Here is a 144,179-nt window from a genome sequence, read left to right as displayed (position 1 = left end):
GGCCAGGATTGAAAGGGACCTCTGCAGATCAAGTCCAATCCCCTGCGAAAGCAGGTTCACCTAGAGCAGGCTGCACAGGATCACATTCAGATGGGTTTTGAATGTCTCTGAAGAAGGAAACTCCACAACTCCTCTGAGCAGCCTGTTCCAGTGCTCCATCACCCTCAAGGTAAAGAAGTTTTTCTTCAGGTTCAGGTGGAACTCCTTATGTGGCAGTTTGTGCCCATTGCCCCTTGTCCTGTCGCTGGGCACTGCTGTAAAGAGCCTGGCCCCATCCTCCTGACACGTGCCTTTAAGCTATTTATAGACATGGGTAAGCTGAACAGGCCTAGACCCAGTACTGACCCCTGTGGAACACCACTAGCTACAGGACTCCAGCTAGCCCAGGGGTCCTCAGACTGTTTAACCAGGGGGCCAGTGCGCGGATGAAGTGGCAGGCAGCCATCTGCGGCTGCTTGGTTTCCCCCCCAACCCCCGGCGGGGGGGTCTGTAAATACCGGGGGCCGGGTTGAGGACCCTGGGGGCCATATCCAGCCCGTGGGCCGTAGTTTGAGGACCCCTGAAGACTGAGCCATTGATCACAACCCTCTGAGCTCTGCCATTCAGACAGGTCTCGGTACACCTCACTGTCCACTGATCTAACCCACACTTCCTCAGCTTACCTATGAGGATGTTGTGAAAGACGATGTCAAAAGCCTTGCTGAGGTCCAGGTAGACAACACCCATCACTCTCCCCATGTCTACCCAACCTGCCATTCCATCACAGAAGGCTATCACATTGGTCAGGTATGATTTTCCCTTGGTGAATCCACGCTGACTGTTCCTGGTGACCTTCTTTTCTTCCACATGCTCTGAGATGACCTCCAGGATGAGCTGTTCCACCATCTTTCCAGTGGTGAAGGTGACATTGACCAGCTTGTAGTTTCCTGGGTCCTCTTTCTTGCGCTTTTTTAGAGACTGGAGTGACACTGGCTTTCCTGCAACCCTCAGGCACCTCTCCTGTCCTCCATGACCTTTCAAAGATGATAGAGAGTGGCTTGGCAATAACATGTTCCAGCTCCCTCAGCACTCAGGGATGCATCCCATTGGGGCCCATGGATTTGTCGGTGTCAAGTTTAAGTAATCTCTAACCTGATCCTAATAATATTAGTAGCATTAATTCTGATTTCACACTTAAGAGTTGTTCTGACAGAGATATTTTTGCTTAGGAAAATTTTTAATGCAAACAATCGTTAAAATAGCCCATTTATTTATTTTCCATTAAAATCTCTTGTCTTCCTGTACCTGTAATATTCCTACTGATTTTACAAATATCTCAATGAATCTCTCATCCAGATTCATTGCTGCACCAACGTCTACCAAATAGGAAGCTGGCAAAATTAATTCTCCTGTTTTGCATTCTGATAGTATTTTCTCAAGGGGACAAAATAATTCAAAACATACATTTATATGCACAGTATTTAACTATTCAAATGTCTGAAAGAAATTTATCATGAAAATGTGTGAGCTTGTCTAAACAAAAACATATCCAATTTCTCTAAAGAAATTATGTTGTATTTTCCAAGTTCTGACATTTAATTTTTAAAAGGTTTTATGATTGTTTGGATACAAGATGGTAGAGTCTTGCTTTTGGGGACTGTTAATCGCAGGGCTACTCTGCAGAACACTTCACCACAGTCTACTCTCAGAAAACAAGTATGAAATGTACATCATTTCCATGGAGAAACCATATATTCTCCTGGCCCTGGTGGAAGAGTCCTCAACCTCACTGAACTCAGTTCAGCTAGGAATTTACAGGATAAGACACATGACTTCACAGGGGAACTCAACATCATCTTCACCTAGGAAGAGTTTATCTAAGAGTTTTTTACTCCTTGGTTTATTTCTCTTCTTCATTGAAGAGAAACTAGGAGAAAATTTAAATCCCTAAGATAGTTTCTTTTTTTCTTAGATAATCTGAAAGCATAGTCTGAATGCACATACTGAGGCCAAGAATTATCAGCTAAGGTTTGCAGATCTCCCTGGGCTTTTTTTCTGTTTGTTTTATCTAGCAGGCTGAGAAATATACTAGCCTATCTAGAGGAAAAGGTGAAGACAGACTTCACTGGAATTGAAAGAGGTATTTAATGAACTCTGATGATGGCATCCCTGGTAATAGAACAACGGATTGCAATGAAATGTCTGACTTGCTTTGTATTCACAGGAGTTCAACTTAATACCAGAACTTAATGTTCTACTAGTAGAAAATTGGGTTATCCATCCTGAAAGTGTTTTCTAAGTAATAGAAAGAATAAAACAAAGAGGCAGGCATTGCAGCAAAGATGGTTTGCTCTTGTGCTGATCTTTTTATTAATAAAGGAGCTATACACAACGTTCAACTTAGATGCAAATGCTAAAATGCTTTCTCCATGAAGTGATGTATGATACAACCTCTCCACAAAGTCTTGGAGTTACTCCCCTTCAGTCTGCAAAAAGATGGAAAGTGTCATGGGGGGGTGGTATGACAACACATATGTTTCTCACCATTCCTCCACTGTACAATTTAACAACTCCATGTCACAGGAGGCACTCTACCCCTCAAAGCCTGAAATGACATGTCCCATCAAAGCCTTTAATGTAAAAAATATCAACTATTTATATATATTTTATGAAGGAACTGCTATGTCCCCTCCTCCTCATTCAGCTGCACAGTTGCTCTGCACCAGAAGGGGTGCAGGATTCTTTCTGGATCTCAATAGCAAAGGCACAGCAGCAAATGGTGTAGCAAAACTGCTTTAATAATAACAATAACAACACAATAGAAATAGGAAAAGAAATATGGTTGGTTGAGTGAATCTTACATTTCTTCAGGTGCTGGGAACCCTACTCTCCTGCAGCATCAGGCAGGCCCCAGATGCATAGCCCCAGGACACTGTGCAGATCCCATCTGTGGTGAGATTTACTCCCACCCACTACCACATCTCCATATATCTAGTGCAGCAAACAAAACTATACATCTTTTTTTGACAGGTCTCCTTCTTTATGCTCACTGGAGCGTGCCTCAGTAAGCATATCTGGGAACCGTATCCAGTAGCAGCACATCCAGACCCTTCCAGCAGGTTTCCCTCTGTTGCTATATACCTGGGGTTCCAGGGTTATGCGGCAGTCACTCATAGGAAGATACAGGTATATCAAGCATAAAACGCAGTATGGCTGTCAGGGTTTGCTCAAAATCACTGACTCTTCAAACACAATGTCTTCCACAAGACTCACAGTGCAACAATGTTTCCCATTTGCTTCCCTTGGGGAAGCTAAGACAGAAAAAAGTATACAAGAAAGGGGAGCACAGACTGAAAAAAGAGACTGTGATGGGATGACAGCCTATGGCAATTAGTGTATTTTTCCACCTTGGAAAGTCTAATGGTGCCTACAGTTTTCAAGTTTTATCACTCCTCTGCTGTCAACAAACATCTGTGGAATGAGGGCTGATTTAAATAGAAGACAACACCAGATGTTGATGTTAGTCTTTCCATTATCTTTAGTGACAAACAGGTGTGCAGCAGATCTACTTATGATGGGCTCTGTGACTGTCCCTTCTGTGATGGGATCTGTGCTCTTTTAAAAGAGAAGAAAGGCTTACAAATGTCATACAAAGGAAATGTTACGAGTAGCCTCAAGCACAGAAAGTTCAGAAGCATGAATATTAATATGCACTGCAAAAATCCTTTTTTTTCTCTTAAATATCTAATTCAGCACACCAGATGTATCTGCCTTGTGGATGAAACAGAACAGTATAATATCAGAGGCAGCAGAACTAAAAGAACTAAAAGAACTAAAAAGCAGAGTTTGAAGGTATGGTCTGATCAAAGCAGAGGGCTAAGTGAGACCACATTGGTCTCCTGATCATGGAAATTAAATGCTAATTAGTAGACTTAGTATGCAGCCTTGCCTCTTCGGTGTTCCTGTAAGGATGCTTGTTAAATTAGTAAATGAAGTTACCTGAAAGTGATAACTCATTTATGTTTCTCTATTCTTGGATTCCTTAACTGAGACTGTATTGCCTGATTTAAATTCATTTTTCCGATTTGCAACTATACCAAGTACTTGCAGCTTGAAATGAAATGAGCAGTGCAGCTTCTCTGAATCTATGAGTTTTCCTCCCCTCAGGGGTACTGTGCAGATATAACAATGATGTATCATACAAGCTCATAATAATATGATGAGTTTCAAACAACAGTTTGTAAAGAAAACAATTGTTTTTTTCCATCAGAGTGAGTGCTGAATGGTGTATAGTAAACAAGGTCTCATTGAAAAATAGGAGAACAAACAGATAATGAAAAGGCACTTGCTTAAATTATCTTCATCTAGGCTGTACACTGAAAGAAGTAGGATAACCATTGGAAATTTCTAATGTTCTAAGCTCACAGTGGACTCAGAGATGGTCAAAATCTCATTATCTTCTGTTTGTGTAAAGTTAGTGACAGTTCTTGACAGTTCTAAGAAATGTCAGAGCCCTGACGGCACTAGGGACCCTTGGTCACCTCACCTGTAGGCTCCATCCACCCTTCTGCTCATGAGTCCAGGCCCATTTAAGCTCCATCCTGGGCTGTTAGTCCCTGTTAGTCTGAACTATGCTATAGGTTTGTCTCTAGCTGTATCATAGCATGCCTGTGCCTGGACATGGATCCACTTGCTGTGCCTAAGCTGTGGACTGACTACCTGGTTTGGTCTCAGGCTTGTCATCTGCCTTGAAACTGCTGGACTGGATCTGACCAAAAGTAGCATTAAATGATTTGGCTTACATTCATAGATGCCTCCTTGTCTTGCTTCCAATGTGATCATGGATTTTTGCTTTATTTTTCAAGTCTGAGGAAAACATAGTTTTCTTGGGGCTTGGGAAAGAGCTATATATGAGAACAATATTAGGTCTCAAAAATGACGTGATCAAGTCCTCTTTGGATTGTAGTACTCTTTAGTGAGCTGGAGGGCAAAATGGTCTTCCTTGAAAGATGCACCAGTCACACCAAATCTTATAGTAGTCAAAAAAATTCCAGATTATACTTTTGAAGATAACCAGAGGTCAGGGAGGGGAGTCATTTGCTTTTGTGGCTCTGAAGGACATTTTGAACGCTGTATGAAAATGTGCTGTATAAAACTGGAGTGAGCTTCAGGCATAGAAAAAACTCCAATCTACACTTTGGTACTATTCAATCATACAGTCTTTTGTGCCTCAATCCTTACAGAATCTATTTAGTTAAAATTAACAGATGAGGCTCTCATTTTCTTCAATTTATATGAACACTTATTCTATGTAATTTTTCACAATTCACAACTGCTGCAAGTCTAGTCAACAGGCAGTCCATACTTCATCAAGCATAGGATGTGTATTTCTTTCACTCTTCGACAAGTAACTTTGTTCTTATGAGATAGCTTGAACAGTGGACCATTAAGAATATATTACTCCTTGCAGAAACTTGGCTGTGGTAACAACAGTAAGCAAAACAGACAGCTTCCATAGCCCACAGCAAAAATCTTTTTGTCTATTCAATTCATGTGAATCATTCCTTACAAAAGCTAGATTCTTCAAACTGAGGAAGAAAATAATCTAGTTATTCTGATACTCTAATATTTTGGATTTAGGGAAAAAATAACAACAGCAAGTTTATCATAAATTTTGATAACTTCTGTCTATGCATTCTGTAAAAACAATAGTCACAGGCAAAATAGTTCATAGAATTCTTTAACATGAACTGTATGTTGACGCATGATTTCTAATTTTAGGATGACATACTTTTGTTCAAAGTAAAAATAGCAGTATGTAATATTTATCTAGAATTGATATATTTATCTACAGTTTCTTCCAACTTTCTTTGGCCAATACCACAGAAAATTCTTAAGTAGGTCTGTGAGATATTATGTGACAACTTTCTACAAAGCTTAGAAAAGAAGTTAGCAGATACATTCAGTTTACAGGTTCCTATTCAAAGAACTATAGAATACTTTAGGTTGGAAGGGACCTCAGAAGGTCACCTAGCCCAGTCTCCTCATCCAAACAGGATTAACTGCCATGTTGTATCAGGCTTCACAGAATTACAGAATCCTAGAATGGTTTGGGTTGAAAGGGACCTTGAAGACCATCTAGTTCCAACCCCCTTTCATTGGCAAGGACACCTTCCACTAGACCAGGTGGCTCAAAGCCTCATTCCGCCTGGCCTCAAACACTTCCAGGAACAAGGTATCCACAACTTCTATGGTCAACCTGTTCCAGTGTTTCACCAACCCCATTGTAAAAAACTTCTTCCTTATATCTAGCCTAAATCTACGCTCTTTCAGTTTAGAAAATTACCCCTTGTCCTATTGCAACAGGTCCTACTAAAAAGTTTGTCCCCATCTCTCTTATAAGTCCCCTTTAAGTACTGAAAGGCTGCAATAAGTTTTCCCCAGAGCCTTCTCCTCTGCAGGCTGAACAACCCCAACTCTCTCAGCCTGTCTTCAAAGGAGGGATGCTCCAGCCCTCTGATCATCTTTATGGCCCTCCTTGACTTGGTCCAACAGGTCCTGTCCTGTTTATGTTGAGGGTCCAGAACTGAACGCAATACTCCAGGTGGGACCTCATGAGGATGGAGTAGAGGGAGAGAATCATCTCCCTCAACCTGCTTGTCACGCTTCTTTTATGCAGCCCAGGATTCTGTGGCTTTCTGGGCTGTAAGCGTACATTATTGGGCCGTGTTGAGCTTCTCATCCACCCCCGTCTTTCTCTTCAGGGCTGCTCTCAATCCATTCTCTGCCCAGCTTGTATTCGTGTTGAGATTGCCCCGACCCATGTGCAGGACCTTGCACTTGGCCTTGCTGAACTTCATGAGTTTCACACAGGCCCACCTCTCAAGCCTGTCAAGGTCCCTCTGGATGGCATTCCTTCCCTCCAGTGTGCCAACTGCACCACACAGATTGGTGTCATTGGCAAACTTTCTGAGGATGCACTCAGTCCCATGTCCATGTCACCAACAAAGATGCTAAACAGCACTGGTCCCAGCACCAGCCCCTGATGAATGCCACTTATTGCTGGTCTCCACTTGGACATCAAGACATTGGCCACAACTCTTTGAGTGTGACCATCCAGCCAAAATCTTATCCACCACGTGGGATGGCCTTGTCTCATCACATTTCAGAAATCTCCAAGGATGGATATTTCCCAGGAGAAGCCTGTCTCCATCTTCTCTGCCTTAGGTAAAGGAAGACTGCAATGAGGTTTTGACCTCCAAACTTCTTTTCTCCAAACTTATAAACCCATCTCCCTCAGCTTCTCCACAGACATTACATGTCCCAGCCTTCTAACAATCTTCCTCAGTGAAACACTTCAGCTTTGTAAGCAATGGCAATCTAGGGTGGCTGCATGTCATTCTGTCCCTAATGGCCAGCTCCCCATCCACACTTGGATTGACTAGGAAGCCCTTCAGCACAACAGCAGCTGAAAGGTGGGCCTCTGGATGCACAACAAACAGAACCAAACAGGATGAAAAGTGACTGAGAATAGTCAGAAGTTCATCCTCTGGGGGCAGGTCTAAGGCTTAACTACTGCAACGGGCAGAATTTACTAGATTAAACACTAACACACTCTTGGAACAGAGTTTGTTCCCACAGGAATTCCCCATGAAATTGTTAACTGGGGGTTTTCCCCTGTCTAGATAGGAAAGCTGGTAACACTTTATAAGCCTTCTTAACACATGACTTTCTATCCCCACCTTCTCTTTGTTTCCCCATACTTTCTCTCTCCCCATTTACCCTGAGCCCTATGTTGCATCACCCTTATGTCCTTCCCATAAAAAACAACATATCTCTAATTAGTTTTTCCTATTGGTGCCTGTTTTGCCACATATGTACCCAAACTTATTATTTCTGATGGTGTTATCTAGGTCATTTAGGCCTTACATGATATTACTGATATGGTTACCCAGACACTGGGGTTCTTGCAGGATTGTGCTCCCCTAAAGACCCCCAGTACTCCTCTCCAATTGTCAGTGAAGTCTGAGCACTCACTCATAACCACCTGTGAAATCTGGCCATTTCTCAGGGCACTACCTGTAACTTTTGTCAGCTTCGTACTGTGTTATTCATTATGTTCAACAATTTCTCATGTCATGTCCTGTAGTTTCTCATGGTCTGTTCACTTCGCTAAATCTCAGGCTGTGACCCAGCCATCTGCCTGCACACCTTAAGTAAGCCTGTCCATCAAATGGATTATTTACTAGTGTTAATTTGACAGGAGACAGTTCTCTATTGTTATCATTATCTCCTAGATTTTTTAACTAGTACTGTGGATTTTTTCATTGCATTTACATAAAATACGTTCAGCTATTTTTCTTGGTGAATACATTTGATTTATTTTGTTTTGCATGGTATTCTAGTCTGGAAAATCATTGTCACTATAGAGAACTTACAAAGAAAGCTATGCACTCAAACTGTGTTCTGGAAAGTTTACCATGGCAAGAGTTGCCAATTTTCTGATTATCCTAAGACAATTTTACAGGCAAATTTGCAGAAAATTACTAAAGAGCTACTGTTTATCATCAGCAATATATGTCCAGCCATGGAGCAAAAGTTTTTAGGAGAACATAATCGTTGCATTTGTAGTTTCATTTTCAGCAGGCAGATGTGAAGAAAAAATGCTTTCAACAGAGGAATAAGAAAAACTAAAACTTGTGAAGGTGAGTTGTTTATTTATTTGGAAAGGTTAACTGGAATCTTGCTGGAATTATGTATTACATTCAAAAGGTGAGCGATGTTTGTAAACAATGTTGGACCAAGGACTTTTTCTTAGTTCTGGCTACTCAGTCCTTTGAATCCTGACCGCTAGACCAAGGCACACAGCTGGAAACATTAGGCAGATTTGTGAGCACAAAAGCCCTTCCCCACAGCATTCACAAAACCTTGCTGCTAACTTCTAATAAGCCTCCCAAACTGGTTAAATTCAGCAGTACATTTCCAAAGTACAAAATATAGCAAAGGGATCTAGACTGTGCAAGAAATCTGTTGCAATCAAACAAAATTTTAAGAGAACACCACTAGTGTCCTGATGTGACAGTATCTATATAAGGATGGTCATGTTGGGTCAAACCTAAAATACATCTTCTTCGTGCTGATTCCAGTATCCTGCCTCTCCTCACCAAGAGCAGCTGGATGACTGAGCCTTCTCCCTCATATTGCTTCATTTATTTTTCAGCCGTTTCAGAGCACCAAGATGACATATGTATGGAAGGATCTTTTGTAACCACAAATTCTCACTCCCAAAGAGTAACAGTCACCTTAGAGCCATTCTTTTTATATATGTAATTAGGATTATTCTTCCCCTCAAGTGCATTGCTTCACATTTACTAACAAAGATTTAATGATTCATTGTAGTGCCCAGCTAGTACCACGATGATTTTCTGCTGTAGTAAAAAAGTGGGTACTTTTTTACTGCTCTGGTATCTCAGTGTCAGCTGCAGAATTTGTCACCTCACTGTTCACTTCTTTTTCTAGCCTGTTGACGAATGTGTTGAGGAGCACAAGCGTAAGCCCAGATCCGCAAAGAAACATACCAGTGACCTTATTCTTCTCTTCAATGTGACCTTTGAGTACTTCACCCAATACACCAAAAGTTCTCAGGAACTGTGGAGGTGAAAGCAAGCAGCCACTGTGAGCCAGAATTAAAACCTGTGGCAATGCGCAAAGGATGAAACCTCCAGCCAGTAAGGAAGTGCTCTGCACAGAGCAAGCACTTTGTCTCCCAGCCCTGATCCTCAAGGGAGACTCACAAAACACTGTGCACAGATGCACTGGGAATTAAATGCATAACACTAGGACATCAAAAACCATGGATTCAACAGAGACACTTTATATGGCACATTATAGCCTCCTTCTTCCCCCTCAAACCTTTTTGTGCTCCACAGAACATAAAACCTCTCTCTCCCTGTTACTTTCCTCCCTTGCACTAATATTCTATCTGCTCCAAAGACTCCAGGTACCTTTCCTTGTAAAGGTAGTCTGATAAGTAACTCATCTCAGAGGAAGTAATCTGACTCCCTAATTAATTTCTGACATCTGCTGCTCCTGGAGAAGGGACTGCCTGGTCAAAACTTGTCCACTTTTCTACTCATTATATCACTTAGTCTAATAAGATATTGCTGCCTTTCCCCAATAATACCTTTAGACCATTGTGTTTATAACACAAAGCAATTCTTTGTTTTGGTTTTGCTTGTTTGTTGTCAGGTTTTTTACCTCCACAGGGGATGAAAATGGATTGTCAGAGCTCCAGTCTTGAATACTGTCCTAATATTTCCCAAGTATGTTTACACTGTGCAGTAGCCCAGTTCAGGGCATGATTTCCTGAACTGTCCCAGGCTATGCCAGCTTAGTCTGACCTTGAACTTGTGAAATACTTCTAGCTGTCTTGCATACATATGTAAAAGTCATCAGCTGGCTGAAACCTTTGGCCATCAGGGAATATTAGGCCAGCACTCAACACCAGAACCCAAACTGTCAGGTACCCAGAATATGACTCTTGGAAAAATCCCTTGATCATCTTTCATTCCCATGAAAATCTGCCAGGGATTTTCAGAAAACAACTGCAGGCACCTTGTTTCTCACAGACAGTGAATGAAAATGGAAAATAAGGCACAATGGAACTGTAAGTTCCATATGTTATTTATGCTGTTCATTTGTTTAATAGCTTACAAGGGACGCTGACCTTGCATGTCCTTTTGAAAGAGGTCAGAGGCTGAACAAAGTTATTGTGCTTTTTCTTGCCTACCTTCACTCCAACCCAATGTGAATGGAATAAGCAGCCACAGCCATATTCAGGTTACACGTCAGCACTGCAAGTGTCAGCCAAGAACAAAATTATGTCCAGCACAAACCAAGTGCTTTCCAGATCCACAGGAAACTGCTGTCAGGAGAAATACACATTTCCTAGCATAGTCTGAAACTAAATGAATTGTCATTATGGAAGATAATATTGATATAGGAAGCATTCATGCATAAAAATTTCCCTCGTAATCTTATTTACTCATATCCCTTTAAATTGCTATAATGTTTGGGGATTTCGGTTTCAATTTTAACAGTGACATGCAAACAAGAAACATGTTGCTCTTAAGCAATCAGAAATGCAGAAATTAAGGACAGATACAAAGGAATGTTCAAAGATCTAACATCCTCTCTAAGCAGAATTTCAAGAATGATGGAAAAAAAAAAGGAGGAATATTGGATAGGTACTGGACCCACTTTCATCCTGAGCTAAAAGTCTTTGCTGTACTGTACTTATGTTGTTTTACATTTTTTGCTCACTTAAATGGTCTTATTTACTCTACATGCCCATGAAATGAAGCAAGAAAATCAGTCCTGTGCTGAGGTACTTCTCTCGCAACTGAAACAAATATAAGATCTTCATTTTAAAGGCACTGAGAGATTAAAGTAACAGTTCAATTGCTTCCTACCTGTTTCACTTTTCAGATTCAAATATCATCTATCTTCAACAGGCAATTTTATTTGTGAATTACATCTTTTGTTTCCTCTCCTGTAAAAATATTTTTACAGTTAAGGGCACTTTAAGACAATATTTAGACAACTAATAACACTGATAACATAGAAAATTATAAAAAAAACCCCAAACCAGTCCTTGATCAAACAGCTGAAAACAGCTTTGCTGGAGTGGGATTAAAATAGTGTGGATTCAAGGTAACTAATTCCCCATTACCCTGTTTCTCCTACAACACTGCCAAGACCCTTGTTGCCAGAACAGAGCCACAACTCCTTTCCAACTTGAGAGCTAGATCTCAACAGTTACTGATGTCACAGCTTATATCAGGCATGGAAATAATAATTAGTGTGATAAACATTTAATGCTAACATGTCTGGAATTCCCATCATAGGAAAGATATAGAGATCAGAGAGTTTTATTTCTTTCCTGGGATGCCTCTTGGAGACAGAATAAAAGTGGAAAAGGGCACAAAACTTTAGGAAAGAGGTGGATTTGATATACCTTGACTTTGGATGTTTCCTCCCATGGATTCCTCATTTGAAAACTGAGAATGACTATAATGGACAAGACAGTCAGGTGGGCTTAAATAATTGCCTGAAATAACATGCTCAGAAGGCCATGATCAATGTCCAGCTGAAAGATGACAGTGAATGGAGATCCATACTGGTGCCCATGCGCTTCAACATTTTCATCAGTGACCTGGATGGTGACACAGTCTATCTTCAGCAAATTTGTAGAGGACACTGACCTAGGAGTATGGTTATGACTCTTAGGATCTGCCAAATCCAGTAGCCCAGGAGAGAAATACTGCTGCAGCTGCACACCTGCAGGACCAAGCTGTAGCAAGGCTGAGTGTGTATTGACCACAGGCACATGCATATGTGAACACATATATACATACACACACATCCACCTGCACAGACCGATGCAGGCAAACACACTGAGCCTACGCACAAACACAGATGGCACTGATGGCCTTGTTCTGTTCCCCTCTCTGGCTGAGGAGGATTTGGCAAAGAGACTGGGAGGACCACATGATCACTGCCTACACTGCTTGAAGAGGAAGCTACAAAGTCAAGGGAAAAAAACATTTCACCATAGTGCCAGGGAATGCAATGAATAGCAATAACTGCATTAGGCAGCTTCGGGGCTTCACCAGGAGGGTGACGCAGCACCAGAAGCTGTTGCCCAGGGAGAGGTGGAGTATGCACAGTTGGAGGCTTTCAAGCCATGCCTTGGCAAAACTTAGACTGATACAACTTAATGTTTTCCTGCTTGAGAGAAGGAGGTCGAGGACCAACAAGCCAGCTGCTGATCTGCAGCCTTCAGGACAGGGCTCACCAGCCCACCAGCTCCCAGTTCCACAGCATCCCATCGGGGCAAGCAGGGCAGCCCAGTAGGGACAGCCAGGTTCAGCCAAGAGTCCAGGCAGGTCTATAGTGGTGAGGCAGGTCCGAGATAAGGCTGGGAAGATAGTTTTCAGATCAGTGTCCAGATAAGCAGGGACATGGCTGGAGACTAACACTCCTACAGCACAGCTCAGGCAGGGGCTGAAGGCCCCAGGCTCAGCTTGAAATGGGGCTCCATGGCCATGGGCAGGGTAGGGGAAGAGGTAGGGGAAGAGGTAGGTAGGAAGATGGGGCTGGTCAGGGCCAGGATGCTAGGCAGTGCTGTCAGAGCTCTGGTGGAATGCTGAACTGGAACCCTCCAGAAGTCTCCTCCAGACAGCATGTCTATGTTTCTTCAAAGAGTGCTCAGTGAGTCTGGGGTAGTAGCCACGTAATCTCCATCACTGTTCTCCTAATCTATATTGCTGGGTCCACGGAGCAAGCCAGAGAACCAAATTTCTCATACCTTCCTTTCCCTCCCCCGGGGTAAAATGGGAAGAGCAGACAACCTGCCTAATCTGATTTTCATAAAGTAAATCTGATTATGAAAATGGAGAGTGCTTACTAATGCAATCAGCATTTCAAAATATGTATGATTTTAATGAACAAACCTGACAAAAGTTTCCTAATTACACTTTGAAGCATACATTCATCTTCAGGTTTCTGTATTCTCATAATATCTGCAATGCATTTTCTGTGCTGACGTATTTATTTTCTGTTGTATTCCCTCTTGGCTTCATCTGTGAACAAAAAGCACTAGGTCATCCAGTAGGGAGAAAATAAAGAAGTACCAATTTAATTTTTTTCACATACACAAGTAGCAACAAGAAAAAAAGAGGGACCAGGTAAACCATGTGAGGAAGTACACTTTGGTTTCAGCATTAAGATGGTATACACAAGGGCAAAATAAATACCTCTAAGTGGCCAGCTACTCAAAGTTATTGTGAGAGAGGAAGGAATGAAAACTAGTTATGAGATGTAAAAGCCAGATCTGTAGCAGTGTGTGAAAAAACTTGCATAATGAGGGGCAGAAAGGGAGACATGATGAGAGAGGCAGGCAAGTTCAGCACTGCGAAAAAGGAGGTGTGCATGAGATATGCCAACAAAACCTCCTGTGCTGCAGAAGGGAACACATTCAATAAGAAGCAAAAAGGCAATGAGATGCAAAAGAGAAACAATTGTTTTCTGAGGAGGTACAGAACGAAAGGTGATATATAAAAATAAATGTGTGTAAAACTGAAAAGTAAAACCTTTAAACAACATAGGTGAGTAGAAAAAAGACTGATGAAATGGAAAAATTATGATGACAGGCAAGTATGTAAGAAGAGGAAAAAGTGAAAGAAATGCAGAAAGCATCACAGACCGATGTGTAATAAAGAAAAACATGTAAACAGGAGGAAATGTAAATACAAAGATACATAATGTTATATAAAAAATGAAACATAACAGTCACAGGAAAGAATACTCAAATAAGGTGACAGAAGTAAAAGACTGAAAGGTGAAAGAAGCAAAAGAAGTAAAAGAGGTAAAAATAAAAAGCTGTAGTGTGATACAAAAAAGGCACATGTGCTTTGAAAGTAAAAATAAAATAGTGAACGTGGTGGCAAGTGGGAAATAAAAGATGCAAGAATACATGCAAGGGGATGTGAGTGCATGTGATAGGAAAGTTAAAACAGACATTGAGCTACAGGGAAAAGAGCATGTGTTACAGATGAAAACGCATACTGAGTTAAAAAAGTTAAACCCTTCAATGAGACGTAAAAATAAAAACATAATGAGATGTACAATTTAATTTAAGGATTTTTTGGAAAAAAAGCAACCTGCAGTAACGTATAACAAAAGGAAAACCTGAAATAAAATATAACGAGATAATACAAAAATAGATGATGAGAGGAGCAAAGACCACATCTGGTGCATATGAAGCTGCTCAAAAACACAAGTACTCATAAGTGAAAAAATGCAACATAAGCAATACATAAGGACTTGTAAATTGGAAATGTGTAATGGCATTTTAAAGACAAATGGGGAAGAAGATGTGAATAGTAAGTTGCATAATGAAATGCAGAACAGATATAAACATTCAAAGAGGAGATGCAAAAATCTAAAATGAGTAATGTTATACACCAAAGGAGGTACTGTATAAGTTTATAAATCAAAGCAGGTGATTCATTCAGGAAAACTTCTAAGAAAAAAATTGAGCTTGGGGAGCTATAAAAAGGAAAAATCATTCTGAAAGGGAAAAATCATAAGGAAACACAAAAATAAAAATGCATAACTAGATAAAGAAGAAAAGCATAAGAGTATTCAAAATTGGAAATGTGTCGTGAGCTACAAAATACGAAACGTCGTTAGAAATAAATCAAGCTGCATAATCTCATGCATTAGGGAAAGTGCAGAAAAAGCTCTAAAAAAAAAAAACCCCACATACAAATATGCACAATCTGAAAAGGAAATATGGGAGGATTTGCAAACATGAAAATGTATACTAAGAGCCAGCACCCCCACCCCCAATTTTCAAAAAATGCAAAACCAGACGTTAATTATGCACTCCGTAACGAAAACCTAGTACGAGATACAAAAATGAAATTTGCAGTATGATACCATCTGACTGAGTAAGGAGATACTAAAAGACTAAGTTTACTAGGTGCAAAGAAAAGACAGTTTACTCAGGTGTAAAAAAAAAAAAATGATGGATTTGAAAAATCATAGCAAGATGCTAATAGGAATTCATGAAATTTATCATAAGATGTAAGAAGTTGAGTGAAGAATGTGAGAAAAGGAAAACACATGGGGAAATCTGAAAGCTCATGCTCAGAATGCTATGCAGAGTCTGTAATGGGCAACAAAAAGGAAATTGACTAATAAGCAATGATACATGAAATTCCTAATTAGATCTAAAAGTACTTAATGAGATACTGAAGCAAAACCAAGCAGTGAAATAAAAATGAACAGGCACAGCAAAAACCGAAACTGGAAAGTGGAAATGAGATGTAAAAAAGCATTCATATTGAGATGCAGAATCAAAAAGGTGGGTAATGAGATGTGAAAAGGAAAGCTCATAATAGGATTTGGCATCAGAAATGCATAGTGAGTTGAAAAATTGTAATAAGCCATGAAATGCAGCATCTGAAAGAGTAACGATAGGCAAAACTAGAAGTGCACCTTTAAGATCAAAGAGGAAGAATGAAATAAGATGCAAAGTCAAGCAGTGAATCATGTGATGCAGTAGGGAAAGTGCAGAGTGAATTATGAAAAACTAAATGCATGATGAAATGCAGAATGAAAAATCCATAACAAGTCGAGAAAAATCAGTGTTTGACGGGAAGCAAACCCCCCCCAGTGTATGATGTAACACTGAAATCCACAGTGAGCGTCTGGAAAATGAGTAATGAGATGTGAAATCAGAAACAAAATTATTTGCGATAATGATCATTCATAATGACAAGCAAAAACATGAACTGACATGCTAATGCAGCGTGGCATGTGAAATGCCAAAGGAGATACAATAGCTGAGATGCATAACGGAATACGGAAACGGGAATATATAATGAAGTGTGAAAAAGAAAACATGTACCAACACAGGAAATGTTCATAATTAAACATGCATTGCAAACCGTTCTGTCTTAGAAGGACTGAAGCATACAAAGCAGCATGATCATGGAACAATGTATACGTGTAACTGTCAAAACTGAAACATTCAAGAGGTTCAGAGCAGGAAACTTACTTGCATACTTGAACAACGGGGTTAATTACTAAGTCACTGGCTATTGTGGGCTTATTTTAAACCCCCCTTTTTTTTTTCTTTTGAGCTTACCTGACTTACCTCAAGTTAGATACAAGAAGGATCTGACCCTCTGTTTGCACATGAGTTCTTGACACCCAGTGATATGATACCTAATGTGCAAGCCTCACTTTGTAGGCATCATCTCTTATCATGTCATAGCAACAGGCTCCACTGGCAGATTACATAGGAGAAACAGCCTTTGGGAATTCTCCCTCAGGCATGTCAAGGCCACCAAGCAGCTTGTTAATTGCCTAACATTTTCAGCCTTTAAGGCATTTGTCCCCAGACCCACCAGCAGAAATAGGGATGACTTGGTTGGGTACAGCTCTACAAAGAATTGGACAATAGATGCTCTGAGTACGTTAATAGCGTATATAAACAGTGGGCTTGAGTGCTTAAAGTGGAAGGCAAACAATTGCACTATATTTTTACGGCCTTATGCTTTAGTCATGCCAGGCAATATATATAAGGTTAAATTCCCTAAGCACCAACAGCATATTTGGCCTTGAAGCACACTTGTAAGGGTGAGGGTGCTCTGTTGAAATGCTGGGTCTGCTTGGCCCTGACACTGCCTTCTGGGTTGTCTCCAGCCATTGGGCTGTGACTGACTTTGACCTGTGGATATCTAAATCTAAAGCAGGCCTGCTCTCCAGTACATCCACCAAAGGCAATGCGATACTGGCATCATCTCATCCCCCCAGGATATTTCCATTCCATAGGTAACTCACTTTTGCAGACACTGTAGCATGGGTAGGTTGCAGGTACTGCTCATACAGGATACTCGTCACCCCTGCAGAAGGTTGCTACCAAGAAAGAAACCTCTGAATCACAGAGAGGAGCAGGATTTGATCATGCAAGGTGTGTGCCAGAGAGGGCATGCAGCCACGGCCAGGTTGGGAATGTGCTTCGCCTTAACAACATTGAGCAGAAGGTTCTCTGGGATAAACACAGGAGCACAGAAGCAGTAACCATAGCTGACCCATACAAGGTCATCCTACTTCTAAGCCAAGTACTTCACAGGCTGATCTGGGGACACACACCAGAAATGCATGTAGCACTGGCTGTCACCCCTGGTCGGGTGGCCTCCTCAGGGCAGGTCACTGCACTGAACATGTGCTGCCTGACTCCTATTGCCTGTCATCCCTGCCATGGGCCATGAAAAAGTGACTGCTCAGAAAAGACCTGGTACCGAGACTACCACCATTCTTTCCATTTGGAGTAGCTTTTTTGGAGACAAGGTCTCAAACTCTTCCAGGGAGCCGGCTAAAGTAGCAGAGTGCAGTGCTGGCATGGATCTCTCTTCACAAAATCTCCATCTTTTGTAAAAATATCATGATATGCCATGATATATACCAGCGGAGTCATCAGTTCTGACTGAACAATGGATCAGCCTGGCATGCTAGTGATGCTAGAGCAGGACCCCAGGTGCTAGGCAGAGAAAACCGCAAAACCCTGGCATGGTGGAATCTCTAGGGTATTCTCTTATTTCAGTGTCTGGCACTAAGTGTTCCATCATCTTTGTAACTGCCCACTAAGATGCAGGGAGAAATTAGATGATCCATCAGTCTCATCTTTGTCAGACCCCCTCAACATCATATTCTTCCTCAAGACACCATATGTTGCGGGTCTCTGATTATCTTTAAGTGTTGTCATACACAGCCAGCCACTGAATCTTTTGCTAAATGCTATGCCTAGGGTTGCTGAAAGGGTTGCAAACAAATGACAAACCTTTCTTCCTTGCAGTCACCTGAGGTCAGAGGAGCAGAGTATAACTGAGGTAGTTGTTTACTATAACTATGACAGACATACATCAGAGAAAAGGCCTCTGCAGCCCTGCCTTGGACCATCTTCCAAAGGTAACTCTGCCTCAGCTCCAGCCTGAAAGCAGGGCAAGAGGCTTCTTGATTCTAGAAATGGTGGCTGAGGAAGGACAGCTGCCAGGGACAAGCATGTCTGGGCACCTGATCTCACATAGCATTGCTCTCTGGAGGCGCCTTATGCTGGAAGGTCAGGACAACAGTCTTGGCTTGGAGGCTAACATGAAAGAATGCAAAGTGCCCTTCTTTGTAGAGCTTTCCAATGGTTAGCATCAAATGTTTTGGCACAAGTAGTTGAGGAATTTCTTTGGAGGGAGGTGGTTGTAGAGGGATTTTTGATAGGGAGAGGCTTCTATCTCCTCATTCCTGATGCTTCTATTCTTAGTGCCCACACAAGTTCAATCCAAACCCTGATTTCTTGAAAGGATCAACACTGGATTTGAAATGTCCAAGTCCTTTCATGTTAGACCCATCCCTCAAAAATGAGAAAATACTCATAGAAAGCTAACTGTCATCTAAGCTTCAGGGAAAACTCCAGCTGACTACAACAAAATCAGAACTTCACCAATAACTCTGCTTCAGCTTTCTAGTACATAACCTGTAAAATTTGATCTGACAGGAGGCAAAACTCTCAATGGCGTTAAGCTTATTAGACTGATTCAAAAGCTGAAGTTATACTTTGATTAGCGTACATTGCATGCATTAAGATTGTAATAAATAAGAATAAAATCAGTTGCCAGAAGCAGCTGGTAACTTGTCTTATGCTGTAGAGTCAATCCAAATTACTCACTGAACAGCAAAATACTTTAAAAAATAGGTAATGTTTTGGGTGAGAAATAACACAAAAATACAGACTCTGATAGTACAAATAATAAAGTTAACAGCTGAATAAGATAAAGATACTGAATGGACATATAGACTCAATTATCTTTCCACAGCATGCTTCCCTTCCATATATCCTGCAGCCTCCATTTATGCTGTCTGGTAAAAGACTATTAAAACCATGCTCATTCAGCTACAGAAAATGCTCACAGATTATTTTAAATAAATAAGCATTCAGCAGAACTCAACTTTAATGGTGCAAGAAGCATTTTGTCAGAGCTAAAGAGCAACATGAGGATTTTATATCTTTGATAGAAAATTTACCACATAGTTTGTTAGTGAGTGTTTCACTTGAACAAAATGTTGAACAACTCTTTTTTTGAGAAAGTCAAAATGTCATTACAAAATAGTCTCCTTTTTTTAGCTAAATATGAGTTATCTTTATGCATTCTCTGGGCACACATTATTTCTGCTATAAATAAAACAAGCCCAAATCTTGGAAAACCACGTGCACGCCTCACTTAAACCTCTAAAATTTTAAGGGGCTGTTACAATAAACTTTGTAACTCCTCTCTAGCTCACCATCCCTTTTTCCTTCTGTGTGACGCTTTTGTGATTCTCCGCTAGGACATTGCTTGGGTGATACATTGCTGCGCTACAGTCAATTGAACCTGAACAGAAAGTCACACCAAGGTTAGAAAATGGCTCAAAGAAAACTGGAGTCTTGCGCTGGGCATTCCTAACTGAAACGTGAGGAATATGCTCTTGCCTTCTGTATTTTGAATTGTCATGTTATCATGAATCAAGTATGTGGATGACAGAGGCTGGTATTAAACCTCTCATCCTCTGATACATAAGTGTTCCAAGTGAGTTTACATGGGCTGGCAAAGACCACTTTGAATCTGATTTAAAATGAGTACAAGGAGTTCTCTAGAAGCCACACCGAACAGCAAAAGTAAAAATTAGGGTTCCTGTAGAAGTCATGATTCCCACATTGCACATGGAATGCATTCACTAACACTTTATTGGAAGTGGGACAGGCTGACTTTCAAATTTTTTATGCTCATGAATAAGTAACAAATTGATTATTTAGCATATAGTTAAGATTAACTTTTTTGTTATAAATCTTGCTTTCTGCTAATTACAATTTTGTGACTTTTAAGCTGTTTGGGCTTGAATTCTCTCATTTCTGTGCTTGCTGCAATTGACTGTTACCTTTTTCATTTTTAGCTCATCTAATACAGCTATTTCCCAGACAGAGGAGCCAAAACACAATTTCCCCCAGTCTGAAAATAACAAGTAAAAAAAAAGCCAGAAGAAAAATCCCGTCTTATAAATGTTTTTTTTTTTTTAAAGCTTTAGTACTTCTGCAGATGAAGGAGTTGCTACAGTCACTACATATGTAACAAGAAGGCTTTTTTGGTTCTCAAGGCTGCCCAATTACATTTAAACTATAATCCTTTGGAAATGAGAAATCAGAAGTTCACACACATTCAAAGGCTACAAAATCATCTGAAGATGTGGCCTTCACTAAGTATGGTCTAGCCATTCACCATTACACATATCAAGCAAACAGCAGCTGTTCAATGAGCCACAGAGCAGATCCCCCATGCACCTCACTTCAGTGCTGGGCTGAAAGGACTTTGCCTGCTGATTCTCCTCTTGACTGACAAAACAGAATGTCCCTCTCTGAGTTTCCCAGGTACTTCCTCCAATAGCAAAGGGCACAAGGAGAGGCAGACTCTTCTTGTGACGGTCCTTGCTGTAATGGGAATGGGAGTCCTAGAAACAGACAGAAACAGATTCTCAGCATCTCTCTGCAGACATATGGGAACACCACCAACAAAACATAGATCTATTTTTTTTTAACGGCAAGTTCATAAACAAGCATCCCTTTTAACAAAGGGATAGAGGACTGTGCTGTGGCTCTTCAGGCCCCTAGCCAGCCAGTGACTCATGCTTTAAGGAGGGTTAAATTATTTTTAAACATTTCCCACTGCATTCTAAGGCAAGAAGTCTAATTACACTTTATGCTTTAGCGCACTTAGAAGAACAGCATGATTTGGAAATGGCTCTTTTCATAAAATGGCTTTGTAGAACACATTTGAAAGTGGCTTCTTTCCTGAACGCAAATGCATGAATTCCTCTAATTATATAACTGGGGGAAAAGAGGCTTTTTTTAGACTGCCAATATCTGAAGAAACTATGAAAGGACAGGACAACTTCTCCCAGTATTCTCATTTAGTATGTTTTCTATTGTAGTTCTAAATACAAAAACCAGTGATATTGCCAGCAGTTTCTTTCTGTTATTTAGTATTTAGATGTCACTCCCTACAAACAAAAAAAAAAAAACCAAAATCACAAATTTAAGTTACAGCTTGTCAATCCTAATTATGTACCATTGTCACACTGAAGTTGGGAGTCCCTAAATGCCATCACATGGAGTTCAGAGAAGCAGAAGGAATGTCTCCAGGACTTCCTATTACAAACATTAACTTGTCTTTATCCTGACAGGTAAATAACATCCCTGTAGTATGTACAGCATCTGATTGCACGAAAAAGCAGTAATAGAAAGTGTATTTTTAGTTTCTTTTAATGTAATTTCACAGTAGGAAACTGGAAAAACAAGCATTATGGCTGCATCTGAGTTCCTTTAGAATATGATTTAAAGATGAAAACAGCTTCTATGCTCACTGCTTACAGCTGTAGCTCTTACACTGACTCATCAGGACTGAATCTAGAGACCTCTGTTCAGTTTTCTGGGGCAGGTACGGTCAGGGGTCCATGCAACTTTTATTTAGAACTCTGAAGGGAAGGTTCTGGTGCAGTCACTCAGCCCCCACCTATCTCACCGACCCTTCTGTTGACAGTATCAGGCAGAAGAGGGTCTGCTTGTCTTTCCTAACTGCAGAAGAAGATATGACCTGTAGGTATTAAGAACTTGGTCTGAATGCTGATCATATGGGTACCTGCATTTCAAAAAGAGACAACTGTTCTCATCATTAACACTAGTGAGGAATCCCTGGTCTCTCAGCCAGTTCCTGAGATGGTGCAGTGGGAAGCTCAGGTGCAGATGAATTCCTTGGTTTGCTTTGCTTGCGTGCATGGCTTTTGCTTATTAAACTGTTTTCTCACTTTTACTCTTCTGACTCTCTCCCTCATCCAGCTGTGGGGTCAGTAAAAAAGTGGCTGTGTGAGGCTTCGATTCTGGCTGGGGTTAAACCGTGACACATGGCCAGTTTCCCCTCTGGGGATTGCAGAGGCCCACTGTGGGCACTAGTGACAGTATTGACATGTACACCATCTGCATCATTTACAAGGTTAAGTTCAGTCCAGGGGTGGATATAGAGACACAGAAGTGAGGAGAGGGCTGAAAGCATCCAGTCCTTCACAGGATGGTGAGGCTGAAAGTTGCAAGTTCTGTCCCTCTTAAAGGTTTCTAGTTTTTCCTGTACAAGTTGGAGCCCTGTTACCTGATGCCATAAAGGTTGAAATTCATACTGTAAGTTGAGGAAATCTTTCTGCAGCTGTTTATTTCCCATTATAACTGGATTTCTCAAATTAGACAAGGCAGTTCTCAGACAGCTCAGCCCTAGCTTTTTTTTCTCAGGTTTCTATCTGCTTCATGGTTGTCACAGTTTAGATCTCCATTTGTGGAGGGCTAGCTGCTTTTAAAAGACACTGAATATGTGCCTTTAAGTGTACATGTTTTTTTCACATAAGCCAATTCCACCCACAAAAGCCAATTGATGTCTCATTTTTGACAATAAACTAGATTGTTCTCAATTCAATAACTTGAGTTGTCCCAGGATTTTCCCTCACAGTCATCTAAAGCCTTGGTGAATAATTCCAGCACAAGAGGCAACTACAGAAGGGTTAGCCCCTTCTGCACTTGGGGAATTTGCCTCATGGTGATGGGCATCAATGCCAGACCATAGAGCAGAGTGGGCTCCTGTGACAGCCCTGGGAGGAGCTGGGGCAGGGGCTCTGCTTCCTTGCTGTTGGCCTGTGTATTGGGTGTAGGGCAATGCTTTGGCAGTGGTGAGGCTGCAGAGGCATCTTCTGTGAGAAAAGCCTCGTTCCCCCCACTGTGCTTCTCAGGGCAGGAGTAGAGGAGTTGGGAGTGAAGGAGTGAAATTGAGCCGGGGGAAGGAAAGGCGTTTTAAACGTTATTTCCCCATCCTGATGGGAGGGGGAAATGAATGAGCAGCTGGGTGGGAGCCTGGATTTTGGCTGGGGTCAACCAACCACAGCTTGTCAGTAACTTGCCTGTCCTGTCGCATATGTTCTCCTTCATGTTTGTGGAGATGGGCCTTTTACAGGCTGATTACTCTCCTGTGATAAGGCTGGAAGTAGTCTGGCAGGGTAGTATTTGGGTTTACCATCATCACCATTGTTCTTTTGTGCACTTTTGTGTATGTGAAGATAAACTTTTTATAACATAACCTAGCACTTCCCACTTTGATATTCCCTAAAAGGCAAGTCTTCCATGTCCTGAACTTAATTTCCTACAACAAACCTCTTAAAGTTTCCATAAGATATTCTCTGCTGGTTTTATGTCTGTTCTTAACATTTCCTGCTCTGCAGATAGATCCAGCTGCAAATTTCTCTTCTTCTGATTCACTACCCATTCCTGGACTCCATTTAACCCAGCAATTGAGACTAAGAATCTCCTTCTTTCATTAGCGTATACCATGGAATGGTAGATAATTTCAAATCTTTCAAGTCTTATTTACCCAAAAGAATAACCAAGATGTTTTCCTTCCCAGCTAAACCTTCAGCAGTGGATATTTAAGCTATGCAGTTAAATCTGTATATCCTGTAAGACACAGCTAGCTGAAGGTATTGGGCAGTTGCAATCCTCCAGTCCCTTTAAGACAGATTATCCTCTTCCACTATTTGTAAGCCTTACTATCTTCTCATCTTCTTCAGACATATTTCATTGCAGACCAAATCTTTCTGGTCAAATAATAATATATACATCCATTCAGCTTCTTCATGCTTTCAAGATACATAGCAGCAGCCATCTTATATAGTGATCTGTCTCTTGGACATGAAGATGAGGGCACAGGCATGCAACTTGTTGCATGTTAACTGTTTCCTATAGTTTCCGGTGCCTGGGACTTCATAAAGCCAAGGGAGAGCTGAAAAGCAAGAAAACATTGTGGAAACATGTCTATCATATTGCAGCAGATAAACTATGCTACGCTAATCCCAGTGACTGATTCTGCACTGAACAATGATGATTGCTGCTCAATAGTCCCTCCAAAAATACCATACGGCTGTACAGTAGGTGCAAAACTGATCCCTCTACTTGATCCCAGGCTCTGAGACAAGCAAGTATGCATATCTATGTATGCTTTATATACATACAGCTATTCATTTTTATATATGAGCGTATATATTAAGTAATCTCACATGGCAATAAAAGTGATCCAGATCTACTCAAACATTTTTAATATTAGCAGGTTTTGACACAAAATATTCTCTGGTCTGTTCATAGGATCTTATCATTTTTCCTATTCATCCTGTAATGGTTATTCTTATCATCTAAAAGTTGGTTGTGTATTACACTAAAATGTAAGAAGGTACCAGCTAGCCGTTTCCTCTGTTTTTCACAAAAGCTGGATTTCCTCATCCTTCTCATCGACCCTGTGAGGGAAGTAAAACCTCCCTCTGACCTGCACACCAGATTTCCCCGTAAAATATCATGAAACATTAAATACACACATGTATATAGGCACATGTTGCTTCATCTCACATTAATATTGTTAATATTAATATTATATATATAATATATAATAAAAAATAATAAAATAATGTTAATGAACTTACAATTAAAATCTCTTCTTAAAGACTAAGAATGAAAGATTAAGAAATACCATTACTAGATTTCAACTGCCAGTTAGCAAGTCTCTCATTCTTCTTCTCATGCTTAAGTACAATTAATTACCTCACTTTTAGCAAAAATAAGAGATCCAGCTTTTCAAAGTAGAGAACAGAGGCCAATGGCGTGGTCTGTCAGTGTGATAATTTCCCATGAAATCAATGATCAAAATTAGTGATAATCATAAAAAAATGCTTTCTGGTTTTCACAAGGTAGAAGTTTGGGGCTCAGAAGTGATACAATAGACACACTTGAAGGAGCAGTTATCTGTGGCTTAGTGAAAGACATTTACGTGGCTTGTACAAGTGGAGAAAGCATTGTCCTTGGTATAAAGCATTACACATAAGTATGCATATTTCAATATATCTGCTGCTGTCTGTTCCTAAAACATATCTGAGAACTGAAAATGGGAAGGAATATTTTTTCCTTGTCTCACTTTTTGTTTCTTCAATAGCACTGTTGAGGATGTGACTTACTTCTAGAATGGTATAATGTAGTTATGACATTACCTTTGGGTCCTTATCATCTCTAAGGAATAATTATTGTGAATTTGTCCTTGAGTATAACATCAAAGCTCCCTTTCAGTAGGTGATTCAAATATGAATAAGATATAACTGATGTTGAAAAGTGGAGTTTTCTTAACCTCACATTATATTATGAAAAAAAACTGGAAGCAAGAAAACTTTACTATAATACTTTCCACAATGGACTTCAGTTTCAAGTTATCACTGACATTTCTAACATTACGTGCTAGAAAAGGAAATACAAACATCTACTAAAGCATACAGAAGAAAACTACCTTTTGGAACACAGACTTTTCTGGTGCTTTTTTTTTTTCATTTCTGCCTAGTGAACTGTAAATTGTTCAACCAAAGAACATTTTTTTCAAGATAGCAAGGGAGGCAGAAGTATATGAAATCCACTCAGAGACTGCTGTGACTCCATCAACTTCTACTCAGAATAATATGTGAAAAAAGAGCTAGTGACTTGGTAGGAAACTTTTTATTGTTCTATTATTCTGGTACCCATTCACAGTTAAATTTTAATCCCAGCATGCAACTGGTAGATGTGACAACACTGTAAAGAAATGTACATTTGTGGTGTGGATAGGTGCACCCAAAGCAGAATTACTCTTCCTAGCCTGAGTAAAATAATATGTAGCGACAGAAATTTCATTCTGACAGGCAAGACCTTACTGCAGTAGTTTAAAAGATTTTTGCCCTGACTGTACCCTGACATTAGCTTGATTTTTCTTTTCCCTACCAGTTAGCTGAACAGAATATGCCATACTGCAGATGTTTCAACTCCCAGTCTAGTATCAGCTTAGACTGTGTGAAGGTGAGTTTGTACTAGGGCATCCGAGCCATAACTTACAATGTCTTCATTATTCTCATTTCTCGCATTAGGTAGGTAAGAATTAGTGTGGATATGCCTACCTGTGTATTCATTTGCTCAATAAGTCTCTCCTGCATATTGACCTAAAAAGAAAAACACTGATAACTGAACACTGCGGAAACAGAATGGCTCCATAGATTTAGTCCCTGGTTTTATGTTCAGCAAATTTTTGAAGCACTGGTGAAATATTTAAAAGAAGTATTTTCAACCTTGTCACTTCAAAATATTTTCTTCTCAAACTTCTCATTTGAATCAGTTAGCTGTTCACTGGAGTTAAAATGCCCAATGGCAACACATTTTAGGGTACAGCATAGCTCACAAGGGTATGCAAAAGGATTTCGTACACATGTATTGTCTTTAAATAACTACAGTGTTCAGTACTGGTTTGCTGCATCCCTTGAATTAAGTTTTTTATTCTCTGTTGCCCTTCTGTCAATCACTACTACATGGAGATGATGGGTGTGGATGCCAATTCAGAAGGATTCACCTCTCAGGGAGGACAAGGCCTTCTTTGGAGGGAGAATGCTAGAAGAGGCATGTAGGCCATTTCACTGTGATGGCTTCTCACTGGTGACATCGGTGTGAGTAGGTTGTAGCTAGACAGAAGGCATGCTCATAAGCAGTGTAAGGGGGCATTTGAAACTAAGTGTACAAATTTGTATCTGTTTTCAGAACAACAAATAGAATGATAGTTACTAGAACAATCATTTGGGCAATAATTAAAATAACATTACTACTTTGTGAACTCACACTGGTTTGCTCACTTGAACTTATCTTGGTGTCCCTAATATCTATTTTAAAATGGTGTATAGGCTGCCATTTAGCTGTACTGATATGCTCCTTAGGCTAATAACAACTTAGGCAAAAACATTAAAAGACAATAAAGTGACTATGTTAAAGACTTGGCTTTCAGTGATTGCTCTGTTAACAAAATACTTAAATTAACATTTCTAAACATAAAATAGAAATAATTCAGTTTACAAACAACTCCATAAACAGCTGAACTCCAAATATAACCAGAGAACTGCTGAATATTTTGGAAATAATGGTGAATTTATTTTTTAAAAAAGCATTGTTGTCATAAACAATTCTTATGACATACAGATCAGCCAAACACCATCAATACAGAGCTGTACACATGAGTCTGTGTAAACAAAAGAACACTGCTGCTGGATGTATATCGGCTAGAAAAATACAACAGTAATGAACTTTCCTTTTCTGAGAGGAATGAAGAAGAAACTCCCAACACATTTCCATAAGTGAACAGATTTCTTTCTTTCTAACAATGGGACAATTCTTGTTCTATATATTCTGTGACACAAAGCTCCTTCATATCATTTTAAGGTGGGATCCATTCTCTTAAAAGTTTATTTTTTCTCTAGAACCCTCTAAAATGTTGCCTGGGTTTGGCACATAATCAGCTTTTTCTTGTCAGGATCTTTTAAGTCTCTAGGTGGGGTCAAACAGCTATAACTGCATTCTTGGAGCAATCATAACCACTACAAGGTGGCGGGTACTCCACACAGACCTATATGGATAGAAGATACCATAGGCAGCCGCCTTTCAGTACTTCATGTGCTAATTTCCTATTCTTACTCATTTCAATGAATGAGGATACTGATGAGGAAGGGGGAGATGGTAAAAAAAAAAAGTTGTAGTAAATAGATTGCCTTAGAGGAAAAAGATTAAAATAGTTTAGCTACTAAATTAACAATAATACTGCAGCAAATAGAGTTTCATTTGTGGCAATACTGATGAGGAGGGCAGAAATATCTGAAAGAATTAGTTAGAAAATTCATATCAAACCCAGTGAAAGTCTTTACTGTCAAATGTTGGAACTTGGCAACTTTAGGTCTTAAAAAAATTGTTCCTACCAGGATGTTCTTAGCATAGCCAGTAAAAGAAATATGTTCAATCATTGGCTGGCTCAGATGCTAAGTTTATTTTTCTTACATGGAAATGAAGGTGTACTAATCCATGGTTTCTGCACCTCAGGCAAATATGTTGTTCACTGGCCTATCTTAGACAACTCAGAGTAATCAAGGTAAGAGACCCAAGTGTGACTTTAGAAACAAAACCTTCAAAGTTTTAAATTAACAGTGAAGTTAGCTAAAGAAGTGAGGCTGTTGCAGCTCCATCTCCCCAGGTCCACCAGCTGCAAGGCTGGGATTAAAACTAACTGTTAAAGGGTACCCATGCCATTTATTCCTAGTAGAGTTGTTGGGATCAAAAATTCCGGGAAGTGTTGAACATTTGCAAAGAAATTGTGCAGACTTTGGGGTTTACAGTTTCAAGAAACAGTACTAATAGTGGAAAATCACCCATATGGCCACTGCTCTTGATGGATTTTAGGAAAAAAGGAAGCTATTAATAGAAAGAAGCACATAAAAACTGCAGGCAGATAATTGATACTGTTTGTGGACTTGAAATGCTTTCTCACTTTATCCACATACCTGAAGCCAAAATCCTGATCTAAAGTACATTTACATTTCAGTCAAAATGTCTTTGACCCATGTCTAGTCATTTTAACTTCAGAAAACTTCTTCATAGACTGAATATTCCAGGTATCTCTCATAGAGAGAACGAAGGGACCCATGAGTGCCTTTTGGGCTGTAGCTGCTCCTGCAGTTTAAGGCATCCAAAAACATTTGAGGCAATTAATATGCTTTTGTATGGAATAGTCTCTGCTTACTTTGATTTACTACTGATATTCTGTAGTAAGAAACATTTCCACTTCATTGAAGACAGACCTTAATAAGTCTTGTTTCTGCCATACTACAGTCTCAGCTAGGCAAGAAGAAAGTACTGAGTTGTAATTCTTGTGAATAGGAGGTGAAATGTGTGAGTAACATGTCAACATTAGGTTAGTTAATAGTAACATAAACCCTGACAGAGAAGTCTACCATACATCACATAAACAACCATGCCTACAAACCTTAACCAAGCAAAAATGACTACTGAAGATGATTGAGCTAGTTCATGATTAAATACACTCTACTGACTTATATTCTTTAGTTTTAAAAAGCTAAATTCCCTGTTAAGAATTCATTAACTGACATTCAAGTACACCACAGTTTTATTTCTTCATGGATAAATAAGCTATAGAAAAGGAGCAGATTTAGTGGAAAGGGAAAAATTTCTGCATGCTAAGTCATTCAGACTTCTGTCATTAAAAACTAGTTTCAATTTTTATTTTAATAGAATGTTTCCAGATCACAAAAAATAAGCAGCAATTGCATTTCACTGTGACAATAAATATATGCATGTATTGCATTTGTTTGGCAAGGTTTTGGTAGTGGGAAAAGCTACAGAAGCTTTTCCCATGTCTGATAGAGCCAGTGCCAGCCAGCTCCAAGACAGGCCCACCATAGGCCAAGGCTGAGCCCACCAGTGACAGTGGTAGCACCTCTGGGATAACATATTTAAGAATGGGGAATAGAAGTTGCTACGCATCAGCAGCTGGAACAAAGGAGTAAGAGTATGTGAGAGCAACAGCCCTGCAGACACCCAGGTCAGAGCAGAAGAAGGGCAGGAGGGGCTTCACACACCAAAGCAGATTCCCCTGCAGCCCGTGGTGAGGCCCATGATAAGGCAGGCTGTGGCCCTGCAGCCCATGGAGGTAGGTCCATGGTGGAGCAGATATCCACCTGCAGCCCATGGAGGACCCCACACAGGAGCAGGTGGGTGCCCAAAGGCGGCTGCGATTCTGTGGGAAGCCCAGGCTGGAGCAGGCTCCTGGCAGGACCTGTGGCCCCATGGAGAAAGAAGCCCATGCTGGAGCAGGTATGCTGGCAGGACTTGTGACCCCGTGGGGGACCCATGGTGGAGCAGATACAGAACTGCAACAAGGTTCTCTCATTCTTGATCTTAACTGAGTTTGATATGGTAGCTGGAAGGTGAAAAAAATTACAATCTCATTTTTCATTCGAACAATCAGATTTCAAAGGCTGCTTTCATCATACTTCGGTGACTGAGTGTGCACCAGTCAGAAAATGTAAGAAAAGGGAATGAAACACTTTGCTTGGCTAAAAAGCTCTTCCTGTATGTCATACACCAAAATACAACTAGTGTTAGAAATGTTTGCACCTTGCTGATTGCAAAGTTTTTAAATTCAAATCACAAATGGTCTGACAAAATAAATATGTCTGGGTATATGTTGATAATCTAAATTAAAATCAGTTATTTGTTAATTTACTAGTCTGTTAAATGATCGTATTTAAAAGAAAGGACAATACATATTAAAAATTAACATCAAATTGATATTAAAATTAAGAAATCAAAAGACAGAATTCAGACTTTTGGTTGGCTCCATTTCTTTGTGTTGTCATGCTTTAAAACATTCGCTGAGCCAAAAATAGGATTTAAATATTTAATTATCCAAGTCGTTAGGACACTAGCTTGGGAGAACAAATGGGATAACATAAGTATAATTATGGATTATCAGGTAACACTGAATCAAAAAAGCAAAACAGAATATTTCATTGCAGTATGGCATGCATTCAACTGCAATAACAGTTATGAAGCCTTCTGATTAAGTTTGTGGTAGAATCTGAAAACAAACAAGGTATTGGATTTCCAGTCATGTGTTTATCTTCCCTCCTGAAGCCTATCATTTAGGGACCACATTCTTTGCTGCGGTTTGTAATTTGGGAATACTTTACTTTTTCCTTCCCCTCAAATCAACCAATTTTCCTGTGAATCAGTGTAGCTATCACAGTGCTACATGTAGACTCCACTGACCCCTGTGTAGGTACCTTGCCAGACACAGAAGGAAGAATACTCATCCAAACAACAAAGGGAGAGGAGAAAAGCCCATCTTACTGCAGCTGCTTCTTTGTAAATCAGCTTCAAGAAATGGGAGGTACTCTGATGTCTTCTAGTCATATCCATTATGAAGTCTAATGCAAGATGAAAGATAATGAGGGACATACAGGAGAGTCTTCATCAGTGTTGGAGCTGGAGAAGCCTGACCAGTAACCATCACTCATACCCAGTTAATAAAATTTCTCTGTGTATGAGTTAAACACTGACCAGTGTTTCATTTCTTAATATCTGTAGTAGCAGTGTGTTGGTAGACACGTCTATGCCACAGCTTCTGTTAGAAGACACTACGCTCCTGGGAAAATGGGAAGCTCTGGGGGTATAAATCACCGGTTTGAAGTAGTTAAAGGACAAAATCCCTCTTCAAACAAAAGCCAAGTGCCAGTGTGGCTTGGAAACCAAGATGCTTGAAGTTTACGTAAGGCAGTAAGAAAGCACTTCAAAATAAGGTGAATGTGTCAGAGGTGGAGGCACAATGACAGCCTTGGTGGATGTGCAATTTTCCAAACACAAGGATTGTATTCAGTGCATCTTCATGGTGACAGGTGTATTATGCAGGACACCACATAATAGCCAGGGCTATTTTAGAATCATTTTTACCATGGGCACACCACCTCGGAAGTTACAGACTGAAAAGGTATTTTAAGCCAGTCTTCAAAAAACCTTTTATCACCACTTTGTTACTGTTAATGAAGTAAAAGCCTCCATCACAGAGCACTTTAACAGGGCACTCAAAAGCAAGGTGTGGAGATATTTTATAGTGCACAGCACTTTTTGCTGCATTGATATATTATCAGGGTTTATAAGGAGCTATAACCATAGCTGCCACAGAACTATTACAGCCACAGAGCCTGTGGAAGTGACATCTTTAAACTTTGTGAGGGTTTAAATTAAAAAAAATTAAATTATATAAAATAAAGTATCCCTCAAGACATTGCAAAAAAAAAAATGTTTGGACACATTTCCAAGGCCGTGCTGGGCAAGCTAGAAACACCAGCAAATCAAGGAGGGCTTGTGGCTTAATTATATTCAAAGAAAAAGCTTTAAAAGAAAAACTTGTCATGCCTCCTGGCACAGGGACAGATGGTGCCTGCCCTTTGAAAAGATGAGGACAGGAGGCACCAGACAGCAGTGACTGCAAAGAAGAAAAAGAACAACCCAGGACAAGTGATGCAAAAGAAATGGAAAGCCCATAAAAAAGACGACTATTCTACCACTAGAAATGGAGATACATGTTAAAATGTTGGCTTGCATTTAAGGCTTCTCAGAATAATATAGCAAGCAAATCTAAACTGGATTTGTTTGAAGTGTCGCCAGTGCAGACTAGCATTGAGAAAAGCCTGTTTGTGGAGGTGCCTCCACTTTCCACCACAGCAGACTGCACCTCTGGGCTTTTTCATAGCCAGGAACAGGGAAGATTAGAGAGGACTGAGCAATGATCTGCTGTACCTTTGCTGCAAAGCTATGAAAGCTGGGGGGTCCAACCTCAGCGCCAGGGAAGCTGTGAGCCTTGCCAGCCCCTGTTTTCCATCAGTTGTGTTGGGAGGCTGACTGACACACCAGAGCAACAGTTGCTGCCCCTCCTGCACACTCATTTTGTCACTCCCCAGTTACAGCAGTGACACTGTCCACGTATTTCTCCATGGGGCTTTTCTGCAAAGACATGTCTGGGCAGCAGAAAGCAGAAAATGGAAAGCAGTTGAGGCAATGCTCAGCTCTGATGGCCCAGAGTAGGAGGACTGAGCACCTGGGACCACTCTGCCGCAATCTGTTCTTTCAAGACAAGTTTTTGTAGAACTGAGTGGATGTAAAAATTAGGCTGATAGGCAGCAAAGACAGCATTTGTTTGATGAGCTCCCTGACAACATGGACCTGCAAGCCAGTTATTACCTATGGCTTGCTGTTTTTGAAGAGAGTGTGGGTGGCACACAGAGTGTATTTGGGACACACATGGCCAACGCTGAACAACTGGCTGACCAGGTGGCCATGAAAGTATTCAACATGGAAGGCAGGCAGCCATGTCAACCACCAAGAAAACTTGTTTCGGGGACAGCTGCCTGAACTTTTTGTTCTTGTGTTGATAGATAACAATGCTTTTAGCAGCAATTATGCCTAGAACCCTTTAAAATGTAAAGACAATGATAAATTTTTTGTGGCTTTGTATGTGGTTGGTGAACAAACCCTCATGAAACCGCTGCAGCTTGGTTTCAGGGATGGCTGTTGTTTGAGAAAATACCTGCAGGTCATACGGGGGATTGGCAGCCATGTGAAAGACCACATATGCTGTCAACCAACAGGGAAGAGTTCACCCTTGGCTATAGCCTGTTTGCCTTCAGTCTGTCTCCAGATCAGCAACATGCTGATCGCTATTCCTTGGTTAAAACCAAGAGAGCAGAAACACATTTTTTAAGGGCTTTGACCACCACTGTTAATATGATTGTGGACAGCATATTTGGCAATGTGATAGAAATAAATCAGAGGAAATACATGCCTTTTGAGTAAATGTGAAGACAGACACCAAACATATCTCTTTTTTTTTTTTTCCCTGCAAACCCCTATGCAAGTGAAACATTTCTAAGCGTGTACCAGGGTGACTGATGGCATAGCCCTGAGTGCACTAACAGATCAACAGCTCCAGAAGGTACAGGTTGCTCCTCAAACAGTGGGACATCATGTTCCTAAGCCTGCCCTGACAGCAAGGCAGGATGTTGATCTGGGTCCTCCCTACCTAGCACTGAATGCCAGTAGCTTTTTTGAATATGTAAATGGACAGCTGCACTGGGAAAAAAAAAAAAAAAAAAATCTGTGCTTATCCTAAAAGCCTCCAGAAGCATTTAAACTGACAACTAGGTACCCTTATCATTCTAAGCAGCAACTTCAAATGTTTCAAAAGAGAAGTGGGCCTTGCTGGCGTACATCTGCCTAGCTAAGAACACAACCTAGAGCTTACCTCATGGGTTCTTAAATAGCACCATATATTTTGAGTCAAGGGTGAGGGTGCAGCTCTTTTCATGTATTTCAATACGTGCCCAAGTCTAGCCCAATATTCTTTTTATCCTCCCATCAGGTATTTATACACACTAATAAGTTACCCTTAAGCCTATTCCTTTCCTGGCTGAGTAAACTCAACTCTCTCAGCCCCTCCTCATACAGACAGTCGCTAAGATCTTTATCTACTAAGTTCTCCACAAATTTGATTAAAAAAATGTTTGCTTTTTTTTTTTTTTTTTCCAGTTTTGCAGTTCTGATGCAATAGTTGCCAAGAACTGTAACTGACCATGCTGCTCTCAGGCATAGCAAAAAGCAAGCAGCTGGCATTCTCCAAAACTTTTTAAAAACTTTTTTTTTCCACACTTGCTGTGTCTTCTTAGACTAGCAGAAAAAGGATGATCCTAACAGCAACCAAGTGACCAGTGATCCAAAACCATTGGGAAGGCCATTAAATTTTTTAGCAAGCACCTTCTTGTCATAAAGCATCCCTGCATCTTCTGAAGGTGCTTTGTTTCTATCACACTTCTTGTTCCTGACAACAGAGCACTGCAAAATCATGATCTTTTGGGGCCCATCACTCTCTGAATTTATGCTGTTGTCCAAAACAGGCTCCCTCAGTGACTCAAAATGGATGTTTTCTGTTTGTTTCATTTAGAGTGATGCTTTTAACTTCCATATACACCAGGTAGCCATAGGATTAGAGCCCTGATGATGCAAACTCAGTCATGTGCTTGTTTAGCAGTAGCTCAGTTGTCAGGTCACCTAAACAGTCACGAAGGGTATTCTGGGCCCCCAAACAATTCATGAAAATCTCAGAGTCTGTGTTGTGATAAAGCCAACGGCACTGAAGGGCACCTAAGAGGTCATAAAGCTCTAGGTATTATGTATGCAGGGGCAAAATAAGCTATAAAAATGTTAGTGCTGTGTTCCAGGGTCACAATCTTTTGGCATGCTTCCATGAAATGGGGGCTACATCCTTACTGACAGAACCACAGGAGGACAGAGCATAAGTCAGAGGAAAGAGGTAGCTATACAACTCATCTGGTACTTTCCCACTGATAGTGATAGTGTTTGCTTTCACCAGCTCAAAGTACACCATCAGGGTGCCAGGGCTCTCAGAAATCACTTTGGGATGTCCAAGACAGTATTGTTTTGTTGATGAAGTGATTACAGTTAGTGAAATCATACTAATGTGTCTTCTCATCAAGGGCTGCTTTGTCATATAGACAAAATGCATACGTCCCACTGCCTAGGAACCCACCTCTGGGGATCAGTAGCATCTGTTCCTGGCTAAGAACCTCATGAGCTCCCACCTTTGTCACAGCAGCCCACTTTTGCACCCACACAGAACCAACGTTAATGCCTGCCCCTTTCAGGTGGTCCATCCTTTTTTGTGTTGGGTAATGCAAGCTACCTGGCCCCTGCCAGGGGGTTTCAGTCATTTCCATGGTAGCATTTGCCACAGCGGGGGGAAAAGCACCCATTAAATTCAAAAGCTGTCAGCACCTTGGTGTTGACTGTGGAGTCATACAAGAAGTTAGGCTCCTGCTTCCTATCTTCTGTTTTGTAATGCATGAATGGATTTGAATATTTTCCTTTTTGGCTACATACGTAAGACACTGCATAGAAAGAGTGGAATATTTCTTTTTCCTCTGATAGACATGTGGATGGAAGAGTGTCACTGTATTAGGTTTAAGAAACATAAACCAGTAAGTGGACATGAACAACTGAGCAGTGTAGTTTACTAAAAGATTTATCACTATACAGCGACACAGTGATCAACCTTCCCCCTTTTCACCATCCTCTCTCTCATAGAACACATGAAAAGCCAGCACCACGATCTCCTTCCTCTGTGATCTGTAAGTGTCCCTCAAAACTTTTACATCTTGTTAGCAGCAGCAGCTCAGGTCTTTTTGCAGACCAGACATCTCCTCCTGGTTAGCTGTGTGCAATGCCAAGAATTTGTCAGGGACTTATTTGTGAGGGCACTAGTAGTTTCTAATCACTCTGATCAGCCTCTTCTGGGGTCACCACTCATGCCCATGGCACAGGGGCTCCATTTAAGCTCAGTCCTGGGCCTTCAGTGCCTTCCTGAGTTATGTATTAGGTGTGCCTGTCCCTAGCCCTGTTCCAGGTGTGTTGTTTGTCTTTCCTGGCTTGACCTTGGACCTGTTTTCTTAACCTTGCCTATACCTGTTGGTCACAACCCAGGCTTCTGCCTGTTTGGGTCAACTGTTCTGTCGATCACTACCTTCTTGATGGACAATAGTTTTCTGGTTAGGTTCACTACAGTTACCTCAAACTGCATACAAACCATGAAAGAAAAATAAAAGATGTGAAGGCCAATTACCAACCAAAATCAAGCTTTGCTTCTTATGGTACCCACATATGATGGTTGTTGGTTGGCAGTGAAGCTGTTTGGAGACAGCAAGCACAAAGCACAGGAGGGAGCAGCAGTATTTTTAGCCTCTCTGCAATGAAATAGCCTGTGGAGCAACTGCAGTTTATGGCTGTTGGAACATTGTGTTCACAGGGGATTTCCGTTAAAATCAAACTGAGATGTAATTTCATGCTGGCCTGCAGCAGCGTGATGGCCAATGTCCTATAAAAAACAATCTCAGAGGCAAGTGCAGTTTCTGTCATAATTTGCATTAAATGAGCTTGGGATAGTAATTTAGGAAAAGACTGTGGGAATATGGGAACCTATTAACTGATAAGATACAATTCATATTGGGTACAAAAAGAGCTAACATGGTGCTCAAGGCTTGCATGCGACTTAATTTTTTCTAACACCTTTTTGGTAGCAATGTAAACATCAGTCACTTGAAATGAGAAAGGCCACAGTAACCTTACTGAACACCTTTCTCCTCAAATTTTAATTTGAAACATCCCTATGCAGTTTAGCCCATTAGCACTGCAGTCTTAGACTTGAGGAACACAAACAGGAACATGAACATGCAGAGGCCAGCATCACTTTCCTTATAACAGTACACTCACACATTTTCATAACCATTTTTCTCATAGCATGGGAGATGATCCTCACCATGGTCTGACTCCTGCAGCCTCTCAAATGTTTCAGGTCTTGTTGGTGATAAATCAGTTTTTACAGGTCAAAGATGTTCTCCTCCATTGCTTTGTACCATTCCAAGAACTGCTTTTTTCTCCTCAGACAATGATCACTGGCTGTATCTGATCCTGATTACCCTCACCAAACCTGACCCTGACCTGTAGATTGGCTTCCTGGCTGGGTCTGGACCTGGCTAATTTGATTTGACCCCTGGACCTGACTTGGTTTATGATCTGGACTCTTAGTTCAACCTGGCTACCATCTCCAGGGCTGCCCCGCTCATCTTGCTCAGATAGTGCAGGACTGTGATCTGGAGAGCAAGGAACCAGCCTTGGTGGCTCTGTTATCTTGCTCAGCTCATCCTCCTTGCGGAAGCAGACAGCCATCACTGTTCCCTGACACACATAATATTCATGTTGAGGAATGGATTGTATAATTTTGATTTTCAACACTGTTAAAAAAGGGGTGGGAGGAAGAATAACACTTGCAGGTCTAGGATTGCAGTGCTTGGGAAAGGCTGCTTAGTTTCATGAGTTAAAATAATCTAAAGATTCCAGGAAATGAGTGCTGAGGCTGGGGACTTCCATGCACATGAGTTAGGGTACCTTATTCTTGTGCTCATTTTATCCTCACAGTCGCATGGCAGGTAGAGCTAGCAGTAATATTGACAGCCTTAAACAAGTTCATACAATCAATGACAAACCTCACAACAATGTCTTGATCTAAACATCTTCTTGACACCCTAACCCTAATGCTTACTGTGTGAAAGGAGGAAATGAGCCCTGGAATGTTAAAGATTGTCATCTGCCAATGAGGACAGCCCACCACCCGTTGTTCCTCTCACGGAAGGTGATGACATATATTAACACATAGCAGATCCTCAAACAAAGGACTGTCACTTAGAATGCCTTCCCAATTCATGGACCATCCCAGCCAGTGCGAAATGGCAGGGACCATCCCTTGCCATGTAAAACTTTTGTATCCCTCAGAGAGTTCTGGGTCGGTCAGATCTATCACTGCTGTGGGACCACCAGCAAAACTAATATTACTATCCCTGTTACTCAGTTTACATAGCACTGCTTCTTGTCAATAACCTTAGAACTGAGAATTAGACTGTATACAGCATCCCCAATGCTTTTACAACAGTGGAAGTCAAACACCAAGTGGATCAAAAAACCCCCTCCCTTTCAATATGCAGATTACTAACCCATATTAAAAATGTCCCGCAATCATGTTGCTTAGATTTGTCAGGGGAAAATATAGAAAATCATGCATGCTCACAACTTCAGGACAGAGCTGATCGCAGACTCCATGCTCAAATAATTAATGTAAGCCATCAAAGATCTGATGTATTCCCCCCCCCCCCCCCTCCAATCACTTCATAAGCAGTGAAACAATACCTGACCACTACCAAATCTATATTCTTCTAACTGTTCCCTTGCCCTAAATTTCTGAACTGCAAATTCTCACGTGTTCCATACTGGCCATGAGCTGCACTCCCTTCCTCGTCCCTCCTGCATTTGGTGTAAGCAATAAAGCTGGAGTGTATCTGGTGGGTCCTTTTGGGGATCAGCCTCATTCTGACTCAGCAGGAGCATGGACTACAGCTCTCCTGGTGGGAAAAATGCCCTGCAAGTGACCACTGTAGTGTGACAGGATCATAAGGAAAATCAGATTCAAAAGAAAAATGTGGAGGGATGAGGGGATCCGTTAACCACTACCACCTAGGCCCAAACTTCCAGCCTGTTGTTTACCCCTCAAGTCATGCATCTATGCAGACTGCACCATACTGACTTCAATCTTGCGGGAGACAGTGCTGAAAGCTTTTCTGAAGTTACGATAGATGATGTTCACTGCTCTTCCCTCACCCACAAATGCAGCCATTCAATCACAACAGGCAAGCAGGTGGGTCAAGTATAACTTACCCTTGGTAACTCCATGCTCATTGTTCTCTTTTTCCTTATTCTACATATGTGGAGAAGTGTGCTCCAAGGTGGCTCAGTCCGTGATTGTTCCAGGCACCAAAATGAGGCTTTATTTCCCTGCGTTGACTTTTGGGTATTTTTTTAAGATGTGTGCAACTTTCTTCAGTTATATCAGGAATGTCCCCTGATCTCCCTGAGCCTTTGAAACAGTGGAGCATGGTCATGCAAGGCCAGCTGTCTTGACACCCTCAAATACAGCCTATAGGGTCCCGTGAAGCTGTGGCAGTTGAGTTCTCACATACAAACCCTGACTCAGTCCTCCCCCTACTACTGGCAGTTCCTCTCTACTTTGAACTCTTTGCTAACCGCAGAGGCCTGGGAGATGTTCTTGGTGAAGACTGAGGCTTTGAGTACCTCAGCCTGTGTCTACTTCATTAAACCTGCTGACCCACAAAGCAACTGGACCATTCTTTATTACTAAAGTAGCAGTAGAAGTTCTTGGCATCCTTGGTGTCCTTCAGTTTCAGCTGCAGCTGAGCTTTGAGTTTTCTAAACCATCCCTGCATTCCTGGGAAATATTTCTAAAGCCCTTCTTTATATCATGCGTATGCTTCCTCCTCTTATAGATGCCTTTTTGCAATGAAACCTCAAAGTGAACCTGGTACTCCCAATGGTGTCTAATGATCGTTCAGTAGAGAGGAAGAACAGCTTTCCCCTGTAGCCTAGAGATCAGTAAGCCCACCACTGACTAACGTACCTGTGTCACCTGTTTTGCAAAGTTGCTGTGGTAGGCCAAACCTCCAGTGCTGCATGGGGTGATGCTGGCCCTGGCACAAGGACTGGCCTTCATCTGTGCAGTTGATGAGGCTCCTGTTGACCCATTCCTTCAACATCAGAGCAGCTCTCCCTGCAGCACAGTGCCAGAGCTCCAGCTGGGTACCATCCAGGAGCTTCCCGTGAGTGCCGTCTGTCTCATCACCAGAGGATAATGCAGGTTGGAAGGGAAGACAGGTTAATACAGTCAAACCTGCTCAAAGTGGGACAGCTATAAAATCAGACTGCATTGCCTAGTGCTTGGTCTAATTGCCAACATGGTCACAAAAACCTCTAAGTACAGCCATTTTGGGGTACCGGTTCCACTGCTTTTCTGTCCTCACGGCAAAAAAGCGCTCCCTCTTATCCTGACCTATCCCTTTCAGGGTACTATTATTGATGAAGCTTTCCTGTATTCATTTGAAGTGTAAGCATCATTGTGATTGCAAGCAATATTGTAAGTGGATTAATAATAATCAGTCTGTGGTATTTTATTAGTTTTTAAATTAGGGTAACAAATAAAGGTGAGCTCCTTTTTGTCTCTAACAATATCTCAAGTGGAACAAGAGGTGGGAGACCACCTGTGCTGTGGAGGGGGGGTGCCCTCTGCTTCACCTAAGGGGAGCAGGCGGAATCAAGTATCTGGTGAGGCTGCTGCAGTTCCCAGTTTCACTCTGCCCTGCATGAGGAACAGAGCAGTGTCCATCTTACATTACTGATGCAAACCTCAGCATGTGAGAGTCATACGCAGACACTTCTGAGCCCAAAAAGGGCTGGCTGAAAAGTAGAGCAAGGGTGTTGGAGGGCAACAGGGATCTGAGGGACCTGCATAAGGAAAGAGCATGCAAAAGCAGCTGAGGCTGCTGCCCAAGGCTGCCTTGGGACTACATGAAAAGTGCAAGCTGGCTCCCCTCTGGGAGTGAGAAGAGGGAGAGGGAGTGTATTTGTCATGGCAGTTCCTCCACTCGGTTGAAGTACCTCTATAAGTCAGCCCCAGAAGTTGCTTCCAGGAGTGTGGAGGTGACCCTTTGCAGTATGGCCAAGATACAAAACACCAGATTTGGTGAGTTTTGTGCTCTAGCAGGTAAGGAGCCAGCTGGAGTGCATGGGCATGGGCAGCCATGTCAGTCTGGTTAGGAAGACAAGTGTTTGAGCATCTTTACAGCTGCTGCATTATCATTTCTCAGGAGGCAGCACTCCATGTTCCTGTTCAGCCATAATCCCCAACAGCTGCTGCTTTGTGTACTGTGGTAGCTCTCCACCACCCCCAAAGGCATTTGCTGGGTTGTCTGCATAGGTTGCTCAATATGACCAAGCATATGATGTTAGAAAAGCTCCATGTTCCACCTCAAAATCAAGTGCAGAAACCCCATTAATGCTCACTGGAGCTCTCTTCTAGCCTGCAACCCATTGATGGCTGGGGATGCAACAGCAGCGGATCTCTCCAGCATCATCTTCCCTAAGACTTTGTCAGCTAGGATACTGTATCTGCAAGACGTTTCTAATGAGAGGGACTGCTTAAACTGCAGACCTGGGATACCTAAGTGGCATATACTAAAGACAGATCCACTTCATTCTGCTATCCAAACACCTGCAGCTCTATGTCATGGCATTCCAGGGCAGCAACTATCTGCCCAGTGTGCTACATTTTTAGTTTGCCCCAGCACCAGCTTGAAAATTACTGATAGCCTCTGTCCTCCAGTCTTCATACTGCCCCTTCACACATACTTGGGAAGATTCATCTGATGCTACCTGCACTTTCACGCCCCCACCTACACACATTCCTGGTCCATCTTCCCACATGTCCCCAAAACAGGGATCTTCATTTCTCCAGGATCCCACGTAGTTCTGAGCTGTTTGTCTTATCAAAGACTTCAAAAAACAACAGCCTCTGCTAATAGGGTTTTCTCAACATAATGCAATGGGTGTTTTTTTCATGACATGCTGATCTACAAGGAAGCACAAGACCTAATGGAAAAAAATGAAGGATTGAACCAGAGGAATTTTTGCCAAGGTGGTATGATGTCATTTATCCTGGAAACTAGGCACATTCCCTGGCCCAAACCATGCCTGGGAACACTTGTAGGCAGTTTAATTCACTAGTATAGTCATAGCCTAACTGTCTGTCTGCCAAAATTTATATTTAAATTCCCAGCAGGAACCAGTAGAGGGACTTATTCTATTCAATGTATTTATTGACAATTTAGAGAAGGAGACACACAATGAAATCTCTGAGCTTTTGAATGATACTAAGATCTTCAGAAGATCAGACACTGATTTAAGTGTTGGGGTTGCTTGTGATTGTCCCAGAATGGTCACATAACCAGTGGTTGTATCTTGAAGGGAGTACTTTACATCCAAAAGCTCTGCACGCTGCTGTTCCTCCCAACCTCACAGCACTGTCTTGTGCCACTGTAGGGACTGGCCTCCTGGGAACAAGGTTCCTCTGTCACAGGGCCTGTTTCCTCAGGGGCAACCACAGACTGATGCTGCTGGTGGAACTCCATGCCTCCTAGAGGGGGGTGTGTGTGTCCATGTGCCCCTTCCCTCCTCTCATTCCCCAGATGAAACAGTATGGCTATCCAATCACTGGTTTATAGGATCATTCTGGAGTTCCTTGCAAGCTGAACAGCCTTTGAATACCAAAATGTATCATTTACAAACTTGGAAATTTCACTGCGCACTGTCATTTCCAAGGTAATGATGAAGATGCTGGATAAACCTCAGTCTAGTTCTAATTCCTAGGATGCCACTACTGATACTTCTCAATCCTGGAAAATAACCAGCAACCCTACTTTTTCTTTCCTAGTCTCTAAACAACTTTCAAACCATAAGAGGACCTTTCCTCCAAACCTGTCACAACTTAATCTCCGTTTTTATGGGCATCTCATACTCCATTTATCCCCTGCAGAGGCATAAAGAAACAGTCCTGAAAGCAAACCAAGAGAGTAGTGTTAGGTTTTAGGTAACATTCAGAGAGACTGAGGATGGAGTGCTGTATCCCTTCTTCATCCACCAGAGCAGTTGCTACCGCTGACAAAGCAGCCGGTTTTAAGTGTTTGCCTTGCCAAACGGCCAACTAACCAGCATGCTGCAGGGTATTCTGGGGTGGCCAGTTCAGCAGTGCTGCTGCGGCTCTGCTCCTGCTATGCAGGGCAAAGAAGGGGGTAAGAAGGTTTCTGTAACCTCGTGAATACAGTACATGTAAGGAGCAGTGTCCACCTCTGTTCAAAACTGCATTTCAATGTAGCGGATTGCCTCTGCTGAGATATTGAGGACATAGTTCTCATATGAACTAACATATAAATGGCTAATTAGATAATCACTTAATGAGGTACAGGGGGAACAACTGCTCTTTCCATTTGTAACCGTGTTAGAGTCGGCACAGTGGAACGTCTTTCAGAGAAAATGCTTTAAACATTGCATCCCAGAGCATCATGTACGGTCATCCACTTAACATCATGCAAGTTTGCAAGGCAGGAACTCGTCCTGGAAAACAAGGGCACTTTGAGGGCCCGTCTCTGAAGCAGACAAAGAATGATTTGTACTTTAGTTAGCCCAAAGCAGTGCCAAGGGGCAGCAACAGTGGAGCTGCTCAGCGAGGGGAGAAGCCAGGAGGTGAGGGTGACCACATCACAGGCGATGTCCTCCCCGACATGGCCCAGTCCTGCAGGGATAAGACACAGCCCCAATAGGACCTGTACACAGCAGGCAGGGCAGGGTGCTGGTAACAGGCTCTATCAACAGCCCTAGACAAAACATAGTTATCAGTCAGGTTTGGGGGCCCACCTAGGACTAGCAGAAGACAGGCTCAGAGACAGGAGCAAAAATAACATTACCTGCTGGTTAAACCAGTCCAGGGTCTGTCCCAAGGAGTAACTGGAGATCATTATGCCCACAACATAGCTCAGGCAAGGACCAAAGACCCAGGCTGAAGCTTAAATGAGGCCCCTGGACCTGTAGGGGGAATGAAGACAGTGGGTTGATTGACACTGATAATACACAGCTGTGGCCTTGCTTTGACAATGTGCAGCTGTGGTCCTACAGCAAAGTGGTTAAATAGCTCTCAGGAGCGTGAGAGAAAAATCCAGATGAAGCAGAGAAAAGGAACAGTGTGGTCTGATCTCCGGAAGATGGGGAAACAGCATAGACAGTAGAGTTTGACCAATGGCAGGGTTTTTTGCTGTATGTTATTTTGTTCATGTTGTGTTATTTCCTGACAGCCATAACTCAATTGCAACATGGACCCACTGGCAGAAGAGATGAGTGAAGTCCCCAAGTGAGGCTGGTAAGGGCCATTAAGGCTTACTGATGCTCTTGGGGCCTTGAACATCCAAGAGCTCAGATCTTGTAGCAAGGAAAGTAATGTTTCCTCTTCAGTTTTAGGCAACGTTTTCAGACAAAACTATTCTATGCAAATTTTTTGTTATGTTTAGGTCCCTCAAACATGCATATTTTAGCAAGTGAGCTATTTAAAATAATCTTCAAAACTACTCAGTTCTGCCCTGAATACAGATGGAACCTTTTGATAATGCTGAAATTAGCACAAAATTACCTTGTTTTAATTCAATGAGTTCTGACAACTCTTCAGAAACTGGAAGCTGTTAGTGAATGGTTCTACTTCACTCATAAGTTTGTTTCTTTTTAGAAGAGTCTATATGTAGTTGTTTGTGAAATCTTTACAATGAGTCTCCTGATTGCAGGTTGGGGGTCATATTTTGCAGCTCAGCCCCAACTGCTTGAACATTGAAGTATTAATTTTCCATTCTCTATAGCTGCATAGACAGTAACTGAATCATGAAGAAAAAACTATTCCTTGTGACTTAATTTTCCAGGCATACCTATCACCCACAAGGAAGCTTGGGGCAAAGTGCAGTAAGGCTAAATTATTTGTCTTACTTCAGGGACATACAAAAAACCTCACTGTGAGGGAATATCCATTCATGAGATACTAACAAGTGCAGAAGCAATACAACAATGTGTGAATAATAAAAATTATCTATCAAGATAGACTGCATGATGTAAAGGCAATTTGTTATTTAAAAAATCCAAATATTTTCTTTCCCTTTTTTACAGATACTTTTGCAGAGTCAAATATACAAAAATCGACAAAGGAATCAGGCTTTTTCTTTATTATTATAATTTAAATTTTTGATTGGATTCTGTTCTGCTGAGCAATCCCATTCTTAGGCAAAATACTTTTTCAAGACAGTTTGCTAGCAAGATGGCATTGAAAATTTCTCTTCTAGTTCATCACTGACAATATACTGTGAGTACTTCAGGTATTTCACATCTGTTCAGTTTTTCATCTCTATTACCCTCAACTCCTTCCTCTGTAGATATATGGTCTGAAAAATTTGTAAGCCCTGGATGATGCTTTCAAAAAAATTTGTATGGCTTATTTGGTTCTTCATCTTTCCTACTGCCTATATCCAAAATCATCACAAAGTGCAATTGCCTTTGGAACACACTCTAACTCTTTGCCAAGTAAATTTGTTGACTTTCATCCTTTTAAACACTTAATTTTCCTTTTCTAGCACATTCAAGCTGATATGTTGATCAAATAAAGTCTCCTAACATTTTCCATGAGAAGGTGGTAATGGAGAAACAAAGGCAACTGAGAATCTGGAACTATGAAGTTAATTCTTAACCCAAAGGCTGCTTCCAGTCAATCCAGCCATGAACAGATGGCATCAGAGGCCGCAAGAGGTAAGGCTACAGGTAACATTATGTAGACTCTGACTACAGAAACCAGATGTGTTTTGCCATGTTGATGCAAAAAGTCATCTGGGTTTGGATGTATCACTGATTTGTTGACTAGCTGAAGGACTTTGGTAGACCTTCTTTATTCAGCGTCAAACAGGCAGTGGAGAGATACACATGCCCTGTATTTTAGATCCATAGTGAGTAGAGAAGAAGTCCTGAGTGGATAATGAGGCAAGGCAAGGAAGCCACAATGATTGCCTTGGTATTGTCCATTTACCCACTGTTGGCTTCCCCGGGTGCATTACCTTGTCTCAGTGAAGATGCATTGCCCTCTGGGTGAAGTTCCCTTGGTTTTGCCAGGAGTGTTAGTCCTGATCTGAGTGTAGATGATGAAATTCAGTTCCCCTGGTTTGTAGCTTTGCTGTTTATTTACTTTTAAGGAGGATACCTCCTCAATAATTGAACTCAACTTTTCTTGTTACTTGTGCCAGCTGGAAGAACCACTAGAATTTTACCACTTGTTAGCTCATTAGAATTCATTGCCAGATTTTCATTTTTCCCCACTGAAGAGGAGGAGGATGTGATCACTGTACTTGTTTCTTGAGGGCATAGTCTCTTATAGGAAAGGACTGCAATGTTAAGACTCTGTCATGTTTGATGCTGGCAACACCTGACTTTCCTGTGTGTGATAAATCTGGAATTCAGCAGTAGGATGCTTAAACATGCAAAAATGCCTCATTACTGAGTTCTGTCTTGTTGGAAGAGATGTCCTTCAGGATGCATAATTAGTAAATCTCTGGGGAAACTGATAAGTCTCAAGGGTTTTTGCGTTGCCAGTTACATAGATTTTCAGTTTGTACAAAGCTTTATGTCAGAATGTATACAAGAAAAAGAAATTACAGCATAAAATTAGACAAATATTTTTAATTTGGTAATAGTTACATAAACACATGCTTAACTCTGGTTGATATTAGTCTCCAGCTTGTCATAACAAATGAAATCTTCAGATCACCTAGGAGTTGAAAACTAGCTGTGGATACGTGCATGCCTGGTATGTACACTGGAGAGTGAAGCAAATGAATGGTTCCTTTTAATGTTGCTCCTTGTCATCTTTCCTACTGAACAGCAAAACCAAAAGGCTGTTGTGGTCCTTAATGAGTGGAATATTTTGTTTTAAAATTGAATAGTAGTTTCTCATTTCCCTGCTATTTTCCATGTTTATCGCTACACAATTTTTCATCTCCATCTGAATTTAAAAGTACAATTTTTCAGCTGACTATTAAAGTCTTACTTTGCTGCCAGTTTATTATATATAATCTCTTCCATCTATGTCATCTTCTTAACTATTAGCATACATCTGGAATCCTTCAGAAAATTTAGGGAGAGTGTCAGAGTAGACACTGTTAAACACTGTCCTCATAATGAATGATAGCTCTTTCATCAGACGTAAGAAATCATTTGTCCCTTGTGGATAAATAATAAAGATAGGCTAAGTCAGTTTCTGAGCATTTTCTCTTTGTGAGATGAACAGTTGGACCACCTCAACTTAATAAAGTCATGGTTTATAAAGTCATACCAGCTGTAGTAAATTATTCAAGAGATACAGAAAACAGCAAATGGAGCAGTAATGGAAACGTATTCTAAATTTTAACTCCTCAAATGTGATTTCTCTTGAATGCGCACCAAGTTAATTTCTATTTTACATACATGTAAAACTTCAAGCTTACTCTGGGGTCTGGTTCCAATTCACTACAGAGATTTTTACCAGCTTTGCAGTCATTTAACAGACAATCCATGGAGAAATATTAATGATATTGTCATTTCTTTCTTTATTTCCCTAATATAACTGCAGATTCTCCATATGTATTGAATTTTAGGAGGAAAAAAAAAGGTGATTTCTATTTCACTTTCTGATGGATAACCTTCATGATGGTAAATATGATTTCTGTCTCTTCTAATGTGTCTTTAGCCTTGATAGTTAATAAAGCTACCTCCTGTTCAAGCTTCCTAAGGTCATTAAATTAAAAGTCTTGATTTTATAACCATCATCTGTCAAACTGATCATTCCTAAATAGACAAACATTTGGTAATAGCTTATCCCAGAAATAAATTGCCAGAATTAGTGATGCATGCATAAACCATCGTTAGAACTTCTCTGCCGTGTGTGTCATCTGCCTCCGGGATGCTCTTTGCCTTTCTGTACATCACTGTTACTCTCAGTACATCACTTACAGGTCCCATTTGATACCAGGAGTTTGTTACGCAGGACACTGCATGTACATGGGAAGACAGTGCCTCTGCCTCAGAGTCCACCCCATGGCCTGTTCTGCCCAGGCAGTGCAAAGGATGGCAGGAACTGTCCTTCCCAACACTCTTCCAGCAGGCTTGTCTCCACACATGCCTCCTCTCCTCCTGCTGTATATGGAGCTGGTACCCTTGGCATCATCCTGTGGAAGCAAGCTCAGAGACAGCCATATCGTTGCTCAAAGGAGGTTATGGGTCCTTGTAGCTGTAACTGGAGTCCCAAACAGTGAAAAGCTGTCTGTCTGATGCTCTCCCACAGGGGAAGAGAGATCTGTCATGTCAAAGTGCCATCAGCCTTGTGCAAAGTGCTTGATATATGCACAGAAGTGAACAGAGTTCACTTGGTGAACACTATTTTGGATGGACACTAGCATATATGGAGGTGACAGAGGTGAATCAGAACTCTGGTGCCCTTTCCCCTACCCCTTCTGCTCCCCACTCAACTCTAGAAAATTCCCAGTCTGTGAGCAGGTGACTGGGAGGTCAGCAGTAACCTCAGGCAGGAGTCAAAGAAAGTTGCCAAACTTACCTTGGGATAAGATGAACCCTGTTTGCTTCCTCAGATACATCTATATATAAAAGCAGGCTGGAAAAACACAGCAGAGAACTGCAGCACCACCCGCTCTCTCCTGCAGTCCGCTTGCTGCAGGCAATCACTGAGGCACTGCTTTTCTCCCCCAGGTCAGAGACCACTTGCACCAGCACTTTGTAGGCCATCGTGCCTGCAGATCTCCTCCAGGTAGTCCTCTTTGGACATGGTCTATAAAAGAGAAATAAAAAATCAGAAATAGATAGATACACCTAAGTGTACCTATCCTAAGGCAATGGTTTCCACCTTGAGGTTGCGGAAGTTACAGCCCAACGCAAGGGTAGCAGTAGTAAACTGCTTTTCAGGTATGACTGAACCTAGAAAACCCAAGAGGTTAATTTCTGTGGCTACCCTTCTAAATCAATGTTCCTCAGAGGTCTCAGATCTTGGAATTCAGGGCAGCCACAGATACCACTGTGATGGATGTGAGAAAAGAACCAGAAAAGAGAAATTTAGTTGTGGGGGGTTATCCAGTTCCTCACATTTTATAATAAAATCAGATTTGTTGGAAGAAAAGCAATGCCTTAAAGAAACCAGTTTAAGAGTGCAGTTCAAGCTATGTGTTTTTTCACAGTAAGAATTTGGAGGCACATTTTCCCCCAAGTAGCATTTTTACAAAATACATTTCAGATCTTTCTTAAAGCATAGCAATACACTGTATGTAATGGTGTAAGACTGACAGATGCTGTACAGAAACTTAGCAAGCAAGATTTAAAATAGATCCCTGAGAATATGTGAAGAGGGAAATATCACAGTCATAAACACTGAACTAAGAATCTCCTCGGATGCAGAAATGTAAAATAATGAAATTTTCAGGAATTTGTTGCTTGTTCTCAACACATTATTGCAAGAGAAGATCTTTTCCTAGCAAAATGCTTTGTGTAATATTTTTCATTTCTCTTTTGTGAAAGGCAGAAGGGTTTTGGAAGAACTTTGTGGTCATTTTCAACACTATGAAGGAGCAGTAGGTAAAGCTTTGCTTTTAACATGATCAGTGCCCATCACAGTAGTACACTGAGTCAGGCAGAGCTGTTCTGGTTTTATATGAGAGCCCTATTGTGTTATCTTTTCTTTCCATAGACAGTGCTGGGACACTTTGCTCAGGTATGCTACATAAATTGCCAGTGTGATACAGTACTAAAAAATCCTCAAGAATAAAATTGTAAAATCTGTCAGAAGAGGTATTCCCAGTAGATGGAAAACCGCTCTTGTGAGCCATCATCTCAGTAGCGTATCCAAGTTTGACCACCTATACTCAAGAAGGATGAATCTTAAAAGGCGTATGTAAAAGGTCTACCTGAGAGATGTTTTAAGAGAAACGGTGAGAAAGTATTTGCTGTTTGGTTCCAAGCAATCCCCTTCTAAAAGGCAAACACCATTCTAGTATGTATACCTGTACATATAATAGCATATATTTGCATTAACACCAGAGAAGAAAATGAGCTACTATGCATAAGAACAAATTACTCTTAATGAGCCATGAATAAATATCCATTTGAAATACAAAGAGGATAACTAGACCATCGACACAATTGTGTTCTGAAATGGGATTTTGAGAACAGTAGGATCAAAAACCTCAGTTTAAAAATGGGTCTTAGTAAGTTGATGCCTGCAATACATCTGGGCTGATTTGGCCACCCAGGAGCTGTTTACAAGTTCCATTGGACGGTGGCAACCACAGTTTGGGTAGGACCATAAGCATATTGCATGACTGTTCCCTACCTGTAAATTACTGTGAAGTTGACAATGAGATAATTTGAACCCGTGAGAATGGCCCTCACGAAGTGGCAAATGAAAGAGTTGTACTAAATAAAATACTCAGAAAACAGAGTCTTCTATTTGTATTTAAAAAACTATTTAATACCCTTATATGCAAAGTTTTATTCTATTTATAGGCATCTGCATCTAAATTCATATTAAAACTGAATCTCAAACAACTGCTAGTGATAATTTTCTATTCTTTGCCAGCCTCATCCTTGCTCTTAACTGTCAGATTTTTATTCAAGTCCGCAACTAGGTGCAGCAGGCAGTCTCAGACCTTCCCAGCAGAGTCTCCTGAAGGTTAGGTCTTTAGTGAAAATTAATAGACTGACATGATATTGAAACATTCAAAGCCTATTGAAAAATACCTGTAAGAACAGTTCTTCCCATAGACAAAATGAAGAGTAAATACACAGTAGCTAAAAAGTACAGATAATCTGAAAGGCAATGAAAATGCAAACACTAGATAGCTCACCTGCATTCATCTTAACCTGGAGTATAACAAGGGCAAAAAGACACAAGAGAGAGATAACACAGGCAATTTGAACACTTGCACTAAAAGCACTATGAACCCATGGTCTCAAAAATAGTAGGGCAAGAACCTTCCCTCAGTGTACACAGGTGAGATATTCTTCAGCCTGTAGGGAAGAAAAGGCTGAACTAAAAGCACTTCAGAGTGTTTATGCAGCCTAAGTACAGAAAGTACTTCTACAGCCAAATTGTGTCATTTGCTTCTTAAAGGGCTTGCGCTATATATGATGTCTCCTGGAGCCTACGTCACAGCCATTAACAGGCTAGTTCACTGTGACTAGTGCAGCATCCAATATGTGATGATGTCAGTAGCCAACAAGTTACCATACTTCGGAACTCTTGTTTCATATGCATAGTTCACATGGGAGGAACAACAGCTCTGAAGACAATTAACCAAGTCCCAGTTTACTAACTGATACAAATCTAGAAAATCCGGAATCGCATTGTTAATGGTTTGACTGTGTAGCCCTGAAATACAGTTCTGCCATGGCCAGTGACAGGCCATAAGCTTTGTTATGAATTTAAAAGGCACCAGACCTAAAGTTTCTCAGACCTGTTCTGTCCCGAGGTTCCTTGACCTGCCTGCAAGTCTGCTTTACTTGAGTGTTCTAAATTAGTTTATTTGGTTACCACATATCCGTGGATAATTTTTTTTACTTGTGGTTATCTTTGTGTTGTACAACCATAGCTTTATATAGATAACAGTAGTAATAATTATTCTATGTAGAACGATATATTTATGCCTCTAACATAATTATAAATTGTAGAGAATTATAGGCCTGGTAAGATAGCAGAACAATAATACATTTATTAAGAGTAATACGTACAAGACACCAGATACAGTAAATTTTGATGTAACAGAGCTGGAGACAAATGAAGAGCAAAGATGTAAAAGTGTGTAAGAAAACACACAGAAATGGCCCAAAATGGATCCTAGAAGGAAGGCAAAATTATCAACGTGAACATCACATTCTTCCTGGCAAAAGTGCTGACAACTCACTATTAACACTTACCACCACCACAATGAAACCACAGATGGTATGATCCAGAGGAGCAGTGAAAGGGTGACCATAACTTCAGGAAATGAAGTAATGAATTACCTGGGTCATAGGGCAGAGTGCTCCCTTGGCGAGTTTGCAGATGGCCCAAAGCTGGGAGAAGTGGCTAATAAGCCAGAGGGTCATGCTGCCATCCAGAGGGACATTGACAGGAAGGAGAAACAGGCTCATAGGAACCTCTCATGCAGTTCAGTAAGAGGAAATGTAGGATCCATCCTCCCTCGAGCTCTTCTCTGTCAATGGCTGGATTGAGGAGAAAGCCACCTGGGACTCCAGGTACTTGACCCTGAACACCAGAGGCATGCAGTTACTCCCGATACACTTGAGGTCTCCCCAGCAGTAGCACTGATGCCCACATGGAAAAGTAGCAGAGGGGACTAGTGTGAGTCCTTCTGCAACATCCTGGATCCAAGCCCCCAGACAAGCAGCAAACCTCCTTAGACAGCAAGCCAGGTCACAAATGGAGGCTTCTGTTTCCCGCAGAAGGGAGTCTCCTGCTGTTACCACAGGTCGCTGCCTCTTGGTGCTGTCATGTGGTTCAGGCTTGGCCATCTCCTATACCTGGTGTCCAGCCCCTTGCCTGTTACCAGGGCACTGAACCTATTCTGTAGGTGCAGATCTGCAGCTGGAGAAGGAACTGCCTTCCTGCTGCCTGAAGTCAGGCCTCCAGCCTTCACAATCACAGGAGCCTTCATTTGCTCCCCCAGTGATCATTGGGGTCCGGCTGCTCCCGCCAAGAGCACAGGCTCTTGTTTTTCCAGCAAATGCGTTCAGTCTGGATCCAGACAATCTGTTTCTCATCATCCCTAATGCTGTGCTACGTGCCACCCTCTTCCCACACTCCTTAACTTGATGGCACACCCCCTCAACCAGCACACACCTCCTGTAGGTATGGACATCATCTCCCTCTGCCCCAGCCTTAGCCAGCAGCACCAGACACTCCCTGCAGCTCCACACCTGGAAAGTGGCAGCCTCCTCTGGAGCTGCATCTGAGCAGAGACTTCTGACGTTCCCGGGGTAGTTGCTCCAGCCTACTGGAGCTGGAGAGGACAGTGCACTGCGGCATCAAGTCTGTGATGTATGCCATCTCATTCTGGGATTAGTGAAAACTATGCCCTTGCAAGGGAACCACATGTCTGCTGTGTTCTAAATTCTGGGGCAGAGGTATGAGTAGTAACAATTCATCACACACAGTAAACTAACAACTAATAGGCAAAGTGGGGGAAGAAATCCAAAAACTCCTTGCTGATATTACCTGAAATAATCACCATAGTCTTTTTTTTCTTTCTTACTCCTTTCCTATTAGTCTTTAAAGCCAACCCTGGATGGTATTGATAATATTTTATTAGCTTCTTGTTTATTAATTCTTGTTCCTTTCAGAAAGTGTATTTTTCAGCCATCCAATAACCACTGTAAATATTCTGGCCGTTTAAAGATATTATGAACAGTTACAGCTGGTCTTTCAGTATGTTCTCTCAGCTAAGCCAAACTTAAGACATGAATTTTCCACTTGTAACAAGAGAACCTTTTGTCAAGCCTAAGCCTCAAAAATCTAATGGGCTGGTTCCCTCCCCCACCTCTTTTCCCTGAAACTCTTTTGATGCCCACAGTGTCCAAACTAATAACCTTCCTTGTTTGCTTTTTTCTCTCTCAGTCTTCTCTGATGTTGCAGCCCAGGTATTCATCAATAGCAGAGCACCAGTTGTTTTCTGAACCTGTTTAAGCTCTTGACTTCATATTATGGCTCAAGGGAAAAAGATTCCACCGGCTAATGATACAAAAGAAATACTTCAATCATATCACAGATGTAACAAGCTGTCTTCAGAAACAGTCCTGATTTTTAAAAATAAAGTCCCATGAACTGTTTTGCATCCAGAATAACCATATCAGGATATAAAAAAAGTCACAGTGGTGCAGAGAAAGGGGATACAGCATTCACCACACCTCAGAATGCTTAGGACAGGTGGAGGAGATTCATATACAAGAAGATAATCTCAAAGAGAAAGCCGAAGTCAGCCTCCCAGGCTTTTTTTCACATCTATATGCAGGAAATTGGCAAGAAATATGGGGAGTATTCCTGATTACCTAAGCTAATTCCTTCCTTTCATGATCTGGGAAACATTTTCAAGAATGGCTGTAGAAGAAAGGCTCTGTAAGATGTCATTCTACAGGACAATAAACATTCCTACTAAGAGAATGAATTATTATAACAGGATCAAACTTTAAACCAATAGCTATTTTATAAATAGTAGGATTAAGAAACTAAAGGCAAATTATATTAATAAATATTATAACTGTTAAACAGGTGGGAACAGAGATGTTTAAGTCCCTTGAAACCCCTTGAGGAGAAACTGAAATACCAAAGCATGAACAGCTTTCTTCAGTTCAGCTCGCAGTGGTCATGTTTTAACTGGAAGATTTTCCTTATGTCCCTTGAACTGCTGTGGGTGTAGGATGCAGTGTAGGAAAGGCTTCCCCCCAGGTATTACCAGTTGCTGTGATGGAGAGAAGCAAAAGTCATATCTATTTTTAATGTAAGCAAAATGAAGGGGAGGTTTGAGGGACCAGGAGGGGCAAAAATGTAAAAGCAATCTCCTGTTTATGCAGTTCTCTGTATATTTCATGCAGCTATTTCATGAGGTCAAACAAATTGGACAGAAAAATAGAATCATAGAATAGCTCATATTGGAAGGGACTTAGTCTCAGAAAGTCATTAATACAATCTCCTGCTCAAAGCAGGATCAGCAAAACATTACTCAAGGTTTTATTCAACCTGGTCTTCAGAACTTCTAATGATGGAGACTACACAACCTCTCTGGATACCCTGGTCCACCATTTGACTGTCATCATGCTTAAGAAGTTTCTTCTTACCACCAATCAGAACCTGTCATGTTTCCATTTATACCTGCTGGCTCCTATTGTTCCACCAGCCGCCACTGTGAAGAGCATGGCTCCACCTTCTTGATAACCTGTGGATTCTGGCAGCCCATCAGGTCACCCCAAACCCTTCTGTCCTCCATGCTGAGCCAGCCCCAGTCCCTCAGCCACTCCTTGCAGAGCACATGCTGCACAATCCCTGAGGTAACTCACTTTCTACAGCTTCCCTTAAAATCCACAGCTAGGTGAACGGGAAGCATGAGTATAGGAGCATCCTGACATCAAACCGCAGCCATACCTCAGCGGGTCTGCTGTCCCTACAGCCGTGGTCATCAGGAAAGCTAACAGCTCCAGGTTAGTTACAGGCTTCTGCCTAGTGGCAATATTTATTACAGGAGACACGTGAGGCACTGGGATCGAGGGTAGGAGACAGAAACAATGAAGCCAGAAAGGACTGAAATTCATTAGTTCTGCTGCTCACAAACCAGTCTGCTTCTATTGGGTTTTGTTTTCTTCACATAAACAATTCAATCAAACTCATTACGAAATATATGTATTTGCTGTAGCTCTTTGAGCATGTTGCTGCTTCATAGATATTAAGATCATATCTATTCATTGTTCTCCTCTTGAAATGTTAAAAATGGAGCACGAAGCAGATATCAGCTTGCATGATTTTATTCTGCATTATTTAACTCAATCCAAATCATCAATACGTGACTTTTTCAGAATGATAACTGTTTGCCGGTTTCTAAGAACAAAAGTAACTTTTGAAAACTGAAAAGAATTTACCAAAAATGAAAATAGCTTCAATTATTTCCACTGAATGGATATACAGTAGTTATTCCTGGTAAATTACAATCCTGCGCGTGGACATTTTACTTTCTGGGACTCCCTGAGGTGAGCTACATTTTTTTAAGACTATCATCTCAAATAGTGAACAACTTAATTAGCAGCAGGATTTACATTCTAAGAATACACAGAATGTACCTGCGGCAACAAAGGAGACAAATTTAATCAAAATGTTCTCTGCTTCCAAATCTTGATATCTGTCACACATGAAAAACTGTAGTTCAGTGGGATGCAAGACTGATGAATAGGTCTAGAAGACCATATTTTTAGGTAGAATTCCTAAGAAAATGAAGCTTATGCAATTCCATTTTCTAGCTGTCCCATCTACATGCCATCAATTAAACCAGGGGTCCTCAAACTGTTTAACCAGGGGGCCGGCACGCGGATAAGTGGCAGGCAGCCATCTGCGGCTGCTTGGTTTCCCCCCCAACCCCCAGCGGGGGTTCTGTAAATACCGGGGGCCGGGTTGAGGACCCTGGGGGGCCGTATCCAGCCCGCGGGCCGTAGTTTGAGGGCCCCTGTTAAAAGATTGGATTCTGCTGGATAGCTTAAATCAGGCTTCAAAAGGGTGAATATCAGGAAGATGACTGAGTTACTCTAAGTCACACAACTGTTAGCAGCTTGGTAGAGCTGCAGAGGACACAATCACACCTGCGTACCTGAGGATGGAAATTTGCAGAATTCAGCTTCTACACCATTGATCAACCACTGCAAATGCTGACATTTGAATCTTGTTATCACCCTCTCTGATTTTTATAAGCACTTATTAATTATTTTGGTATCTTACGCTTCTCAAGACATTTTACAAACATTAAATCCTGCGTTATATTAGAACTCTTGGGAGCACTTTCTACCTGCTGTTGAATTCCACAGCGATACTCCGACACACACCAACAGAGGAAGCATCCCCACAGAAAATAAAGTAATACTGGATTGCAGCTTAGGAGAAAAGAATTACCCTGGTGCATTATACAGTCTGCCTGATCTATTTTTTATTTCCATATGGGGGCATACTAAATGCTTTTATAATGAAGTAATAAGAGTCATGTAGGTTTCATCTCACAAAGTCCATATATAAATGGAGTAATTATGGAGTAAAAATGGAGTAATTCCCCACATGTGACATCACTGGATTTTCAGGAAGGAAAGTGTTTTGGCGTTAGACATTGTTGAGAACAAGGATTAAGAGGATTCCTGCACAGTCCTATTAAACACTGTGTAGTATGAATTACATACATAGAGAGGACATATTTAGATTAAAAACCTCTTCTAAGGTACAATCAAGGGATTTCCACACACATTACAGCAGCTCTCAGGCTGCCCTAACCTCTACCCAGCCAGAACGTCCAATAATCCCACAACCAGGGAGCAGACCCAATAGGCAACACTCAGAAATTTGGTATGATTGAAATAATCAGGTACATATTACATACAAGAGGCTTCTGCATGTTACAGAAAGCTTAGTTTCATATGTACATTAGCCTTACTAATAGTTACCACAGACCCTACTGGCCCGATCCCCTGCACAGGCAGGAGCAGAGCAGTGCTAGAAACAGCATCGGCCACAGAACAGAGCTTGGCAGCAGCAGGCTGAGATAAGTCAGAGAAGTGGCAGATGGCAGAAAAGACAACCATAACTGGAGGCTCTAGCACCACACGGTGTTACGTGGTAGGTGGATGAGCAGTGCAGTACTGAGGCACAATGGACAAAGCAAGTAAATGGCTGCCAGTTTTCTCTCTTGTTTTATTCTTCCTCTTTTCCCTGACCCACCACAGGTCCCACTGATCTCTCCCTCCACTCCTCCTCTCTGGCAGCTCTGCGCAATTGGCTTACTCTTCATTTTCTCCCCACTCTAAAGCCCTTTACTGCTCTCCACTCCTCTGTACAGTTTGAGAAGCCGGTATCATCAGCCTTTTTTAATGCCATTTACTTTAATTTCATCTTATTATGCCTTTTCCCAGATCCCTTTCATTGCAGAAACTCCTTTTCACTTCTGTTCCTTTCCTCCTCCATACTAACCACTCTTAGCTTATCTGGAGACAGTTTACTTTATCCCAAAGCCTGCCAAAGCTCTTGAAACTGCTGCCTGCCTCTGAAGGGGGGTGAAAGAGAGATGTAGCAGGAGAGAGGTGCCTCCGCCTGGACCACACAGGTCCCCTTTCCAAACCAACCCCTTTGCAGCTCTGATTGTTGCCTCTAGATCTCACATTTAATAGACCCAAATCGGCTTTTTGTCTTGGAATTTGTCCAACTGCTTTTTAAACTCATATAAGACTTCACATACAAAATCTTTCAGGAAAAAATTCTGCAGCTGAACCAGGAATTACAAAATTTGTTCTCTTTGCTCCCTTTCAGCCTGCACCTACATGATTTGTTTGATGTTGTTCAACTGTAACTAGAAAAACTGGCAACTATTTCCTTGCCTGATATTTTAGACCTTTCTCAAATCCATCTTCACGTATCTTTTGTCAAAGGTGAAAAGGCCTTATCTGTGCATTCTGTGTAGTTTTATATGGAAACGGTACAGTTTACATTACTCATGGCCTCTCTAAATCTGACCATACTTTGAATAGATGGCTCAGATGCTTAAATTAATCTGAATTGAAGCATGCGTGTAATGACTGAGAGCTACGTAGAAGCAACTTACATGGAAAAAAAGACATATGGGCTGGGCTGCATAGCTGAAAGCTTTTTATGAACGTATGTTGAATTCAAAGAAAGAAATACAACCACCACACCAGAAATCTAAAATATTTGATGAATCTCCAGCAGACCAAGTTTTGGCAAAACACAAAAGCTTTGATACACAGTAGTGACAAACCATGATTTTTTTTTCTGAAGGACTACTCATTATACAGCCTAGGAAGTAGCTGGAGAGAGAAACGGGCTCTAGGAAAGATCTCCTTTTGGAAGAAAATTCAAGACCATTCCACTACAGTAGAACAAATGCTTACTTCTGACAGCGAAAGCCAAGAAGCTCTGTAACTTCTTACAGTGTTAATATAAACAAAAGACAATGAAAGTCCTAGATGCTGTTACTGAATTTTAGTCTAAATGGAGGCAGCACCCTAACAAAAAGCTGTAAGATGAAAGATGTTAGTACCCTTATCTCCAGTAATGTCCAGGAAGAACTGGGGAGGAAGACAGGAAAGAAAAGTTTGAGGGGTGGCAGGGGATGAACACACACAACCCCAAACACAAAACCAACATCCAAACCCAAAATGAAATAACTCTAATTCTGGGGCAAAAATAAGATAACGTGAACAAATACAGTTGTGTATAGAAGCTCTTTAATTAAACATAAAAGCCTATTTAAATACAAGGTCTACTGATTCAGCCTTTCACTTGCAATTCCAGTTCCTCTCTAAAAGTGCAAAATTAACTCTTAAACAGATGACAACAGAAACTTCCTGCATACAGCCTGAAATGCACAGAAGAACTGAATGAAGTCCTGGCTTGCACACATCTTTGCTCTATGTTAGAAGTCCTATTCCTATTTATTCTTCCCCATGCACATTTAGTGAACACAAACTCATTTGCCATGGTAATCGCCGATATTATGTTACTGACTAAATATTTACTCTATCAGCTCTTTAACCTTTAGAAAATAGTATTAATGGTAAATTGACCACTGCGCTAAGGCTGGATAACACAAGGATCATTAGTACCTGTTTGCACAAATCAAAGAATCCCCAATCTGGATGATGTTTGGAGATATTTTCAAGCATGTCTTTTACATCCATGCTAAGTACACTCTCTTTTCAGCTGACATCTTAAACTTGAAGGGAAGAAAAAAAAAAGGAAACGGCCATTTCAGGCTAGCTAGAGAAAACCTGTCAGTGTCCCAGTTCCACTCCAAAGAGCATTTAGGAATAATAAAAAAAAAATATCTCTGCTGCATGCTAAAAGAATTAGGAGCTCATGCACCTGAGCTGGATGTGTGTAGTTAAGGGACCAAGAGACCCCTGAGAAGAAAACAACAATTAACATCTGGAAGTATGGTACGTGCTGCTTATACAACTAGCATAAAGACGCAAATCAAATGTAGGGTTTCCCAGGTACAGTTTTGACAGAAAAACAGCTACCTTGGTCAGTGCTCCATTAGTTATTACAAATAAAGTGTTCCAAGTATTACCCATACGAAACAAAATGAAATTACGTTTAAAGCTGCCCTGTGCCTCCAGAAAGATTTTTTTAATCAAGGTAGCACCACCTCCAAAGCAGAAGCGGGTGAGCTGTTTATGTCGCGACGGGACATAAGAGCGGTGCAAGAGCGCACCCTCTCTGCAATCAGAGCAAACTGAACTTAGCGGATTTCATTTACCTTACCAACAGGAGAAAATCTTGTAATAACCCTGTGAGGAGACAAGTTAAAAAAAAAAATAAAATCCTCTAGTGAAATTAAAATCTTATTGCTAGATGAGCAATACTCAGTTCCAGGACTCCATGGGGACTTTCACTTAAGATAAAATAAATATTTTTTTTTTATCTTAAGAAAACACCTCTGCAAAATGCACTGGCATAAAGCTCTTTTTTCTTCAGATTCAATGTTAACCTAGAAAGAAATAAGGACAAGCTAATTGTGAAGTAACCACTGACAGCAATCTGCTTAAACAATGTTGAAAAAACTAATTCTTCTTCAGCACAATCCTTTTCATAAAACATCTTTAGAAAGATCCTGCTGAGCTCTTTCTACCTCGTATGCATCAAAAGGGGCTCTGAAATGTAAATGCATAATGAACAGTACGTTTTGCCTTGGTAATTTAGATAGCATCCATGCCTAGCAAATTACAGTCCTCTCAATCTCAGAGGCCTCTCCACCCCTCCTCCCCCACAGTCCTCTCTCCTCTCAGTTTATGAGAGCAAGAAAGCAGAGATATTTAACTCCTACAAAAGATTAAGGGGTATAGGGAAAAAGAGGAGACTTCCGTGAGATGAATGAACAGGTGGATGATTTTGAGAAGTGTTTATTAGCCTGTTCTTTCTTGGAGGTTTTGTTGATGTGACTGTTTATACCCTCAGATACTCCCAGCAGTACCCTACACCTTAGTGTCTGTTAGGGCATTTGAGTCTTCCAAGCAAACAATCATAGAGCACTGCTCTGCAAAATGCCACCGTACACTTGGATGTCTCAATGGTTCCATAATGTTTGATGAAGGTACACATGGACATCCCATCCAGCTGTTCTGAACACGTTGGAGATGCAGATGTTTCTGAGCAAAGCTCCGTGTGTGGCTTATGCCATGGCAGAACATGCGTTGATCACTAAGACTCGTCTTGTGTTACTGCATGAACATGTACCAGAGTCTTAACACAACCTAACATGCCCCATCAGCTTGAATGACAACTACTTCCTCCAGGGTGGTCCCAGCATCTTGTCTGCTGTAGGTACAGTACTGGGACTAAGGCTTAGTGCCATGAGCATTGCCTAGACATCAGGAAAACTTCAAAAATTCCTCTGGCCTGGAAGCTTCTGATCTGAGAAGGTAAACCAATAAATCAATTTCCTAATCCAAAATGTACTTCAAAGACAGCTGCATTGTCTGATGGAAAGGACTGAAAATAGTAAACTAGCAAGGGTACAGATCCAATGAAGTCAGATCTGTCATTAAGTCCTGAACCTTGGCTCTATCCAGGAGATGGGTAACAACCACCAAAAATTCTGTTGTATAAAGCTGTAAAACCATGCTATAATCTAAGGGCATGTTCATGACAGAGCTTTTTTTTTTTTTTTTTTTAAGCATCAAAGTTAGAGGGAAAAAACCAACTATATCCTGCATAAATCTGAGAACATTGGTATTAAGAATATTGCAGAACAAGTAACAGGTAAAATCAGCTTAATAGAGATAATTCTACCCTTTGGGACAGTCTAGACTATCCATACCAAGTTAAAGGAAATACACTAAAATAGTGACGAAGAAAATTCTTTCAGGTCACTAAGATCTGACTGTAAGTAGACAGGAGAGGTACTTGGGGAGGGGACAAAGAAATTTATTCCATTTAGACTTAACAATCCTGTGGCAGATCTCTCTTTCCCTGTGGGAGGATTCTTCTAGCCTTTTTTCAAGCCATCACAGACAGCCAGGAGCCATACAATGAGAATTTAAATAGCTTTCATGCCTACAGGATTACATTCCTCACAATCTCAGATGCCTCCCCAACCCTCTTCTCCCATACTTTTGAGTTTGGACCTATCTGTATGAGTAGCTCAATGAACAGAAATGGGAAGCAGGAGCCATCAGGGACTGAGCTAGGTCTTGGATGCCAGGCTAGGTCAAAGGGTGTCATAAAATTCCAATCCCATTTTATCCACTGAAGTGCTCAGGGTTATTGGAGGGCTCTGTGATGTTGCATGCCTTTTTATTCCAGAAACCACACAAGCATCTGACAGCAAACCCAGAGTAAAGCCACATGCATTTCTCCACCAGAACAGAAATGAAGGCTGGCTTCCTCAGTCATACCACATTCCCTAGACCGTTTACATCCAGTCAGACTTCCTACTTTGTCATCCTGAACGACATCTGAAATGACAGTCTGCTAGTGTTCAGCATCCCCAGGAGGCAAGTCACTCCTGCATCAAAGCCAAAGATCAGAAGTTTGTCAATACAAGAACAGTGCCAACTGATGCAAAAAGCTGGGTTATGGTATTTGTCATCTCTAGTATTTCACATCATTTTGACATGACAACGTAAAAGCTAAAATGAGCTTTGATGAATCTCTAGATGAAGTAGGTCTTCAGGTGTCAAAAGATTCTTTAAACCTGTGTCTGTTGCTCCTGCCATGACTGAATAAAGAAAATTGCAGTTTTCTTTTTCTCTTTTTTTTTTTCCCTGAAATGAAGAAAGGTATAGGTAATTTAACGAGTGAAACTCTGGACATCTGAAAAAAAGAGAATCACTGACACTAGTGGAAATGTTTCATCTGATATATCTTAGGTTCACATGACATCTTTGTGGCACGGTTTGGTGAATACAGTCATACTGTCAACAAATATACCCAGGTGTCTCTCCACTTTATCATTTCTAATCCACAAGCTTTCGCTGTTTGGAAGTAGCTAGAAATTCTTAATTTCCAGTCTTGTACTTAGTAGTTCATCCTACCTGTAATACTATAAAACTCTAACACAGTGTATTGGCCACACTTTCCACATTTGTCACATCATCAAACTTAGCTGGTGCATAGAGGTTTTCGTGTCAGGATCACTAGCAAACACAGTCAAAACAATCTGTTTCCAAAGTTAATCTTAACTAACTGCACCACCTTGGCCCAAAAATTTGGACTCAGCGCCATCTATTGATGCATTCCGGTTACATGGAAGGTAACACCCCAGTTCATTCACCATGTGGCACTGAACTGTACATATGCTTTACATTTAAAAAAAAAAAAAAAGCAACCACACTGGGTTAGGCATTAGTGTTAATTTTTGCCTTAGCTTCTATTTAGCCCTATTCTGCTGTCCCACAGAAGTAAAGATGAAATACTGATACAACTTGTCCAGATAATGACTTCTGCCATCTCTTAGCGATACTAATATCTTAAGAGATCCGGAAGCTCTGCCCCATACATCATACTAACACTAGGGGGTTATTTCCTGGTGGGTTTAAGTCCTTATTAGTAGATCTGCAGCTTGGTATGTCACAATTCCCATTCTGCTGGGATGGTTATTTCATATTTCAAGATAAGGTTATTAAGTTCTTAGATTTTGCTTCCTTTTTCTTCATAGAATTTTCCTTTTCTATACGCCCACTCTTAATGAACATTCTTCTCTCTCTGATTTCTGTGATGCAAAGTAAGGGACAGCTCCAATCTAAAGGTATGATCTATAATTATTTAGGTAAAACTTGAGCTGATAGCAGCTTCCAAACCTTATCGCCACAAAAGCCTTTTTATGATGCTTTCAGCTCCCTCAGTGCTGTTTTACTACCTTTCAGGTAGTATTTGTGTAAGTCACCTACCTACTCCTGTACTGCAGAATAAATGCAAACAAGCACATTTTAATTACCAAAAGTTTCCATGCTGAATCTATGTAACTCTCATCACACACACACACAAAAAAAAAAAAAAAAAAAAGGTAAAGGACTTTGCATCTTTAAATATTTTGCTGATGTCCTACACAAACCACTACTCCTGCACATCTTCATCGTGTTAGTGTTGCTAATGCAAGTTCTTGGCTCCTCAAATTAGCCAGATGTATCCAACAGTAATCTTGAAGGGGCAGATGCAGCCAATCAGAAGATTCAGCTTTGCCTCTTTGGAAAAAAGCAAGAAGCAAGGAATCTTGCAAAGATTTTCTCAACAGAATATGCCCAAGGGGATCAGTTTTCACTGACAGAAAGTGGTATTTTAGCACAGAAGTTATGGACTTCCAGTTTAAACACAGCTTTCATCCTCTCACACAGAAAATTCTGTAATACAGAGCTCCTAAATCCTGCTTGTCTTAGGTTTAAAAGTAAGCCAGTGAAGCATTTATTTGGAACCAATTTTTTAGTAAGACAGTAAGTAAATCAACCTACTGTTCAACTCTCCTAAGTTACTGAAGCAGGAAACAGCTTGCTGCACAGCTAACTCCTCACAACAGAAAAACATGTCACAGGTGGGTTAACGGGAAAGCAGCTGGGGTCAGACAAGATGCCCTTTGCACCCACAATCCTAGCATGAGCAGCAGTGGCACAAAGGCCATTAGCAATAACAGAGCAGAAAATTTTCCTGATCTCAAGCACAGACATGTGTATCACCAGTACGAGCATGCATATAAGCTACTCCTTGAAGAAAAAAAATCCTCCATTCATAATTCCTTTTGATGTTCACAATTCCTCAATATGAAAGGTTTATTAAAAAAGCAGGTGGTTGGAGAATGGCTAATTGATTTGAAACTGGAAGACTTGCTGTGCCATAAGCAACATTCTGTGCCAAAACTTTTGCAGTAGTGTAACAGTGAGAAGAAATGTGACAAGAGCTTTAAGCAGCAGTTTTGCCTGTTCCAGGTACAAAGGTGTCTGTAAGAGGCATCCCCTATTAGCCTTTCACCAAAACACAACCGTAGCCTGTGACCATTACTTTTAACCAATAATAACAGAAATATATGGGTGATCTTCTATTAAGAATCCTTGGTTAAAGAGTTACAAGCGTTTTGTCCAATAAATCTCTTGCAGACACAAGCTGTCCATAGGTTTCCCTAAGTGATCTTCTACTGCCAAGAACAAATAAAGGACCCAAAATAGGCAAGGCATCTGCAGGACTGAAACTTATGTGGTATGTTGCAAGATGAAAAAAACCACCAACAACAAAAAAACACTCCCCAAACAAGCCACATTTAATACAAGTTAATATTCTGGTTGAAAAGAAAGCCTAAAGCCATTGAAAGAAGGTTTGGGAAAAGGTGAGCTACAACAGTCTTCTGGCAGTGAACCTGAGGTTCAGTAACAGTCAGTATTGTCATTCTGACACCATTGTCTGTTACAGGTGAATTACCCACCTCTGCTGGGTCTGAATACTGGGGTTTGTTTGCAGACCAACAAGACTAGAGCTTTTATCCCAGCTGATTATTACCCACACTCATCCACCCGCTCCCCTAAAGCATTAGGTTTACTGGGGTGTCGACTGCCTTGCAGCAGGGTGGCTTGCTGCTGATGCGCAAAGGTCAGGCTGAAAACTGTGCCCCTTCATGCTAATGCAGCCACCCACAATTGCCAGTCCCAGGTGGCATCACCCAAGGTCATGGCACATTCCCTGGTGTTTTTCTCCATGAATCTTCCTCATCTCCAGGATCTTTTTTTTCAGGCTTCCCTTCTTTCTAAGGCCACTTCCAAAATCCCTTTTTGCACCCCATCTCCTTTCCAGAACACTCCAAGCCCAAATCAGAATAGTCTATGTGCAGAAGTACAAAACATGGTCAACCACCTAGTTGATGGCTCTGTCATGTCTCGTAATTGGAGAAATCACGACATAACTTTTAGTCCATGTGTTATTAAATTTATAACTAGACCATACTGGCAGCAGCCAACAAGTAGGCGGCTTGTTTTCCTTGAGCTCAGAAGCTGACACATGCACCCACCCACCCCACACACGGAGTTATGCATTGCCTGTTAGCATTCACAATTTAAGCTTTTTGCCCACAAATGATAGAAGAGGTCACATTGCTTGAAGGTATACTATATTTCAATGCTGCTCTCTGACAGACATTTGTCACGTCCATTCTCAAGATGCTGTCCCACAGCTGTTCCTGTGGAAAGAAACACTGCTGAACCAGCAACACTGCACCAGCAGTAACATTTGTCATCTTACGCTGCCCCAGTGCACTGGGGGATGGAGTTACAGCAAAAGGCCAATGCAACACCAGCACTGACACCTCTTGGAAACGGCAAGAGATAGCAAATGAGCTTTTTCTATGATGTACTCTATGGGTCCTGTTGGCCCATTCAATTGCAGTCTCTTCCTTCCATGTCTGAAGTCCATGGCTAATTTTGCCTGTGAACAGTGTCCAAAATAACCAGTAGGGCTAGGAAAGATCAGGCGGATATCTGGGATTATTATCAGAGAACAAGGGTTCAAAAGAACACAGTCAGACTCCTAATGCATTAAAAGAAGATGGCTAACAAGGATAAATAGTCAGGCAGAATCTGTGGGATGAATAAAGCAGTCGTCAGCTGGGCAGAAAAGGTGGAGCCCGGGAAAACTGAAGTTCCAAGACCAATTTTGCTGCACTAAATCTTTGTGTCTGCAGAGATTACACATCCCTCTGTCAGCCACGTCCCACAGGCTAACTGACCTTGACAGAAAAAACGTTATCCCAACTATTACTGAGTGCTTATTAATTTCCCTTCTAGTCCCACCACTTCTGGTTTTTTCCAGTGGATACTCATTATTGGACTGGCCAAGTACCACAGACCTCTAAGGTTCTGAATCTCTAGACCCACGTTACTGTATTAAAGATACATCAGCTCCCTTTCTTGGAGCTCACAGATTTACATAAATTCCTTTCAGAGACTCAATTTCCAAAATTTTGAATTCAAGTCAGATATTGACATTTCAGTCCTCTCAGAGGGTTAATTGAAATCAACAAAAAAGGACAAGATGTGTCCAATCTTTGAGGACGCTGAGAACTGGGAAAAGATTTTTGAAAGATATTTACAAACTACAGAGAGGGACTAAAAAATTATATGGAAAATTAAGGTATCCCAAGGGATCAGAAAGTCAGTCTCCTCTTAAGAATATTGTTGGGAACTACCTCCAGCTCCTTTTTTCTCTCATTATCAAGGGATCAAATCCACAACTACGAAACCAACAGCCATGTTCATTACTCCCCTTATAAACACATCACAAACGTCTGAGGAGAGCATCCATCCACCTTCCAAGCTCATTCTGAAGGTGTTCAGCATGAACAATTTAAAGCAGATGTTCAAAATCTACATCAAATAATGGGTTAAGGACAAGTATTACTTCAGCCATTAAATCTCCCATAAAAACGTACAGAAGAGTGACTGGTCTCCAAAGTTTATTAAAAATCAAAGAATAGAAAACTTTACATAAAAATATGTCAATTTTAGCTTCCACATAGTTGTCCACACAAAAAACTTTAAACTTGATTTTTTTTTTTTAAACCTGTAGCACATAACCACAGTGATAGCCAGGCCAATTTATTTGGTTCACCATGACTGAAGTGTTACATGATACCACTTTTCAAATGAGTTTTGCTTCAAAATGGACGCTAGTATAAGACACCAACTAAAGCCTTTGAAGGCTCTTTAATGTAGTTATGCTCAATATTGCTAGTGTGTGAAGACTAAGCAGTACAGGCTCATGTAACAGCCCTTAGATATTATTTATGAATCAGCTCACAATTTTTAAAACTTTTTTTTTTTAAATTGTGATGAGTCTGGAGCATAAAGACAAACTTTTTGCAAACAGATATGCACTACTCTACTTTGGAATGTTGCCCTCTCTCCCCTCAAGGACCTGTGTTTAACAGATTCAGTAATAACATTAACTACTTCTGCTTCAAAGGCATACAGCATATTAAAAAGCTTCATGCTTGAGACCTCATTTTAATATTCAGATACCAGTTTTAAAACCTTCTATATCTGTACACAGTATAGATGTCCTGTTAACAGGATTCTTCAGCTTTCTCTGCCAGTGGATTTATAGAACTGATCTGTAATTTTCTATACAGCTTAAGAACTGTCATTAAAAAAAATGGGAAGTCAGAGGGCATGAGATGTGACCTACTCCCAGGACAACTGTGGTGCTTTAAAAACTCAGGGTTAGGCAGGATGTACATTTTTCAAAAAGTTAAAGACAGTGTTTGTCATGGCAATACACACTTGCATAGTATACCTGTATGCATCTGTAAATTAAGTGCCAGCCACTCATACTGTGTACAACACTGGGCTGTGCTCTCCTGCAATACATTAAAAGATACTTCTCAATGCTTAGAGCAGCTGAAGTACTTTTTATATATTTGCTCTTAACAGAACTAATGCATACTGCTATACAGATTCCTTAATGGAATCAACATATTTCCTTTCTCCACATTCCTTAAGCCGGGTACCTCTGTTTAATAATGTTGTTTGAACCCAAACATTAACAGGTTACATTACTAAAATGCATCAAAGCATGTAGTTCACAGCTTTTTAATTTCACATCAGGACTTGAACCAACCTTTTTCCCCTCCCTCTCAAAAGTTTTATTTCTGGTACTACAAATGCTGGATTTGTCTAGTTAAAGGAATAAAATTAAAACTCATTGGTCAGAGCAAGACGACTGATAAGAGGCCAGACAATGAGCTAAAAAACACAGGGTCAAAATGCTTTGGAGCTTAATACCTTCTTAAAACCGTAAGCCAAATCGCACTTTCATTGTGAATCAAGAAGCCTCAAATATTACCAAATGTCATGTTTGTAACACTGCTCAGACAACCTGCCAAAACTATGAACCCAACTTAGACAATGCAACCTGGGAAAGGATCTGTAAATTAAAAAACCTCTTCCCCTTAAATATAACTTATGTGACAATATGAAATTAAATTAAAAATTCCAAGTTATTGCACAAATTATACTTCCAATATTTACAGAGCAAAAAATTCTGAACTTTGAAACAAAAACAGGAGAGCAGCAAATTTATTTTTATGAATTCCCAACTTGATTTGCTGCAAAGAAAAAAAAATAATTCCAAGGGGCTGAAGTTTCCTTCACTTCTAAAATAAAAGAAAACAGAACCCACAAAGGAACAGATGTAGCCACAGCAAAAAAGCCACAGCATTTGTAAATGTCCTTGCAGTTCTATTGTCAGAGCTGCTTCGGCACTGTATGAACCATTGTGGGAAGGCAGAAAACAAACTTCCACATTTAATAAGGCTTCACAGATAAGCACAACTACTTCTTGAAGATGGACTGAACCACCACACAAAGAAACATGCAAAGAAGTCAGCTGCAGATATTTGGCAACACCAATAAAACGATGTGCTGGACGCTGGTCTCCATCCCTCAAGTTGAGTGGCACTCACTCAGTTTGTCTGAACAGGGAAGGTCATTTTGGCATCTGCCATTATCTGCTCAGACTAATAGGCAAACTGTCTCTGTGTTTTTTTCTTCTCCATATATTACGATTGTACTGGTGGTGTCCTCTGTTACCAACTGCTTGCCTCATGCCTCCACTGCTGACAGGGCTGTAGCCATTGCCTTGGTTATGAGCTCCTTTCATGGAAAACTTCATTCCACTGTGCTGCTAGAAAACAGAAAATAAGCACTCAGTTTAGGCATACAAACAGCTGAAACAAAGCACACGTTACTAATCGCATTTCTTCAACATACAAGTCATTTCCACAGAACACTGCTTGAAACAACTGGTCTTCTCATGCTTGTCTGATTTTAGCTGTGCAAGTCCAATGGCACTAACAGTTTAAGAAGTGTTTTCTGGAGTGTCCTGCAAATGAAATTGTGTAGATTTCAAAGCATCCTTAAAACCCTTGGATCTCATATGCATCACCTTTATCAAAACAGAGACCTTCCACATTAAATACTAATTGTGACAGTCATGTCAGTTTTAGAGGATCTTAGCAAGAACATGACCAAGTGAGATACTCCGTAAGAGTTTCAGAAACGTCACGGATAATGCAAGGGCATGATCATATGAGTTGATACATACAAAGCACAAATCTGCTCTGCCCATAATCTCACTCAGCTACAGATAAACTAGCTACGGCTTACAAGGAGCTTGTAAATCCTACCGGTCTGATTATAAATCTACACAGCTTTTATACCACACCTCACATCCAGACCAATACAAAACAAATGATCAAGAACACAGCATGACACTTTGTGGGGCAATCTCCAACAACTTGGAACAGAAACTGCCCAAAAGTCATAGTGACAGGCTGAGTAAATCTACCACACCATAAAATACTAAAGGCATACAGGAAGTTGGTTTAACATGTGTGTACTTAAAATAGGTACAAGAGTTACAAAAGATGAAACTGAAAGACTTCCCAAATACTGATACTTTCAATGCAAGCAACCTTTTCTGATGTCTGACAGCAATAACTTTACAGACAACTGACTGCCTTTAATAAAAGTTAATACATCATTTGTCTAACATAAGTGGTAAAAAAGGAACAACACAAAGTTAATATCTGAGGCAACTGCTTAGAACATGAAGTATCTGCAGCTAGTTTAGTAACCTCTATTTCCAAACAAGTTTGGAGTAGAAAGAAATGAGAACATCAAGACATTGTTACAATTGTTTACACGAAAACAAACAGTTAAGGTATAATTCCATAAGCAGTATTTTACTGGCAAATTGCCAGTAGAAGAGACACTGAGCATACATAAAATCAAACTGGTGAAGACTAGTATTGTGGAGTAATTAAAGTTAACTACAGGGTGATAAAAAAAAATCTTAAACTATTCTTTAATTTGTAAAGGGCATCCTACAGCAACCTAATCAACCTTCAACATGCAACTCTTCTGACAAGTGGTCCGTCAAGCAAACATACCATCTTGCCACATTCTTGTGGGAAGTTTTCTAGTTCAGTAAGTGTACATCTGACTCAATTATATAATCAGACAATGAAGCATCCACATTAAATTATGTGGAAATACTAAAAGTGATCCTTCAACAGTCAAAACGCTAGAAACAGCCAGTTCACCAGTCACCCTCAACTACATGCTGAAAAAAAAGAGCGCAAAACTTTAGTTTAGCTACTGTACAACCAAAACCAAGTCTGACCAGAGAGCATACAAAGTCTCAGCAAGCCTATCCTCATCAGCTGGAAATGTGAAAAATCTGGCAAATTCGTCTTCACTTTGAGGATCCAGCTAAAATTTATTGGAGGCAGGAAGGCAGGTCACCACAAGATCAGACAAGCAGCACAGCAAGTATGACAAGTCTATCTACCTGTATCCTAAAAGAAGTCATATCTCCGGATTGTTCAAAAGGCAATCAAACTTCCAAAGAATGATTAATAAGGTAACCAGAAAGCGACCCCTAGCTTGTCACGAAGCATTCTGCATTGGTTTTTAGGCCATCAAGATAAAAGACTGTCAAACTATCAGATCAGAATTTGAACATTTGAAGGTGCTTAAGGAAGTTGACTCGGGGACCTCTTAAGTCAGAGACGATGACTTTATATTTACTAGTTCTCAACTAGATATTATCTGCTAGTTTGTTCAGATTTTTGAAACCATAAGCTTTAAGCATCCTGCACTATGGCATTTCACCACTTAAATGAGCACCATGTTTAATTTGAATTACTATCTGACGATTTTTCAGTTCTTGAATTAATTTCTTAGTCATTCTGCTCTCTCTTCCATGTACTGATGATGACTACACAGACCTAGATCATGTACCTCCTCATTTTTTACTCCAGGTTAAAGAATCATTCATTCTTCAAACAGATTCAATTCCATACGTTCAACCACTCTTACCCATCTTTCCCTACTCTTCCATAACCTTCTGATGTAGAAGGCAAAACTGTACTCACTGGTCATGATGGCAGATGTACATTGATTTTTACATGATGTTTTCATTTCTGCTCTTTATTCCTAATAGTGTCTGAAATTTGGTTTGACACTCAAATTCTCAGTAGGAAATCAAGAAAGTTATCAAAGCAGTTTTCTGCAAAAAAAAAAAAATCAAGATCTCATCTTTGTAAGAAACTGTCAGCCCAGGGCCTACCACTCTCCACGAAGTTTGAAGTACTTCTCTCCCTCCTGGAAGGTCCTTCTGCACCCCTTTTCATTTGGCCCTTAAGGAGCTTAACACCACAAGCAAACCTCGCCACACCTCATCCATAACCTTTCAGATGTTAGGCAGCATGAGATGCAGTACAAACTCCTGCAGGGCTTTCCTGGTAAACTCCACTTAATACAAAAATCAAATCTTTGCCTCTCATCTTCTAACTACTTAATTGTTTACAAGAGGACACACACCTTTCACTTAGTTTCTTTCAGAATATTTGCTAAAAAAATCTACTTCCTATCTTTTGGAAATCCCAAAAGGCTGTGTATCAAACAGCTTTGTCTTGTCCACACAATTCTGGATATTCACATGCTCAGGACTCCCATAATCACTGAGAAATGGCATGTCTGTAAGCAGGTGGTAGCTGCAGAGAGATCAGATAAAGACTGAATAAAGCTCTTCATCTGTGAAATAACAGACAAACCTTTAGTTTAGATGTTTTAACTTCCTGAGATCTATTTCTCTTGATAGAATAACCTCCCATCATAGGACTACTGATTCAACAACTGAATGACAGAACAGATTTGGTTTTCAGTTTTTGTGGTTTGGGCTTTTTTTGACAAGTCTGTTGAATTTGATCCTCTGCAAGTAAAAGCTGCTATGTCTGGAGAAAAAACCTAAAACATTGCATGTAAGACAAGCTGGGGAAGAGGGGTGCACTGGAATTCTTTACCACATACCATGCTAAAACAGTTTCCACATTTTAACAGAAAATTAAGAAAATGTTCCTGGCCTTTACCCCAAACAATAGAAATCTGGTAGAAACTGAAATACCAAGTAATTATTTGCCAAGGAAATCAAACTTTTATTCTTAAATACTGGCAAATTTACTATACAAAACTGACATTCAAAGACTATCATTATTCAAAAAGAAAGAAAATTTACAGCCAAAACCAAATCACCTACACTTTGAAATAACAGAAGTAACATGGGGGGAAGTCTAAACATAAACAGGGTTTCTGAACATTTTGCTGTTTGGGGTTTTTTTGCCTGTTAACACTTCTCTGCTTTTTTTTCCCTTACTTTAGGGATGTTAGCAATGAAAATGAGGTATCAGTACTCAGCTTTAGAAGAAGCGAGATTATATCTACAGCACTCAAAACTAATTGGTTAGAAACTACAAAGCTAAAGGAAAAGTTTAGAAAAGGCATAAGAGTTTAAAAAGATCACATATTTACTATGTTGTTAAGACTACAGGATTACTGGCCATGACTGAATCTAGCCTGCAGTTGATTGGAATTATAATCAAATTTGTACACTTCAAAATCATTCCACGTAAAAGTGTTAGTTGTATCCAGAAGAACTGTAATGCACCAGTAACATTTTAATTATCCCCTTAAATAACTTAATACACATCTTCAAAAATTTCACATTCACAAAGTTCTTTTCAATTTCTCATCGTATTTCCAAATTCTTTATTTTAGGCTTGCAGCACAAAAACCTACAAAGAACCCTTCTTTAAAGGATTATGTTCACTTTCCCATTTTGAGAAAAATAACATCCAGAAATATACCACAAAATGCATGTAAGTAAAATTTAGCTTCTTGTTCTTTAGAAAATAAATTCACTGTTTTGCAGAGAAACAACAGGCAATGACCTAGCCAATATCTTAGTCATTACTGTGCAAGCAATAAATCAAGTATTAGGCAATGGTTCAGCCTAGCCTTATTACTTAGCTGACAGGATTCTACAAGATGTTTGCACCAGCTACCTGTACGTACTCTTAGGTGGCAAGATTTGTTAACTGGTTTAGATTTCTAAGCTGAAGTACAGCACAACAAAAATAAGTTCTTATTCAAGTTGTTTAGGACTGGCAATCTGGGGAAGTAAGACCCAAAGCACTGTGAATATCAAAGACACATCCACTCCTTTTGGGCCCCTCGTTTGGACCTACTGGCTGCTTCCAACTAGAACTGACAAGATCTTGAGTCCTGAACAGAATTTATAATATGGCCCAAACCCCATTTCTGCTCCTATTAAAAGGAGAAAACAGCATTTTTGCAACCAGCTGTGAGAGCAGCAAAGAAAAAAGTCAACATGGAGACTAGAAGGAGCTCAAAAGAAAGAAAAGTTTCAGTTGTTTCTTATCTTCTAACCCTCGAGAACTGAAAGACTCAAAGACACAAGGGAGCATATTGGGCTTTCATATCTTATTTTACTTTGTGTGGTAGCTCTGCCAGTAGCCTGTAACAAAAGGAAGCTTTTGGTTCTCTTCACCTTTAACAACAGATTAGGCAACTATTAGTATGACTAGTTCAACAATAAACTAGTGTTTGAGATGAGTGCCTAGGCCCCAGAATGAGTGACTGACAGTAGAGACTACCATCATAATCTGAACGTATTTTGAACTACCTTATGGTAAAGAAAGTAGAATATGACACACAAAATAAATACCCTTTTTGATCTTGTCACCAGTCAAGTTTCAAAAATGAGGGGCGAGAGTCAAGACAACATTACCAGAAGGCAACTTTGCTAGTGTTGTGACATGGGCCATGGAGTGTTATCTGCGTACTTGTCGTTAGAGAGAACAAGAGATAATAGCTTCTCTAGCATAAAGCTGACAATTTTAGACCTTTAAAGAAAAATCTCACCTTACTAAGATTTCTCACCTTTTTATTTGGAATAAAAAGGTATTATTACAGTAAGCAGACCCAAAACGATTTCCAAATGATGAGCTGATACCAATACAGTACATGTGAAAAAGTCAGTAGAGGACATGCATATATGAATATTCAAATCAATCTCAGTTTGGGAGCAACAATCTGATTACAGTGACACTGGAAGATAAAGGTATACTATACAAACAAAAATCAGGTATTACTTCTTTTAATTACTTCTAATTACAGACATTTCCATAAGCCTTTTTTATTTATGGTAGGTTTATTTATGTTCCTAGAAATGACTGTTTAGACTTTGTGCCTTTCCTGCAACTCAAAAAGCACTCAGGAAGCAAACATCAAGGTAGCCAGAGACTTTCATACAGTCATATAAACATCTAGGCTGGATGTTTATATAGAGATCTCTAGAGACCTGGATGTTTATATGGAGGCTGGACTTTCATATGGAGACCTCTGGAGATCATTTAATCCAACCTTCTATTGTAAACAGAGTCATATTAAGTTTATCCAAGGTCTAGTCAAACTGACTCAGTTTCCATACACAGAAGGGTATCACTAGAAAGAATGTCCATACAAATATATGACAGTTTAAGACAAAAAGGTATCTTGAGTACTGTTTTCAGCTGACCAGCTTCTGAAACTCTGGTGCAGTTTTTCCTTTTCTCCATCCTTTAGGAAAGTAAAATATTATCTTTTCTAAATTTCGCATATATTAAATAAAAAACACACCAAGTGTTTTGTCATACACAGAAGAAGGGAGCCTGACATTTAGAATCAAAACTGTTTCCAAAGTAGACAGTACTATCCTCCTTCCTTTGCCTGAGAAAATGCATGGGCACCAAAGAAAGTATTGCACCCTAAAGGAGAGCACTCTAAATAAAATGTAAGAAACACGCAATTTGGTCGACTGAAGAAACCTTCAGTACCTAAACAGCTTAATAATAATGCCACTGAAGAAATTAGTTGGGTCACTTTTACACTGAAGTTAAAACTAAAAGCTCTGAAGCATCACACTATACTAAGGGAATTTAGCATATCTGCACATCTGGCTAGTTTACGACACTTGCATTCTCAGAAATTTTCGGTAAAGTGGACTAGAGCTCAGCCTTGACATGAATTAAAATATATCTTTACAAAAGTATCTTTCATTGAAGTAAACTACACTTAACTACTTGCACTCACGTAAAAAAAACAACCCACAAGATTTTTGACTCAAGCCCCTGACCAATATTATTTCTGCTTCCAATACTGCTAACCTTGCAGGAATCATTCTAGAGATACTAGCTGCATCAGCATTACTAGTGAGGCAAAGCAACACCATCAATAATTGTTCTGTTTAACAACAAACTTTGAAGCAAAGTATTTTAGCCAGTGAAATGCCTCTAAAGCAATATAAACAAACAGTTTGTAAGTTTAAACATCTGGCCTTATATGGCCAAACACAAAAGAATCTGAGAAATTACTACTGTAAGTTCTTCTAAGAGTCATTTGGACTGTGGTATTTCAGCACTGACATTAAGGTTTCATTACCTAATCATCTCCTGTGCTTCACAATTGAGACAGCGAACACTAATTTTCGATGACCATATTCACAATCAGACAGCACTCATCCAAAAGGTCTTCAGTGGAGGTTTTCTTAGACCCACTGGAAGCCAGCACAGAAGGACTGGTGCTTACTGGCTTTAGATACTTTTAGATACATCTGGGGAAAAGACTGCAACTTTAAAAGAAAAGAGTTCTTCTGGCCTAAGCAACATGAAATTTCTTCTGTCTTCACTGGTGACTGAGTGACCAGCAATTCAAGAAGGAACTGAACTTATTTCATCCTAAAACAACAAGGAAAGTACTCCTTCCTTCTCCATGGGAAGTCAGCAAGCAATTTCCACCCTGTCCATTCTTCTGGACACACACCCCAGCATCTGTTTTTCTGCTTATTCCAGTGGGCAGCACTGCTTCGTAAACTGTGATGCTCTGCCAAGTAAAATTTCAAACTGCTTGTCAGCAAAGTAGAAGAATGATTACCATGGAAAAATTCTGATCATTGTCCCAAAAAGCACACAGACCCATATCAGGATTAGTCCCTGAACTAACATGGAAATTCTCCAATTGATTATGCAGTATGAAAACAGAATCTGTAATTACTTCCTTTTTTGAAACAGCTTTGGTGTATCAGGAAACTCTAGTGGCACAGAAGTTGCTTAGAAGGCTGCAAGTTGTTCAGAGGAGTTAGTGCTCTTGACATTGGCGCCTCCTGCTTTTGAGGGTAGTACTGGACACCTAGGTGTTCGGCTTCCAAGCCAAAACCCGACAGAGAAAGTTGCCAGGGAAGAGGCTGAAGGTACCGTTCAGACAAATGAATCCCTTTCAAAGACTTTTTGAATAGGAAAGAACACTTGCTGTTAAGATCAAGGCTTGCACATGTTCAAGTCTATCAGAATAGGAGTCCTCTGAGCTAGTAAAATGTTCTCATTAAAAGTAATAAACTAGCACTGTCTGGAGCTGCATCGCGTCAACTGCAAAAGCAAAGTCATCAACCTAGCTCAGTCATGCTCCAGAAAGTTGCAAATTAAAAAAGACATTTACACTATTCGGAGTAGAATGATTTCATTTCCTGCTTCTGACTTGGTCATAATCCTTATCAAAAAAGAACACTTCCTCTTCACAATACATAAGCTTTTGCTAAATTCAATGCAGAAAAAAACATCATCCCATTTCTGAACTGCAGATAGCAAAAAGTTCCTCTGATGTGAAATCAATCTTTGTCAAGCAAAAGCCACAGAAAATTTCCCAATTTTAAAACTTAAGTTATCACACAAACTACTAAAAGAACAGTTAACAAGTATTGCAAAGGAGAGCCAAGTAACAGGAAGCCAGAAAAAGTGCTACAAAACAGTTGTTTCCCAAGATTCAAAATTCCAACAGAGATCCAAAAATCATGCAACACATTGCCTCTTCACAACTGAGGCAAAAACTCTAGATGCCAACTTGTTTTGTACTAACAACTGCATGCCTCAAAACTGGATTTTTTTTTGGTGCAATTCTGATGCAGTTAAGCTCCAGGGCACCTCTTCAGAAAAGCAGAGTTGTTAAGGAAAAGAATAAACTAGACAAAGTTTGTATTTTAGATGAAGTTTAACTTTAAAATAGCTTTCCAGTCTTATTTTAAGCAAAATTCAAAAGTTTGACTGTAAACTAGCATGTGAATACTCAGGTGCAGACACTAAAATTGCAGTATACTGTTCTGTTAGCTTGTCACTAATAGATAAGCTGGTTTTGCCTAGGTAAAATTCAGCAGTAGGGAAGGACAGCATGAGAGTGGAATCTGTGTGATCATTTAGAAGGTTAAAACAAAAGGCATACCTCAGAATACAACTGGGGCTTGGTAGATAACTGAGGATTGCAGAGGTAGCTGGGAAGAGCATGTGCTAACAGCTTTCAAAGATGGTCCCCCTTCTATGCTAACCTGCCTGCAAGGAAACCGGGGAACACTTGTGGTATGAGAAAGGAAAGTAGTCTGGTCTGAGTGAAAAAAACCAAAAAAACAAAAAACAAAACCCGAGGGTGAAAAACATTTCAGTGACATGCCTAAAACAAGCACCGGTATAGCATGTACAAAGAATTTGAGCATCAAGCTATAAACGTGCCCTAACTCAATGCTGATACTACTGAACATTGAAAATGCTGTCCAGATAAAATGTCTTCATTATTAATCAGAAAGTTTCAATGTACAAAGCACTACCTGATTTTTTTTTTTTAATTCTGTAGTAAGTGGCAGTTACCTTCTCTAGACATAAAAATCAAACTCTCAAGCTGAATTGAGAAATACTCCCTTACACACTAGGCTCAAAGTATTTTGATCAGGAGCACAAAGTCCAGCTGGAGGTCAGCAGCTAGTGGTATATCCCAAGATATACACTAGGGCTAATACTAGTTAACATCTTTGTTAATGACCTGGATGATGTGCCAAGGGTCACTCTCCCCCAGTTGCAGATGATAAAAACCTGGAAAGAATGGCTGATACATAAAGATGGTTGTGCTGCAATAAAGAGGAACTTTGCCCAGCTGGAGAAATGGGCTCACAGGAGTCTCATGAAGTTTGGAAAAGGGAAATGCTAACCCCTGCCCTTGGGAAGGAATAATCCCATACACCAGTACACACTGGGCACTAACCAGCTGGAAAGCAACTTGGCATAAAATGACCAGGGATTACCAGCAGACAAGTTGAACATGAGCCAGCAATGTGCCGTTACATCAGCGAAGGCCAACAGCATCCAGGGCTACATTAGGAAGTGTATCTCCAGCAGGTCAAGGGACGTGAGCATTTCCCCTCGAGTCAGCACTGGCGAGGCCACACACGGAGTGCTGGGCCCAAGTCTGGGCTCCCCAGTACTAGAGAGACATGGACATATAGAATCGAGCCCAATGAAGGCCCATGAAGATAAATAAGGGACTGAAACATTTGCATACCGGGACACTATGACAGAAATAGGAGCACTCAGGAAGGATCTTATTGATGTGTCTGACTAATGAGAGGGTGTAAAGAATGTGGAGCCAGACTCTCCTCACTGATGCCCAGCAAAAGGACAAACAGCAATGGTTATAAGTTGAAATACAGAAAACACCATTTAAATTTAAGAAAAAAAAAATTACTGGAACAAGTTGCCCAGAGCTGCTGGTGAGTCTCCTCAAAACCCTGACAGGAGAAGGCCTCAAACAACCTGCTGTACCTGACCCTGTTTTGGGCAGGTAGCTTGGACTAGGTGACTTCCAGAGACTCCTTCCAACCTCAACTATTTTACGATTCTGCAAAAAACTTGAACAATCTCAAAGCAGAAACTGAAGCAAATATATCTTGTGTCATGTCCAAAGTGTCAAGAAAGTGCTGAATCAAAAAAAAAAAAAAGACAAGGTCACTAAGCTGAAAATATCCTGGACCTAGACTCCCAAGAACTGTGATAGGACTGAGAGAAAGAGGAAAATATTGCAAGGACCTCACCTAAAATTAGGTGTCAAAAGACAACCTACAACTTGCATTAAAGCTCATGCGAGTCAGCTGTTTTGACTAATAGTTTTAATAATCAAGATTGAGGGAATGTTTTCCTACAGAGAGAGGCACTGAGGCTATTAAGAAAAACGGAGAATTTTTCTTCCCTTTGTACTATAATGGATACATTAGCTAAAATACTTCAGGCTAGTTGAGTAAATCTCTGCACATTCACTTCCCAGCCCATTTAAGTACACATTTAATAATTTGGTAAAAATTCTTGTACACAATCAATTTTCTGTTATCTGTCTTTAAAATGTATTACAGAAAGTTACAAGTCAGATTTGTTCTAATAATTCAATAGCGAGACAAACAAGCCTAGACAGATCTGTTTCTTCAGATTAAAAAACTAGTTTACAGATACACCACCTACATGAAGTTTCTGTTTTAAGAACAGGAACCTAAATACCCTGAAGATCTGCAAATATCCCACTGGTTTGGCAGCAGAAGTCTCAAATACAGCTTAAGGAGTCAGACATCTGACTCCCTCCAACTTATTCTTAGGTGCCATTGTGCTGTGGAAGGGCTCCTATATTCAGAAATACATTGCAAACAACTCACCTTTTCCCACCCATTCTTCTCCCCACACTTCTGACATGGCAGATAAATACTTTTTACGATTACATGAAGTTTAGCACATGCTACATGAAGGGTCTCTTCAGAGGTTTTCAGACTACAGCACAGCGTATACGATCTACGCTTCTGATTTGATCACTGTCTCATGAAAAAGTCGCTCCATTTCATTGGCTCATACCTGATTACTGGTGGCCATTATCAAGGTTCTCGTAGGCGCAGATTGGGGTTTACCACTTGGCATAGGCAATGCAGGTGGTAAACTGGCCATAAGCTGAGTCGGTGCTTGCAGACTGAACTGGTAAACATTAGGAGCTGTGCAAGGTGGTGTATCAGAATCCTTTTGGCAGAGAAAAAGGGGAAAAGAAAAGCAACTTTACAGAAAGTACAGTATATACAGGCTATGCATGTGAAAATGCACCCAAATATCAACTCATGTGAATACTGTAAAATTTAATGATTTTTTTCAATGGTAAATAATTAAATACAAGCCAACACTATATTTTACACATCTAACACAAGCTTAATTGAACCTGCACAAAGGAGACAGTGTCAACAGGTCTATGGCAATCACAGGGCAGTTCCAGGCAGCACAATCTAAAGCCAGAGTTATACATCTACCAAATTTGAATTAAAAGATGGGAACTAAGGCTGGGGAAAAAACGGAACAAGAACAGCGACACTGTTAGTGATACAAGGGCTAGAATTTTATGTGTCATGACAGAATCAGTCCTCTGAACAGTGTTCCGGATTGTATGTATCTGTACATCAAAGTTATTCACTCTAATTGTTACAGTCTTCTTCCCTTCTACCCAGCAACAGCAAAGTTAGGGCTCCATCTACCAAGAAACAAGGAAACAATCTGCCAGTCAAGACTACTATATGCATACCAGTCACCCACTTCACTGCTGATTAGAGTTCTATTCCCCTCACTTTCCATCAGATATCAGAGTGATAATTCTCAGGGGAAGCAAGATGGATGTAGGATTACAGAAAAAGATACTGTAATGGAACTGGTATTACTGAGTACTACTACTCCTCCTGCCAGCCTGACCAACAGCAATTACAGATGCATCACAAGCAGTCGTAACTGTTGATGTTAAAACACTGTGTGCCTGGAGCACTTAACAGACACGCAGCAAGGTGGTGAACAGACATGCAGGGCTTTACAGGAATTACTGAATTTGAAAACACCCAACTGCCTGCCTCAATTCTTAAATGACATTATTTTTTGAGAAAGTTGAAAAGCAAGCAACAGCCTTTTGAAACAAATTTGAACAGAGATCTTGACACTTATTTTCCAGCCATAACATAGTGGCAACAGATAATACATTCTACTGCTGCTTTTTATCTCTCCCTTAATTCTAAAGTAATCTGAATTTGAAAATATGGAAAAACCGATTCTTTATCCCAAACCACTAGTGTTTTTTTTCCATTCACAGCCGTCTGGCTCAAAGTATATAGCAAGAGGGGCTTGGCCAATTAGTAGTTTAGGAATTACCATATTAAAAGAAATTTTTGGCTCAAATCATCAAGGATCTTTAACAGTAATTACTGGAATATTCTATTGCTCTTTTCTCTAAAGATTAATTGCCTCAAAGCAACAACTTTTCAGTTAAACCAAGTAAACTTTAAATAGACCTCCAGTACTACTACTCTCCCTCATATGGCCTTGCTTTTCAAATTAGATTCTTCAGTTAAGAGACTAGGCTGTCTAGGAAAATATTTTCAAGAACAGAAACAAGAAAATATTTTAAAGCTTTTCTTGGGAAAAGGAGAAGGTCCTTTAACAGAGACTGACAGTTGTGAATACTGAGCAGTGTAAGCAATGAACTACTAGAAGGCAAAAATTGCACCCCAGCTGAAGTTAATACCCACTGTAGAAATGGTCCTCAATAAAACAGTCAGCTATTAGAACAATCATTCCTTTATTGGTCCATACAAAGTTGTGCTTCCTAAAAAACAAGTTCTAGAAAGAAAGGAGCTGCTGTCCTACTAGGTCAGGGGTCCTCAAACTGTTTAACCAGGGGGCCAGCGCGCGGATGAAGTGGCAGGCAGCCATCTGCGGCTGCTTGGTTTCCCCCCCAACCCCCGGGGGGCAGGTCAGGGGGTTCTGTAAATACCGGGGGCCAGATTGAGGACCCTGGGGGGCTGTATCCAGCCCATGGGCTGTAGTTTGAAGACCCCTGTAACTTGGTCAACTAGTGGTAAAAGTTACAGTATGCTTTTGTGAAGCAGTTTCAGGTATTTGCATCATGAATTCATAGAGACAAATCACACTGGTACCAAGAATCTGTGCACAAACTTATGTCTTATTTCTGAGATGTTTAGCATTTAATAAATATGTTCACAGTGGGGAACTACATGCTGTAGCACTGATCAAAAAATTAAGCTTAGTTGTATGCACATGCAAAGCCAACTGCCCAGATGAGATGGTGGTTTTTTCCTTTGCCCAGTCCTACAGTATTAGCCATGGGAACAGGCTAAGGTCTCTACAAAGATGAGGGTGACACATTCGGTAGAGTCAGGTACAGGGGCAAGAATTTGGATTTATAAACTGAAGTTTATTTAGATACTATTGACCATGGAATTATTCAAAGATGGAAAAATAAGGAGGGCATAGTCATGTTTGAACAGACAACTTCTGAGCATGCTTACAAGTAATCATGAGCAGGCAGATGTGAGGGAAAAGGGGACCTCACCGTCTATCCAAACCAATGTGTCAACCTTCACAAACTTTCTCCTCTGCTTAGATACAATTACATCCCCTGAAGATTCACATACCTAACCCAGATGGGACGCTTCCCATTTATAAGATTTCTATGGGAGAGTTGCACAACAAAAAGTTAACTCCAGTATGGAAGGAACAGCAGATGAAAGAAAGAATCATGTGGTTTAACTGAGACTAGATGAATTTCAGCACAAGAAAGCTTGTGTTACTTTCATTTTGTAACAGGTATGTTCATCTGCCTCTTTTTTTACTGATACATGTCTCATACAAGCAGATTGTATCTCTCTTCTGAGGCAATCCTGAACTGCTATCAGGATTACTATATGGAGGTGATGGCCTGACTTCTCATCAGCATCAAAATGCGTTTGTGAAGAGCAGCATTACTGTTCTTACTCAAACTGAAACATTAACCTCAGTGATGAGAAAATTGAGCTCCATGTGAACAAAATGATTTTCCCCAAGCACTGCCTACACTAAGAAACTGTGTCTTACTTAGTCTTCTGGACAGGATTCTTAAGTGTCATGTGAAAACCTGAAGCATTACAGAAGCTCAAAAGACCTACAATAAATGCACACAGGTAATACTGTCACTTTAGATCCATGTCTGGAAGACAAAAGCTTTGAGCCTTACTAGGGTAACGGCTACAGAAGTCACACTGCAAAAAGATGAATTTAAAATAAAGGGCTAAGATACCTCAACTGATTTTAGCAAATAATCTAGGGATAAAGCCGCAATGACTGCACTAAGAGCCAAGATAAGTTCCTGATCTCTTGAATGCCAATCATACAGACCCTCATCCTGCAAGGAAAATACCTTCTAGAGAGATGTTTTTGGAAACAGACTGACACAGGCTTATCCTACTGCAAAGTATCCATTTTAATACATACTCTAAAGCGGTTTCAACTTTCTAAGAACTTAGTATCTGGAATGAGGATTTCTACTATTCATAGCTTTGATTACCGAGGATTCTTTAAATTTACCCTAACATTAGAAAGATGATAAAAGTCTGGAAGACACTTAGAAACTCAAGTGTTACTGATGAACTCTCACTTAACTACAAATTTTGCTTGAGGAATCTTACCTCCTAGCCTTCTGTCTAGACAGAAACAGTGAAACGCTGCAGTCACGTGACAGATGAAGAGCTGAAGCAATCTTACAATCCAAGCTTCTCTTTCTGACATTGGAAGAGAACAAAAAAATCCCTTCCTGTTCCACAAAATGCATCTCCCATTATAAAAAGGACCTAATCAGCAAAAAGAGTATTTTATTCGCCAGAAGCTCCTTACTATGTCTGACCATACAAGCTTATTTCAATTCCATTAATAACTCAAGGCTTAAGATACAAGGTAAACTGTAGTGGTACATCCACCCATCAAGACAACAGTACCCTTTCAGAAATTTCATGTGCATTCAATTATATTCATAAACTTCCTGTCCATGACTCTAAATGTATGAAGAAGCGGTGCCTTCTGCTTTGTTTCATGATGTAGTCAGTTGAGGAGTTTCAACTGACTAACAATAGCTACCATTTCAGAGTTTTCAATTTCCAAGACAGTTACTATTTTCAAAAGCTGGAGTGGCTTCAGAAGATTCATTCATGACCTCAGTCTAAGTTTTGTGGTAAAAGAATCTAACTATCCTAGAAGTCAGTATTCAGAAATCAAAACTTAAACAGAATGCAAGTTTCTTGCTAATGTGATAGATCTGCATTTCCATACCCCGTTCCCCAGAAGTGAACTACAGAAGTCTTAGCAAAAAGGTTCCTACTGTTTCCATTCCCCAAACTTTTCCCACTGATTAAACAGTTTTTTCTCTTTCCACAACATGCAGAAGCTGCAAGCTGTGACAGCAATGACCACTTCAGTAAAAGTTATGTTCCACCTTCGAAAGCAAAGAACTGAAAATAGTGAGAAAATCAGTGCTTATAGTTAGCACTTTACACTGTACACATTTTTTTTTCATGTGCTCCTCTCCTTTCTTACATTTGAAGTGATTTAACAGGTAACTACTTCCAGCCTTACTCCTTTTGCCTCTTTTCCCATTCTGGCATTCTCCATTACACCTGCATTAGCATTTCACATTATTATGAGCCAATTCATGGAGGTGAACCACAGAAACAGTAATCACCTTCTTACTAGCTTCAGTTTATGAACTGGGTCACCACAGGATTAGATGAATACCAGTGTAGAAAAGGCAGCAGCTAGTAAACAGAAACATCCCTAGCAAGAATATCCAACTACTGGATTGGCTTAATAGAAGTATAAAACCATACTCCTCTAGAACATAAAAGTAAATCCAGAAAATTTCAGACATTTCACAGTTTGGGGCCACATGCAGGAGCAGAAATCCATGCACGCTCCTGTTTCAATAGTTTTAGCCCCAGTGTACTTAACTCTGCTTGATAAATGAACATGCTTCCAAGGCAACTTTATGGATTACACCACCACCCCATCTCATTTCTTCTGTATCAGCTTGTGCCATATCCCTTTTTGGAAGGTGGAGCCATAACTTTAACTATGGTGTAAACAAAGTAGATTTGAGGTGAATAAAATTTCTGCTTCTATGGGAGGTCACAGGGGAGAGAACTTTCATCAACATAGTTGCACTGTTTCTATTAGCCAGCCTATAAACAATACAAAACAGTCTCTAGTAAGACACAATTGGTTTATTTTTCTGTCTTTAGGTCAACCGCATTGCCAAAGGAAAATACCTTAGTCATTGTGCTTATGGGAATGGAAAAGTGAAAGAAGAGATATAGGATACACAAGCAAACTGAAAAATATGCATCCTCCAAAAGTGTTAGTGTTCATTTTACAAAGATAACAAAAAATGTAGTCTAATTAGTATCTACCAACACTAAATACAAGCACAGCACCCCTTTTTAACCTCACCTCATTATATCCTGCCAGGCCTGACTGTGGGCTTATTCCATGTTTTATCAATATTCACTGTATTTCATATAAGGCATCTTAAATAAAAAAAAAGGTCCCCAAAGTGTGACATCTCAAATGTCCTTTGTTACCCCTAGTATTTTAATTTCACAGGCTTTCAACTGGTTTGTTATTGTTAACAGTACAGTAATATTTCAAGCTATTGTTTTCCAAGTTAAACAATTATTGGACTCATTATGCAAGCTGAACATGCTAGAATATAAACACTGTATTTAGGTTTTCTTCCATCCTAAAATGGCTTAGGTACCTTTGGGGGTTTTTTCAGGGAAGGGAATGTTAAGATATGGCAAGAACATAACTAGCCTTTGGCATCACAAAGCAGTCAAAACTTGACTTGTACAGAATTCCTTGCTTCCCTCACTTCACTGACATCATAGCAGTAAAATCCAACTTCACTTGCTGATTTACACGTTCTTTCTGTACCCTTTGCTGCTTATAATAACTTATTAAATAAAATTACTTTATAACTTTGTGTTCAAAATTGTGCCTCCTGCAGCTTTGCAGAAATTTACTCTTACTTCAGGTGGACAAAGGACTGCTTAAAGCAACTAAGACAAGAACTGAAGAGCATGAGAATATAAAACAGCACTGGTCAGAGACACTGGTTAAAAAAGTCAAAACAAGTGTGGGACTATATAGTGAAAAAGGAAAATGAACAAAAGCAGCACTGGAAAAATTTGTTTCCCTTTGGGTCCACAGAAGCTGTCAGTAATCTGCAAAGGAAGAACAGGAGAAAACACTGGCATTCTAAAGGATGTGGGCTTAATTGATTAGGGGCATTTAAGAGTTTATTTTTTTTCCCTGGCAACATCAGGTTCTGTGTCTGCACACTCAGGGTTACCCATTGCTTTATTGGGAGACAAGCTGGCTGTAAGTCAGTACTCACATCTTTCTTTAAAGACTAAAGATTAAGAGCCTACTTTTTAGAGCACCTGCCTTCTATTTGTTCAGGAAGGAGTAAAAAGATCAAATCTGCATTCTTCTACAAAAAGACTATCAACTATACATACATATATTTGAATTGTTACTTTGGTTAGGACATGAGAGTATTCAGGCAGGTAGAAAGGAGAATATGTGTAGCTCTTGTCAGAATTTTGTGAGAATTTTGTTAGGCCACCCCCTTCTGTCCCCTCTTCCTACACACAGAATTTCAACTGGAACTCTACAAATTAATCATAGTTGTTAACACAGATTTAACAAGACTACAAGAAGAGCTGTTACAGAAACTGTTCTGAAATGTCTGTCCCTCTACTGCAGATAAGCACATGCCTTACACCTGCCAATTTAATAGCTTTAAAAAAAGCAACATTTACCAGGACAGGGTACGTCACATTCTTATCACCTCTACCTGTGAACAGGGAAGTACAAAAGTCCCTGCTAATAAGCTGAAATCCAGAGTCTTTGACTAACAGGAAGGAAGGGGAGATGGTGATATCTTCATTAAGCATGTTGAGTTCAAGTACTAGGCCACCATTACCACAGAGGAAGTAACAGTTCCAAAGTCTGCAGATCTTGCTTGCATTCAGCAGAACAATAGCAGTAATGACTATTAGTCTTACCAGTCATATTTATATACTACTCTCACAAATGTAAGCATCCAATCAAAGTACTGAACAGGTTCCGTGGAACACTTCGTATCCCCTAGCTGGTGGGGGCAGCATGGTGGGCAGATCAAACACTGACATTCTGAAGAAAGGTTATTATAAAGGCTGAACAGCAATGGCTACACCTAAAATTTCAAAAACAGTCTGAAAGAACATATTGTAAATGCTAAAAATTTAAATAGAGGCAAGGATTGTTCTCCTCCCCAAACTAGACTATACAGGCACCTTGTTCACAGAAACGTCAACTACCTTGACATGACTACATGGTCACAAGAAGTCAGAACTTTTCACAAAATAATCTTGTACAAGCCCAAGGAACATTAATACCAGAAACACTGAGATAAGGTGCATGAAATTTCTTAGATCCAAATTTCTAACGGACAGCTTTGAAATTCTGTACTGGAATGGATATGAGATTATATATCCATTAGGTAACAAAAAGGAGGTTTAAAAGTTTCTGTGAGCCATTACATCTGTTACTGATACACAGGTATCACTATCCCATAAAACACTATGCTTTATTTGGCACAACAGCATCAAATCTGCAAAGCATTCTTAGCACCAGGAATTATACCAGACCAATATGAGACTGCAAAAACATACCTGGGATTATTTTTCACTTGGCAGAGACTGCTGATCAAGCAGCAGATATTCTCCAGCACTACTCTAGGACTTCCTGAGCTAATAAAAAGCAGCTTTCCACAACGCTTAAGCAACAAGAAATCCAGGTCACCAGCTACAGAGTGCAGGTCCAGAACAAAAGCACCCAGGAAAAAAAAGACGTTTCAAGAGGAATTTGGTCACTGCTTAGGTTCTCAGACTGATATCTACAACTAGCCAGATCAAGCAGAGAGCCGGGGGCAAACATAGCTCATTTCATCTGGTTTCAGATTCTCATAACAATCACTTAACTCAGTATGAAGGTTAAAGTGAGATTTCCTAATGCCAGAGACTTATTTTCTACCGTGCAACAGTTTAACTCTTGCTCCCATACAGTAAACACTCATGCACTTTGTACTGCCCTTGATGGCAAAGATATTTATAAAGCATCTTCCATTATTCACTTCTACATTTGTTGGATCATGTAGGAATGCATGGTATTTTGCAACTTACCTGTTTGCACAACTGAAGAATACATACTGCCTTTTTGTCAGGGCAGCGTATGGTATTTTAAATACCTGCACAGTGGTATACTTCACTGAGAGAAGACTTACTACACAGATCAGTTTCATAATTAACAGAATCCAGAAAAATATTTTGATGATCAGATTCCTTGTAGCCATAGGTTTATTTCCATGTGTTCCTCAGTTTGCTCCTTGTCACTAATATTTATATTCTTCACAGAGCTGAGGTAACAGGGCAGGAAATTCAATACTCAGTATTTTGCAAGGAACTACATTAGAAATGCCAGTGAGAGTCAGAGCTCTGCACTAACATGTACAGTGAGACAAACACAAACTGAACAGCTACCTCACTAATAGTAATAGGGATACCAGAGGACAGATTTGTCTTCTACAGTCTTCAATCCAAAGTTTACTGGGCCTTATGAAAGCTTGATGTTGTGACTAAGATGTCAGTTTGCTAGGACGCTTACAGAAGACAGCACAACTAGAATTTCATCAGCCAGATTGTGCTAGCATAAGGCATTTTGTAAATAGCTTTACTGCCTTGGAAAAACCATAAAACCATACTTTCTGTACAAATTATTATATAGTCTCATTAGATCCAGTTCTTAAGTTTTGGGCTGTGTAGATAGTGGTCCAGAAGTGTGTTCCCCTGCAAGCTAGTCCTGGATGCACAGAGATAAAAGCAATCATCCACCTGAATATGAGGCATCATACTGAGGAAAAGCACATACATATAAAATGTATATAAGGAAAGAGAAGGCTGCCCTTGAAGGAGGCAGTTCTCTTGTTCCTCAGTGGTACACAAGTTCTCATCTTCAAAAGGTTACCATCCGTGTGGTCCCCAAAGGAAGAGAAGCAGTAGCAGGAATGGAAATAACTCAGGGTAGCAACTTTAAGCTGTTATATCCCCACATTTCCATTTTTCTGAGTACATACAAAAGTTGAGAGGCTGACTTCTAAACGTTAGCTCTGGCTTATGCCAACCCAGTCTCCAGAAAAAACTGCTCCTTTTTGTTCTATTCTGAAACCTGTTCTCCTGCTGCTGGAACAAATCTAAAACCACTATCTCAAGTGCCTATAAGTCCAAGACACCAGGAGCCTTGTCTATTCCATAAATATGGCTCAGCAACTGAATAAAAGGCAAGAACCTGTAATGCGAGAACTTTTTAAAGGAAACCTTTAAAAACCATACAGCATGCTGTATTACAACCTATTAAACTAACTACTGTTACAACCAACTATTAAACTTTTAAGGTTTAATAAAAAATGTTGGGATCCCTATGAGCAACACCGTACTGCTTTGGTAACACCTGATTACTTGATATATAGTGCCAACATTGCTTCCAGAACATACTGATGAATACATGGCAAGGCCTCCAAGACTTACGGCTGGTGTACAGTGATGTGGCGACTTCAGAATGTAACTACATCTGTGCTAGAATGGATGGCTGGAATACTTGGAACATCAGTAGACAAAGTTCAAAGAGGGGCAAAATGACCAAGTAAAGTCACAAGTTGCCAAGCCTACTTCTCTTCCTCAAAGCACATAAAAGTGACTTCTATTATACTGGTAAACAAATCTCAGAAAGGTCAAGGTACAGCTGACCCCTATTACCAGAGAAACTTTAGCAGTAAATTGAAAAGCTAATACATTATGAAGTTCCTCTAATTTGCCAGCAAGGCTCTTGTACCTGATACACAGCAAAAGATTTTCTGCAGTCACACAACATACATCTCCAAAAAGTGTCTTGACACAGACCTTCTGCTTAAGGTTAGCAGTGACAGAGGGATGAATATATTTTATTAAACTAAAACCTTAATTATTGGGAAGAGATCAGCAAACCGTCAATCTAAGATCTCCCCACGTGCTCCATTTGCTTTATAATCTGTACCTAGCTTTCAGTATCAGAGTTCATAAGATTTAAGTTTAAATGAATACAGAATCACTCCTGAAGAACAATCTCTCCACAAGATGAGAGCAAACACTACAAATAACTAGTGATGAGATGCACCATATTCATATTCCTTTGTTCTGAAGCCGGTACCAAAGTTCACTGCGTCCTACTTATTTGAGCGCACCAAAAGTCTTGGCAGAAGTGCTAGTTGACACACACTAGATGCTCCTTTGCTGAAATCTGTACATAGCATTATCCATATCATGCCATGGGTAGCATCTTCAAATCCAGCAGAATAGGTTTCTTTTCCTGAATCAGGTGCAGCTCAGGACTGCTCAACCAGAACTTGCTCATCCTCACATATCCGAGTGTGAGTAGGATGAACCCATCAACTATTTGTCAGAAACCTGCCATTCCATTCCAAATTAAAACAATATGCTGGTGGTCTACTAAGGACATAATAGCAATACATGACCGGGGCTTAAACTAGGGTCTGTCACAAGACATGGGCATAAGGGGTTTTATTTTGTTAAAAAGGGTACTATTTCCATTTATTTTGTGGATGCCCAACTGATTGCACATCTTTCTTGTTGAGAGCTTCCTTTCCACTTTTCATTAATTTCTCTGGCATCAGCCAATGAAGTTTCACCTTCAATGTTAAGCAAAAAGGAACTAAGGGGATATCATAACCACTCCCCACCAATTATGCTGGGAATGCGTAATATTAAGTAAATATTTGCATTTTCTCATAAAACTACTACAGAAAAATCCTTCCCACTGACATATTAAAACCAAGAGCATGGCTACTAGTATCACTGGCAAGCATCATGCTGTTCTTTTTCCATTAGCCAGATGGTGCAACTAAACAATTTACCATATTTACTGGAGGTGGAGTGAAAAGACAATTCAACACAGAAAATTCAGTAATGTAGAGGAATTACAGAAAATAACCAAAACATACAAAGAAGGCGCTCGTCCCTCAAAAGTTATTAAAATAGATTTCCCAACTTTTAATTCCATATTTGACTAGTTTTTGAAAGCATTCAAGAAACAGGTACTTGGACCTCTCTTGGCATCATCCAGTTATGTGCTACTGTAGTTAACTGGATGTTACATCTTGTTCCAGTCAATACCTCTACCTAGCACAGAATGCTTCGGTAGATTTATGAGCACCTCATGCCATGCAATGTAATTTTGTGCTTTATAATCTGCACTGCCCGATCCCATGTTGATTTAACTCCATACCAAAACAAAAAGACCTTATAGAATCTTAAAGAGTCTGGGAACATACCTAAAGAGACTACAGCCTCCTCTTCCAGGAAGTTACAATGAAGCCCAGTGATCACTTTCAGATTGTACTTTCAAACAAGGAAGCTGACAGCAAGACTTTAAATGGGGCCCTATTACCATTAAAACATGAACTGACTGCTTGGCTGAACATTTCAAGGAGTATTACTCACCTTCACAACACAATATGATATTCATGTTCCACTTCAGATGGACAAAAGGGACCAGAACTTGACAATGAGAGGTTTTGTTTGATGGGAAGATTTACAAAGATTAATTAGCAATTCTTAATTAGCTACTGTTAACTTGGGGGTTTATATATATATTACAACTAACTACTACCACAAAGAGTACCAAAGACTTAGAACAGAGTTAAGAAATTTTAAAAATATTTGATTTTAGTATTTTTTCTGGGCAAGGGAAGCTATTAATCTGCTACAGCAGCTTAGGGATAGCACCACATTAACTGCTGTTGTATCAGCTGAGGCTTTGAAAAGTATGATAAACTCTGCTTCTTATTAGTTTAACCCATTAAAGAAAAAGCTTACAATGTCACTGCCGGAGAGTGATGATACAGAAGAGGCAGATGAGCCAGAGGATAACTGTTGTGTACTAGGCAGTGATAAAGCCAAGCGTTGGTTGTAAGATGGTTCAGAGTCTCTGTTCTGTTGCTGTTCTCCATTGCATGGAGCTATCTGGTCTCTTATTTTCAACCTATTATCTGTTAAGAGAAAACACAGGTATCATTTAAGAGCACAGAATATAAATACATGGGCCCTGAAGTCTAAGAAGAGCTGCAGTTTAACAACCTAATTGAAAAAGGCTCAGAGAAAAGCAGTCTTGGGCTAGAGAGTTACAAACTCCTTTTATTTTTTCCTACCTATCTGAAAGTAATTAATTTCAAGGCATGAGTATTTTCAATTAGATCAAATTCAAGAAAAGATTCCTGGTATACCTACCAAGTTCAGGTGATAAATTAATTTTGCTCCCCCACTTCTTTTTAATCCAGGCCCTGTAGTCAATCACTTCTTGGGTCACTTTGATGATTCTACCTAATGTGCTAAAAAAATTTTTCAATTAAGTATTAAACAAAGACTGTTGTTTACATACTTGCAACATTACAATAAGCAACCAAATTATTCTAAGTCGGTTTGAGATATCCCTAAGCAAAGAATCCTTTTTAACTTTCATTTCCTTAGCACACCATTTAATTCACTGAAGCACCACAATTTTTCAAGTAGCATATTACTTATCTTCTACCATATTAACATGCAAACACTGACACATGTGAGATTTTTACTCTATTTCAAAATGAAAATAACCTTAATTATCAAGAATGTACATGCAGATACCAATGTACTTGATAAAAGCAATTTACAGGTTCTTGCATTTCTCCATATAACCAATATTTGTTCCACAGAATCTGGATTACAACAGTTATGGGACACACAGAAGACACTAATACCCCAGCCCTCCAACTGATCTTCACACTGAAGACAGAGACCTTCACCAGTCCTTGCTTACAGATTTTACAAGACAACTCAAAAGGTGTAAGACCTCCACAACTATAAAGGAAGTACCATGGATCGTGAGGTAGTGGAAACAAGAAACACAGACTGGCTCCAAAACCAGAACAAGTTAGAATTTAAGAAAATTCGTAACAGTAAGTGGTTCAGAGAAAAAGCCTACCTGGTCCTGCTGAACAGTGACCAGTTAACAACAAGTACAAAGTAGTATTTCTCCAACATACCTTCCCAACATTCAGCTATTTGAATTGTTCTTCTTGAGCAGGAGTTGTGTCCTTGTTTGAGAGCTAAGCTTTGAAGCTTTCCTTTCATCAGGGAATAGTAGCTGAAACACTAACTATAAACTCCATGCTCAAGATACATGAGGGACTGACTACTGTACAAAAATGGGCTGTGAGAAGTTACCATCTTGGAGTAGGTAGCATTATCATACTTTTGAAAATCTCCAACAGATACAACAAAACTTACTTTGCATCTCACATCTTAAAGGTACATTATACCTGTACAGGAATTTCTTTTGGTTTAGGTGTATAATGGGAAGGGAGGACATGCATAGCATAAGTGTATTTAGACCACCTTTATTTTATTAGGTCATTTCATAGTAAGACTTCAAAAAGGAGCAATAATTCTCCTACTGACTTAGGGATTACTATTTCATGCAAGACCAAATACCACATATCCCATGTTTAGTCTTCCAACTTTAAAGGCATGTCAGCGTGTTAGTACTGCAAAAGGCAGTCCAGCATTTTAAGCAAATATTGAACCAAGTATCATCTAAGTTACAAGTTCAATAGCTGCAGAAGGACCTTACAGACAGAATTAATGTCATCCCCCATTCATGTATGTAATGTAGATAACATGATGCATGTTGGAAAATAAAATCTTGAATTTCACATGCAGAACTAAAGGCATGATTGGCACCACTCAGCAACTAGAGATGTGGGTTAAAATAGGTGATTCTTTGGAAACCACAGTTCAATAGCTAAGTAGAGCACATTAAGAAAGGAACAAATGACACTGAGGATAGTATTTTGTCAATGTACACTCCCATGACATAACAGCATTTCAAATACTCGATGCAGTTCTGGCTTCTCAATCTCAAACAGGAAGTTAAGTCAAAAGAGACATAATGAAGACAGGGATGACCAACACTGCAGAGAATCAGCTATGGCCCTTGAGTTGCAGTTCCCAAGACAGCAATGCCAATATTGGACTTAAACATACACATACTGGGTCAGAGAAGAAAGTCTTGCAACTAAAGCTTTCATCTGAGAATACCTTCAGAAAGATCTGAGCTTTTACTCTAGGATAACCCATGAATTTCACAACTACTACCAGCTGTGTCAGAAACAGAAAATGAATATGAACTGAATATAAGCTCTTACGGAGAAAGAGTTCATCAAGTCTGAAGCTTCTTGGACTACCTTCCCAGAAGCAAATCAAGTCATGCCTTCATATACCAGAAGGAAAATGAATTACATACACTGGCATTTTTATCAGCATGGGCAACATATACCAAAAAATGCCTGCTGTCAAATAGGTGTAAAGGGTGAAACGACTGCTACACAAACAATTATGGTGGAGTTGCACATACAGAACCTGGGAATCTCCTCCCTCACTAACTTCTTTGACAGAGAATAGATCAAAGGCCCAGACTCATTTTTGGTAGAAAGATAGCAAAAAAGAAATTCACTAAGTTATCAGGTCAGAAGTTCAAAGGCAAATCTATACTACACCACTCATACACCAAAATTAAAAGCATTCATTCTGAGACATCAGAAACTGAAAGACAATTCAAGGCTATACTACCATATACTTAATATAGCAGGAAAGAAAAAGGAAGCAAGTGTGATCAAAGTAGATAATGGAACACCATTTCATGTATGGGACTCAAGCACATCCATGGGGTCAGAGAATTTTTTTTAAGTAAACATCTAAAAACTATGTTTATATCTGTTTTTAACACAGAAAATGCTTAGGAACAGCAAAGCCTACTTATCTGCTATACTTTAGTATGAGGAAATTCTACACTTTTGGGTTGTTTTTTTTGGCTGAGGACAGAATTTCTACAGATGAGACTCCCACAATTCTTTGGAGATGCTTGTTTGGAAGACATGGAATAAACACAGTTAACCAGTTAGTAAAATTAGACAGTTGTCCTATGAGATACCCCTTTAGGGTTTTTCCCTTAATATTATTACATAGTAAAACCAAGAATAAGCTATTTACATACCTAGGTCATTTTATGATAAAAGCTTAGAAGCTCCTCTTTTTACACTTCAAGCACTCAGTTCACAGGGATACTTTCTAGCTGTCATTAAAGCACAACTAAGGTGTAAATAAATCTTACAATCACTCTTAAAAGGCTCAGGTTGCTGACATAAGATTCAGAAAAATCCAAGTATCTAAAGCTCCAGTCAAGCTCCACACGAACAAGTGAGTACCAGAGCAGGAAAAAGCATTGAGTCTGTGAAAGAAAAGTCAAAATAACTGTTCGGGGCTCCTTAATTGAACTTATGAAATGTCCTCCTGGTATTAAAAGGGTAATATAATCTAAAAGCGGAGTTTTAGAGGAGCACCTGAGAAGGATCTGCTTGCGCATGAGCCTAAAAAAAACCCAAAATACTAAAACCTTGACTCAGACAAAAACTCTGTGGAGGAAAAGCTGATATTGCTGACACCTCTTAAGAAACAGCATGCATCCTAGTGACAGCAACCCACCATTCAGGATGTGAAGCAAAGGACCACTTCAGATGCCACATTTCTGATTTGTCAGCAGATCTAGCAAGCAAGTTTAACATTCCCTCTGACAACTCCTAGAGTTCCCAAGGCTATCTTGGGCCAACCAGGGGCAAGCTAAACCTAACAGACCCGTCAGCAGTTAGATCACTTGAACTGTACACTAGGAAAAGATCAAAGAGCTTTCAAGCACAGAGGAAAAGACCACTTCATATATAGCCCAGACTGCTGTTGTTTTGAAGATTACTACCTGTCAACGACAACTCCAGATATGCAGTAGCAAAACCCTGCCAAAGCTTCCTCAGACTCTGAATTCTAGCCTGTTGGCACGACAGTCCCTTTCCTCATCCACCTGTACTACATCTGGCACCAACAAGGAGGAGCCTGTTACCAATCTGCAACTCTGAAACCTTTCTTCAGTTCCTAGAAGTCTTAAGTTATACTGGAAGGGCACATCACAGCAGAACCAGTCTTCACTCCTCATTTCATATGACCTTTTCTGTCTCCCAAATGCAGCTACACTGCTGTTTAGAGGCAGTCTGAGCACACATTCATATCTGAACCATGCAGCAGGCCCAATGCATAAGCCAACATCCTAATCTACAGACAAATGTATTAACCTAAGGATGACATCTTTGTCACATCCGGATCAGCATAACTTGCAGCTGTCAAATGGTACAATACTACTCTCCATCTTCCTCCAAATGTGAACTCCTCCTGCTTCTCTTGCTTCTCATCTGCCCATCACACAGTCATAACCTGGATCAACTTCTTGCTATGGCAGAAGTGTTGATGTATTTGTTTCAGTTAGAACAGAACATTCTCATCTGACTCACCTTCTGACTGCAGGCCTACTAGATCTTATACAAGGCAAGAGTCAGGAATACACAGACTGAGAAGGAAGAAAGAGGGCCACTGACAGGAGACAGCCCACAGATAGTTAGGCTAGACAAGGTATAATGTGAATTTCAACCTTAATATATAGACCATGGACAAGGTAGTAACATATACTCCACTATTTCAAAGGATATGAATCAATGAGCAAGAGCTTGCTGCCAAACATCTGCTTAGGCTTCCTGTGGTTTATCAAGAAACAGAATAAAACTGGAAAAATGGTCACTAACTTGAAACTTCATATCCAAAGAAGAGTGATGAAGCTGATGAAGGATCTGGAGAACAAGTCTAATGAGAAGCAGCTGAGGGAACTGGGGTTCTTCAGTCTGGAGAAAAGGAGGCTCTGGGGAAAACTTACTGTGCTTTACAACTACCTAAAAGGAGGTGGTTGTCGATCTCTTCTTCTAAGTAAAAAGAGGAAATGGACTCAAGTTATACCAGGGGAGGTTCAGATCAGGTATTAGAAAAAATTTCTTTACCAAAAGGGGTGTCAAGCATTGGAACAGGCTGCCCAGGGAAGTGATGGAGTCACCATCCCTGGAGGTATTTAAAAGCTGTGTTGATGTGGCACTTACAGACGTGGTTTAGTGGTGGGCTTGGCAGTACTAGGTCAACAGTTGGACTTGATGGTCTTAAGGGTCTTTTCCAACCTAAATGATTCTAAGGTTTTAAGAAAATATCACTCCTCACAGACTTCTTCAGTTAGCTCACTTGATGACATACCCTTCTTGAGAGACAGGATATGGCCAAAGACCATACTGAAGTTGTGCAAAGCACATACTGACACTGACCCTTAAACAGAAGCTATCCTGTCCATAACTGTATTTTACAGCTAGACTAATGTCCCTGTGACCCCAAATACTAAGAAATCAATTGTCATTTTTCAAACACCTCAGCTAAAGTTACAACACCAAACTTGACTTTGTGTACAAGTTACACAGATTCAAAATGGATCAGTCTCCTCGTTTTATATTTAGGAAAACCCTTCCTTCCAAGATGATGGGAGTCTGCTTGCTCTAACAAAATCTACTGAATTATCTATGAACCTCTCCTGAGCCATTCTTGAAAGAGGACAGGTGAAATAGACTGGGGACAAAACAGCATCAAGGTGATTTCTGTAGCTGTAAAAGATTAAAGATACCTTCAGGACTCAGCTGATTACTGTTTCCACTCAGAAGATAGCTTTCAACCCCCACTATACTCTAGATGTTATATCTGAAAGCTTGAATGAAGACTCTAAGAATGATTTGTATCTACCACAGAGTGAGGATCTATTACTTACAGAGCATGGACAAGAAAAAGGCCTATGCTAAAGGACAGAAATCTGACTTTTTCCACACCAGGAATATCAGAAGCAGCCACTGGCTAGAAAGCCTTATATTAACTTAGGCTTGTGTTCCTTTGAGTTGGACTGACCCAGAAAAAGAGCAGTAACAATGAGCCAAGGAAGGTCTGTAATCTACCGAGACTGTTATCCACAAAACCAGACTCTGTACACTGAGATTTTGTACACAGAGATTTTCATTGGGAAGAGCTGCCATGAATTCAAACCCACCAGGCAGCTCTTCTTCAAACTGGATAAACCTGTATCAGCCCATGGAGTTCAGCCTCCTGCAACCTTGTACCTTTTCAGGTGCTCTTCATTTAAACTCTGTTGATCCTTCTAGTAGAATGTCATATAGCTAGTCACTGCTCTTACAGGAAGCCCACTGTTTACAGGTTAACTTACCACTAACAATCCTAGAAAAGATAAGGGAGCACAACAAAGGGCTCCTGGATGTCTGAGGCTTTAGGTCAGGCCACTAGAAAAGTCGTATTAGTGCCTCGACCACTCTGCCTAACAGGTGAAAGATCTGAAATACACCAGGACTGCCCAAGCACATCAGGTTTAACTAAAAACTAAGACTGAACATGGAATACTTTTGAGCTTCTGTAACAAACTTGTTACCAAACAACTCATCACCCACCTACAGGTCCTTTGGCATTCACAAGACTGGTGCTGGGGGAACTACTTGTGTACAGGACTTTGTTGAATGCTCTTGCACCAACCACTCCCTTTGACAGAATGGCAAGCCACCCGCCTGACAAGTCCCAAGACTCAAAAGTCACTGATACAGACAGCCCAGAACTAGAAGACAGGTCACATGTATGACACCTGAACAATGCTGCTGGGACATCTCTGCAGGTCTGAAGCTGTGACAAAATTCAGATGTTTTCCCAAATACATTAAGTAGTATACATGTAAAGTGCACATACTGATGATATCCGAGGCTTCCACTAAATGTGTTTACAAAGACAAAGACAGTTTTCGTTGCCTGTAACAAATACAGGTACCTGACTATATCCTTTGGAAAAGCACAGGCCCAGTGCTTTTGACCTTTGGAAGGTCAGGACCCAAGACAAGCAAAACTTCGGGAATCCCCAAGTTGTTCTACCAACACTTATATAATGATGGAGTTTCATTCAGCAACAGCAATTGTCAGCCAGTACACATTTACCTGATAAACATTTCATTTATCTTAAAAGAGCATCTCAAATGTCAGCCTGTAACATTATGTACCACTCATCCTATACATCTCCATCACAGGCACAACTGCAGTCTCAACTTTTGTGAATTTAATACCACAGAAAACACTTTGAAAACTATTGAAATATTGTAGTTTTAAATCGACAAGCGAAAGACTGCATCCACTTTGCGGTGAACTCACTACAAGAGAACTATTTTGCTTTCCAATGACATTAATGCTGGAAGTTAACAGCTTGATTAGAGTTTAGAATTGTTATCTGTATCATTTATGAGACTCGTTACAGCCATTCCTCCCTGTGATGAGCTGAGGAGCTCAAAGCTGTTGGGAATGTTGGGAAGTCCCAGGGAAAAAGTCTTCTGATCAAGCCCCAATTTGTACTGAGGATTAGAATAATAGATCCTAGAGGCGGTAACGTGAATGAAAATACAACATTGCTGATACGCCTACATTTTCTTTCTCCTCCGCCTTTCAAAAAACAGAAAACTTGCAAAGGTGAGAGCTGAGAAAGTACTAGCTGTACAGTGTTTCTATGAAAGAAATCAAGAGCCACATTAAAAATGGCACATCTAGAAGTATGCTACTTTTAATGGCAGTTCTGACATTACAGCCAAACTGAACTGGTTCTTTTAATAACCTAATGACATATCAAGCCCGTTAAAACAGCTTATGAGAGCATGTATTAAAGAACTAGGGAGATTTCTAGCCTTAGTGTCTAGTTTTGTGTCTAAACAAGCAATTTGATCACATACATTTCTTTCTGCCATAGTACAGACACACATCATACCAAACATTAAACCAGCAGACCTTCCTTCAAAATACTTTAAGCAGAATATTTGAGAAAAGACTAATTATCTTCTGGCTCCCTTTCGCACCAAGAGAACCTCACATTGGACTCATCCTGGGTTCTATCATGCTGTCTTCATTTCAACACTGCACATTGAGGTATTATACTCTCATACCACTGGGCAGCCTGAATTCCTGGGCAGATTTCAATACAGCCACAGTTAAACAATAAATAACAATATTCATTTTATTAATTTAGACCCAAGCATTCCTAATTAATTACACAAATAAATGGATATTCAAAAAGTGGACTAATTACCTCTCAGAATCTCTATTTGGATATGATCTTGCAAGTGGTGATACTGCATGGCTAAGAACAATGTAGGCATAATCAAAAACTTGTTTCACTTGCATGGCACCGTAAGAACTTCTGCCAACGTCGTTTCCTGAAATAATGTGACAGTCATCAGATCATCTTTTTTTAATATCAGTAACCAGCAAATTATTCACACTTAAAGCTCAGAAGCCTTAACAATATAGCATAACTATGTTTAAACTAGTTAGCCCATCCTACTCGTATCAGAAACAACTAAGTGTGCCTACCAATAAAAGAAGCTAACCTTACGAATGACACGTAACATTATGCATTCAATTTACCACTTCTAAAATACTGATGTACCAGCGCCTGAAAGAAACAGAGATCAGCTTAAAGTTTAATAGCTGACTTTTAAGAGGGAACCTATCTTAAAGCATCATACCTCACTTACCAGTAGAGTTTCTGCAGCCTAAATTCAGGATAAAATTCCACTTGTGCAACCACGTTATATTCACAGGCCAGGTATACTTACATCAACCCCTACTTAACCTTATCAAAACTACAGATTAATAAACCAGCTCATACAGATTATTTATCTCCACAGGATAAACCTGTTTGTCAAAATCTATCACAGATTATTCCAGAAGTTCGTACAGAATTGTTTTTAGATCACATTAACTGCAGAAGAACATGCTATGAAGCTGCTGTTTATCAGTGACGATGTACAAGCATTGGTCTCATTTACCACCTAGAAAGATGTTGCTATTACTAGCAAGAAGACATATTTGGGGGTTTTTTTGTAGATTATTTGGCACCAGACACCAAAGGTTCACTGTCATCACTCAATTTAACACAAAGAAAGCTTCATTCAAATTGCATGTCTAAAGTACAGACTAGATCTTGAGTGGGTAGAAGGCTGCTTACAGTAAAAGGTTCCCTCCTTTAGTATGATGCTTGGAATGCTGTGAGAACACTGGAAAGGGATGAATCACTGAATATGTTTATTTTAAGCTTGAAAATCAGTTCAGGGCCCATGAACAGGTTCTAATGAAAAATGTGCTTTGAAAATTGATGGATAAAGGAGTCCTCCTTTGGAGGACTGAATCCAATGAGGCTGAATTTGACTTTAAAGGAACTCATTGCTTGCTGAAGTATTTTGTCCAGCAAGTCGTTATAGACAAACGTGCTGGGGGGGGGGAATAACACACCTTGGCTTTACTACTTGACAACACGTTTTAGTCCTTCAGGATTCTCCAATCATAATGCCACTAACAGAAAAGCATAATCAATGAAAACAGACTGGGAAAATAAGAACATTCTGGGAACACAGAATTTCTTCAGCAATTTACACAGTCAAATAAAAAATGATCAAGAAATGCTGCCTGTTCCTGAAGTAACTGAGCATCTTGTTCTGAATGCACTGCTGCAATATCCAGCAATTACTAGGCTCAAAATGACAGAAGCCTCTCTAAATGGCATATTCACAGTTGGACTGTATCCTGAAGTAGAAGCAGAGACCAATTTGGGCCTAGGACAGTGAACCTGGGAAGAAACACTGTAGTTAAGTTCAGAACTGCACTACAAAGTAGCAGAGGACTTCACAAAGGACTTAGTCCAAAGGCCACTGAATAGAAGCCAAGGTATTTCAGTGGTCAAGAAATCAGAACAAAAAAAATTTAATTCTACTAAAAAACCCTATTGATTCAGTAGAGATTTTCCAGGGGCGGGACATATTGTTGTGTCCTGCAACAGTGCCATCTTCCACATAATGACATGCTAAACATATATACAGAAGGGAGTGAAACTGAGAAGCAATACAGAAATGAAATATATAAGAAGTGGCTAAACACACACAAATTGCACTTACTACTAGAGTCTATCTGTGGCTGAACTCTATCTTAAGGGTCTTTTCCAACCCAAATGATTCTAAGAATCATATGAAAGGAATGAAGAATACACACTGAAACAAAGTGCATTAGTTTAGTCTAATGTGGTCCTAAGGCATCTACATTTGACATGCATCCTGCATGGAGTTATACCAGAATGAAGACACTGCTGCTACAAACTGTTGATTACTCCTTTCTCCAGTTGTTGCCACCTCCACTGGTGCGCCAGCAAAAGAAACCATACGCCTTCCCTAATCCACTTACGGCAAACTCAGGCAGTTTAGTTTAAACCACCAACGAAGTTGTGTATGAGTCTTGATTGAAGCAGATTTGAGAACAGAGGCAGGATAGCTCATGCCATAGCATGCCTAGGTTCCTGGATTGCCTCATACTGCACCTGTAATTAGTTCATAAAAATGTCTGAATAAACAAGTCTTATGCAATTATACAGTCTGCAGAGCTGCTGACTTGCACTGCAGCTGAAAAGCAGGCATGGAAGCCAAAGCTACTGCACGACCTACTGTGAACTGCACCAGTCAGGTTTGTATAGGGGTGGTCCTACCTAATCCAGAAAGCAGCATTTAAGAGAAGCCAGAAGATCACATATTTGCATTGCAGTCCTGAATAGATTTTCTTCTGAGAGATCATTCTCATTAGCAGATCACGTCTTACATACCTAAGCATCCTTCTTTTGTCACAATCTACAGACTGATCAGTTAAAGCATGTAACCCAAATGCTCTCACTCTTTAAAAAGAGAAATCATAAAGACTTCAATCCTCAGATGCGTATTAGTAGATAACAATGGTGCATGATTTCATGTGTAATTCAATCCTTATTCTTTCTTACAAAGCCTTCATCCCTAAAGGAGCATGTCTAAGACTTCCATCACTTGCTATCAGTATTACCACTCCATCACATAGTCCTCCATTAGCTGAAGCAGTTTTAAGAACACTGCCTGGAAAGGTAAAGGTGCAACCATGAGCTAGGACTGAAGCAGATCCATTTATGTTAAGCTATTATCTAGTAAGTACAATTTTGCAACATTCAGCATTAAAGGTGTTCTTTCAGGCGCTCACTTCAATGTATTTGTGTATTTTTATAAGTGCATATATTTTATATATACACACATATTCACAGGTTCTAATAACAAATAGCAGGCATTGAAAAGCTGCAATGAATAACCTTCAACAACTGTTGGGATGACATGTCCTAGCCTTAGTGGCTGCCCAATCTCAAATCTAATTACTTCCTGTATTTGTGACCTATCAAGGTGCAGAAGCAAGCAACATGAAGCATAATTAGTCCCACACATTAAAGAGACTCTTTTCAAAGAAAACACATTGAATTTAAGATTTAGAACTTTTGTCAGTGCCCACAGCAATTCAGAATGAACAACCTTTCTCATGGAGGGAGCAGCACAGGTGAAACTCCAAGTCTTAAACTGCAATTTAGCTACTCTTGCCACTGCCAATCTGAACCATTCCTGTTCTGAGCATCAGAAATTACGAAGGACCTTGATAATCACCTGATTCAAAGACATAAAATAATAAGTTTCCCTATCAATCTGCTAAATAAATGCCAAGTTTGTTTTACAACCACAGATAAAAGATTCGTCACCTGCAACCAGAGTCATGTCTTCCAAGACAGGATCCTACTAGACCAACTCTGCACAAACCTCTTCTAGCATGGTGTCATCTACCCTGCTCCAACACATTCCTGCAAACAGATTTCTGACTGCCTGACTTTGCAGTTCTCCGAAATGAATGCTTTCAGTTTTTTTACACATCAAAGAAAGGTCAACTGCTTTGAGAAACCGAAATGGTGGCAGCTACACAAGATGCTTATAGAAACTCCCTTCTTTGGATGGTGCTAAGGGAAAGATTTTCACCTCATTACCCTGGCCTAGGACACTAACTCAAGAAGAAGGATCTTCGGCTATGTATGAAAATCAAGTATAAAGTACCACTTTAAAATGCATCACCAGCTAGATTAGTCTGATATCTCACATCCACATTTCAACATACTTCCCACTTCAAGTGTAGACTCCTGACATCTTTGTTGGAATCTCGGTTCTCAAATTACAGAAATCATAATCCTCCAACACCCAATAATCAGTCTTTGAGAATCTCAGAGGAAACCCTACAGCACCCAGGAGAATAAGCAAAACCTACTACAACCAAAACAGCAACACAACAGGTTGATGCCTGTTCCTTCCAAATATAGGAACGAACAGAAGTTACTGAGCAGGTAGAAGTATCATGTTCTTCTGATGACCTCATTTATCTATTAGCCAGACATCACCATTTCACACTGAGGAAAACACAGTTCCCCCAATTTAAAAGAATGAATCCCACTGAATTTTATCCTGTCCCCCATAAGACTGTCTAGAGATATTGTGAGTTATACCTTTCAGCATCCTATTGCTGAACTAGTGCATACACGTACTACAGAATTCTAGACATTAACTACATACACTTTACAAGTACTTTTAGATACTGTAGGAATATATGATTAAGTCTAGATCTAAGGAGGCTGTATTCAGGAGATCCCAAAGACCCATCCTATATATTCTATATAATTTTCCTCCTAGTGTCATTAGGCAAGCTCTGAAGCTCTGTGGTAGCTGCCAGAAAGTACCCCTATGGGATATAACACAGTGGTCAGATAACTTGAAGTTATTGTCAGCTTTCACTTCCCCTGCTAAAACACTTTCTCTCTTTTAAGAATTACATTAGCCTAGCCCATATAACCTCATCTAAAATTTAATTATCAATTCTTTGGTAGCATATAACCAGGTATCTTTCTTCTAAACTACAGTTCTTTGCTTCTGCAAGATTTATGCTAGGAGGAACAGTTTAGAGCCCCTACTGGACTTGCAATTTATTTATTTTTCTTCTCTAAGAGTCACTGAAGAAGAAAAAAGTCAAAAGCACTATTAGTAGTGATTAAAACATTGTACAGCATACATAATGTCTTCCTTCAGAACTGGAGAACAGCAAAGGTTTCTGACTCTGAAGTGTGGCTTATACTGCTACTCAAATGAGTCTTCAGGCAAGTAGATAGATACACAGCTACTGAAGTTCTGCACACAATGGAAGTTCTGAAAAATCACACCTATGCCTGGCCAAGTGCAAGAGTCACAAACTCAAGACATGTCAAGACAAACTCAGAGCTACAAACATATCAGAGACGGGTTAGATAAATGAGTATCTTAGCTAGCAACCTGTTCTAGAGCACTACAAATATCCAATGTATTGAGTATTTAGAAAGGTGCCAGACTTCCTGATCCATGGTATTTGCTTTAAAAATGCTGTACATAAGCAGTCTACCCACAAGGCGTGACAGTATGGAGTTTGAGTGCCTATTACATTCTAGAAATACTAATGCTGAAGTCCAAATTAACTGAAAATTGACTTTGTTAAAACACGGATTTGGAATTTCAGCTACCTGTGACAGTCTAAAGCTGGAAATTTTTTCAGGAGCTCAACCAAAATTAATCTTTATTCCTTTGAAGGTTACTGAATTAAAACCAAACCTTAAATAAAGAAAATTTTAAGTTTCAGAAGTACATGCAACTATAACTGGCATTCTCTAAAGGTCCCTGTGCAGCACAGAAGCTAGTTATGCAAACTACTCATAACACCAACACCATAATACAGCTGCTCCCTTGCTACATATTAATGGATATACACCCATGTTTCTGCCCCATAGAACAAGCACCTCATCTGGGGCATTTCTTTCCAATATAGTATAATTTACCTCACATATGGCACCACAGACTGTGGCAGGAAAAGCTACACCTTCTGTTCTCATTCTTTCATAATAAACAATGCAGAGCTATTCCTACTAACAAACCCTCTTCCAGGATTTCCTGGACCTCTTTCTTTCAGTACCCTTCAGCACTGGTAAAGAATTTTATTGTACATGCAACAGTTCTGAATCTCCAATGCATTATCTATCTGCATTGTCTGCATGCAATCCAATTTACTCAGGCCATGAACCCTGGGAGACTTCAGATCCTTATCCCTTAGCCTACCTCTGCAACTGTACCTCAACATCAGCAACAGTCTCTTCTCAGTGCAGCTTCTTAACTCATCTGACAGACTTCAGGGACCCTAACATAAACTGTGAGAGCACAAGCTGAGCCAGAAATCTGGAATACTGCAAGAAGTGTACAATCTTACCAGGCAGGAGAGGATCTTCAATACATAGCATGGATGGTCTGTATCCATTAGTCATGACTTTCATGATTTCTTCTTTGGCAATATAGGCACCTCCATTTTTTATTCTAATACCAGTTTTCAAGTAGTTAAAATTCCTTCCATAGAGTTCAAAAAATTCTATCAGAAGCATTCCAAGGTTTTCATCAGCTCTTCTGGCATCAATTCTTGGATGCAGCTGTGACACAGAACAGTTGTTTATTAAAAATTAATGCTCTTCAGATCATAACAGTGCAACAAAAAGCCATCTCATTTAAACAACTGACTATAACTAAGTTTCAATTGAGCCAATTATGTACTTTCAAATAACCAAGAGGGGGCAGCACTTCAGCAGGATCTCGAAGCCAAAGACTTCTTTCTTCCCTCCTCTTCCAGCTTTTTGAGTATTAGTAAATTATTTTCCATAAGTGAAAAGCAATGAAGAAGTACTGCATACTAAATTACAGCTTATTTAGTAACAGAGTAACATCTGATCTTTCACATAAAATGCACCAGTCAATGTTTGCAGAAGCAAGGCCAGAGGAAAATCTATTGACTCCAATTGAAATACAGTTCTTTCCTCAATCTCCCCATATTATATACAGTATGTAAATTTTATAATATTTTAATTAAACATTAAAAGCAGCAGAATATGTAGGTTTTTCCATTATGACAGCTTCTGAAACATTAACGTTGTACCTCATCGTACTCATACAAAGCTTACTGTCACAAAAATGTATTGGAAGAAGTTACAACTCATTAGCTATTTCATCAGTTATCTACAATATCTGGCAATTTTAAGTATGTCAAAACCTAACCAACATGATTAACAAACAGCTTGCTGACTTCATAATTTTAATAAACACTGAGATCAAGTAATCTGCACATTTATTGTGAGTAGTCTAGGGAGCAACATACTTAAAACTGCATCCTGACAGATTTACAAAACACCAGTTAAGATAATTCAGGTACTGCAACAGAAGCTGCCCAGGAAGGTTGCATAATCCGTATCACAGGCCCTGATACACAAAGTAATTCACAAAGTTCCTGCTGCTATTTCAGTTCACACAGTGAACTGAAGTTCTTAGATGTCTGAGAGGCAGTCCATAGGAGCTGCCAGAGATCAAACACCTACAGCCATAACAGTATTGCTGTGCATTGCCAGGGGAGTCTCAAGAAACAGCACCACAACACGGCATAAGTAAAGAAACCAAAATATTTTACAGCACACAGAAACAAATAAGGAACAGACTTACCTGCAGAAAACTAATTGCCATTAAAATTAGGCTGTAAGAGCTAATTCCACCAGTAAAAACTTCATTCAAGTCCCTCTGAAGGAGGAACTGTTTTAATACTAAAATCAAGTAAGGCAGCAAAGAGTATTTCTGCAAAGCAAATTAAGTCTTATCAGTGACAACATCAGTATCCCAAAGATAAGAAAGAAATGAACAATCCTGACAAGAAGCTTCATCTTCTAAGACAAGAATGTTATTCAGCAGTCTTCTATACAGTGTTTCCATAGGAAGAACTGAAACACTTTTTTTATTCTAGAAACAGGTGAATACACTTCAACTCTTATTTGATCAAACAGCTTACATATCAAATTTATTTCCCCCCTAAACAGAAGATTCTGTGAATCCCAGTGTCACTCATTATAGTCAAAACTGTCCATCTAAACAGTACTTTATTACATAGAATAAAAGTAAACTTGATTTTAAGTATGCAGCTACAGAAGAACTGGATTTAGACATTGTTTAGCAACACAGTATTCATAATCAAGTATCACTTAAATTCAAGGTAAGCAAAACCTGAACAGACTTGCTTTAGAAGCAAAGTTTAGTACCTACCTACAGATCTAGATATGATTGTAGAAGTCCTTTCAGTGTACAGGTTTATCCACACAAACATCTAGCACTCAAAGGTAACACTGAATAGATACCAGTAGAAAATAAACTAAAATATGCATATTTAATTAGTATTAACAAAAATAATCTTCAGCAATAAATTTTCAAGCCTTAAGCCATACCAAAATAGGTTAGCTAAGCATCTAGCACATCCACAGTAAGTAGTATAACGTTCATGATATGGCCGATACCTTCATGTATTCCTTGATAAATCGAGCTGCCTTCACACCAGTTTCTACATTAAAACTGATGTCAACTTTAACTTCTGTCTCCTGGTCAGTAAGTTTTATTATTGGTACCTGAAAAAATTAGAATAGGGTTTTATGAATCCCCAGAAATGCAACACTGGGTACTACATTCCCCAGCTTATTCACTTAAGACATATGGTTACTATTAGTCCAAATGAACGCCACTATCAAGACAAGGAAACATGGTTTTGAGAAGAGGCAACAAACCTAACTTGGCTTAGAAGCAAACACTTTTTAGTGTGGTGATTAAACACACAGGCATGTATGATCACATTGACTTATGATCACTCACGTACTCTTCCATAGCTGTTAGAAATCTGCCTTCATGGATGCAATATCACTGTTCATACAACTAAGTTTATGTCTCACTATGTTAATAGGAAACATTCTACTCATAACCTGTGGGAACCACATTCATCTGACCTAGCACTGCACCATTCACTCACTCAACTGACAGAAGTCTAGCCTAGCAGAAAAAAATAAAGCACTGTCTGTTGGTTTATCAAGCTGAACTGGTTCACTGCAGAGTCAAGCAAAAGCCAGAATGGATAAGTGCAAAGCACAAGTAGCAATATTTCCTCCCTGGCAGCAATAAATTATTGTAGAAATACTGAACATGTAGCTCAGTCTCACACCACCACCTAGAAGGCAGTATCCTACAAAACCATCTTACAATCATAACCTAAACTTCAGCTGATAACATTCATTTTAAATTTAACTTCTTCTATTTTTAATCTGAAATGGAAAACAAAGAACAGAAGTATAGCATCACTTTATACAAACAGCTGAGGGAATAAAATAAGGCTAGTAAAATTGATAGGCCTAGCCTAGTGCCATTTTCCATCACTAACTGGTATCGCTGATTCTGAAAATCCCACTCTTTCTCAAGTAAACCAAAGACTAACAGAGCTACCGTTATGTACTGCTACTGCAACAGAAGCCATAGGAATCTTCTGGACCTAAAAGTCACCCTATTCCAGAGACCACAAAATACAACAGCTTGCTAACAGAAGTCTGGAATATGCTTAGTCTCCTGGAGAAAAGAGCACTTGCTTAGTAAAGTAAAATTCTCATACTTAAAAGTTTTTAGCATATTCATTGTGGTCTGTTAGGCTTACAAGACAGATGCAAGAAATACTACACATCAGTTTCAAAAATGAAATAAAGCTGTTAAGTAGCGTATTTTGGAAAGGAGAAACAAACATTAGATTTGGAACACTTCACTATGCCATCAGAAACAAGACAACCTGAAAAAACTGGGGTTTCAAGCTAGACAGCTCTAGTTACTCACCCCTGGCTAAAAAAAGTCCTCTCAAAGGTCAGCAGAAAAACGTTACACAAACAGTCAACTTATTTTACTAGATATTTTGTGGATACTGACTTTCAGATTTTTATTGACAACATAAGCATGATGTATGGCCTTCCAGCAAATACAGTACACAATTACCACTGTCCACGTAAAAAACTGTGTGCTGTCACTAAGCACATACAGATTCTACTAAAATTTTGCACAGAGCAAAACATTGTGTTTAAGACTATATTATTTGCTTCATGAATTAAGAACACTGTTTACCAACAACATCTAAGGGATCTGAAAGCTTTTCAGTTCAGTATACCGAAGACTATTACTTACTGTAGCTTTATCAAGTACTTTTATGGAGTATGGCTCAGCCACATTGTGTTTTCTTAGTGCTTGCTCCAACAGCTGTAAAGGGGGCCGTTCCCATTTCCCAAAAACAACTAGATCAATATCACTAGAAAAAAAAGACGACAGCATGAGATCCACTAAGTCAAAAGCATAATACTCCACGAAAAAAAAAATTATAAAATTAGCATTCTACATATTACAAGTCCTTCAGGGTAACCATTTTGCAACTTTTAATGTAGGTTCCAAGTAAGCTTCCTTTAGGAACGTTAAGAGATGGTCTAGCATGCTTTAGAACCCATAATATTGCAGTTTCTTGCTTCCAGTTCTCCAATGAGTTCTTCAAGTTCCCCTCCCTTTTACTTTTCTTGCTCCCTTCCCCTCTGACTTCCACAGCCCAATCCCATCCCTCATCTACCATGTTGACAGGCATATTAACAGTCCAAACGTTTTTTATCAGTGATTCACAGAAATTAAATTTTCAGTGCTTCCCTACTGAAAATTTAATTCATGTAAAGACAACACAGTCTTTAAGACACAGCTGCACAGGTTTTCCGCACAAATCTACTGAACCATCAAGCAACATGAAACACTGAAGCAAGGTATTTTGCTCTCAAAAACATGAGAAAACAGTTGTGATAACTTATCTGCATGCACAGAGAACTGACACACTCTTAGTAATTCACCTTACTTAACAAAACCCAATCTTTACACAGGCAATACTAAACATTTAATTTCACTGCATCTTGAAGACAAAGAGCCAAAAACTAACCCCAGACAGAAGGATGAAAAGGTAATTCACCAACAGGTCAGCAAGTACCTAGAGCAGTACAATGATACATCAAACACTTATCTCAAATCTGTAACTTCAAAAGCTCTTCCCTTTGTCATGTGGGACATTAAGCAAAAATTTCAGTGGAACTTTGATAGGTTTACACACTCCAGTCTAAATTCCCCTTTGAAATTTACTATCACTCTAAAAGACGACAAGTTTTTATATAAAAGTAAATTATTACTTACCTAGTTGGAAGATAAAGCCCTGTACTAAAGCTGCCAAATATCTGGACCTGAAAAATAAAAAACCCACACCAGTGAAATCTCTTGTAATTATGAATGCTCACTTCATTTTACTTTCACAAGACTTATGATTTTTCTGGATCTGTTAGGAATATAACCCAGTAAAAAAGTTAGTGAACTTTATTACATATTGTCTTAAGACTGTACAAACACACTGTCTCCTATAGATGCGGCTTTAGAGGAAACTGGCTTTTTTCCACATGAAATGACTAGCAGTCCTGCTAGCAGCAGAGCACAAACTTTTGAAACAAGTCCTTTTCACTATATGTTTCCAGTTCAACAGAAGTATAAGCTGTTATAAGTCTCCTTCCTTCCCGCTCCCTTCTTTCCTGATAGGGCAGCTTTACTGAAATTGGGAAGAGTTTAAAGGAAACATTTTTCCAAATTTCCAGGTTTAAAAAACAGCAAGTGCATCTAAGCATACAATTCAGATAACCATGAATACTCAGATTTTACTGTAAGGATGGCTATGAAATTGTGATAGGTGTTTGCGTGTGGAAAAGGCATGCTGAAAAGACATTCACAGTCCACATTCAATACTTTTAGTATGCTTCCAATCTAGAGAATTGAGACATTCTTCCCCCTCTACTACAGCCGAGCACAATTTACAAGTCTTTTCTTTGAAGTGACCTCTGAAAAGGCTGGGCAACACTGGGCCACTGCAGTGTTTGTATCAGTTTCCACAAGCTAGAAAAATGTTATTGCTAAGGAAAATCACAGGTGAGGATTAAGTAGATGAGCTTTACAGTATCTTTAGCTCAGTACTGTGGCCACAGCCCTCACTCTTTTATCATGGAAAGCTATGAAATCACAGTGGTCTGAAAAGTTTTCCTGTTTGTTAATGACAACACTACTACCTGGTAATCACACAGGCAATGCTACAGATAGTTTACATTACATTCCTTTTGGATGTTTTTCATGTGGAGGAAACTTACTCTTTGGGTAATAAAGGGTTTGAAAAGTCAGTTCCAATTGAAGACCAATTTTCCCACTAAAGCAGGGCTAAAGTAATTCCATGAATGTCAAATTGCTAGAGAGGACTAAAAAATATCTGGGTTTTTTAACTGTTCTTTTGTAAAATATTTGTATTTACAAATATGCACAGAGTCCAAACTCACTGCAGAAATGCATACATAGGTAGTCAGTCTCAGTCTCACTACTATTCAAAATGAAGTTATGCAGAAACAATCAATTTAATAAGTTTTTACTTTAAGAAATGCATTTCTTAAAGTGGACAGTTCTTCACACCCCCAGTTCTCAAAATGGAAAAACTATCAGTAGCCTTCATTAACCTGAAATCTTCGTTTTACGTTCCCTCAACTTTTTAAAATAAACTGTCAAGTACCACAGACCTGTGATATTAAGTCAACTGCCTTAAGTTTGATGTCTTATCTGCTCATTTCTAGAACACAGAAAGATAATAGCAAGGTTAAGTGAACTGAGCTCTACAATTTACTAGAGAAGCAAATCAACACTCAAGTGACACTCACATCAGCTGTAGGCCAAAGATCTTTGATGACTGTTTCTATTCTTTTCACCACTTCTCTTCTCATAGCTGCTTCTTCAGGACGAGGGGACATGAAGTCATAGAAGTCAATTATTTCTTCATGTAGTCTAAAGGAGAAAGTAGCATCGGTTATAATGGCAACTGAACTATTACAATAAATTTCAACAAAAACGGGCCATAGGCTTTACTTAATATCATCATTTAACCAAAAACAGCAGTACTTTCAAGAACTGTGAACTCCACAACAATTAAGCTTTCAGAAGGGAAACTGGAAGGTTTGGGATCCGAGACAGATATATTCATACCTGATTTTCATGGCAGCACTTCACAATAATCTCAATACCTACGCATTAGCCCTCACCACACTACCTAAATGCTAAAGATACCAAAAGACACAGAACACAAACACTAGTAGACATTTCCTAACCTTACTGCCTCAACAGTGAAGGTCAAATCCAATTTCCGATTCCCAAAGATTATTTTCTTTAAAAAACAAAGCATTCCTTGATGTAAAAACAACCACTTTGACAAACAGTGATTCCTTTGACCACTCAAGCCCTTTATTAGCCATTCTTTCATATAGAAAGTAACCTTCCACCTGAACTACTCGAAGTGAGAAGCGTCAAATGTATTCTCAACTGTAAAGTACATTAGTATCAGTGTTACATGAGGAGTTCTGACACTGGAACTTTATATACCTGCTAAGACCTTTTGTTTCCCATCTCCTGATAAAGAACAATCACTGCCAAATTTGAAAGATCAATTTGAGTTTTCAGGTGAATGTTGCATTTACTTTCAACGGAAAACTATCAAGCAATGCCAAACAAAAACAAAAAGGCAAATTAACTACTGCTGTAGTATTTGACAAAAACATCTTTTTGACATTGACATATTTCTAAGATTTCTCTCTTAATTCAAGAAACATAATTCAGCACTGTAGTGAAATCTAAATAGTGTCCTAACAAACATCAGGTTCAATCCTTAATTAACATACTTAGCCTTCCAAAAAGGACAATTTTTATACATCTCTAGTAGAACTCCTAAATCTCTCCCTGAGCTTTCTGCAACTCATTTTACTAGAGAATTCCCACTCTAACAGACAGCCTCCAACAGACCATATGCCCAGTTCTGTAAGTGTCAGGACTCCTTTCCATACACAAGAGATATTAGCAGCAAAGCACAAAGACACTTCTAAAAAGCATACATATTTAGAATCACTGTCTGCCCTTTCTCTTACCTTAAACTGGGCCTGGATCAACAATGTAACATTCAACCACACAGCAGACATAACTAAACATTTCAATTTGTTGATGGATCTACTTGATTTCAAAACTCTCCAAAGCAAGACAGAAAATACAAACTAACATGTCCCTATTTTGTTTCTATAAAGCACACTTTTTTCTCCCTTTCCAGGATGACAAGATCAATGAAGAAAATACTTAAACCAACCTAACAGCAGTGGGGCCAAACTAAAGACTTCCCATTGTCCTGCTTATAAAAATCAGTAGTAGGTAGATATAGGATGAAAGCAAGAAAAGACAAAGCAGTTATCCGACTCCCTTGCAGCAATACTTCCAAGCCTTCACTAATTTCATGTGGCATACTTCCAGGGTGGATCCCAACCATAACATGTATTAGCTCAAAGGACTTTTCCACTGATTTTTCCAGGTCTTCAGTCCATATATTCTTTTGTCATTCATGGCATTTTGTAAGAAATTATGTATGCATCAGAATAAATTAGTGTTTTCTTTTAAACTGCTGCCTGTCAATGATTTCATCTGATGCTCTTTTTCTTGGAGGAAAATTATTGCTGGCAGCTCATCTCCAAACATAACATTTCTCAGGCTCTCAATTCGTATCCACTCATCTCTATCTACCAGCTCTTTTTCAAGCTAGCAATCCTCATCTGTTTTCCTCTCCTTACACAGGAACAGGTCCAAAGTTTGATCACTGCTAATCTTCTTCAGCTTCTTTTCAGTTGCGCCATGTTTTCCAGGTGGCCAGAAATGCACAGTCAATACATAATTACACCATTCAGTTAATTTTACTGTCCCTATCTTTGCAATGACTGCTGCTAACTGATATCTGAGCATACAGCTGCTCTTTAAAAGAAACCATTATGAAGGAGCTTCAAGGTGTTTTTTGAACATTAACCACCAATATAAAGCCCACCCACTGGGTATATTCAGTCTGAATTGTTTTTCTTCATATTCATGATTCAATATTTACTAGAATTTAATTGTATCAGCGATTTTATAATTTAATGAACAATGAACTCCCACTGCAACTGTCTACAGTCAGCTCTAGCTTTCTATTATTCTTTATATCCATTTCTCATTCACTTCTTACCTCCAGGTATTTATGAACATATCAAACAACAAAGTCTTGTGCAATTCAGCTGGTAACCTTCCTTTATTATAAAGTAAATGTTTTATTTTTTCCTCTGATTACTTCTAAGCAGTTAACCCATAAGCCCAGCAAACCTGTGACTGTTCAGTTTTTACAAAGTTTTCAGAAAAGAATTGCTGAAACACCCTTCTGAAAAAATTTAACAGTTCTGTGTTATCAGACTGACCACAGGAATAAGGATTAACAATGAATCCTTCACAGAAATGAGAACTAAGACACAACTACTTTTATCAAAGCATGCACTAGCCCCTTTCTGTGTGTTTACTCATGCAAGTCCATTTTTCTTATGGTACCAAGCCCATGCAACCACTCCAGGAGATCCAGACATTCCTAAAAAAATGCGTTTACAGTAGCCATCCCATATCAGGGAAGGAAGAGAATAAAAGGGGTCTCAGCTCCCCTGCGCACTGCAGCCTCTACCATACACAGCACAGTCTTTCAAAAGCAGCCCCTAGTGTGTCAGCAAGGTCAGGAAGACAGCAAGCACACAGACAAGCACTCTCTCACTTCAATGCCCTGCTGAGCTTCTGTTCAGATGATTAACACTGACACAAGTCTTAACCTTCTTGTGAAAGACTCAAAAGAATACTACCCATCACTAGTCTACATTTCCTTCCCTGATCTACTTTAAGAAGTCAGCTTCACACTTTCTACCTTGCACCAGCAAGGCAGCACTTCATTTAATGCTTCAGTTTGCATGGGACAACAGCACAAGAGTTAGATAATCAAAACTTATTTAATAATTTCAAACCATATACCATGGTTTCATGGTTAAGTTCTTCTGGAATTCTGCAGCATGTACCACCAGCCACGGCTGTACAACAGTTATTCTGCTGATTGACTTAAACACTCCTTATTGGAATTTAAAATGACAGCTGCCTGGAGTCAAAGTAAGTTCTGGTAAGAAGTCGCTTAAGCCCTTCTCTGACAAAAACCAATACAATTAGTTCACTTAGTTATTACTACATGATCTGCCTTCTCTTGGGTACCCTTTCATGTCTCCGTGAGCCCTAGTGCCTCTGTCTGTCAAGTTTCTTGCTTTCAATGTGCAAGGTTTTCAGGTTTTAATGCACTTAGCAAACCAGTTCTCAAACCTTCTTAACAGACTACTCTTACTTGCTCTTCCCAATTTTCCTTAATTCAACAGCTTCTACTTCTCAGAGAACATCATCTTCCTGGTCTACATCCTTCTGGATAAGAACCAATGCTATCTTCACCATCAGCATATAATGACCCGACCAACTTAATGTAGCCATTTTCAAGCATTTTACCCTTTCGGCTTCCTCCTGAAGATGGTTCTCAAAACCGAAATGCTTTTTTAAAATTTACTGTTACTGTAGTTTGAAGATGTTTTTCTAAACATCTTTGCTAAGACAAGGTTATCAGAAGCAGCTCTGATAAGCACCAAAAAAGCAGCTCTGATATACATAAAACAAGATGCTGTATGCTGCTCAGGACTAATCTCAAGAGTAATTTCTCTACTAGCTATATAATTTGGTGTCTGAAAACACAGATCAAAATGGGATATTCACCCAGCCAATACAGTGATAGTTTTCAGTTAAGTATTTTGCCCACGTACCCTCCATGATCTTCACAAGAACTTAAGTCAGGACTGCAACAGTATCATATTAGGAACAGAATTTCAATTTGCAGCACATAATATACATGCAGATAAGTAACAACTCTTTTTAAGAAACAGAACTTCCTTCAACATATAGCACAAGTCAATTTTCTCAATCTCCTTCTGGCTTTTTTGAAGCATTCTGGCTCCAACAGCATCCCAGCACCTAGCTATCCTCTATCACATTTTACAATGCCTATTATACTACTCTCCTAGCAAAGATAGGCATTTTAATTGACTTTTTCACAAGGCAGCTTCACTGTGTTTATAGAAACATTGGGGAAAAAACTTGGTGAAATAGAACTATACTCTTAACACAAAGTGGAAAAGATTACAAGGCAGGGATGCAAAAGAGAGGCTACTTTTACTTGCTACGTTATTCAGTTTGATAATTTTAACAGCCTGGAGGAACCTACCATTCACTAACACTATTACTGCCAATCACAGTAAACACTGGCTGCTTACAGGTTGAACTATGCAACGGAATTGACGTCTTCTGTTTACCAAAAATTTATCCCTCTTACTGTTTTAGGAAAGGCAGACACATTTCTAGTCTTCAAGTTAAAATAACACTCAGGAGACACTGTCATACTTTTGTAATGTTCTTCCTTAAAGTCAGGTTTCTAAGGAAATCATCTACTTTACTCATCATTTACTGTATATACAACTATTATTACATATAAAATTGACTTGTTACTTCAAGGGCTAACTTCAGTGCAGTGAAACAAAATTCTCAACATCAACAAACTAGAAGGTGAATGCAAAGCTACAGAGGCTTTGTTTCCTCAAGTAAGCATCCTGTTTCTTTTCAACATCATGTCTACACTACTAGGCACATAAATTCATTCTAAAGGAACAGATAGAAACATGACAGCATCACTTACACGGAACAACCGATTCTTTTTAAAAACATACTCACTCTAGTAAGTAAATAATATTCTTTTTTAACTGAAAAGTCTAACGTATCAGCCAAGAATTCTTATAAAGAACATATGCCACAGTTAAAGCGTGTGGGTGTAAGACTAGGGGTGAGTAGGAAAGGGAGTTAAAGAAATGGGAAGACATAGGCAGCATTTCAACAGAAGTTTTGTTTAAATAAAAGTTTACAAATAATAGAAAACGTTCTTTCAATGAAGCATGAACTCCAAAACATGCCTGAGGACTTCACTGTGCATATTTCAGAAATCTGTTGAATTACAACTACTGCAAAGCACAACTGCATTATCATGGAAATGCAGGTGAAATCTTGTAACAATCAAATGCATTCAGTAGTTGAAATCAGTGTTACAGTTCAAAACTCACAAACACAGTTTAGTGAAATAAAGGAGAATATATATATATGACTGAAAGCAATAGCATATTCTGAGATACAGAATTTTCCCACTGTGATGTAGGATTAAGACATGTGCAGAAGTAGCAAAATTAGAACTATGCCCCAGAAGAGGAAATGAATTTACAATTCTTCTCCTCTCACCCCACTCACAACACCCATCAGGTACCTTTACTTTTTTATACCAGTCCTCCTCACTACCAGTAACACTCAGGTAATCGTACTCTATGCCCCATGCAATGTTCTAGGCTTACAGGTGGCGTATTAGTGCTACATTCACAGACTGTACCGCCACACTAAATCAGTCTCATCTTACTACATGATTCAGACAGCAATTATCTTTGTCACCATAACTGTATAGAAGGCAGCAAACTCAAAAGACTGGCAGAATTGAAAAGTTCTATATATTTGAAAATTTTTATCAGAGCTGTGAAATGTCTTACAGGTAGATACCCTAAATACTAAGCTCAAATAAGAATCAAGCTTACTTTGCAAGTTAGCTAACAAGAGAATGGAAGAAAAAAATACCTTTGTTCTCATCCACAGAACAAAGTAGTTTATTGTACTTTTCCACAAGTGATCATCTTGCTCCTACTTCCTCTCTACGCTTTCTCTCTGCCCTACACTCTTGCAAGTCAGAGCCAGGCCTAATTTTACATTGAATTTCTTGAAAATTTCATTTTACCTCTTAGGCACACTTTGACAGTTCACTCACTCAAGAAACTAAGCTTGTTGGACTGATTCATACTGCAGATTTCCAGACTTCAATATAACAGAATTTGTTTGCATTTTGGAAGAGAGAAAGAATTAAAAACTAATCTATTTTTGCAAAGTATGTCAATCCAATAAAACTCAACGAATTACCTTATTAATGGCTGGATGTACTCTGAAAAACCTGCATTATGAAAATCTAGGAAAGAAAATTACACATCTCCAAGTTAATACATAGCAAAACAGATCTGCTACATAAGCTTCTGAACAGCTGTATATTACTCTTGACTGAGGCTGCCGGACTTCAACACAGCACCAAGAAAACATCACACATTTTGTTGCATCAGTGAAGGAGCATACCGTATGTTAAACCTTGGAACTGAATCTGCAAGTTCACTATGCCAATAAATGGAACTGCTAAACACTGAAATTCCTGTCTTAATACTATTCTTTTCCAAATGCCCAAAGATATCAAGCAATTAACATCCCAGACAAGTCAGAAAGGTTGCAACAGCAGAAATACATTAGTGATTAGAGACTAATTATGCCCATGTACATCAGGTATGCATTACACCAGGTCAGCCACTGAACATTTAAGAGAAGCAACTCTCAACATAATCTTAAGCAGCAGAGTAATTCAAAATGTATCCATCAAAGCACCACTAGCAGCAAACCCTGCATATTCCAAGTCAGTCTCTCTGCAAGGCAATAAAAGCTAGAAAAGCCTTTTCTGGATTTAAATACTGCTGCAGTTCACCATATAAAAAGAGGAAGCTTCTCAATTTAAAATCTCAACCAAAAGAATTAGGTGTGTCAAAGACTATTAAAGATACCAAACCAGTTGTTTAACAAAAGCATGCATCACTAATCAGATTTTAGGGAGAAAAGAGCTTCTACTACCTTGTCACAGGATTTCATCAGAAGATGCCTTCAGAAACCCTGAAGTCATGTACAAAGCAGGAAAAGAGGATTGGAAGATTAAGGATATCAAAAAGGATTATGAGTAACAACTTAACAAGATGCAAACCTATGCTTGAGAAAAGATAAACTAGCTCAGGAGCCCAAAAACCTGCTTCTGATAAGTGAATTAAGTGATCAGAACAGAGAAAGTTAAATGATCACAATGCATGACAAATAAAAAAGCTAGGTTTTTTGGTGGGGTTTTTTGTTTGGTTTCGTTGGGTTTTTTTTATCTCCAGAGGTTTCCTTAATCCCCGACTATGCAGGGAGAATTTGTTCCAAACCAATTTTTTCATAGAAAATACTTCATAGCAAAATCTATTCCTGATAATTTGGTATTCACCAAAAGCAGCGCTCACTTGATACTACATTTGTATCAGAAGACCATTAAGCAATCTTTATTTTTTTAATTTAAGTGCATTAGTTTTGACATTCCTAATAGTCAAACTGGTCAAAAGTAGAATCAATGCAACACGTGAATAATTATGACTGTATCCAGATGTCAACATAGCTTTTGTAAATGGAAGTAATGTTTTAAAGAAAACCATTAGGAATTATTTGCAAGAATCTGTGAACCACAAAGGACACCCTGTTACCTACCCGGATTTCCAAATGGCATTTGTTAACGAGCCCACATGTCCTTATGAAGCCCCACGAAGAAACTAAGCTGTCATGGGATAAGAGGGAAGGCCTTCATGTAGGTAACTGTTTTAAGCAGAAAACAAAACAGCTGGAACTCTTAGTTTCCATATTAAAGGAAGGTCACTAGTGAAGCCTCAGGTGCCCTATGCTAGCCAACATCCTCATAAGTGATCTCCAAGGGGACCAACAGTATAGCTGAAAAGTCTGAGGCTGCAAGGTTATCTAGAATAAACCAGCTCAAAAACTGCAGATGGACATTAAAATACAGACTGCACAATGAGGCAGCAAGCAGAATTTGAGATAGGATAAATGTAAGCACAACAGAGGCATAGAAGAAAATTCTATCTTTCTAAAGATGCAATGAGGGGCTCTGCACTGGCTCTAAACACTGAGAATTCAAGATCTTGAAATATGAATTCTGTTAAAAGGTCTGTTCAATACTCAGTAGCCAAAAAGAACAGGCAAGTCCCACGTTAGTAATCGGGAAACAAAGTACAAGATAGAACAAGATAGCTAAAGATGTAGGAATACTGTGACACTATCACACATCTGGTTCATCCAAGTCCCAAAGATAACAACAGAATTATATGGTACACAGAAGTGATAAACATCTAGAGGCAGGAAACAGCTTCAATAGAAGAAGTGGTTAAATAGACAAGAAAACAGACAACTGTCAGGTGATTCAGCTTTTCCCTTCCCTCTTTCAAGTCAGCTGCAAAAAGCACTCATGGACTGCCTCATTAACACACTGAACTATGGCTGGCAGCAAATACAACCCTAGTGACAGCCTCAGGATAAAAAAAACCACCCTGGATCTTTACATAATGCGTAGCTTAACTGAGGAACAACTTGCCACAGGACACTGCTTACCCCCAGAAGCTCACACCAGTTTGAGATGAGACAAATTCATACATAAAATCTACAATAAGCTTAACAATGCACTGCCTGTAGCCCAGAAATATCACCACAGGCTCATGTTGGTATTTGCTTCTTGCAACATTTGGCACTGGTCTCTAATGGTCTAACCCAGTACAGCTGTTTATGTTCTTAGTGCCAATTATCTCTACTGCCAAAACCTAACAACTGTGAAAAGCATCACAAAGCTGATGCCAGGATTAAACTGCTCCAAACATGTCCCATTCTCCTTTACACAGATGTAAGCACCTGTCATGCAAAGTGTTCTCATGTTTTACTACTGTAGCTCAGCCCTTCTGACCTCTAGTACTATGTTCTCTCTCAAGTCTACTACTGCCAAAATATTCCTTTGATTCCATTACTGAAAACATCAGTCTCCAACTCTACACTAGGCATCCACTCTGCAGGGAAACTCTGAGCTTTACGTACTCTAGTCAACTTAGTCGACAGCAAAAAAGAGGTGTTCTGTTCTTTTGACAATTCATCCAGCAGCTACTCTTGAACTCTGCTGCATACCAACCTTTAGGCATGAAAACAATCTGTTCAATCACGTCCTGATGCTCTCTCAAGTCTGTCTCTGGAAATCTACTATGACTAACAGGCAACTACTCACGCCCTCCTCCTTACATATTACAGTATATACTGCCTAGTTCTGCCCTGATCCTAAAGCAGATGAAACGAGAATCGAGTGTACATTGCAAGCACTGCCTGTCTCTTACATTAAGACCTTCACTACAGGTATCCACATAACATTGCAGATAACAGACACTAATGATTCAACAGTAGTGTGGATAAAGCAGAGTCCACTGCGTTGATTCTTTATTAGAAGGTATTATAGCAAGACAGCACTGTTAAACACACGGAGGAGTCAGAATACTATCCTTGGGAATCCCTTAAAGCCCTTACAAGTGCTGGATGCCCCACTGCAGACAGTAAAGGCTTCAGAGAGTTTCCAAAAATCTGCATTTTCTTCAGCTCAACCAATGTACAAGAAAATAAAAATTTGCAAAAGGGCTGACACTGTGGCATCCCTACACATTAATCTGCATTGTCCAGTTCTGACAGAAGCATAGTAAACAGCAAGGGCTGACAATCATGGAACTAGAGCTATGGAAGGTCCTGAATAAGATGCATTTTTAATAGTGCGTTGCATAAAACCCTGTAATTACATTTGTCTCTGTCACCAAAGTTCAACAATGTATCACAAAAGCAAAAAAACACAGTAAGACTGGAACTAGAAACACTTCAGCATACAGGTGAAGAAATAAACAAAACCTAATATAGGCTTAGTATATAGTAACATCACATCTGAGTAGCTACAGAAATTAATCTCTGGACATCACTTGGCACACAGCATCCTTCAGCCGCAAACCGGCGAACACCGAAGCAAGTCTTCTAGGGATGCATCATCATAAACTTACCTTGCTTATGAGAACCCTCCCCAAGTACCTACTACGGTCACCAAACAATGCTGGCCTGAATCTTTCTTCAACCTAAGCAAACATGGAGGTGTCTGCATTCTTGTGCTCTATGACAGAACTTTTATGTCATTATCAAGAGATGGTTAAAAACCAACAGTTATGGAAGGGGGAAAATGCATGCAGTAAATTATCAGGTGCTATGCAACACTAGTTAGTCCAGGCAGAGCACCACTCCAATGTATCATAACACTACTGGTATCCCACTAATCCTCAAGAAGCTAGTTGTGTTGTTTCTGCACAGCACTGTAATGCACCAAGCAGATACGCCAGATATTTCAGCACTCATTCAACATCCACAGTTTATCTGAATACTTGGTTGAAAGAATTACATAGAACAGACTCATATTGTTTAAAATGCCTTATTTACTTAAATTTGTATTAAGAAGCAGAATAATTAAATCTAATATGATTTTATACTATTTATAAGCTATTAGCTACATAATAAGAGGAAGTGCCCTGCTAACTGTGTACCCAAGCAAAGCAAACCTGGCAGTACAGTCTTTATAGTAAAGTTTAGAATAGCTTGATTCCATATTTTAAAGTAAAATTCCAACTCTTTTTAACTTTCTGGATGCTTAAATTACTCAGATATATTTAAAATACTTTTCGAAAGAGAAGGTATTATTTTGATGTACAAAGAATTGAGACTCTAAGATGCTAGATGCAGTTTAAAACCACTCAAGAGGCTACTTCACAGTAGCAAGAAACCACATGTAGTTTTGAACATCAGTCAACAGCCTGAGCTAACCTCATAATATTAAAGGACACTTAGCTGCATCATATCTAAATCATTTTGTCATCTGTACTCCCAACCTAAACCCAGGCATATATGAATTTATATTGTTGCTATATTAACTGCTCTGCTGAAGCACTGGAATAAATATGGCTTCATTCTCCTCACTCCTTAACTTTCCAAAAAGCTGCAAAAAGATAACACAGGTCAATCTAGGGCATGCTAAAGCGTAGCTGTAGGATGAAATCTAATCAAGCATGGCTATTCACGATTGTGTTTTATGAGAGGGAGAATTTCCTTTACAACACAAAGACTGGCATGTTGCTGTCAGAAGGTGGTCAAAGTGATAGGTATAAGTCCACTGGAAAAAAGGAACATGTACATAGAGCGAAACAAAGAAAGCATTCCTAAACATCACCACACCTACCATCTCAAAGCCACTGAATATGATCCATTTCAAAAAAAACTGTGACAACTTAAACCACTATAGACCATTCTCCAGCTCTGCAAGAGAAACTGGAGGGAGCACAGTAGTATTTCAAAGCATGCATGCATTTCATCAGAAGTACTACTGCAGCCTGGGAGAGGGCAACCAGAGCTTACCCTTAGTCTGTTACTGAAAGGCAATACAATAACACTGTGAGCTGCTGCATGTCACTTGGAAATTTCAGCACGTTGTAGAAAAATGTTCTGCAGAGAACAACATGCATGGTAAAGTAAGCTTTAACATTCATGCACAATATGAGCACAAGAGTATCCAGGATCAAGTTGTCCCTCCTATAATCCACGTCCAAAGCAGACTGCAACTGCAGATTGTAAGGATCACATTTTGACAGTTGCATATACCAGTTTGACACCACTGAAGATGCTCTGTCCATAGACCATCAAAGTTATGGAAGTGATGCTTCAAGACCGGGCTGACAGTTCCAAATAACAAAAGGCAACAGATCAGCAACATAAGGGATCCAGAAGAAAATACTGTAGGGATCTGTTCCCACCCCAGTCTTTCCAGTGCATTTTTACCTGAACAGCAAATAATACACTAGCCTGTCCTCAGGAAAATTAAGTTAAACTCACCAGTAGTCAGGAATTACTGCAGAAGATAAACACCTAAAGCCACTCCCATCAGGCGACTATTTTTGTTATTTCAATCACAGAAATACTTCATCAAAAAATTCTAACACAAAACAGAAAACTGTTTTAGAATACACGCTTGTCCAAGACTCACCTTGGGTAACAGAACTCAAAGTTTAAGGCAGAAACTGCTTCTCATATTTAATTCTATGGTTCCAACCTCCATGCTCTCCTTCAGCACTAGTTCCCTGCTACTTTAAGGAAAAAAGCTGGAACTATGGGATCACACATGCTGTAGTTACTGGTGTCCCATTCCTAGCATCAGGTCTCACTGCAGTTACACAGAACATTGACAGAAGATCAGGAAACACGGCTTCCACTTTCAAAGACATTTAGCCAAGAACTTGTCATTAACACATCAGCAAAAGAACAACCTGTATTATGTAACTGAATAGTGCAACTGAAGCTTGGCTAAACAATTTTCTTGTCTATGCATTCTCTATGAACTTGTACTTGAAGAGTGGCACAACCTTTATTGAAGGAAAGACAAACCAAACAGGTAGAAGACGAAAATCGGCGTAGGTGCTACGTAACAGCTAGAGGACGGAACCTACAGAGGACGGAACCTACAGTGCCTGGATTTGATCCCCAGGTTTGCCACAGACTTACTGGGTGACCTCAGGCAACTCCCTCTCCTGCCTGACTGGAGATCTACCTCAGTATCACTGACTTGTCTTGCACAAATTGTTAACTCTGTTCTACTGCATCTCTATAGAAATAAAACCAAGAAATTCAGACTATTTTTAAGATACTACTGGAATTCTAGACAGACATCTTATAAGTACAGAACTCAAAGCTCCTAGCATACGACATATCTTAAACATCCAAATCTTAGCTTTCTGTAAGCAATTCTCATTTTCAGTGTCAGTCTGGAATTAAAAAGCAGTAGTCACAAGCCTCGTCCTCCTTAGGAGGGGCTACGGTGTGCAAAAACAAAAATTTTCAAAACATCTTTTAATACTTTTGGATGACTTCAAAGTACTCAATGGCTGGCGGTATCACGCAAAACAGAAGAGACCATCCTTAAATTAAATCTCTCAAACTTCTCCAGCTCTAAAAGTGTACCCTGTTATCTTTATCTCTTTCCCTCTACAATTATGCAGTGCCTTTACTCCACAAGCATCCAAGAGCCTTGGATTTTAGGAGTTCCAAGAAACTATTTTTGAAATGACATCAGAAATCTGCTACGATCAATCAATGCAGCTAACACTTTTCCCATGAATAACCTTAACATTAGAAAGCAACATTTCCCCTTGACTGAGTGAAATTTGACAGCTGAAATACAGGAATTTCATGGAGCACCCACAGGTGCTTTGCTCAAGTTCAGTCCCTTGTACATACCAACTGGACCAAAATGAATACTCAGCCTTACTTTACTGATGACCCATTTGTATGAGAAAGTTACAGCCACAGAGCAGGATAAGCTTCATAATAGTGTTCTCTTTAGAAAACCAAGATTTCAGTTCAGATTACTGGCTGGCTCAATCTTGTTTAGAGCTCAAACACTTCCCTCAAAGATGTTCTAAGACCACACTGACTTTCGTGCTTCTTTCAGCCAGAACCGGGCACTTCCCTTTCAACTGATGTTCTTAATGCTCCCCAAAGTAACTAGTCTGCTAGAGCCTAAGCAGAGGTATTTGAAAATTAGCGCATTTTCTTTGAGCTCCTTCCTAACTGAAGCCTTTTACTTCCCCCCTACCATCCAAACTGACCACTAAGAGCTTTGACAAGCATCCCCCCTCCATCTTTGCTTTAATTACTGTAGGTGCCATTTGATAGCTGCCTGACAACTTCAACTCTCGGCCCACATGGCAAGGCCTAACCCCCTGTACCTATGGGTTCCCAGGCCCTGCACGCATCACTGCTTGAGCCGGGAGCCACCCGGCCAGCACAGACAAGGTGTTTTACAGAAGACCGCGGTTTCGTGTCGTGCCATCCCTACCAACCAACCCCGCTGCACAATCAGCTCCAGAGGAGTTTGTGTGACCCCCACCCACCGCCCCCGTGCCCAGAGCGGCCGCAGGAGAGGCTGCCGAGGCCCCCCCGTTCCTCTCGGGCTGCAGCAGCCCCAGGGGCCCCGGCTGCTCACCCCTGCACGCCCGGGCTGTATTTTCTGGTCTTCCAGGGTGTGCCGGGGCTTTGCAGTGCTGGCTGAGGCGGCTGCCGCTGCTGGTGGGGGGAGTTGTTGATGGCGACGCCCCGGCTGCCGGAGAGCAGGTAATTCATCCCATAGGTACTGGCTTTATTCTCCCGTTTCCTACGGCCCGGGTGGTACTGGTGCTGCTGGGGAGACGCCGGCGGCGGCGGGTGGGGGCTGCGCGCCAGGTGCGACGGCTGGTGGTGCCCGTTCACACCGTTCACTTTGTTCTCGTGGAAGTTAAAAAACTCCCCGGGTCCGGCCCCGCTGCCCAGCAGCCCGGGAGGAGCCACCGCCGCCGCCCGGGGGCCGCAGGAGGAAGAGGAGGAGCCGCCGCCTCCGCCGCCGCTGCACGATCCCGAGGAGGAGAAGCCGGGGCTCTCGGTGCCGGACTCCACCGACGAGCAGGAGGACGAGGAAGACACGGAAGGCGACTTCTGCAGCCGCCGCCCCCCCTCGCCGCCGCCGTTCACTGCCGCGGGGCCGCCGGCGGCGGCGGGCACCAGTCCGGTCAGCAGGGCCGGAGGGGAAGGCGAAGGCGACGGCGGCGAGGAAGAGGAGCAGCAGGCACCGCCGCCGGGCGCCCCGAGCCGCACGCAGCTGTGGCCGCGGGGCGGGGAGGCGGCCGAGTCCAGCGCCGGGGAGTTAAGGCAGAGGTAGTGCGGGAAGCTGGCGCCGCCCCGGCCCCCCACGCCCTGCGAGGTCTCCCAGATCTGCATCCACAGCGCATTCGCGGGGCCTTTCTGCTCGGGCTGGATCCAGGCCACGCGGGGATCCATCCACGCCCGCCCGCCTCCGACCCTCACGGCCCGGCCAGAGCGCCGCGCCGCCGCCCCGCTCACCGCCCGCCGCGCACTCCCTCGCCTCAGCGCGCCGGGCCCGGCAGCGGCGCTAGACGCGGGCCGGGAGCAGAGGCATGTGTCGCGGCTCGGAGGGAGAGCGACCGGAGGCGGGGGGCTGAGCCGGGCGAGGCGAGCGCGCCTCAGGAGGAGCGGAGGCGGCGCAAACTGTACCCGGCCCGGCGCTGCCCGGAGCGCTCCCCTCGCCGTTTCCAATGTGGCGTCCCCCTCGCCAGGGCCAGAACCGGCACTGCGCATGCCCCGCAGATTTTAAACCTTCACTGGAGACGGCCGCCCTGGCAACCGCACATGCGCGCTGGCCAACCCGGGGGGAGGGGCCAGGCCCGCCGAGACCGGGGGGAGGGGGAGGGGGAAGGACGTTGCGAAGGCTTCCCCCGCTCCGGTGCGCTCGCCCTCCTGCGCGTGCGCGCTCGGGGGGCGTCGGGAGGGTTCGGAAGGCGTCGGGTGGGAGGCGGGGCCCGGCGTGCAGCGCGCCTGCGCGGCCCCGCCCCCGCCGCGCCCCGCCCTCCCTCCTCTGGGCAGGGCCGCGCCGGGTCCGGGCGCCGCCGGGCAGGGGGCCGCGCTGGCAGCGGCCTGTGCGAGGCCGCGGCGGCCGGAGAACGGGGCAGGGCACGCAGGGTAGGGCAGGGCAGCGCAGCAATCAGCCGCGGCCCAGCGGCGGTTCTCCGCTAGCGCTGCGTTGTCTCCTCCGTGCCGGGGCTTATCCCTTTGGAGAGGTGTAGCCCTGCCCCCACAAAAATAAAAGGGTGAACTCGGGACTAACTGAGATGAGAAGTGAGTGCAGGCGGACCTGCTTCTGGAGGGGCTGAGCGGGGCTGGGCCGACCCCTGAGGGGGAGGGCGGCCCTCCCCAGAAGTGCGCAGGTTGTGCGGGCAGGCGGAAGCACACGATTCCTAAGCAAGGGGAGGGGGTGGGGGCTCCGCTCGGCTTTCTAACTCCGGGGGAGCACCGTGAAACACCATCGTTTCCACTGGATCCTTAGGTTGTTATTGGGCTGGACTCTGAAGGCGTTGGTGCCAGTTCCAGGGGTTGTCTCTGTAATGGATGCGTTTCATGTGCAGCGATCACTGGGTAAAATGCATGTGGCTGTTGGAGTGTGAGCCACTGCAGATACACGGGGCTTGTTCTGTGCTCTAAAGATTGGCTTTAACGGCCAGCCTTCCAGAATGATGCTCCTAACCGTTCTCTTTCAAATCCAATGATTTGGCCTTTTCCTTGAGCAGCTGCATCACATGTATGGATCAAGCGTCCTCTCCCCAAGTCTCCAGGAATCACCAGTCAGTTGGATACAGCCTTTACCTGACTGCAGAACAGCAGAGGGAAGGGTCGTACATGCATAATGACATGACGAATACTATTAGAATCCCAGTGACAACAGCCCTCCAGTGCAGCTGCATGTTACATCTTAGGTGATCTAACAATATACTGCCTCAGAAGCAGGAGAAGGAGAGGTCCTACTCTCCATAATCCTGCTGTCTCCTTCCCAACTCCCTTGCACAAGCCCTGATACTGATCAAGTGAGCCAATTTAACTTACTAATTCAGAAGAAAACTCACTAGGAATAAAAGCAAGAGTTTTCAGCCATTCATTTTGAATGAGCTCACTTTGTGACCAGAGCTGACACTAAGGAGGGGGTGGAGAGAGGATGAAAGAACAGGACTGTCATTTGTTAGCAGAGGGCAGTTGTATTTGATGCAGCTGTATTCTCTAACTATACCCTCAGACCAGAGCAAGAGAAACTGATTTGAGGGTGACAGCCAAACATTTATTGTTGGAAGTAATTTAGAAAGAGCAAGTCATTCATTTGTTTTTGTTGAGAAACAGATCTGTTTTCAGGAATAACAGCCAAACTATGCATAAAAGTACACAATAAACTAACCAAAACCATACCACATGAAAAAGCACTTAAGATTGTCTCATGGAAAAACACGTTCACCAGAATTTCCATGTGATGAAACCAAAGCACCCTTCTAAATGGTGTCATCTACTAGGTATACGGATCTTTGGCAAAGGTTTCAGCTGCTTGAGTTAGTGATTGCAGTCCTTGGGTTCAGAGTTCATCTTCCCAAAGAATTCTGGATATTTTTGTTTTGGTTTTAATTGAACTTGAATGGAGACAAATAAAGAGGACCCTCAAGTCTGTTCTTTTTATAGAAATGCCCTAAGAAATAAACCACAGAATTATACTGTCTCTTTCTTCTTTTAGCCCTAAATACTTTGCATTCTTGCCTCTATGAGGACCCAGGTTCAGCAGGGAGACACAAGGATGGGCAGTATTTCTGCAAGCCTAGCCAGTGTGGTATGCTGGTGGTTGGAATGATTGCTTTGTAGATCCACTTTGAAGTACTAAGGAGGCTGTAGAGCCCAGATCTCAACCTTTTTAGTTCCGTGCTCTCACTTTTCACACAACAGGTGAAGATCACATCTTAATCACACACATAAAAATCTTAATAAAGAAGTACTGATCAGAGGGTTGTGGGGTTGGTGGATTGTGGGATTTTTTTTGGGGGGGCGGGGGTAGGGATAAAAAAGACACAAGTACCAATCTTGTAGAGGCAATTCCAAGCTCTGCAGTTTCATGACCTTTTTTATTTCCTTCCCTGCCCTGCTACCATCTATTAAAAGTCAGAGCTTTCAAGAGGGCCTGATTTCTCACGTTGCTGAAATTACCTCCAACTTCATTTTGAGGTCCAGCTGGTAGGGACCGCTGCACTGTAAGAGGCAATAACTCAAAAGCAGCTTTTGTCTGAGCAGAGACACGGTATTGCTGAGACTCTCATCAGTGGCAACACTGTCTTGGAAGGGGTCAGGCTCTTTCCTGAAGCAGCTACACTCTTCTCAGAAGGGGTTTCCTCTCACTGACTTAGACTGTGTTCCTGTAGACAGAATTTCTGAAGCTACAATGGTGCTTTGTCAGTTCTCTCTATGAGATCAAGGCAGCAAATACCACGAGTGAAATAGAGAGCATGGGACGGAAGTTTTGGGCACAGCTTACTCAGTGGTCAACATTTTAAGACAGGAGAAGGAAGTCTCCTCTGAGAAATCTATAAGCAATGGTTGGTTAATAGGCCAGTTGACTCATGTATCCCATGACAATTCATCAAAGCTTGCTGCAAGTCTCTGGAATGTCTCTGCAGGAAAGGAGACATTACATGTTACCTTTGTAAGTGTGTATAATATGAAGGAATAACACACAATGGCCTGTTGTAGCACAAGGACAAGAAAAAATGTGGTCTTCTAAAATCAGCTCTTACACTCTGTTTCTAGCATCCCTATTAAGAAATCTAAACAAAGTTTGTTTCTAATCTTGTCTCCTTAAAGTGAGAATTTCCCTCTAGAGGTAGTGAGAATTTCCTTTGCAAGGATTGATTTTTAAAAAGACTGGTTGATTTCAATTCAGTTGTCTTTTACTGAATGAAACCACTCACTGAACGTAAGACTCAGAAAGTTTGAAAGTCAATATAGTTTTGATCATTAAAAAAATTTGCTTTCTTTTTGAAAGAGCTTCCTTCCCACTGGTGAACTTGTGAGGATGCAGACAATGAAAAGATCCTCACCTCAGGAGACACAATGCCTTGTTTGCCGTGGGGAAGTTCAAATGCTTGATTCATATCATTAACATCATATAAAAATGCCTCATACTAGCATTGTCTGTCTTATGGCGGTAAGGCGATGTCTTTGTATCTTTTTTCATTACTTCACTTTCTTAAAGGTAACATTTAACTTTGAAGTTACAGAACTAATGACTAACAATCTATATTGTTATATTGTATATATATTGTTATCTCATTGCTTCTGAGGTCATTTAATTAATGTGTTATAAATTGTTTTAATCTGGCTGCTTGTCACAGAGAACACAGCCACAGCTCCCTTGTGGATGAAGATTATAATTCAGTTTCAACTTCAGGCAAACACCTCTTTAATTTGGCAACAGTGACAGTGCTGGAGTCTTTGGTAACCTTGTAGTTGGTGACCTGATGACTGCAATTCCAGCTCTGTGAATACATCACACGTTTTGGTAAATAATGGTAATTGAGTTGAATTGAGTGTTGCCCAATGGTTGCTATTATTCTTTTTTTTTTTTTTTTTAATGAACCCTCTGAACTCATTAATGCACATAAAGGCAGATAGTGTCTCATATCTTTAATATGCCTCAGTTTACACCCCTGGAAACAATGAGATGCAAATACAGCATACCTGTGTGATGCAACCCTAGTTTTGGGAATTACCAGCTGGGCATTGCCACGGGTGTGATTCCACCAGGGCGGCACAGTGGCTGAGGGGCAACCAACAGGTTCTCCAACAGTTCACGCTCTCCAGAACATCTCCAGGATTTTGTCCCATATGGCGTTCATTCTGATCACCCACAATCTCTGCAAGCCTCTGATGCATCACATCCTTCACACTCACCAGCTCCAATCTTCTTCATAGCCTTTGGTGGCCCATAAGCTGGATCGAGAAGGCACAGAGGTAGGGTTCAGCAGTATATTTGACCAGACTTATATCTGCTGAAGGCAGGAAGAAGAAAGAACTGAATAAATCACAGTCTCGAGCTGGATGAGGGTGTGAGAGAAAGGCTGTCCAACCAAGGAGGTGCATCTCTTAAGTGACCTTCAGCATTGCTAGTCACCAGGAGACTGTGTTGTGGAGGAGGTAAAAAGGAAACAGTTTCCTTAGCTGTGGTCTTGTCACTTTTTTTTTCAGTAAATACATTCCTGAGCAGGACAGCAGAGATACACTTTTCGTCTCTCCAATGGAGCTGATCACAATGGGGAGACAAGTAGAAATCCAGGACAGAAGTTTCTCGTTCTTACAGAGCATGATTTGGGGCGTTCTTGTAATCTGTCCTCTGGAAACATGGGCTTTTAGCTTCTTCAGAATGGCTTCTGTCCCCTATGAAAGAAGGCCTGGAGTGAGTAACCCTGAACAGGCTAAAATAATATTATCTTTGCCTCGTTAAATCTTCCACTTTGTTCAGTCCTTCCTCTCTTCATGGCTCTACATCTTCTTCTGGTGAACACTGAGCATCAGCCAAATTTAGGGTGTTGAGGCATATTCAGAGCCAGTTAAAGTGCAGAGGCTGAAACAGCTGTCAGCCACCAGCTGTCTCTTTTTCCCACTCCGTCTTCCCCCACTCTAACAAGGGTTGACAGCCCTGTGTCAGAGGAGCTGAACAGATGATAAATCAACAGCTGAACAGCTGCAGCTGCCAGCCAGGCATGTTCATACACATGAAAGTCCTTTTCTAGCTGCCTACATAAAATAGCTGGGTGGTAAATGGAGAAAGCGTGGGAGGCAGTTCACAAGCCGTTCAATTACGCTTGCAGTCAGGGTGGCGGGGTGGGGAGGAGAGGTTGCATGGACAGCCAGGTGTGATTCTTGCCTCACTGCTGGATGTTTGTCACCGCTTCTGGCAGGAACTCTGTCTTGGAGACCTTTCATTACCATGTACGTTGTATAGATATGCAGTAATACAACAGGAGCAAGATAAACGTGTCACCTTGATATACCCACGTTCTATTTCCGTTGATACATTTGGAGCTCTTGTAGGGTTTACTTTCAAAATGCTGCTTTATTATGAATATTTATTTTGGTTTATTACACAGCAATTAAACATTTAACACAGCATTTTTTACAGTATTCCATATTCCGTGACATAAAATGAATCATTATTCAACTGTTCTATATCAGGGGTGATCTATGCAAATTTTTAAATAGTTCTTGTGTTCTATTTTGCTCCTCTTCCTCAGCTAGAGAAAGTTTGGAAGAATACAGGTTTAGGAAGGTTTGGGTTTTAACTCAGAGATTAGGAATTTCTGCCTTTAAGACTTTCCAGTTTTCTTTAAGAGACAATATGCTGCCAGAACTAACCTAACTGAAGACAATTAAATCTTACAGACTTTTTCTTCAAAGGCTTATTTAGATATGGAAATTAATTTGTGATAACAAGCACAAAGAGTGTTTTAGGAATAATTTTAGGAGTAGAAAATAACCTGAGAGAGATTATAAATGAGTGACCTTTATGTTAAATACATGTAAAGCTCTTGAAAGTATTTTTCTAAGTGGGATCTGAAGAGCTGCATGAAATCAGGTACTCTGTCTTCCTGCCCTAATTAATGCAGAACCCTGCAGAGTTGCTTTTGTAAGAAGGATCACTTGCCTTTGAGTGGCAGCTTGAAAGAACACATTAAGGAGACTCTTATGAAATTTCATGGGAGTAAACTGATCGGGATTCCTCCCTTATTCATGTTTGCAATCTAGGAGATCTCAGGATCATCTTTAAGTTGTGATTCTCGAGGCTATTGTGTAGAAGACAGTTGAGGGCATACAGAACCTGCTGTGCGAATCCTGGCAAGAGGAAGGAATCCCAGCTGACAGTGTGGTTGCACATGCTTTAAAATGGAAGGAGAAGATAGTTCTGTCTAGACTGTCTGCTAGGAAAAGAATACATAAGTAATGCGTTGTTCCTCCTAGGAACAGTATTACAACAAAAATGCTTTCCTTCAGATCTGTTGAATATAAACTTTTTGCTGAGGAGAGCAAGATACTATTAAAAAAAACAGGATAAAAAAGTGCTAAGACATACGGGACAAGCTGTGAGAGAGCTGATGTAAAATGTGCTTAGTGAGGAAGTGCCCTGGAGCCCTCATCTGCCGCGTTAGCATTGCATCAGATAGGGCACCAGCTGCTTCTGTGCTAAACCTGGAAGAATCATTTATGCATAGCAGAATAACTGTGGATAGATTTAAAGAAAAGTTACATCAGGTGTCAGCAAAGACTATCGTGGGGAAAGATGTAACTCACTTTTATTAGCTTCCAAGCTAGATCAAAGCCATATTTGATCTTGTACAGATTTGTAGAAGCTAGTTTATCTTGCGTGGTCAGCTAAGTATTTTTCATTGGTTCATCCTGCCTACTGGTCCTCATTTATAGGCAGCATATGCACATACCTTTACGCATTAACTCTTTAAATAGAAACTGCACTCTGTTGCAATGTACTTCCCTCTCCTTAAGTACATCTCTGTCCTGCATCTCCACCTTCGAATCTATTATTTTTAACTGTTCTTGGGCCACAACTATATCACTTGGATGTCTCTGGAACAGAAACAGCTTGATGCCAGTATAAAAGTGCTGACACGAGCCACATTCACACTGGCCCATGGATAAGTGAGCAGTGGAGTACAGAAGATCAAAGGAGAGCAATTTTTTTTTTTTTTTGGCAGCGTTTTTAGGTAACATTAATGTGCAGCAGCTGTAGAATAGATTAGATAGGGACTGATAGGAAAGAGTAATATCGTTTATCAGGTCCTTCAGAATGAGGGTAGGAACAAGGATGGGGAAAGTGTGAGTCAGTAAGAGAGCATGGCTGGACATTTAAGCTGATGTAGAGAGAGACCTGGAAATAAGGAAAACAGAGGTGGAATGGACAGATGTAGGTGCTGGCCAGAGGGGACAGGAAAACTGGCAGAGCGCTGACTCATCCATCAGCACACATATTTGCCATTTGCTATTTGGAGGAGTTAAAGTGAAGGCCAAGGACTACCAGAACAGTATTCAGCCACCTCTCCCCCAGTCTTTCTACCAGCAGTCCAGCTTTCTTGCACTGAATCCTCCTAGCTCAATACTGGAACCATATAGCACTTTACAACTTCCTCTGTTTCCCTTGAGACATGATCAACAGCCTCACCGTCACTTCTTTCCAGTGCATGGACAGACTGTGGACAGAGATCAGTTGGGACTTCTGCAGGACGTCTTCAGTATGTCAGTACCATTTCATGTTTGGACCTTACGCACATGCAGTGAAACAGACACGTCTTTGGGATCCTGATGACTTTAGATTAACAGAACATACATGAATATCCCAGAGCCCCCCTGCCATAGCAGTGCCTGTACCTCCTGTCTGTGGGCATCAGCAGCGAATATGATAGTTAACTGCAATGGCAGTCTCCACAGCCATGTGAACTGAGTTAAGGAGTCTGTTCATGATATCAGCATCCAATCTCAGCAAGTGTTGGCTCCACAGTAAGTCTATGCTTCAGCTCCTGGGCTGATGAGCACTTTAGGGACACATAGGTAACCCTGAAGAAAGAGCATTCATTTATTGTGGTGAGAGTGGAAGAGGTGTGACGAAGGAGGAGTGAATTGTCAGTGTTGAAACAGATCAGGATTTCTGGTTGCCTGTGATTACTGTGCTTGGGTTGAACTAGGAGAACAGCTGTTGCCCCTCTGGGCTGGTCATGGGCTGGAGTGAGGAGAGACTGTCATTCCTGCTGCCATGTGCCAAGGTGAAGCACCCATGTAACTTCTTGAAGGGGCAGCTTCATTTTTTTTCCCATGCCTTAAAAACACCACTGGCTCAAAGCATCCAGAAGGCTAGAAACAGCTCCAAATTCCTTCTCTGAGGCCACAGGGTGGCTTCACAAGCCAGTGATCCTCTCTGCTGAGTCCTGGTGTCCAGATAGTTCACTAAGGATTCTTGTGCTTCCCAGCTGAGTGACACATCTGACTGCCCTGCAGCCAGGAGACTGCCTTTGAACAGTCTGGCCTCCAGTACTACAACTCTAACTAGAAGCTCTTTCTTTGTTTGTCGTAGTTGCTGCCAGATGAAACTCTCAATAGGAGATTTCTTGCAGAGTCTCTGGCATTGCTCATGGTGTGGCATTGACCGATGCAGTGGAGCAGGTGGATGGAGCACTTGTTCTGCTCACAGAAACACAAACCTTGCTCAGCTGTCATTTCCTTTTGGTGGGGTGGCAAGGGTGCATGGACCTCTTTCTCATTGGAAACAAGGTTATTTGGACACAAGGTAGATGTGCTCTAGGGCTGTCTAGTGGGACCTGGAGAGCCTCTTTTCATGACCAGGCTGTAGCTGTTTCCTCATTCAGAGTTGCCTGGTGATATCTATGAAGTTTATCCCAGGTGGTTCCTCATAAGGTGGTGACAGACATGGTTCATGAGACTTATTTTGTTAAATGGAAATAATCTGACAGACATTAACACAATGTAAACCTCAAGACCTTCAGGATTATGCAAAATTAACAAAACACCACTAAGCCACATGGCTACCAGTGCAGGGAGTTAAGATCCATGCATGGTGGGAGATAACTGTAGAACAAAATACATTGAATGAATAACTCTTATGCAGTCTCTGCCTCTTATTTTCTCCATTCATCTATCATGAGTTAGGAGGAATGCAGACTGTCCATGCAGACAACTCCACAGAAGTGACTCAGAGCATAAAGCTGTGCTACTGCCCTTTCCAACTGCACACATATATCACTGGTTGAAAAGTGCTTCTCTGACAACTTCATTGCCATTATTTTTTAAATACTTTTGTTGATTCCTTTCCTTGTTGATGGTCTAGGTCATGCTGTCCGGAGGTGATCCTTACTGACAGTAGTGTTCTTGTGTGATGTTTTGTCAGGGACTCAGCCAATTCCTGCATGATAAAGTCCTCCTCCTCTAACTCCTTGTTTGTATGGATTGACCAGTCCTCTGCATCTCTAGTGGGTACTCTCTCTTGATCATTCTCTTCCTTAACTTACCTATGAGAACAACACACAGTACCAGTCTATATCCCATACTACACAGCGGGATGCTTCAAGAGTGCCATTGTGTGAATCTGTGGCTGACTCCTGGTTCTGAAGTGCAGGCCTCTTCAGAGTCTGCCCTTGGAATGTATCTGTTAGGAGCAGAGAGCAAAAACTACAAGGATCTGTCTACAACTGCTGTCCTGAGGATGTGGAAGCTGCCGCTTTCACCTTTTGCCCTGTATTTCTTCCCACTGTTTTCTACTTTCTGCATCCTTCTGACAAGGAAAATCCTTCCCCTGCCCCCAGTGTGATATGTTTCTTGTGGACGACAGATTATGGTACATAATATGCTGCTTAGCCTGGCCGTAAGGATTCTATTGCCTTGTGCTGGCCTGGAAACGACCTCTTGTTAGTGCTCGCATAGCGATAGAAGGCAGGGTGGAAGTGGTTTGACCCTGATGGTGCCCTTTATGGGAAGAAGAGCTCTGCCTCAGCTTTCTGCACAGCTGCAGAGAACAATTACTTGACATTTGTACTGCATGGCCTAATTCTTTGCTGGGCCTGATTCAAACTCATTCATTTTGAACTCTCGTTTGGGCCACATGGAACCTAGCAAGGATTATGGATAAAATGTTTCGGTCTCACAGAAATCACATCTGCCGTTTCCACAAGGAAGAAGAAATGGTCTGTGATGTCTCAGGGCATATCTTACCAATCACCCAGGGAAGTTTCAAATCAGATCTGCTAGAACAAAATATTTACAGTATATATTAGGAAAGACAAAACCTTTTCTAGATCAAGTAGAGCTCTGGCTGAGTGCCCAGCCTTGCTGCCAAACAGCTGGCCTTGCTCTTGGAGCAGAAAGTAGAGAAAGGCAGTATGTTTCTCTGGAGGAATCTATACAGAAGTTAACAGAGGTAAGAGACATTGTTCCCACAGACCAAAATTACCTGAGAACTTCATTAATATCCATTCCAAATGCTTGCTGGAAAGCCTTTAAGAAAACGGATTTACTTAAAATGAAAGCCTATTCAAAGGCTGCCATTCAAAACGCCCTTGGAGGCATACATCCCTAGGCTGAAAAATATGTTATGGAAAACAACCTCTATCAACAATAGAACTGTGCTTTGTATTTTGCATTTTTCCCTACATTTTATGCTACATTCAATGTACTTTAGACATATTTAGGTTGCAAATCATTAATACATGTAGGACCAAAATCTGCTTCTGGTCACTACCAGCATTTCCATTTCTGCTCCTTCTGTAAACAGTGCTTTGCCTAAAATTCACCAGCACAAACAATTCTATGTTAGAGTCTTGATATTATTTAAAAAAATAAAAATAAAAACCCCACAACAGAGAAAAACCAACAAAGTAAAACTTTGCTTCAGTAACCAAATTTTTCTTCAGTTATTTTCCAGATAGAGACTAATACTGTCACACTAATGAGAATAGTGGTGACATACTAATCGAAAGTCATGTGAGTGACTTACAGAAGCTTGCTTTTCCTAGCTGACCATGGTCTCACTTGCTTTGCTTTCTATTGCCGCTTGGAAGGCTCCTCTGCTCAGCCTGCACATATATGGGCCAGTATGCACCATAGTTATTTTTACGTACAAGTACTTCTGGGAAGTGGATAGAGAAGTTGAATTCCTTGTGTGAACATCAGACAGTAATTCTGTTTGTGCAAATGGTTGTGGAGTAGATTTTGTATTTGTGTCACTATTTCAGATTGCTAAGGGAAATATATTTTGCTAAAGGAAAATTAATTCAGGGCAAAAAATATGTTGTAAAAGTTAGATCTCATTAGTCAAGAAACAGAAGGAGCATTAGAGATGACCATGCACAACAAATGATTTTCAAGTATCTGGTATCCAGTAACCCATCTTGTGATCGTTTCATGAGATAGTCCATAAATTCACTACGTGCAAAACAACGTTACATGAATAAAACATTGAACAGTTTGGGGGATTTTTTTAAGTGAAGGTGTTCAGAGAACATCTGGGCAGAGAATAGACTAAATATACCAACAGCTGGGATGGAGCTGTGGGCCTCAGAGTTTTGCATGCCTAGGTGCTGTCAGCTGTGGAGAGTGAGGGTCCAGGGCCACTTGCTGGATGCCCTCCATGTCTAAGCACAGTTAATAGTGGATCCATACTGTGCCTCCATGCATGTATGTGTGTGCGCATGGCTGTGAGCAAGGGGGGGTCTGTACCAGCAGCTGCAGTGGGGCTGCAGCCTCAGGGGCTTGTATGTCCAGGTGCCAGTGACTGGGGAGACTGGGATGCCAGGGCAGCTGCTGGGCGGACTGGGTGCTTGAGCCCTGCTGCTGGAGGGATCTACCTTGTACGTTTGTGTTGTGTGTATATATCTATTTTATATATATGTATACATATAGTACTGTATTTGGTGTATTTCCCACTAACAGACCTTCATTCTGGTCAGCCAGAGAGGGGAACAGGATGAGGCTGTTGGTGCTGTTTGAGTTTGTGTGTGTGCTGAGTGTGTCTGTCTGTGCTGATTTGTGTGGCCAGCATGTATATGTGTATATATGTGTTGTAGATGGGCATTTGTATGTGTGCCTGCTGGGAATACATGCTCAGCCTCACTGCTGGTTGGACCTGGGAGCATGGAGCTGTGGGAGCCTCACCTCCCAGGCTGCTGGATTTGGCAACCCCTAACACCTAGAAATTACAAGTCTGTAATGCTTATACTTCATTGTACATCTGTGAACATTTAGGAAGAAACTGAATCCTTTATATTTGTTAACATTTATGTTACAACAGCTACAGCAGAGTGTCTGAAGCTTAACCCTCAGGGCAGTTACTAAAATGACAAAATATTGGGTGAAATAAGGTTGCATATGCTTTATTCTTGTTAGTTTCTTGTTCTTTGCTCCATCTGATAATGCTATCATTATTCTCATCTGCTGCAGAAGAAGAAAGTCTCTCTCCCTCCAAATCCTGCCCAGGAAAACTCAGTTTTCCTCTGCTCTGCTAAGTCTTCAACACTGAAAAGGAATCCCTGATCAGCAAGCCACATCAAATACTGTTGTCTCAAAACGAAGTGCTTTTAGAGAGCTCTGTGTGTACACCATGCAACATTTGGAGAGATCCCCAGTTCCCTACCTGTCCCATGGGCCTTCAGGCCTGTTCGCCTGGATGTCTCTCTAATGCCAAACACAGGTTTTGCTCCCAGCACCTCTGCCCCATGCACAGTAAAGTAAAAAATTAAGTCCACTCTGGGCAGGAGAGCTCATTCCTGCTGGCCCTCTCTCCCCCAGCTCCACCCCTCCCCCCCCCCCCCCCCCCAAAAAAAAAAAAAAAACCAACCCAAAAACAAACCCTACCCAAACAAAAAACAAACAACCCAAAAACAAAACCCAAAAAACCCAAACCCAAAATAACCACCAAAAAATTCCAAACCCAAACAAAAATTGTAAGGCTCTGAAAGGCTGAATTTAAAAATTCTCTCTGTGGGTTTCCACCTTTCCTGGCCTGCTTGGCTAAGCATCATGATAGCAGGTGAGGGTCTATGCCCTAGGTGCTGGCAAGGAACTGGTCTAGTTACCAGCAAGTTTGTAGAGGCTGGTGCACCTTACTGAGGGCTGCTATACTCGGGGGCCGGAGGAGAAAAAGGATCATGAGCAGGAAGGTTACCATCCCTGTATTGTTCTACACATGCAACATAGCCACAGATGACTGGGGAAGACCTCTGCTGATCACATTTGGATGCTTGTTTTGGGGTATATTCTTATCTTCTTCTGTGGTCCACCTCTGGGAGAAGCATAATGCTGAACTAGAGGGGACTGTCCTTGGAATTGCCACTGTGACTAGCAATTTCTGCTGTAGGCAGTGCTTACTGGGGCCTGGAAGCTGTGATGCAATAGGTACCCTGCAAGCCCACGCCTGTGTAGTGCCACAGTAAGACAATTGAGAACTTTCTGACTGGATTTTACATGTAACAAAGTAAGTTAGATTATCAGTTCATGTTTCTAGTTAGCTTAGCGTTAATGCAGACACCAAGTGCTAGAAGATGACATTATTACTCGATAAATAAGGCATGGCTTGTGTTACTTCTGATTTACTTTTTTTGATCTGTATCAGAAATGGGAATAGTCAAGAAAATCCCTTGAGATTTAGCCACAGTAGCAAACGGGGTTACATTTGCAAGAAGTTGCTTGTTTTGTCTACTTTGAATTGAAATTAAAAGCTGTTGCAATGGCATTTCATCTAGTATGAACAATTAGGAAACAAAGTACAATTACTTCACTTTTATGGACTTACTTTTGCTGGTAACCCTTTTATAAGTAGCAATTATGGCATATTATCCATTGAGGTTTGAAATGTCTATATTCCAAAACATTACATGACAGTTTCAGTTTAAGAAAACTGCTTAAAGCAATTGACAAAAGACTTCTGCCTACAAGCACCATGTAATTGCTTTATTTTGCAATTTTATAAAATAAAAATTTTTAGTGGGTTTGCATGGCAAGATTTTGGTAGTGGGGGAACTCAGGGGTGGCTTCTGTGAGAAGCTGCTAGAAGCTTCCCCCGTGTCTGATAGAGCCAGTGCCAGCCAAGGCTGAGCCCATCAGTGACAGTGGTAGCACCTCTGGGATAACATCTTTAGGAAGGGGAAAACTGATGTGCAACAGCAGCTGGAAGAAAGCAGTGAGTATGTGAGAGCACAACCCTGGAGACACCCAGGTCAGAGCAGAAGGAGGGCAGGAGGTGCACCAGGCACCGGAGCAGAGGTTCCCCCGCAGCCCGTGGTGAAGCCCATGCTGAGGCAGGCTATCCCCCTCAGCCCATGGAGGTCCATGGTAGAGCAGATATCCACCTGCAGCCCATGGAGGACCCCACACAGGAGCAGGTGGGTGCCCAAAGGAGGCTGCGATTCTGTGGGAAGCCCATGCTGGAGCAGGCTCTTGGCAGGACCTGTGGAGAGAGGAGCCCCCACTGGAGCAGGTTTGCCGGCAGGACTTGTGACCCTGCAGGGGACCCACACTGGAGCCGGCTGTTCCTGAAGGACTGCGCCCCATGGGAGAGACCCATGCTGGAGCAGCTTGTGGGAAGGATGCACCTTGGTGAAGTACATGGAAGACTGTCTCCTGTCAGTTACCCCATGCTGGAGCAGGGGACAAGTGTGAGGAGCCTCTCCCTGAGGGGGAAGGAGCAGCAGAGACAATGTGTGATGGACTGACCGCAGTCCCCATTCCCTGTTCCTCTGCATTGCTTGGGGGGAGGAGGTAGAGAAGTTGGGAGTGGAGTTTGGGAAGAAGGGGGGGGGTGCGGGGAAGGTGTTTTATGATTTGTATTTATTTCTTATTATCCTACTTTGATTTGATTGGTAATAAATTAAACTAATTTCCCCAAGTCAAGTCTGTTTTGCCCATGATGTTAACTGGTGAGTGATCTCTGCCTGTCCTTGATCGACCCAGAAGCCTTTCCTTGTTATTTTCTCTCCCCTGCCCAGCTGAGGAGGGGAGTGACAGAGCAGCTTTGGTGGGCACCCAGCATCCAGCCAAGGTCAACCCACCACAAGGAAAAAGTAGGCACTTTTAACAAAGGTTTTAAAGGACAGCAAATCAACAAACCAGGAAGTCGCAGGGACTAAAGGGAAGAGAAATCAGAGGAAGAAACTCTTCCACCATCAATAGCCACATGATACCTAATGACGACTCCAGACCTCCATGAGCAAAGTAACAAGGTGAGAACTGACAGAATCACATATCATGGGTACAGAGATTTTGAATGGAACCTCACTTTTTTTATATTTAGTTTTATTAGAAATTGAACTGATCATTTTAAAAAAACAAACCAAACCAAACCAAGGTAAACCTATGAATGAGTAAAACCAAAATAATACACATGCATATATAACTCAGTGGACTGCATAGTTAAAGAGATAAACCAGTTTCACAACCATGTTATTTTTGTCTGGTGAGATTTGGGGGGTGAAAGGCTGTGCTGTGTCCCAGGTGCTTCCATCCTATCACTCCAACGGTACCTCTTCAGAGTTGGGTTAGAGGTCTTTCCCCTCAGCAGGCCAAATGGCATCCCTTCTCAGAAACAGCTCTAATAGATCTAAGTATATTTTCTTGGAGACGTTGCTGGGAACACGCTAGAAAGCAATGAGAAAGCTATGCTCAATTCAACAAGCGTGCCTCAGATAAGAAGAGCTGCTGACACATGCTCTGTGACACTCTCCTCCTTACCACTCTAAGCCATGGATCTAAAAATGATGTCCAGGAATAACGCTACAGGAATCTTAGGGAACACTTAGTGGGAATTAAACTCTTAAAGCAGAAAAACTTTACCTTATTTATCTGCACCTAGAGATTGTGTTTCAAGGAGGGTTTTGAGTGTCTTCGGATGGTAACCTCTGGGTGAGCGCAGGTTCAATGCGTAGTGCCAGATTTTTCCCTTACTATTTTAATGATTCATATGAAATTATCACAGTCTAAGTAATCATATATATCTTATCTCAATTAAAATTAATAAAAAATATATC

General features: G+C 40.6%; 1 protein-coding gene across 4 annotated transcripts; it reads right to left on the bottom strand.

The window, feature by feature from the left end:
* Positions 1-67,357: 67,357 nt before the first annotated feature.
* TENT4A (terminal nucleotidyltransferase 4A) lies at positions 67,358-128,462 on the bottom strand. Of its 4 annotated transcripts, none has more exons than XM_013301003.3 (12): positions 127,223-128,462; positions 113,181-113,304; positions 111,634-111,680; positions 110,602-110,722; positions 108,912-109,019; positions 108,073-108,201; positions 106,802-107,015; positions 100,734-100,860; positions 92,904-93,004; positions 92,493-92,665; positions 80,530-80,688; positions 67,358-69,599 (listed from the first exon to the last, which is right to left on the bottom strand). In XM_013301003.3, the coding sequence occupies exons 1-12, from the start codon at positions 128,365-128,367 to the stop codon at positions 69,423-69,425; spliced, it is 2,625 nt and encodes an 874-aa protein (XP_013156457.2). In that variant the 5' UTR covers positions 128,368-128,462; the 3' UTR covers positions 67,358-69,422. The 4 variants fall into 4 exon arrangements, with proteins under 4 accessions (XP_013156457.2, XP_005239787.3, XP_013156458.2 ...); XM_005239730.4 differs by having other exon boundaries at positions 67,358-69,602; positions 127,223-128,461; XM_013301004.3 differs by lacking the exon at positions 80,530-80,688 and having other exon boundaries at positions 127,223-128,461.
* Between the last annotated feature and the right edge of the window lie 15,717 nt (positions 128,463-144,179).

Source organism: Falco peregrinus, chromosome 3 (assembly GCF_023634155.1).
Source record: "Falco peregrinus isolate bFalPer1 chromosome 3, bFalPer1.pri, whole genome shotgun sequence".
NCBI classification, from domain to species: domain Eukaryota; kingdom Metazoa; phylum Chordata; class Aves; order Falconiformes; family Falconidae; genus Falco; species Falco peregrinus.
This window is presented reverse-complemented; position numbering and strand designations above follow the sequence as displayed.

Bases quoted from the DNA above. Each gene is read 5' to 3' on its own strand.
- TENT4A (XM_005239730.4), bottom strand. From the start codon at position 128,367: ATGCGCAGTGCCGGTTCTGGCCCTGGCGAGGGGGACGCCACATTGGAA. The intron at 80,689-92,492 runs GTAAGCTTTTTC...CTCTGCCAAAAG, and splicing joins CACTCTCCGGCAGTGACATT to GATTCTGATACACCACCTTG. The intron at 69,603-80,529 runs GTATGAGCCAAT...TCTGTTTTCTAG, and splicing joins TAATGGCCACCAGTAATCAG to CAGCACAGTGGAATGAAGTT.